The 136,844-nt window shown below is 60.2% G+C and overlaps 7 protein-coding genes and 1 pseudogene across 13 annotated transcripts; 5 read left to right on the top strand and 3 right to left on the bottom strand.

Moving 5' to 3' along the window:
- Positions 1–37,844: 37,844 nt before the first annotated feature.
- Positions 37,845–49,224, top strand: XRCC1 (X-ray repair cross complementing 1). 6 transcript variants are annotated; one of them, XR_013348673.1, is made up of 17 exons: positions 37,845–37,979; positions 38,237–38,329; positions 39,038–39,145; positions 39,378–39,536; positions 40,896–40,976; positions 41,190–41,307; positions 41,625–41,773; positions 42,460–42,580; positions 42,816–43,032; positions 43,457–43,573; positions 43,873–43,972; positions 44,151–44,476; positions 44,826–44,965; positions 45,258–45,348; positions 46,057–46,132; positions 46,528–48,381; positions 49,175–49,224. XR_013348673.1 is itself a non-coding variant. In XM_077840957.1 (17 exons), the coding sequence occupies exons 1-17, from the start codon at positions 37,929–37,931 to the stop codon at positions 46,639–46,641; spliced, it is 1,965 nt and encodes a 654-aa protein (XP_077697083.1). In that variant the 5' UTR covers positions 37,845–37,928; the 3' UTR covers positions 46,642–49,224. The 6 variants fall into 6 exon arrangements, 2 of the variants coding, with proteins under 2 accessions (XP_077697083.1, XP_077697082.1); XR_013348674.1 differs by lacking the exon at positions 49,175–49,224 and having other exon boundaries at positions 44,151–44,325; positions 44,422–44,502; positions 46,528–46,590; XM_077840957.1 differs by having other exon boundaries at positions 44,151–44,325; positions 44,422–44,476; positions 46,528–49,224.
- Positions 49,225–56,791: 7,567 nt separating this feature from the next.
- LOC144279584 (persulfide dioxygenase ETHE1, mitochondrial-like) lies at positions 56,792–61,497 on the top strand. 2 transcript variants are annotated; one of them, XM_077841157.1, is made up of 7 exons: positions 56,792–56,811; positions 58,503–58,647; positions 58,894–59,042; positions 59,508–59,637; positions 60,065–60,154; positions 60,349–60,465; positions 60,713–61,496. In XM_077841157.1, exons 3-7 carry the CDS (start codon positions 58,947–58,949, stop codon positions 60,763–60,765), a joined length of 486 nt encoding a protein of 161 aa, XP_077697283.1. In that variant the 5' UTR covers positions 56,792–56,811; positions 58,503–58,647; positions 58,894–58,946; the 3' UTR covers positions 60,766–61,496. The 2 variants fall into 2 exon arrangements, with proteins under 2 accessions (XP_077697283.1, XP_077697282.1); XM_077841156.1 differs by lacking the exon at positions 56,792–56,811 and adding an exon at positions 57,646–57,806 and having other exon boundaries at positions 60,713–61,497.
- A 9,437-nt stretch (positions 61,498–70,934) lies between these two features.
- Positions 70,935–74,689, top strand: ETHE1 (ETHE1 persulfide dioxygenase). The gene is made up of 7 exons (XM_077841158.1): positions 70,935–71,089; positions 71,834–71,978; positions 72,247–72,395; positions 72,706–72,835; positions 73,289–73,378; positions 73,573–73,689; positions 73,885–74,689. The coding sequence occupies exons 1-7, from the start codon at positions 71,030–71,032 to the stop codon at positions 73,935–73,937; spliced, it is 744 nt and encodes a 247-aa protein (XP_077697284.1). The 5' UTR covers positions 70,935–71,029; the 3' UTR covers positions 73,938–74,689.
- Positions 74,690–74,715: 26 nt separating this feature from the next.
- PHLDB3 (pleckstrin homology like domain family B member 3) lies at positions 74,716–95,094 on the top strand. Its single transcript, XM_077840916.1, has 18 exons — positions 74,716–74,723; positions 76,445–76,502; positions 77,708–77,808; positions 77,980–78,081; positions 80,025–80,268; positions 81,079–81,210; positions 81,612–81,749; positions 82,097–82,225; positions 87,558–87,713; positions 88,356–88,466; positions 88,916–89,002; positions 90,396–90,495; positions 90,682–90,793; positions 91,141–91,228; positions 91,986–92,045; positions 92,162–92,384; positions 93,144–93,229; positions 93,954–95,094. Exons 1-18 carry the CDS (start codon positions 74,716–74,718, stop codon positions 94,086–94,088), a joined length of 2,070 nt encoding a protein of 689 aa, XP_077697042.1. The 3' UTR covers positions 94,089–95,094.
- Positions 95,095–95,677: 583 nt separating this feature from the next.
- LOC144279821 (chemerin-like receptor 1 pseudogene) lies at positions 95,678–97,478 on the bottom strand (annotated as a pseudogene).
- An 8,430-nt stretch (positions 97,479–105,908) lies between these two features.
- Positions 105,909–110,833, bottom strand: LOC144279842 (chemerin-like receptor 1). Its single transcript, XM_077841526.1, has 2 exons — positions 110,733–110,833; positions 105,909–106,916 (listed from the first exon to the last, which is right to left on the bottom strand). Exons 1-2 carry the CDS (start codon positions 110,766–110,768, stop codon positions 105,909–105,911), a joined length of 1,044 nt encoding a protein of 347 aa, XP_077697652.1. The 5' UTR covers positions 110,769–110,833.
- Positions 110,834–116,642: 5,809 nt separating this feature from the next.
- LYPD3 (LY6/PLAUR domain containing 3) lies at positions 116,643–121,363 on the bottom strand. Its single transcript, XM_077840932.1, has 5 exons — positions 121,297–121,363; positions 119,528–119,659; positions 118,827–118,997; positions 118,592–118,735; positions 116,643–117,109 (listed from the first exon to the last, which is right to left on the bottom strand). Exons 1-5 carry the CDS (start codon positions 121,361–121,363, stop codon positions 116,643–116,645), a joined length of 981 nt encoding a protein of 326 aa, XP_077697058.1.
- A 7,420-nt stretch (positions 121,364–128,783) lies between these two features.
- On the top strand, positions 128,784–133,085 carry LOC144279384 (ly6/PLAUR domain-containing protein 5-like). Its single transcript, XM_077840871.1, is given in 8 exon segments — positions 128,784–128,831; positions 129,391–129,489; positions 129,913–129,922; positions 130,137–130,195; positions 130,198–130,257; positions 131,312–131,485; positions 131,814–131,963; positions 132,766–133,085. Coding segments are annotated over 7 exon segments (849 nt in total). The 5' UTR covers positions 128,784–128,831; positions 129,391–129,413.
- The last annotated feature ends 3,759 nt before the right edge of the window (positions 133,086–136,844 follow it).

Below are 136,844 nucleotides of genomic sequence, written 5' to 3'. Positions count from 1 at the left end.
GGGTGGAGATTCCACCCCCTCCCTAGGGAACCCAATGCAGCGCTTCACCACCCTCCTAGTGAAATAGTGTTTCATGCTCTCCAGCCTAGACCTCCCCCACTGCAACTGGAGACCATTGCTCCTCGTTCTGTCATCTGCCACCACTGAGAACAGCCGAGCTCCACCCTCTTTGAACCCCCCTCAGGTAGTTTAAGGCTGCTATCAAATTCCCCCTCACTCTTCTCTTCTGCAGACAAAAGAAGCCCAGTTCCCTCAGCCTCCCCTCCTAAGTCACGTGCCCCAGCCCCCTCATCATTGCCCTCCGCTGGACTCTCTCCAATTTCTCCACATCCCTTCTGTAGTGGGGGGCCCAAAACTGACTGCAAGTTTTTGCAAGAAATTGATAAATTAAACAGTAATAAGTCACCAGGACCAGATGGGATTCGCCCAAGAGTTCGGAAGGAACTCAAATGTCAAATTACAGAACTACTAACTGTGGTTTGTAACCTACCATTTAAATCAGCTTCTGTCCCAAATGGCTGGAGGATGGCTAATGACATGCCAATTTCTAAAAAGGGCTCCAGAGGTGATCCCATGAACAACAGGCCAATAAGTCTGACTTCAGTATTGGGCAAACTCATTGAAACTATAGGAAAGAAGAGAACTGTCAGACACATAGATGAACATAATTTGTTGGGGAAGGGTCAACATGGTTTCGGTAAAGGAAAATCACGCCTCACCAATCTACTAGAATTCTCTGAGGGGGTCAACAAGCGTGTGGACAAGGGGGATCCCATGGATATAATGTACTTAGATTTTCAGAAAGCGTCCCTCACCAAAGGCTCTTAAGCAAAGTGAACTGCCATGGGATACAGAGTAACAGCCGTGTTAGTCTGTATTCGCAAAAAGAAAAGGAGTCCTTGTGGCACCTTAGAGACTAACCAATTTATTTGAGCATGAGCTTTCGTGAGCTACAGCTCACTTCATCAGAGGCATACCGTGGAAACTGCAGCAGACTTTATATATACACAGAGAATATGAAACAATACCTCCTCCCACCCCACTGTCCTGCTGGTAATAGCTTGTCATGGGATAAAATCCTCTTATGGCTCAGTAACTGGTTAAAAGATAGGGAAAAAAGGGTAGGAAGAAATGGTCAGTTTTCAGAACGGAGAGAGGTAAATAGTGGGAGTCCCCCAGGGATCCGCACTGGGCCCAGTCCTATTCACCATATTCCGAAATGTTCTGGAAAAAGGGGTAAATAGTGAGGTGGCAAAATTTGCAGAAGATACAAACCCACTCAAGATAGTTAAATCCAAAGGAGACTGCGAAGAGGTACTAAAGGATCTCTCAGAACTGGGTGACTGGGCAACAAAACGGCAGATGAAATTCAATGTTGATAAATGCAAAGTAATGCACATGGGCAAACGTAATCCCAACTAGACATACACAATGATGGGTTGAATTTACCACTCAAGAAAGATCTTGGAGTCATAGTGGAGAGTTCTCTGAAATCATCCACTCCATGCGCAGCGGCCGTGAAGAAAGCGAACAGAATGCTGGGAATCATTAAGAAAGGGACAGAGAATAAGACAGACAATAGCATGTTGCCTCTATATAAATCCATGGGACGCCCACAACTTGAACACTGCGTACGGATGTGGTCGCCCCTTCTCAAAAAAGATATTGGAATTGGAAAAGCTTCAGAAAAGCCCAACCAAAATGATGAGGGGGATGGAAGTGCTGCCATATGAGGAGAGATTAATAAGAGTGGGACTTTTCACCTTGAAAAAGAGACGGCTAAGGGGGCATATGATCGAGGTCTTGAGAAGATTGAAGGGTGTGGAGGAAGGAAATAAGGAAGAGTTATTTACTCCTCCTAACATAAGAACGGGGGGTCACCACAGGCAGCAGGATTAAAACAAACAAAAGGAAGTACTGCTTCACACAATGCACAGTCAACCTGTGGAACTCCTTGCCAGAGGATGTTTTGAAGGCCCAGACTATAACAGGGTTCAAACAGGAACTAGAGAAGTTCCTGGAGGACAGGTCCATCTGTGGCTATTAGCCAGGGTGGGCAGGGATGGTGGCCCTAGCCTCTGTTTGCCAGGAGCTGGGAATGGGCGACAGGGGATGGATCACCGGAAGGTTCCCTGTTCTGTTCATTCCCTCTGGGGCACCTGGCATTGGCCAGAGGATACTGGGCTAGATGGACCTTTGGTGTGGCCCAGGGGGGCCGTTCCTCTGTTATGTTCTCACTTTGTTCCAGCCCCCTGCTCTGCGCACGAGACCCCACTCTGCCTGCAGAGCCGGGTGCAGTCCTGGTGGGAGGGGAGTGTGTGAGAAACCACATGGGGGTCAGGGGAGGGGATGTGGGAGCCCCTGATGACGTCTCTCTCCCCCCGTCCAGGTAACATCACCGTGAAGAAGGCTCTGGCTGGATGTGCCTCCCCTGGCGCTTGCATGAAGAGAGAGGGGGAGAGGAAATACGCCCAGGGCGTGGTGGAGATGCTGATCCGGGCCGAGTGCTACCCAGCTCCCAGGGCCGGTGGAGGCATCGGGCAGCCCTGAGCCCCAGTCTGGCGTCCTGCCCTTCTGCTGTGTGCCGGGCTGCAGTGAACCTCCCTTCAGCAGCCACCGGCTGCTGCTTCTCTTTGGGGGGATTGCGGGTTTCTTTTCTGCATTGGCTGAATCAAGCGAGTTGTGGGGAAAGCACCCCCCTAGCTCCTTGTCCCCTGACCGCCCCGTACCGGGCCCCCCCGCCCCTATCTGTGCACAAGTGATGCTGGCAGGAAGAGAACCCGGGAGTCCTGACTCCCAGTAATCCCCCCAGTAACCCACCAGAGCCCACTCCCTTCTGAAAGCCAGGGATAGAGCCCAGGAGTCCTGGCTCCCAAGCCCCCTGCTCTAACCACTGGACCCCTCTCCCCTTGCAGGGCCAGGGAATGGAACCCAGGAGTCCTGCCTGGACCCCCTCCCGGAAGGCAAGGCCCGTGGCCGGGGGAAAGGCACCGGCTGGCTGAGCTCCCCTGGGGAAAGAGGGCTGTGGGAAGGAGAGGCCCTGGCTCACCCAGCTGTCCAGGCGGGCGGGAACGCCCTGGAGGGGAGAAATGTCCTTCTAGGTTGATTTTGCAGGGCTCAGTTCGTCCCGCTCTCTGGGGCGGCTCCACTGGGAGTGCCTGGCTCAGGGAAGGTGTCAGGAAACAGGGCAGATCCCCCCAGCCGGTGGTGCTCTGTGAGTAGATTTCACCCAGCGTGAACTCCTGGATCGCTGCCCCCGTCGGACCCCGGAGTCACAGCCAGTCCCCTCAGATACTCTCAGACAAGCCGGACTTTCTGAGGAAAGGTCACGTACACCCCAAACCAGCCCACCTAGGTTGTTCCCAGCCCCAGGAGACCGGTCACTTACCCCAGAGCCACGGGACCCCAGATCCTACACCAAAGGCAACGCTGGCAGCCAGGTCTGTAGGAAACTCGCTAAAGGTTCGTGAGCTAAGGAAAGGGAATGAGGGTCACGAGGGGTTAAAGCCGGTAAAATTCATGCCCAGGTGAGTCGCAGTCTGTAATTCCAAACGGTGGCGGTGATGGAAGAAACTGCCATTTTCCCAAGTCTTTTCAGGTGCCCCCAGACGGTCTCCAGGGATCCCCGCTTTGCATCCCATTCTGGTCCCTGTAAGAGTCCAGCCAGCCCAGTGAGGCAGGATCCTTCCCTGAATCCATCCTTACAGCTTCTTCTCCCAGAGAACAAGCTGGCAGGGCCCCCACCCACGTGGGCTTTGCCTTCGATGCGGGGAGGGAGGAACGCGGCGGTCAGCACACACGATGGCCCCTGCCTTTGGGGTCAGCACTTTTCTGGTGCTAAAGTTCCTCCTTAGCATCCCTCCGGCATCTCTGCTGGGTCAGTGAGTCCCAGGGCTGTGCTCAGGGTGAATGGTTGTTACTCCGCTAAAACAGCAGATGGGGAAGAGAAAACCATACCACGGCCCATTGGTTTTCATGAAATCGAAACTCCAAACACACTGTTCTACCTTCGCCATGCCTTTGATCTAGGCCAGGGGCTCTCGACCTTTCCAGACAGCTGTACCCCTTGCGGGAGTCTGATGTGTCTTGGGTACCCCAAGTTTCCCCTCACTTAAAAACGACTTGCTCACAAAACCAGCCATAAAAATGCACAATGTCACGGCCATGCTGCTGCTGACAAGCTGCTTCCTTTCTCATTTCCGCCATTATAAAATAACTGGGCGGGAACGCAGGACAAATCCTGCACTGGCATTTCAGTGTAGAGTATATAGAGCAATGTGAACAAGGGGTCGACAGTTTAGCTCTTACTGACTTCACTAGTGCCTTAAAGTGGCTGATTGTAAAATGAGGCAAATATCTAGATGAGCTGATGTGCCCCCGGAAGACCTGTGCGTACCCCTGGGGTACACGGACCCCTGGCTGAGAACCGCTGATCTCCACTAATGCACAAGGGAATTGGCCTCAGTACACATTGGCATCACCTGATCAGCCAGTGTCACATGCAAGGCTGTGAAATCTCCCATCTCCGGGCGCACCAGGATGTCATGGGGCAGCCCCAGCCGATGCCCCAGGGGGCAGGTATTTGCCAACCTGCCTGAGAAAACCACAGCCAGATGCTTCCTCGCTGTCCTGCTCACTGCAGCAAACACCTGGGCACCATGTGGGTGGCTCTGCCCCTCTGCCTGCTGTCCGCTCTCCTGGCCACAGGTGAGTCCCGTCCGTCCCCAGGCACAGGGAGCCGGGTGGTGGGGGCGGGATTTCACCTGGGGAACGTGACGCTGTGGATGGCGGATTCTGGGGTCAGAATGGAATTTGTGGGTAAAACCAGCGAGAGGAAAACCCGGGGCCACGTCCCCCGACTGAATTGGGGAGAGCAGGGATTGGAGCTTGGGACTCCCACAGCCCACGCTAGGGGCCTGGCCAGCGGGTCTGAGTCCGACTGTCCTTCCTTCTTCTCGTTCCTCCTCCAGCTCTCGCCCAGGCTTGGGGTCATCCCGATGAGGAGCACCACCCCCATCCACATGTAATCCTGCTTGGAAATGTTCCCCTGCCCGTCAGTGCTGAGATTCCTGCCAGGACTCCTGGGTTCATTCCCCGGGCTTGAAAGGGGAATGGGGGTGCAACAGGTGGGAGCTGGGAGCCAGGAAACCTTTGCTTTGAACTGACTTAGCCTGTGAAGGGAGGCGTCGCTTGCCTTTGACCTTTGATTTCTTTGTACCTGTCTTGGGGCGTACGCACCCCATGGTGTTCCAGAGACTGAAGGTTTAATGCGTGCCCTGCTAACCACAGCTGGGAGGAATAAAGGGGCTGGAAAGCCGTGGGGCAGAGCAGCTGCCAGAGAGGAGGGAGCGGCTGGCTGCAAGCCCCCAAAGGTGCAGGGACGCAGAGCCCCGGGGGGAGGTAGGGAGGTGCTCCGGGCTCTGGCAGGGTGGGAGCTCCTCTGAGCCCGTTTATTTTGTTGGAGGGCCCTGAGCCGGCAGTCAGAGGATTGGGCAGGCCTGGGATCCCCCCTGCCCCGGTTGGGCTACGTGAACCTTGGGGCTGTGCCACATTTGGCCAGAGGGAGGCGCCATCACACCCCTCACACAGACCGTTTCTGCCTTTTCTGGCTTGTAATCACTTAGCTCCTGCCCTTCCCTGGTTCTCAGTGTTCGATCTAAAGCAGGGTGTGTCTGGGACCTTCCCTTGGGCCGACAGGATCGGGGCGTCTCCTTTCAAGGAATCAGCAGTGGACTTTCTAGGAGCTTGTGTTGGCCCGGAGGGCGCTGGGAGTTCCGGGCAGGGGGGTTTGCTGGGCTGGGGGGTTTGCTGGGGTCGCTCTGCAGTGTTATTCTCGGGGGGTGGGGGAGGGGTCTGGCTGCAATATAACGGGGAGCGATTTGCAGGCTGGAGCAGGGGTGGGCAAACTTTTTGGCCCGAGGGCCACAACTGGGTATGGAAATTGTATGGCCGGCAATGACTGCTCAGGAAATTGGGGGTGAGGGGCTGAGGGCTCTGGCTAGGGATGAGGGGTTGGGGGTGCAGGAGGGTGCTCCGGGCTGGGACCCAGGGGTTCAGATGGAGGGAGGGGGATCAGGGCTGGGGCAGGGGGCTGGGGTGCAGGAGGGGTTCAGGGGTGCAGGCTCCGGGCGGCGCTTACCTCAAGCAGCTCCCCGAAGCAGCGGCATGTCCCCGCTCTGGCTCCTACGCCGAGGCTCTGGGCGCCACGTCGTCCGCAGGCGCCGTCCCTGCAGCTCTCATGGGCCACAGTTCCCAGCCAGTGGGCGCTGCGGGGGTCCCCACGCATAGGAGCCGGAGGGGGGACCTGCTGCTGCTTCTGGGAGCCGTGTAGAGCGGGACAAGCCCCCCACCCCACTCCTTGGCTGGAGCACCAGAGCGGGCTAAGCCCCGGACCCCACTCCTCAGTGGGAGCTCGAGGGCCGGATTAAACCATCTGGAGGGCCGGATCCGGCCCCCGGTCATAGTTTGCCCACCCCTGGGATGGAGAACTGAGGGGCCCTGGCAGGTCATGGGTCCAGGCTGTAGGCTGGGGAATGTCCCAGGGACGCCCTTTGCACGGGAGGATCAAAAGGAGAAAGAACAAAGGAGACCCCTTCCCCCTCCCCGCCTCTTTGGTCTCTGGGAGCTGAGGCTGGGATATTGGATTCAGCTCCAGCCAAGCTTAATCCAATGTCCCAGCTCCCGGAGACCGAGACCGGGGGGGTGTGTGCCCGGACACCTGGGTTCAGTGCAGATGCGGGCAGCGGTGTGGCAACTTGTCCAAACACACACACGAGCTCTGGGGAATTTCAGTTTAGGACCCAGCTTTATTCAGTGCCTTTACTTCTGGAAATAGATAGCGTTAAATCAGGGAGTGCTGGGTGTCAGGGCTCCTGGGTTCTATCCCTGGCTCTCCGAAGGGAGTGGTGTGTCGTGGTTAGAGCGGGGTGGCTGGGAGCCAGGACTCCTGGGTTCTATTCCAGCTATGGAAGAGGAGTTGGGGCTGATGGGGTAGAGCAGTGGGGGCTGGGAGGCCAGGCTGTCCCCACGCTGTCCCCAGTTCTATCCCCATGCTGGACTTTCAGGGGCTGCTGTGGAATACAATAAGACCCAGCGCTGTTCCACAGGACGTCACAGTCTGTCCAGAGACACACGCGCCCCCTCCTCCCACTCTGGCTGTAATGGGCTTTGCCTGGGGCCCTGACTCCCTGGATCTTTGCAAAAGCAGTTCAGCTTTTTCAGCCCCATCTCCTTTGGGCACAGATGGGGAAACTGAGGCGTGGGTGGGTGTGGGGAGAGGAGAGAGACCCACGGACTATGAGGGCCTCATTCAGCTGTGGGGTGGCTCCCCCTGGCGGAGGGGGGGCAACACAGAGGGGGCATTAGGAGAGGAATTTCACTGCCAGGAGCCCAGCCAGACTGGGCAAGATGCTGCCCAGGACGACGGGGCCCAGCATCCGCTGAGCACCGCTGGGCGTGTAACACTCAGTCTGTGTTATTCTGTAGGTGAACACTCCCGAATTCAGAATCTCTCCCTTCTTGAGTTCGCAGGCATTCGGGGTAGCACAGCCGCTGGCTGCAAAGGGTATCGTGATGTTATCTGTGCAGAGAAAGAGACGCTGATCAGACACGGGGCATCCCAGCTCTGCTGAGCCAACGTAACAACTCCCCCCACAACCCTGCAGCCTGGAACCCCCCCACATCGCATCTTTAGCACAGAGTGGCACCCCAGATGCCAATGGTAATTAGTAGGCTTCAGAGTCAACACCTTGTTGAGACAGAATGGGCATGTGTCACCCCCTGGGGCGTGTGGGTTTGAGCCTGCCTGGAGACTCCTTGCTGGTTGCGGGGTTCTCTTGGGCCTGGGGGAAAAGGCAAGTTCTTAACTCCCATTAGCTAAGGCCTGGTGACGTAGGCAGTGGGCCTGTCGGAGTTGCTCTGAATGGAGTATCAGGAACTGGTCGCTGTGACACTGGCAGGCAGGTGCCAGCTCATGGCAGAGCCTCAGGCCGCTTTACTTGTGGGTCAGCATAGGTCAAAGTGATGGTGAAGCTGGAACAGCGTCTTCGGCGTTGAAACGTCCTGAAAACGAATGGGGCATTACTCGCATTGTGTGCGCTGATCCGCCTCCTGTTTTGATGTCAGAGCAAACGTTGACACCATGTCTCCCCTGCAACTAACCGAGAAGGGTTAATTCCAAAGCAAGTGGCCACTGCGTGAGAGGATGGGCTGGTAAAGACTCAGAGCGCGTTCCTCGCTCTCCACCACCGAAGGAAGAGCCCACGTGGGTGGGACCCTGGCGGCTTGTTCTCTGTGAGCGGGAGCTGGAAGTTTGGCTTCAGGAAAAGATCCTGCATCTCTGGCCGGTTTGGCGTCACACGGGGCAGAATAGCTGGACGCACAGACGGCGATTCCCCGGGGTTATTCGGGGCAGCCCTGAGTGACACTTGGGAACCTGGCAGGTTGCTGCCGTTGGGGCTTACAGACGGCCTCCCCTGGGCATCTATTGTACCTGCTATAACCGCGTTGACTAGCTACTAAACCTGGAGGTGGTTTACTGCAGAGTTGGCTGCCAGCGTCGCCTTTGCTGTGAGATGGAAAGTACCAGCGGAGCTGGGATAAGTGACTGGGAGCAACCTGCTGTGGGGTGAGTTTTGGTGGAAGGGACCATTGCTCATAAGTGCCGTTTGTCTGGGAGGCCAGACAGAACTGGAGCATCTCAGGCTGTCACTCCGCAGTGAGACTGGTTCAGCGAGCCAGGAAATCTCGCCTGGTGAAATGGTATCAGAGAACACGCCATCCGCTCGGGGGGTCTGTCCTGCGTCTGTCAGTCCGCCCTGAGATAGGCACTCACGGTCACGAGCCGCCCCAGACAGCGTGACAGCCACCTAGCCGGGTAACTGCCCTGGACAGAAGAAAACCCCAGCAACCGGGCATTGATTTGTAACGCCCGGCGAGGGGAGGGACGGCATCCACGGGACAGCAACCGGGACCCCAGGGCAGGTCAGAGCAGTGAGAGCTCAGCTGCCCGGCCCTGGGGAGCAGCTGGCCGCACGCTGCATGCGTCTCTTGTTCTTCCATCGGCGGCGGTTGCTACTTCAGGCTCATGGTGGCCAGCGAGAAGCCGGGAAGGCTGGGCTGTGCAGGCCCTGGGCCCGCCCGCCCCTTCTGTCTGCAGTCCCACCCCTGTTCTGCTCCTTCCCCCGTGGCCCTGCCCCGGTTCCCCCCACAGTCCTGTCCCAGTCCACCCACCCCCTTGCAGCCCCCCCACCCACGTCCCCAAGACCAGGAAAGATCTGTCCCGCCGCCAGCTGGGGGTGAGAGCTCTTCCAGTCCCCGGGCCACAGCCGCAGCTGGGATCCTGGCGCTGGGGCTTCCCCCGCCACCTGGCACTTCTGCCAGGCACCGGGCTTGGGGTGCAGGGGTGCCCATTTTCCAGGGGGCCCCCAATGGGCTGAGGCTGCTGGGCACAGGCCCTGACGGCCCATTGGCTAATCCGCCACCGCTGCACTGCGGGTAGGGGTGCGGGCTCCCCTGGCTGAGCTGCCCTGGCAGGGCGGGGCAGGTGGGGGCAGGGGGTAGGGGGCTCTGTGTGTGGACGGAGCGGGGTTTGGGTTTAAACACGGGTCAGAGCCATGTCCACAGGGAGAGGGGGAAGCCGGCTGGCTTTGGAACAGGGGAGCGTGGCTCCGAACTCGCTTGCAAAGCCACAGGGTGTGACAAGAGGCTCTGGCCCCATAGGGAGCCTGGGGCTGAGCCTTGCCCAGAGCTGGGCCAAGGGCGTAGCCAGGTAAAGCGGGAACTGCCGGGAGGCTGCGGGGGCCTGGCCCACTGGAAATCCCGGCCCCGGGCCTCCCTTTGTCCTAGTGCCGATGGGCCCGGAGAGCCGGGGCTGGAAGGAATCCGGGACAGGCGCTCACCTTCCGAGATCTGCCCGCTGATGGAAATGCACTGGCTGGCACGGCCCTCGCACTGCAGGGTCTCCGTGCTGGAACAGCTGCTCCGACCCGGGGCAATGCAGATCGGGCACCGGCCTCCCGTGTAGACGGTGTTGATGATCGGCCCTGCAAGACCCCCAAAGAGAGGGTCGGTGGGGGTTGACGGGCTGGGCTGAGGACAGGTGCCTTCTCTACTTTGTTACCACTTATTTCTAGCACCTCAATAACTGAGATCAGGGACCCCCTTGTGCCAAGAGCTGCACAGACTCCCCAGAGCAGGGGCCCTGATTGCACTGGGCACTGCATAGATCCCCCCAGCCTGCTACTGGGGGCCCCCCATTGTGCCAGGCACTGCACGCCTCCCTCCCCTGAGATCAGGGTCCCCCCTATGGCACCAGGTGCTACACGGGACCCCACCCTTCTCCAGAAAAGAACCTTTTCCGAACCAGTTTGACACTCAGTCGGAGCCTGGGCCACTGGGAACGAGCAGGGAGGGATGCAAAGACGTACAGACAGGAGAGAACTGGGTATTGCAGCTGTTCGTAGAGCAGGTCCGGGATTGAATCTTCACAAAGACCCCGTTCCCGAAGAAGAGGGAGATGTTCCTGGGCGTGGCGGAGGATACACAGGAGAAGGAATAGCCTGCATTTTCCTTCGCTTCTGGTTAGAAGCAAAACAGTTACAAAAATTATTTACAGATGAAACCAGCGCCCCGAGGGCTGGTGATTCCTGGGAGCCACCTCACCCCTTTTCCTGGCGTCCCAGGCCAGAAGGGCCCATTCCCAGCATCTACTCTGACCTGCCGCATAGCCCAGGCTGGAGAAGTCCTCCCTACATTGTGCCCGATCACGTGTGTTTGATGAAAGCATCTTCCAGGAGGACAGCCAGCCTGGCCTGGGGGATGCCGAGGGACGGCGCATCCACCGCATCCCTGGGGAGCTTGTTAACCACCCTCCCCAGCATGTCTAGCTAAATACTTATCTGGCGCCCATCATCATGGTATCTGAACCCCTCGTCATCTTTAATGTATTATCCTCACAGCCACCTTGTGGGATGGGGCAGGGCTGTCACCCCCATTGAACAGATGGGGGAAACTGAGGCACAGATCCTCAGCAGGACCTAACTCTTTGAAGCTCTGGGCCTAAGTGGTGTGTCCCAGGTCACATAGGGCGGCTGGCAGAGGGGGGCCTGGAGCCCAGGTGTGCTAAGCCCTTGGCACGCGTGTCCCGCCCACAGCCAGCAAACGGTCGGTGCGGAGACCAATGGTGGAAAGTCAGCGCCACCCACCTTTGTCCAGTGTGTTTGCCTCCCAGACACTGAGGCAGGTGCTCTGACCAGCGGGGCAGGGCTGTGACTGAGCAGGGCAGTTGCTCACAGAATTTCTCCTACACTGGAAACAGGAGACAGGATCTGGTGAGGAGGGAAATAAAGCAGGATTTCCATTTTATTTCTGGTGCCAGCGTCCCCCCTTTCTCGTCCGGTCCCCACAGGCCTCGGGCTCGTGCAGGTGGCCTTGGCTGGGTTGATCTCACTCCCCCCGTTAAAGCCAGTGCCTGGGATCGGTGCTGGCAGCAGCAGGGTGCACCGGCCGGTGTCTGCAGCAGTTTGGGGCGCAGAGGGATGCGACAAAGTGGGAATTGAGCTCCTATTTCTACGATGCCATGGAGTGCCTCAGTTTCCCTCTGTGCTTTGCAAGGCTGTGCAGGGCACACCCCTCCATCCATCCCCGACACACCTGTGATGAAGTGGGACTGTTCTTAATGTTTCCTCTGAATAGTGTGGGGGTGCCTCAGTTTCCCCCATGCAGTTCTTAAGTATCTAGGTGGTGGGGTAAGGGTGTATGATCATTGCAGAGCCCTCAAGGGCAGGTGTGTGCAGGTGTCACGGAGTCCCTGGGCGATGCTTTGGAACTGCTCCCCATGAAGCCAGGCAGGACTCTGGGGAAGTCTCCTTTCTGTGAGCAGCCTGTCTGCAGGACACAAAGCTCACCCGGCTCCACCTTCCTGGGCCTGACCTCGGAGCATTCAACCTCCTCTGCCCCTCCGTGCGCTTCCCACAGCGAGTCCGCCCAGGCGGGGTCCTGGGGGGGCCAGAGGGTCCTGCCCCCCGACTCCGCAGTCAGACGTGACTCTCAGCCAGCCAGTAACACAGAGGGTTTATTAGATGACAGGAACATGGTCTAACACAGAGCTTGCAGGTGCAGAGAACAGGACCCCTCAGCTGGGTCCATTTTGGGGGGCAGTGAGCCAGACAACCCCGTCTGCACTTCACTCCATGTCCCAGCCAGCCGCAAACTGAAACTCCCTCCAGCCCCTCCTCCTCTGGGCTTTGTCCCTTTCCCGGGCCAGGAGGGCACCTGATTCCTTTGTTCTCCAACCCTTTAGCTCTCACCTTGCAGGGGGGAAGGGCCCAGGCCATCAGTGGCCAGGAAACAGGGTGTCGGCCATTGTCTGTGTCCAGACCCCTGCACACACCTGCCCTCTAGGGCTCTGCAATGACCATACACCCTTACCCCACCCCCTAGATACTTAAGACTGCCTAGAGGAAACTGAGGCACCCCCACACTTTTCAGAGGAAACATTAAGAACAGTCCCACTTCGTCACACCATCCATCTCTTCCTCCCTCACCACATGGCCCATCCATCCATCCATCTATCCATCCCCACACTCCCTTCTATCCAATGACCCAACCATCCCCACACACGCTCCTCCGTCTTCCCACTTCCCAGAGCGGCCGTCCCGCTGAGGTGCCCCCTGTGTCTCGGGGACACACCCGGCACCACGGCTCCCCCGGAAGCCAGAGACGCACCTGCTGTCCCCTGGGCCTCCGCCGCAGCCAGGAGAGCGGCGAGCAGGCAGAGGATGTGTGGGGCGGGCATGGCGCATGGGTCTCTGATGCTGCTGGCTCCCCTGCCAGTAGGTTTTATGGACAGAGCAGGAAGTGGTGCCGGGACGTGGAAAATCACCAGACGGGATCCAGGAAACACAGGGAATGAAAATACCTCATGTGGCCGCCCATCATCGGGCACCTCCCAGTCTTCAATGCATCCATCCCCACCATCCCCCAGTGAGGCAGGGCAGCGCTGTGAAGGGAAAAGTACAAGGATGGGCTCAAACCTGGGGCAGGGCACCAGGGAATGGGGGTGGGGTTATTTGCATGCAGGGGCCGAATTGCTGTGGGGTGGGGAAGTAAAAGGGGAACGGCTGGGTAAACAGAGGCAGGGATGAGTACGTGGCATGGGGCAGTGCGTGAAAGATGCTGCCTTTATGAGGTGTTTTACAGCTAGCGCAATAGCGATAGGGTAAAAGTCCAGGTGTCATACATGGCTAGTTTTTTATGGTACATCCCTGCCTGGGCCCCTGGCTCCTCGGTTTGAGTCAGAATCACAGTTTCCCTTTTCAAAGAAATAAGAAGGAAATTTCTACCCTTTGTGGTTGGGAAGAAAAGTGGAAAAATGTGCATGCCTTACGTTTGCCTGAGTCTGCTGAGAGCCTGAGCCCATTCCTGTGGAGGGAGGAGCTGCTCTGTTCATCTCAATGCGGTGCATGGGAGGGATGGGTAGGAGAGGAGCGCATGTGGGGATGGATGGAGAGACAGATGGCAGGGCCCCTGTCTTGCCAGGCACGGCCCAGATACACAGGCCCTGCCCCCAAAGGCTCATGGTGTGAGTTGACCATGGACGGGAGGGGAAACTGAGGCATGGGGGGGAAAGTGATTTCCCCAAGGTCACCCAGCAGAGTCCAGAATAGAATCCAGGAGCCCTGACCTCTGACACTGTGCTCCAAGCCACGAGCCAGCACTGTGTGGGAGGGCTGTGGGGGGAGTGAGGACAAGTGAAGACATCACTTCCCCACCTTTACAGGTTCCTCCAGCTGGCTGGAAAGAACTTTTGCTGTGATGTGAGTCAAGCAGCTTCCACTGTCTCTGTGCTCCCTCTGAGCAAGGCCGATCATCATCACCATCGTATCCAGTTCCTGGGTTTGTCCTTGGGAGTGTGGAGTCCCCTAAATGGGCCATCATCGATGTTTGGTTTCTCCACTGTTGTACCTGAAAGGCTGGTTGTGGGTGTTTCCAATTTCACAAAATATTTGAATAACTGCAAAACAGCAAAACTCCATAGCTCTCCCATACAAAGACAGCACACACAATCCAACAGGAGATTAGTGTTCAACAGATCAAGACTTTTAAAATGATCCCTCATAAGGCAGACTGTGTACAAAACACAACATAATCCTATCACCATGGCAAATATAGGGGTACCGGGGTGTTGCTTTGGGGTGCAGAGTGTCACACCTCCCCGCTTAGTTTACTGCAGAAGTGTTAGTCACTGATTAATGCAGAGGCCTTGGGCCCAAGTTTCTCTTTCAGTCATAGCATACAACTTCCAAGTGTTGCTAAACCTCGTAGCGTTACGCACACGAGCTCTTGCAAAGTTCTGTGTCCCATTTAACATTTTGTGGCTCAGTTTAGTGATCTCAGAAGCAAGCCAGTGTGTCTCCTGCTAGAAAACATCTCTTTGTATCTGTGCAGCATTGTTAAGCATTGTGCTTTTCCAACTGCTGTTAACTCAGTGGAGATATTAATGTTTTCTGGAGTGTAGGTATCTTGGCATTTAGCCACCAATGCCATGAGGTGGTGTGCCTCGGTTTCCCCTTCCACACAGCAGGCCAGGTTTATTATGGTTTTTCTGCTGTGCCAACCTTCATGGCTGCTTCCAGGTAGTAGCTGAGAAGTTGTATTTCCACAGGGCCTCTTCACACAGGACGCGTTCTGATTTACCACTCCTAGCATGTCCAAAAGCTTTTCCCCAGAATCATGCCTGTTGCATCTTTTCACAGGATTTACCATTGGTACCAAATTCCTTCTCGTACGGTTTACCATTACCATCTAACATTTTATCATGAGATTTAACAGTAACGCCAAATCTTTTATCACAGGGGGGCCTTTCCAAGCATCTTTCTCATACCATGCCTCCTGTTTAGACAGCCTGGTTTGTTCCATTCCCACTGTGTCTTGCAACTCCTCCCTGAACCTTAGCATGTGTTCAGTGACTGGTTTTTCTTTCCCTTCAGTGTTCCCTTCAGTGTGGGAACTGAGTCCCATCGTGCCTTTGGGGGTTTGGCACTCCAGGGACTGGTGAGGTGAGGACACCGGGGGGCTTTGCGGGTTGGCTGGCCCTCTGTGGAGCTGCTTCTCAGCCCAGGCCAAAAAATCCACCTGCCCCGTGGGGTTACCCTGTGATCCTCACTCTCAGCACCGGGACCTTCCCTGGCCCCTTCTCCCAGAGGGTTGTGAGCTGGGCTGTCTGGGCTAAGAGGAATAAACAGCTGCTGTTCTGTGTCTTCCTCCCCTCCCCTCTGTCAGTAGGATCTGCCTCCTGTCTTAAAGAGACAGAGGGCTTGTCTACACGGGCACTTTACTGAGCTGCAACTTTCTCGCTTGGGCCGTGGAACCCCCCGCCCGCTGCAGGCCAGCGGAGACATTGTCCCCGTGCTGGGAGCCGCGCACCTCGTGGTAACTAGAGCGCTCACAGAGCTCTCTGCCGCGGCTACGCAAGCCCCATTCCAGTGCTGCCACGGCAGGGCTTTCGCGTTACCAGTGTAGACCCGCCCAGAGTTCGTTTTCACAAGCCCGTCAGGAACAGCCTCCTGAAAACCTGGGAGCTGGAGTGCGGTACCTTCCGTCACCCCCTCTCTATCCGGAGAGGTCAGGTGTGTGGCCGCTCCCCTCCGGGAGGTCAGTTCCCCAGTTCCTACTATTCCTTCCCAGTTTCTTCCTCTGGGCCCCTCTAAGACACCCAGCTCTGTTCTCTCTAAGGGGGATCTATCCCCCGTCCAGCTGCGTAGGGCTCACAGCTAACAGCTTGGGCAGTTGTGTCACTGACAGGTGCTACACCCCTCTCCCTTCCTGAGCTGGTGTGGTCTCCAGCTGCAATGCAAGAGAGGGGCTCAATCACCCCCACCACCGGAAGCAGGCCGCTTCCCCCCAGCAGCAGAGGAATCAATGAGACTCCCTCCCATTCGTTCAGCAGGTCCTGGGACCTTGCCCTTCCCCTCTGGGGTCCCAGCAGAATGCTCCTTCTTAGGGCAGGACGACCCCTAACAGCCTGAGGTACAAGGAAGAAATCATTACCGATGGGCATATCAATGGGGCTATTGTCCACCACTCCCACTGATAATACAGCTTCTATCCCCCCAGTTTCTATATGTTTCTATAAGGATTTTGTAGCCTGCTACTGATACAAGCTCTGCCAGCTGCCCTGGCAGTATGTCACCCTCTCCTACGGTTCTCCTCCCGATCACAGACATTTCTGCACCTGTATCTTCCCACCCAAGGTGTTCCCTGCCATTAACGCTGACAGCCTTTATGTGCTTCCTGCCTGGTTCTGCAGAGGCTGGAGCAGCCACCTTCCCCCTCCCGCCCCCAGCACCTCCTGCCCCCCGCCGATCAGAACCTCCCCCTCCCTCCAAGTGCCTCCTGCCCCCCGTGGATCAGCTGTTCCGAGGCTGCAGGAGGCACTGGGGGTGGGGGAGCGAAGGCAGGGCACGCTCAGGGGAGGTGGCAGAATGGGGGTGGGAAGAGGCGGGGCAGGGTGGGGGTGTCGGGGAAAGGGTGGAGTGGGGGCGAGGCCTGGGATTGAAACTCGGGGTTGAGGCCCCCCCCCCCCCGGCAGATTAGAAGCTCAGCGTGGTGGAGGGGAATTACAGGGATAGCAGCTTCTGGGCGCTCCTGGTTCCCCAGGAGACCTGGGACCAGGATTTCCCTGCATAAAATATATTTGGACCAAGAAGCGCTGCAGTTCCGCCCTGTGCCCACAGAGGCCGCTCTGGCACCAGACCAGCCAGCTGCGTTCCCGCTGGTTGTTCTCGGGCCACAGTGGCCTCTGATGGGCACAGGGCGGGACTGCAGCGCTTCGGGGGCACGAAAACACAAAATTCTCTGCCCAGGGCTGCAGAATTGCCCCCCGAGCAGAGCTCAGCACCGCCCCCTGCCTGCGGAGCCAGGATAGTACAGGGGGCACCCAGGGCTGCTGGGGGGTCACAGACTGGGGCTCAGGAGCTAGTGGGGAGCCAGCATTGAGCCTGGGAACGCGGGAGGGGGGCTGTAGAGACCCATGGGGATGGGGTGTAAGGGGACAGGGGCAAATGTGCCTGACTGAACAGGATAGGCTTGGGGTCAGGCACGGTCTGCATGGGGGAGGCTCCCCAACTCCCTAACAATCCCCCTCCCCCAAAGAAAAACCTCCCCCCCCAACAGCCTCCAGGTTCACTCCCAGGCTTTTTCCCCCTCCCTCAGGTCCTCTGTTACCCCAACTCCCGCTGGCCTTTGCCCTGCTTCTGACGGATGCGGGACATACAGGTCTGTTGTGTCGTTCAAATGAATTACACAAAGTTCTGTGTTAAAATGCTCGTAAGGAATCTATTTGTCCAAAAAAAAAAAAAAACCAGAATCATTCTTTTTTGGTCTGTATTGTTACGGCCATGCTTGCTGACCAATATTTTGAAATAAATGACCAAAATCACTGAAACTGACATGATTCTATTGTGTTAATTTGACAAATAAATATGCAGAATTTTGTATTTTGCATCGTGAATGGCAGCCGAGGCCATCCATGGAAATCTCATTCTCTCATGCTGGGTGGAACGTTCTCACAGTGTCCTGAACCGTCCTCCAGCTGCCACTTGTTCAGAGCTGGATGATCTGGCTGTCACTGCGGTTCCGGATCCAGACATTTGTATGGATGCACCAACCCTGGATGAAGTGAAGTGTGCCATCTCCAAACTGAAAAACGGACGCACAGCCGGTGCCGATGGCATCCCCTCAGAGCTGCTAAAAGGTGCTGTTGATTCAGGAGCAGAATCACCTCTGGCCATCTTTCGTCTGGTGTGGAGAACTGGAGCCCTACCAGCCGCCTGGAAGGACAGGATTGTGATCTCGCTCCATCAGGGCAAGGCACTGCGCAGTGAATGTAAGAGCTACAGGCTGATCACCTTGCTCCCCGTTCCAGGGAAGGTGTTTGTGCATGTTTTTCTGGCATGCCTGGAGCCTTTGCTATATCGGAAGCGTCATCCCCAACAGGCAAGGTTTACGAGGAACAGGTCCATATTAGATGCCATTTTGGCCCTTCACTTGTTGTCACAGATACATCGCGAGTTCAGGAAGCCCCTGCACGTACTGTATGTTGATCTTAAGGCTGCGTTTGAGTCAGTAGACCATGTCGCGTCATGGAAGGCCTTAAAGGGCATAGGGCCCCTATCACTCTGCTGGACTTGATTAGAGAGCTGCTTAATGGAACCACTGCCCATGTTCGTCTGGGCAACCGGACAGCAACACCTTTTAAAGCAGTGTCTGGGGTCAGGCAGGGCTGCGTTCTGGCCCCTGCACTCTTTTGTCGGGCAATGGATTTCATAATGCAGCATTCCGTCAGGTCCACGGGCGCTGAGATTGGTGATCTCTCGCTCACAGACCCTGACTACTCTGATGACATTGGTTTTTTAGTATGGAGCCCTGACAGGTTTTGTGAGGCACTCCAGCATATGGAGGAGAAGTCAGTGAAGATTGGTCTCCATGTTTCATGGTCAAAGACAAAACTGCAAAATCTAGGACCAGGTCCACCCGCGACTCCAATCTCTTTGAACAACGAAACCATCAAATCAGTTTCCAGCTTTTGCTATCTGGGTTCTATACTTACCAGCTCCTCCAGTTCTCACACGGAGGTTCTCCATCGGATTGGCATTGCAGCATCTGCCACGGGCTGTTTACAACGGATATGGAATCCACATCATCTTAGTGTGACAACCAAGTTCAGGATTTATTCCAGCTGTATCCTTCCCATACTGTTGTACGGCTGTGAAACATGGACACTCTGCCATGCAGACTGGACAAAGCTAGAGGCTTTCCACACAAAATGTCAACGTCGTATACTGGGCATAAAGTGGAAAGACTTCATCTGTAATGCAGATGTTTATGGCAACTCTGGTCTACAGACTACTGGGGTCACTGTCTACAGGTGGTCCTTACGCTTTTCGGACATGCCCCAAGGATGCCACAAGACATTCCAGTGAACATCGTTCTCCAGGTGGCTTGTAACATCCGGGATAAAATTCCACCAACCGAGGGGTGGAGGCGGCCCAGAGGCAGACCCCCTATTACATGGGTTCAGCAAGTCTGTTCCAATGTTGGACTCTCAGGCCGTCAAGCCTTTGTGGTTGTGCAGGAATGGACCAAATGGCGAACGATTGCCATGGCCAACTGTCTGGCTAAGTATTGGAGAAGAAGAGAATTTTGTAGAATTTTCAAATGTTGTGTGCAAAGTTTTTAATTTTTTGGTGCAGAATTCCCCCAGGAGTACTGTGTGCAGCCTCCTCTCTGACAGTGTTTGCCAGCTTTAGCTCCAGAATTCACCGGTGTTCTTTTTCTTTTTCTGCTACCTGCAATCTGAACAGCTCCAGCTACTCAATGACAGGTTTCAGAGTAACAGCTGTGTTAGTCTGTATTCGCAAAAAGAACAGGAGGACTTGTGGCACCTTAGAGACTAAGCAATTTATTTGAGCATAAGCTTTTGTGAGCTACAGCTCACTTCATCGGATACATACTGTGGAAAACACAGAAGATGTTTTTATACACACAGACCATGAAAAAATGGGTGTTTATCACTACAAAAGGTTTTCTCTCCCCCCACCCCACTCTCCTGCTGGTAATAGCTTATCTAAAGTGATCACTTTCCTTACAATGTGTATGATAATCAAGTGGGCCATTTCCAGCACAAATCCAGGGTTTAACAAGAACATCTGAGGAACAGTGCGGGGGTGGGAGAAATAAACAAGGGGAAATAGATTACTTTTTATGATGAATCAACCATTCCCAGTCTCAATGGTTTCTCTGTTTTCACTCATCTTGCTGCTTTTCTGTCCCTACTTCCCTTTCCCAAAATAAGCAAACAGAAAATAACAAACTGGTAACCTCTCTGAGTGTTCTTAGCCACCACACTTAACATCTTGCTTCAAAGCTCTACACTAGTGTATGAAGTGCAAATCTCACTCAGAACAACAAGCTGTGCGTTTCACACTGTTCGCTGCCCAAGTGTGACAGGTTCCCAAGGGAGCCACCTGGAACTGGGGTACCACTGAGCCCTCTGTCGCACCAACCTGGGCTCCCTCTCACATTGTGATGCTGTGACAAGCTGCAAACCCCTCCAGTTCCTGCACTTACCCAGACATCCACAGGTAGGGACACTCCGAGCTGAGTTACATGAATGCTTTTCCCAGCCACTCATGAACCACCAATAGAGAGGCTGCAGCCAATTCCCCTGGCTCCCCAGTGTAGGACCCCCGGGCTGTACTGTCCTACCCTGGTCAGAAGCCTGCCAGTGTAAGTTCATTTCTACAAAGGAAAGTGGACGTGCACCAGCTTTTGTGCAGATTCCCCAAACACTTCACGCAAAAGCCACTGTTATAGGTAAAATATAAAACCAATTTATTAACTGCAGACAGAGAGATGTTCAGTGACTGTAAGGAGTGAGTGTGCACATCAAAGCTGGTCACCTACGAAATAAAAAGTAAAATCACAGGCTGAGTTCTAGAAACTAGCCAGGGTTTGAATCAGGCCGTGTCTCACCCTGACAGTACAGTATCCTTGATACACAGACTGGGATTCTCCTTTCCAGCCCGGGGACCCGCTCCCCCATTCAGTCTTTGTCCTCCAGACGTGTTTGCAGGTGTTGGGTTGTGGGGGGAGAGAAGACATGTGAAGACGTCACTTCCCCCCCTTTACAGGTTCCTCCAGTTGGCTGGAAAGAGCTTTCGCTGTGACGTGAGTCAAGCAGCCTCCATTGTTTCCGTGCTCTCCCTGAGAGGTCTCCATCGTATCCAGTTCCTGGGGTCGTCCTTGGGAGTGTGGAGTCCCTTCAATGGGCAACACTGTCTGGCTGCTCCATTGTTGCACCTGAAAGGCTGGTTGTGGGTGTTCCCAACCTCACAGCCTATTTCAGTAACACACACGTAGCAAAACGTCATAACTCCCCATACAATGCTAGCACACACAATCCAACAGGAGATTAATGCTCAACAGATCAAGACTTTTAGAATGATACCTCACAAGGCAGACTGTGTACAAAACACATCACAATGCTATCACCATGGTAAATATGGGGGTGCGAGGGTGTTGCTTTGGGGTACAGGGTGTCACAATGGGGTGCCGGGGGCCACAGACCCCAACTGAGGTTGGGGGCCCTATTATGCCGGTTCTGCCCAGACCCCCTGGCTGAGATCAGGGAATCCCTGTTGTGCCAGGCACTGCCCAGACACACACTGAGAGCCAGCCCCTGCCCTGGAGAGCTTCCAATCTAAACAGACAAAGAAAAAGATGATTGCACAGAAGGGGAAACTGAGGCTCAGAGTGACAAAGTGGCACCAGATCAGGGCCGTTGCAGCCATAGGTGTTGTCTGATGTCCATATCTGGGGGGACAAGGGGTGGGGGGGCAGGCTCGTGGAGGATCTGGGGGGCGGGATCCGCATGCAGGGGCTGAGGCTCGGCAGGGGAGGGATTCAAGTGCGGGGAGGGGCTCGTCAGAGGGTCTGGGGGGCACTCAGTGCGGGAGGTTCTGGGTGTGTGTGGGGGAGGTCCCAACCCCCAAACAAGACTGGAGACCCCTTCACACCAGGCACAGCCAAGACTCCCTGGGCGCTGCCTAAACCTTGCACAAGACCAGGGTCCCCCTGTGTCAGGTATTGCCCCAACCCCAATCGAGTCCAGGGTCCCCCCGGTGGTGGGTGCTGTCCAGACCCCAGCCGAGATTGGGGCCCTGTGTGATGAAGTGGGGGTGGAGGGTTCTTGGTTTTTCCTTGGTTTTTCCAATGGGTTGCATGCAGAGGGGGTGGGACTCAGTTTCCCTGGGTGTCACGGGTTTAACGAGGGGAGGGGAGAGGGAGTTTGTTGGGACACAGGACCAGCGACAGCACTTGGGACCCTGGCCAATGGCCTGGAGAATGGAGACCCCAGCAACTGGGGACCTGGGGACCCGGAGCCCAGCTTGGGAATTGCAGCCGGGTCTGGCCAGCGGGAGGACAAGGGGCTGCGGGGACCCTGGTGACCGGAGCAGCCGGGTCCAGCCAGAGGGGCCAGAGGACAGAAGAGGGGAGAGTGGGCCCCGGCAACCGCATTTCCCTGGAGAGGAGACAATGGACAGAGAGGGGGCTTGGGGCCAGTGATAGCAGATGCCCAGCGGGGAAGCAGGGGGGCTCGATGCTGGAGGGAGGGAGCAGGCAGAGCCCCCCTGGGTGCAGGGGAGACTGGGCTGGGCTGGGCTGGGCTGGGCTGGGGGAGGCCAGGCCTGAGGCTGGAGAGTATCCTGTGCTGGGTTCAGATGCTCAATAAACCCTCCTGTGTTACCCCGGCTGAGAGTCGCTCCGGGCTAGAGGACACGGGGCATTATTGCTTCTGGGAGTGGGGAGATCGGGGGGGGGGATTATTCCCTCTGGGAGTGGAGAGATGCCGGGGGGGGGATTATTCCCTCTGGGAGTGGAGAGATGCCGGGGGGGGGGGGATTATTCCCTCTGGGAGTGGAGAGATGCCGGGGGGGGGATTATTCCTTCTGGGAGTGGAGAGATGCTGGGGGGGGGATTATTCCCTCTGGGAGTGGAGAGGTGCCGGGGGGGGATTATTCCCTCTGGGAGTGGAGAGATGCCGGGGGGGCATTATTCCCTCTGGGAGTGGAGAGATGCCAGGGGGGGGATTATTCCCTCTGGGAGTGGAGAGATGCCGGGGGGGGGATTATTCCCTCTGGGAGTGGAGAGATGCCGGGGGGGGATTATTCCTTCTGGGAGTGGAGAGATGCCGGGCAGGGGGATTATTCCCGCTGGGAGTGGAGAGATGCCGGGGGGGGGGGGATTATTCCCTCTGGGAGTGGAGAGATGCGGGGGGGGATTATTCCCTCTGGGAGTGGAGAGATGCCGGGGGGGCATTATTCCCTCTGGGAGTGGAGAGATGCCAGGGGGGGGATTATTCCCTCTGGGAGTGGAGAGATGCCGGGGGGGGGATTATTCCCTCTGGGAGTGGAGAGATGCGGGGGGGGATTATTCCCTCTGGGAGTGGAGAGATGCCGGGGGGGGGATTATTCCCGCTGGGAGTGGAGAGATGCCGGGGAGGGGGGATTATTCCCGCTGGGAGTGGAGAGATGCCGGGGGGGGGATTATTCCCTCTGGGAGTGGAGAGATGCAGGGGGGGATTATTCCCTCTGGGAGTGGAGAGATGCCGGGGGGGGGGATTATTCCCGCTGGGAGTGGAGAGATGCCGGGGGGGGGATTATTCCCGCTGGGAGTGGAGAGATGCGGGGGGGGATTATTCCCTCTGGGAGTGGAGAGATGCCGCGGGGGGGATTATTCCCGCTGGGAGTGGAGAGATGCGGGGGGGGGATTATTCCCCCTGGGAGTGGAGAGATGCGGGGGGGGATTATTCCCGCTGGGAGTGGAGAGATGCCGGGGGGGGGATTATTCCCGCTGGGAGTGGAGAGATGCCGGGGAGGGGGGATTATTCCCGCTGGGAGTGGAGAGATGCCGGGGGATGGGGGGATTATTCCCGCTGGGAGTGGAGAGACAGGCGTGCTGAGGCTCAGAGAGGTGCGGCTGCAGGAGGTGGAGGGGCTGAACCCCCGAGAGAGAGTGGCCCCCCGAGAGGGGCTGTCACACCGAAGGGGGGTCCCCTCAGGGACCGTACAGGGCCAGGAGAGGGCACGACCTGGGAGGCCGTGACACCCTGTTGCGCCATGTTTGCGCCAGTGTTAAAAAATCAGACGTCCTTTGCCCCGCGCCCTCTGGCGATGCTTTATTCAGGGACGATCTCCCAGGAAATCACCCTCACCCCCCAACACGGCCGTTTGCGGCACACGCCCGATGCCGGAGCCCGATGCTGGATCATGCTGAGAGCCGACGGCGACAGGAGCGACCACCCAGCCGGGCTGCGTGTGCCCCAGGCTGCGGGGGGCTAAGTGCCCTGCTTGGGGCCAGGGCTGGGGGCCGGGCTGCATTCGGACGTTATCACAATGTCGGTGAAGACCCCCGGCAGCTTGTACACCCCCACCTTGCTGGTGCAGGTGCTTTTCGTGGCGCAGCCGCGCACGGCATAGGTGTAATTCCGGGTGCCTGGAAGCAGAGTGGAGAAGGGCGTCACCGAGGGGACCGCGCCCCGGAGAGGCCCCTGGGAACAGCCCCCCCGAGGTGCTTCGATTGCGACCAAACTCTGCCAGGCACCTGCCTGCTGAGGGGAGGGGGACGCCCTGATCCCAGCCCCTCCGCCCCCCGCAGCTCACCAGGTGGGAGGTCCTGTGGGTGCCGGGAGGGTACCATGCTGCCAGCCACAGGGTACCCTGGATGCAGGTCCCAGGGCTACCAGAGCCTGACCAGCCTGTCCCGAGCCGGGACCTCACCCTCCGTCCGTTCACCTGGCCTGTCCCGAGCCGGGACCTCACCCTCCGTCCGTTCACCTGGCCTGTCCCGAGCCGGGACCTCACCCTCCGTCCGTTCACCTGGCCGGCCCCGAGCCGGGACCTCACCCTCCGTCCGTTCACCTGGCCGGCCCCGAGCCAGGACCTCACCCCCTGTCGGTTCACCTGGCCTGTCCCGAGCCGGGACCTCACCCTCCGTCCGTTCACCTGGCCTGTCCCGAGCCGGGACCTCACCCTCCGTCCGTTCACCTGGCCTGTCCCGAGCCGGGACCTCACCCTCCGTCCGTTCACCTGGCCGGCCCCGAGCCAGGACCTCACCCCCTGTCGGTTCACCTGGCCTGTCCCGAGCCGGGATCTCACCCTCCGTCCGTTCACCTGGCCTGTCCCGAGCCGGGACCTCACCCTCCGTCCGTTCACCTGGCCTGTCCCGAGCCGGGACCTCACCCTCCGTCCGTTCACCTGGCCGGCCCCGAGCCGGGACCTCACCCTCCGTCCGTTCACCTGGCCGGCCCCGAGCCGGGACCTCACCCTCCGTCCGTTCACCTGGCCTGACCCGAGCCGGGACCTCACCCTCCGTCCGTTCACCTGGCCTGTCCCGAGCCGGGACCTCACCCTCCGTCCGTTCACCTGGCCTGTCCCGAGCCGGGACCTCACCCTCCGTCCGTTCACCTGGCCGGCCCCGAGCCGGGACCTCACCCTCTGTCCGTTCACCTGGCCTGTCCCGAGCCGGGACCTCACCCTCCGTCCGTTCACCTGGCCGGCCCCGAGCCGGGACCTCACCCTCCGTCCGTTCACCTGGCCTGTCCCGAGCCGGGACCTCACCCTCCGTCCGTTCACCTGGCCTGTCCCGAGCCAGGACCTCACCCTCCGTCCGTTCACCTGGCCGGCCCGGAGCCAGGACCTCACCCTCCGTCCGTTCACCTGGCCGGCCCGGAGCCAGGACCTCACCCTCCGTCTGTTCACCTGGCCGGCTCCGAGCCGGGACCTCACCCTCCGCCTGGCCGGCCCCGAGCCGGGACCTCACCCTCCGTCCGTTCACCTGGCCGGCCCCGAGCCGGGACCTCACCCTCCGTCCGTTCACCTGGCCGGCCCCGAGCCGGGACCTCACCCTCCGTCCGTTCACCTGGCCGGCCCCGAGCCGGGACCTCACCCTCCGTCCGTTCACCTGGCCTGTCCCGAGCCGGGACCTCACCCTCCGTCCGTTCACCTGGCCTGTCCCGAGCCGGGACCTCACCCTCCGTCCGTTCACCTGGCCGGCCCCGAGCCGGGAGCTCACCCTCCGTCCGTTCACCTGGCCGGCCCCGAGCCGGGACCTCACCCTCCGTCCGTTCACCTGGCCTGTCCCGAGCCGGGACCTCACCCTCCGTCCGTTCACCTGGCCGGCCCCGAGCCGGGACCTCACCCTCCGTCCGTTCACCTGGCCGGCCCCGAGCCAGGACCTCACCCTCCGTCCGTTCACCTGGCCTGTCCCCGAGCCAGGACCTCACCCTCCGTCCGTTCACCTGGCCGGCCCCGAGCCGGGACCTCACCCTCCGTCCGTTCACCTGGCCGGCCCCGAGCCGGGACCTCACCCTCCGTCCGTTCACCTGGCCTGTCCCGAGCCGGGACCTCACCCTCCGCCTGGCCGGCCCCGAGCCTGGACCTCACCCTCCGCCTGGCTGGCTTTCCAGAGCTTTCCCGCGGGCGGGGAATTTTCCTAGGGGTTTTTCTTCTTCTGAATCTTACCTGCAGTTTAATTTAACAATGTTCTTGGCTAGTTTCCCCTCCCGCAGAGCCCCGGTGAGTCTCCCCCGGCACGGAGGTCAGTGACTTGTATTCCGCTAAAGCAGGTGCCAGAGAGGACACATTGCGGGGGCAAACCCACCCCAGCCCGCAGGAGCTTGTTACAACGGGGCCGTATCTCTGACTGGACTGTGCCTGGCGTTAACGCCCGCGCTCGCTCCTTGCCCTGCCGTCCTCCGCTAGATGCAAGAGCCCTTCCCCGCCCCAAATGTCTCCCCCGAGCGGTTACCGGTTGTGATGGATCCAGCAAAATAGACGCAGTGGTTCTCGGGGCCCAGGCAGGTCACGGTCTCATTGGCCTGGCATTCGGTGCCCTCTGACAGGCAGCCCGGGCACTGCAGCCCGCTGGGCTTGGGCTGGGCCCGTGGCACTAGGGACAGAGAGACACAGTCGTGTTCGTGCTCGGAGCAGGGCAGGGCGTTGGGATGGGGCTGGGTGTCCTAATGGTCAGAGCGGCAGACTCCTGAATCTGAGATGGGAGTGGGGTGTACTGGGTTGGAATGGGAAGTGTGGGTGGGGGCTGGGAGCCAGGACTCCTGGGTTCTCTCCCCGGCTCAGGCAGGGGAGCGGGGTCTCTGAGTCAGAGCGGGGGAACTAGGAGAGCCAGGACTCCTGGGTTCTCTCCCCGGCTCAGGCAGGGGAGCGGGGTCTCTGAGTCAGAGCGGGGGAACTAGGAGAGCCAGGACTCCTGGGTTCTCTCCCCGGCTCAGGCAGGGGAGCGGGGTCTCGTGAGTCAGAGCGGGGGAACTAGGAGAGCCAGGATTCCTGGGTTCTCTCCCCGGTTCAGGCAGGGGAGCGGGGTCTTGTGAGCCAGAGCGGGGGAACTAGGAGAGCCAGGACTCCTGGGTTCTCTCCCCGGCTCAGGCAGGGGAGCAGGGTCTCGTGAGTCAGAGCCGGGGAACTAGGAGAGCCAGGACTCCTGGGTTCTCTCCCCGGCTCAGGCAGGGGAGCGGGGTCTCGTGAGTCAGAGCGGGGGAACTAGGAGAGCCAGGATTCCTGGGTTCTCTCCCCGGTTCAGGCAGGGGAGCGGGGTCTTGTGAGCCAGAGCGGGGGAACTAGGAGAGCCAGGACTCCCGGGTTCTCTCCCCGGCTCAGGCAGGGGAGCGGGGTCTCGTGAGTCAGAGCGGGGGAACTAGGAGAGCCAGGACTCCTGGGTTCTCTCCCCGGCTCAGGCAGGGGAGCGGGGTCTCGTGGCTCGCGTGGGGGCCGGGCAGGCGACTGGTCCCGTACACCTCACGGCTCCCTTGTTGCACAGGTCCCGCTGGCAGCACTTGGCGGCGCTCCGCACACGCAGGCCGAAGGCGGCGCTGAGGCTGGAGGATCGCGGGGGACAGAACTTGGTCTCGGTGCAGCCCTTGTAGGTGCCCAGCTTCTGCTCCTGCCCTGGGGGCAAGACACGGGGGAGGTGTCACCAAGCCGGACGGGCTGCTGCACAGCGGGGCTAAGGCAGGCTCCCTGCCTGCCCTGGCTCGGCTCCTGGGAGCGGCCAGCCTGTCCCCCCTCTGGCTCCTAACAGGGGCTCCATGCGCTGCCCGCACCCCGAGTGCTGGCTCCGCCGTTCCCATTGGCTGGGAACCATGGCCAATGAGAGCTGCGGGGGCGACACCTGTGGATGGGGGCAGCGCACAGAGCCACCTGGCCGCGCCTCCACCTAGGAGCCGGACATGCCGGCTACTTCTGGGAGCCACCTGAGGTCAGTGCCGCCCGGACCCCACACCCCAAAACCCCTCCTACACCCCAATCCCCTGCCCCAGGTTCGAACCCCCTCCCACACCCAAACTCCTTCCCAGAGCCCACACCCCCTCCGGCACGCTGAACCCTTCAACCCCAGTCCCACACCAGCGCCCGCACCCCCCTCCACAGCCCGACCCCCTGCCCCAGCTTGGACCCCCCCAACCCCTCATTTCTGGTCCCACCCTGGAATCCTCACCCCCTCCCACACCCCAACCTCCTGCCCAGTTAAATTGAACAAGAGAGGGGGAGAGTGAGCGATGGAGGGAGGGGGGATGGAGTGGCCTTGGAGAAGGGGTGGGGCCTCGGGAAGGGGGCGGGGCAGGGGTGTTTGGTTTTCTGCAATTGGAAAGTTGGCCACCCTACCCAGAGGGAATGAACAGAACAGGGAATCGTCAAGTGACCAATCCCTTGTGGCCCATTCCCAGCTGCTGGCAAACAGAGGCCAGGGACACTATCCCTGCCCATCCTGGCTAATAGCCATCGATGGACCTGTCCTCCAGGAACTCATCTAGTTCTTGTTTGAACCCTGTTATTGTCTTGGCCTTCACAATGTCCTCTACCAAGGAGTTCCACAAGTTGACTCCACAGCTCCCAGCACAACGGGCCCCGATCTCAGTTGAGGTCTGGGCAGTGCCTGGTGCGACGGGGGCACCGCTGGCTGGCCAGCAGCAGAGCCCAGCCCCTTCCCATCGGGGCAGGGGCAATGCCCGGGCATGGTGCCGTCACCCACCGATTCTGGTCTCCGAGCTGAGGATGAGGCAGGCAGTCTGGGAGGGTGCGCAGTCCTGCGGCTCTCCGGAGCACGCCTTGTCAGCGCTCCTGCAGTGTTCGCACTTCAGGCAGCCACCTGGGGAGAGAGGGGAGGACTTGGGAGAGGGATAATCTGCAGGGCCACCGGCCCCCCCTTAACGGATAGTTCCAGTGGGGGCGCAGCAGCTGACTAGCGGAGCTTAGATTGGGGCTGCCGTTCTGGGATCCAGGACTCCTGGGTTCTCTGAGTGGGGAGTGGGGTCTAGTGGTTAGAGCAGGGGGCTGGGAGCCAGGATTACTGGAGTCTCTCCCCAGCCCTGGGGGAGGAATGGGGTCTAGTGGGTTAGAACAGGGGGGCTGGGAGCCAGGACTCCTGGGTTCTCTCCCCAGCTCTGCAGGGGAGTGGGAGCTGGCGGTTGGTGCTGGACAGACATTACCACTCACCCGTGGCCAGCAGCGCAGACAGCAGGCAGAGGGCCAGGCGGGCCACCATGGTGCAGGGCAGAGCGCGGGGCAGCGAGCACAGCTGGCCGTCGGATGCAGCCAGCACTGCGCCCAGTGGGGATTTATAGCCCCGGGGCTGGGCCAGGGCAGGGAACAGGGCCTGGGAACCGCCAGTTCCTGGAGGGATCCGGCTCCGGGGCCATCAATTACCCTGGCCTGGACCTCTCACCGCTGGCCACGTCTCCCTTTCGATCCCTGCCACGCACCCCGCCCGGCCTGGGGACGTGGCACCCACAGGCCTGGGGCTGCCGCTCTCCGACCATGGGGTATCTGTGGGTGGGTGGAGGGGGGCCAGGGTTGGGGTGAGAGTTTGGGGAGCCCAGGGGTGGAATATGGGGGATCCCATTAAGGGAAGCCTGTCACCGGACCGGTGCGGCCTGACCCCCCCTATTGCCCCAGCCCGTAATCCGGCCAAGGGCTCTCCCTGTCCCCAGCCCAGGGAGCCCAGGAGGGACACAGGCCAGCCAGTGCCTCAGCATGTGGCAGGGGGCCGAGATCAAGGGGGGAATGTAGCCCCGATGCCAAGGAGACAGGCCTCTGAGCGTCCAGTGAAATTGTCCAGAGGGGAGGATGAGCTGGCTGGGCCGGGGCCAGGACTCCTGCAGGTTCTCCGTCCGGTACGGGAACTTGGCAAGAACCCGGTTGGGGTTGCAAACCCACAGACACTCCTAAGATGTGCTAGGCGGGGCGCTGGGCACTTCCCCAAAGACGTTCCCGAAGGATCCCCCCGGGTACCGAGTTGGGGTAAACACACTCCCCAAAGGCGATACGGGGACACCCGGACCCCTCCCAAGGCTAGACTCAGAATGACAGGGGCATGGACAGAGATGGCTTGAGCCTGGGTCAACTAGCCCCATCAGGGGATATTACCTACTTTGTTGCTATTCCTGTATAAAGGCGGGGTCCCAGAGGGAGTGTCTTTGTCTGGCCGAGGGGGGAATGGAAAGTCCACACCAGGGATTTTCTCTCCCCGGCTGTGGGAGGGGAGTGGGGGCTAGTGGGTTAGAGCAGGGGGACTGGGAGCCAGGACTTCTGGGTTCCCTTTCCAGCCCTGGCAGGGGACCAGGGGCTGGTGGGTCAGAGTAGGCTGGAAACGGATAGACATCAAACAATAGCCTTTTGTTTCCCAGCGCTGGTTTATTTGGGGACAGGCTGCAGGAAAGCAATGAGAATTGCCCCCACCCCCAAAAGTGGCAAGATGGGGGGGGGTCCAGGACCCTCGCTTGGGGGAGACCCTTGGGGGAAGAGGAGCTGGAGCACAGATCCAGCCGCAGTGAGATCCCGGGGGGGGGAGGGGGGCAATCCGGAGGGGGTGGGCTGGAGCAGCAGGTGCCCCGGGGGCCATCCCCTCTGGGTGATGCTGTTGTCAGGCCAGGGTGCAGATGGCCTCTCTCCGGGAATACAGCAACCCCACGGGGCAGACACATGTCGGGGGGCAGAGAGCCCCACACCGTGAAGAGGGACAAAGGGGCCTTGTGGAGCGTGAGAGAGAGTCGCTTTTTGCTGTGGCTATTCCCTGCCTCCCAGGGCCCATGGGACGGATCGGGGCATGGCCGGGGCGCACTGTGCTGTGGCTATTTCCTGTCTCCAGGGCCCAAAGGATCGGGGGTGTAGCTGGGGCGCTCTGCGCTGTGGCTATTCCCTGCCCCTCACGGCCCATAGGGCAGATTGTAAAATAGAGCAGCCCCAAGGCTGCTCTATGTCGTATCGGGGAGATGGCCAGGCCAGGGACAGCAACGGGGCCTGGAGAATCCCCCACCTGACAACACCTCAGCCCTGCCCTAAGTGCAGCAAATCCAGCGCTTGGCCTGGCACCAGCTCGGCACGACGCCTTTTCCACCCCAGCCCAGTGGGTCTCGGCCCCTGCGCAGCTCAAGCCGGGGTCCCCCTGGCAGGTGTCAGTGTCCACGGCGAAGGAGGCTGGGCAGTTCAGCCCATGGGAGGTGGGGGGCATCCGTTGGAGGTACCAGGAACCACATGTGGGGAGGGGGCGGTTACTCAGACCAGGGCAGAGAACCCCCTCCCGAGACCAGCAGGGGGAGCTGAGGCTCAGAGCGAGGGGGCTGGGAGCCAGGACTCCTGGGTTCTCTCCCCAGCTCTGATTCCGGGCAGAGGGCCAAGGGAAGCTGAGCCAAGCGCCCAGGTTGCTGGCAGAGGTGCGGCTGGCCTGGCTGGGGGCCAGCGCAGGCAGGACGGAGAGTTTCTGGGCAGGGCCCTGGAGAAAGGCCTTTGGGACAGTCAGACAGCAGCAAAGACTGAGGTCTGGCCAGCCGGCTCCAGTGACAAGCCAGGGGCCCCCGGCTGGCTGGGATCTAACATGGGGTTCTCAGCCTTTCCCTTCCTGAGCCCCGCGCCGGGACCCTGAGTGCTATAAAGACTCCAGGGCCCGGTGCGGGGGCCAGGGGGACTCGAGGCTCCGGCCAGGGGTGGGACCCTGGGGCATAGGCATAGTTTGACTTCTATATTTGGGGAGGGGCCAGCTCTGCACAGCGGGGTCCAGGGAGGGAAAGTCGCCTCCAGCCCCGAACTCACCTCAGCAGCCCCCCGCCTGTCTGGGGCTGTGCCGGCAGCTGCTCCCGAGGGCTCTGCCGGCCCCGGGTCCCTGCCCAGGCGGCTCTGACCAGCTGCAGGAGCAGTCAAAGGGGGCTGGGAGCAGCCGCAACCCTGGGCACCAGCAGCAGACGGGGGAATGCCATGGCTGCCCGCCCCATGGCACCACCAGCCAGAGGAGGAGCTGCCCCACACTGCCTGGCTCCAGCTTCCCACCGAGGACCTGGCCAGAGGGCAGGACCTGAGTGGGGCTGAAGGAGGGGGGCGGGGTGGAGCTGCCCCCAGGACTGCCCCACTCTGGGTAAGACTCTGCAGTTTGGGGGGGCAATGACCTCATGCCCCCTCACCTCTGTCCATGGGCTCAGGGCTTCTGCCCACGTTGGGGCTTCAGCGAGAATCTGTGGGGGGGGGATCTCAGGGTTTCAGCCCCATGCTGGTCCCGGCTTCAGTGGGAGGAGGGGGAGAAGGGAGCTCGGGGTTTCAGCCCCACGCCACTCCTGGTTTCAGCCCCATGGCAGGGGAGTTGGGCACCAGGGCGCAGGGTTTCAGCGAAAGGGCTCACAGATCCCCAGGGGGCTGCGGACCCCCGCTTATCTGGGCGGGAGAGTGATCCCAGGGGGGCCCTGATGCTAGGCTAGAGGGGCACCTTAGCTGCACGGATGGGTCTATATGGGGATAGGCAGGGAGACTGAGGGCTGGGGATGGGGATGGCGAACAGGACAGATGGAGGCAGTGTTGCCAACCCCAAAGGTTCAAAAGTGATGAGATTAAGTAAAGATATGAGATCTGGGGGTCTTGTTATTTGCCGTCTGCTCTTTGAGCCGTTAGGGGGCCCCGGGGGTCACGGTTTGTAGCTTTCTCCACAGCCGGGAAGACTCGAAACGGCCCTCTTCTTTAAGGCTGAAACCAGCCCAGACCCACCTGACTCCGGGAGCTGGGGCTTAAACGAAAACGATACTTATCATGAGACTCGTGACAGAATCATGAGAATCGGCACCACTGTGGCGATGGAGATGGGTGGATGGGCAGGAAGGTGTGCATGGGGACGGATGGACAGTCAGAGGGATGTGTATGAAGCAGGACGGGTGGGGAGGGATGGGGTGACACTGGCAGGCCGGAATTAGCTAAGAACTGGGGACCAGCCCAGGTTACCCGTGTGTTACTTTGCTCAGAACTGGTGCCAGTCTGGTACGACTGTATTTAACGTTTAGCCTCGAGGGAGGCCGCTGGCTGCCTGCATTAACCTCCCGTGCCATGTCTGGGTTCCAGCCTACAAGGAAATAGCTCAGTTTTGCTCTAGAGTTTGAAAACGTTTGCTTTGAACTTGTGAACCCAGCCTGGGAATCGTCCCCCGGCCCAGCCAGCAGGCCTATCCGAATCAGACGGGCCAGCCAGGACCATTGCAATCCAGAGGGTTGGTTAACGGCCCTGTCGCACCTGGGAAACGGTGCACAGAAGCTCGGCCTGCTGGCTTGGAAGCTGAATGAAGGAAATAAAACCAAGCACGGGAAAATTGTCCATCTCTCTCTTCACTGTTTGAATTCCGACAGGGCCAGAATCTCTAAACTGAGCCCGAGATCCTCACGGGTGACCCCTGGGCCCACCCTGGAAGCCACTTCGAATCGACAGATCACTACAAGTCGGGCATGCGTTAGATGGTTTATTACAGGATTTGCAGCAGGCCTTGTCTTTGGTGTAGGATCTAGGGCACCAACTGATCTCAGGAAGTGACCTTCTGTGGGGTGATTTTTGGTGTAAGTGATTACTGGTCACTAAGCCCAGTTTAGTTGGGTGACAAGACAGACTGGAGAGTCTCCGGGGACCGCCTGTAACTGTAGCTAATGGGAGCTGCATGGGCGGCACCTGCGGAGGGGGGTAGCGCACCTGGCCACGCCTCCGCCTGGGAGCCAGATACGCTTCTGAGAGCCACCCGAGGTAAGCGCCACCCAGAGCCTGCAACCCTCACCCCTTCCCATGCCCCAACACCCTGCCCCAGTCCTGAGCCCCCTCCCGCAATCCGAACCCCTCGGTCCCAGCCCAGAGCCCCCTCCTGAACCCCAACCCCCTCATCCCCAGTCCCACCCCAGAGCCCGCACCCTCAGCCAGAGACACCCTCACATCCCTCCCAACCATCTGCCCCAGCCCATCAACCCCAGGTGATGTCACGTGATGGCGATGTCCCTTAATGATGCTGTCATCGTGCTGCCGGACCACCGTAACGCCACTGTGCCACAGGGACACTGCTGCCATGAGGGCCTTGGGCTGTTGGCATGGTGACAGCGTGCTGGGATGGGGCCATCTTGATCACGTCTGCTCATCTGGATGATGTCACCAGCCTGTGATGTCATGTCACATCAGGCTGATGTCACTGCATGCACTGTGCCCCTGTGACGAAGTGGGGATTTCCCCTTGTAATGTTGTACGTGAGCCTATGTGAGTCTTTCTGTTTTGCATGAATGCCGGGTGTGCCTCAGTTTCCCTGTGTATTGCACCAATGTCTGGGTGGTGGGAATAAGCGTGTGTGACCTTTGTGGGGGTTGCTCCAGCTCCCTTCATGGATGCTGTGGCTGCCCCTTCATAACCTGAGACCCAGGAGGAGGATGCGACCAGGTGACTCTCGGCCCAGAAGCGAGACAAGGGCCGGAGGAGGAGCAATGGCCAGGGCAGGCGCCAGGCACCTGGAAGTGAGTTGGTCTCGGCAGGCTTGGGGCTCAGGGGGAGGACTGTCCCCCCAAGATGGACTTAGCTTAAAGTCACTGATTTCTGTGCTAACACATTCTGTCCTACGCTGTGTTCCTGTCGACTGATAAACCTTCTGTTTCCCCGGCTGGCTGAGAGTCAGGTGTGAGTGCAGAGTTGGGGTGCAGGTGTCACGGAGTCCCTGGGCGATGCTCTGGAACTGCTCCCCATGAAGACAGGGAGGACTCTGGGGAAGTCTCCTCTCTGGGAGCAGCCTGTCTGCAGGACACACAGCTCACACAGCTTCCACCTTCCTGGGTCTGACCTCGGAGCATTCAGCATCCTCTGCCCCTCCGTGTGCTTCCCACAGCGAGTCCGCTCAGGCGGGGTCTTGCGTAAGCCAGAGGGTCCTGCCCCCAACTCTGCAGTCAGACGTGGCTCTCAGCCAGCCAGTAAAACAGAAGGTTTATTAGACGACAGGGACATGGTCTAACACAGAGCTTGCAGGTGCAGAGAACGGGACCCCTCAGCTGGGTCCATTTTGGGGGGCAGTGAGCCAGACAACCCCATCTGCCCTTCACTCCATGTCCCAGCCAGCCCCAAACTCCCTCCCCGTCCAGCCCCTCCTCCTCTGGGCTTTGTCCCTTTCCCGGGCCAGGAGGTCACCTGATTCCTTTGTTCTCCAACCCTTCAGCTCTCACCTTGCAGGGGGGAAGGGCCCAGGCCATCAGTGGCCAGGAAACAGGGTGTCGGCCATTCTCTGTGTCCAGACCCCTGCACACACCTGCCCTCTAGGGCTCTGCAATGATCAGACACCCTTACCCCACCCCCTAGATACTTAAGAACTGCCTAGGGGAAACTGAGGCACCCCCACACTATTCAGAGGAAACATTAAGAACAGTCCCACTTTGTCACAACAGGGCCCTCTGGCTCCCCCAGAAGCTCCGCCACGGGTGGACTCACTGCGGGAAGCGTACGGTGTGGAAGGGGATGCTGAATACTCCGAGATCAGACCCAGGAAGCTCAGAGCTTTTTGCCCTTGAAACAGCATGCTCAGAGAGAGGAGGCTCCCACAGACTCCTGACTGGCTTCGTAGGGAATAGTTCCAGAGCATCGCCTCCATGACACCTGGTGGCAGTGGTGGGATCAACTGCACCCCACGGACAGACCATCCTGCAATTAGTCACTGGGGAGCAGTAAGACGAAGGGGGATTAGCGGGAGACGGGCGTGCTGAAGGCTCCAAGAGGTGCGGTTCCAGGAGGTGGAGGAGCCTATGGCTTAACCCCAAGAGAGAGTGGACCCCCGAGAAGGGCTGTCGCACTGAAGGGGTTCCTCCTAGGGATCATGGGCAGCGAACAGAGCACAGACCTGTGAGTCCATGATCAGTTGGGCATAGGCGCCGACTTCCCCTCTGCCCAGTGGGTGCTCAACCCCCACACCTGCCTCTGGCCCCGCCCCCGTCCCTCTTCTTCCCATCCCTGCACCACCCTCACCCCACCCCCATTCCACCCCCTTCCCCCAAGTGCCCGCCCCTGCCCCTGCCCTACCTCTTCTCCGCATCCTCCCCTGAGCGCGCCGTGTCCCCGCTCCTCCTCCTCCCTCTGGGAAAGCCCTAAGCGCCGCCAAACAGCTGTTAGGCAGCAGGGGGCGGGAAGAGCTGGGAGGGAGGGGGAGGAGCGGGAACGCAGCACGCTTGTGGGGGAAGGCGAGGCGGGGGCGGGGCGGAGCTTGGCTGCCGTTGGGTGCGGTGCCAAGGCAGGCCAATGCAAAGGGGGAGAAACACCCCATCAAGTAGCTGAGCAGGAAGCTGCTGCCCCGGGAGCAAGGCTATGCGGCCATAGAGGAGACGTGACTGGCCATGGAGAGGGCTCCTGAAAGGCTGCAGCCGGATCTGTTTGGGTGGCGCTTCACTGTGTACCCGGACCACTTGTCCTACCGTGCCTGCACCAGATGAGAAGGGCCAACGTCAAGCTCCTGAGGTGGAGTCTGTCCTTCCAGGAATATGAGATGGAGGTGGTCCATGTTCAGGGGAGTGCAAATGTTATAGCTGATGCTTTTTCCCGGAGAGCGGGGCCTGAACTTCCCCAGGTCACTGGCTAAAGAAATCCCGCTCAGTTCGGTCTCGAAGAGGGGAGAGATGTTGCAAAGTGGGGCCTATGTGAGCCTATGTGAGCCTTACTGTTTTGCATGAATGCTGCGTGTGCCTCTGTTTCCCTATGTATTGCACCAATGTCTGGGTGGTGGGAATAAGTGTGTGACTTTTGCGAGGGCTGCTCCAGCTGCCTGCATGGATGCTGTGGCTGCCCCTTCGTAACCTGAGACCCAGGAAGGGGATGCGACCAGGTGTCTCTCGGCCCAGAAGGGAGACAAAGGCCAGAGGAGGAGCATTGGGCAGGGCAGGTGCCAGGCAGTTGGAGCAAGTCGGTCTCTGCAGGCTTGGGGCGCAGGGGAAAGGCTTGTCTTCTTGTCGTTTAATAAACCTTCTGTTTTCCCGCCTGGCTGAGAGTCCCGTCTGACTGTGGAGTTGGGGTTCAGGACACTCTGGCTGCCCCAGGACCCTGCCCGGGCAGATTCGCTGCAGGAAGCGCCCGGTGGGGCAGGCGATGCTGAATGCTCCGAGGTCAGACCCAGGAAGGGGGAAGCTGGGGAAACTTCTTGCCCTGGGGACAGGCTGCTCCCAGAGTCCTGCCCGGCTTCGCAGGGAGCAGTTCCCGAGAAACGCCCGGGGACCCTGTGACAGCCCCATGATGATGTCACATAGAATACCAGGGATGGGAGGGACCTCAGGAGGTCATCTAGTCCAACCCCCTGCTCAAAGCAGGACCAATCCCCAATTTGTGCCCCAGATCCCAAATGGCCCCCTCAAGGATTGAACTCACAACCCTGGGTTTAGCAGGCCAAAGCTCAAACCACTGAGCTATCCCTCCCAGACATCATAATGTCTGCCTATTTTGATGATGTCACATTCTCAGGCCATCACATCCAGGTGTCTGCACATATTGATGACATCACACCATGGGGCTGATGACATCACCACTTGGTGATGTGGTGTCATAGGCTGATGATGTCACCGCAGATGATGTTACACCAGGAAGACTGCTCATGTTGATGATGTCATGTCATGATGATGTCATTATTAGTCACTAAGACACCACAATTAACTAAAATTGGGGCCGCGTGCGCCACAGCATGACGTCATGTCGCGCTCTGATGCGACTTCACCTCTGCGCCGCCAGGAGGTGGAACAGGTGCGAGAGGGCAGCACGAGGGCAAGGCGCATGCGCACTAGGAAGAGCCGCAAGCAGCACTCGGGGCGCATGCGCCGCGACCGAGCGGGGACCGGGCGAAAGAGGCGCGAAGGAACCACGCACGCGCTCCGCTGCTCGGGCGAGATCGGGCGCTGCGCACGCGCACAATCCCTCGCTGGGCAACGGCGCCTGCGCAGAGCGGCTCGGAGGGCCGAGCCCACATAGAGCGGAGCGGGCGGCGCAGAGCGGTTTCACTTCCGGGGGCGCCGGAGTTTTGTTTCCGGGCGGGGGGGGCAGCGGCGGTGGTGGCGGCGCGCGGGGATGCCGGAGATCGGGATCCGCCATGTGGTGTCCGCGAGCAGCGCCGACCCGGTGCGGGGCAGCCCATTCCCGGGGGCGGGGCCGGGCCGGGGGGGTCAGGTCTGGGTCGGCGAGACCATGACGGGACGGGAGAGACCATTCCCCGTGGGGGGGACTGGAGAGACCATTCCCCATGGGGGGGCGGGAGAGCTGAGTGGGAGAGACCATTCCCTGCCGGGGGACGGGACGGGAGAGACCATTCCTGGGGGGGGGGAAGAGACCATCCTTGGGGGTGTCTCGCCCCCCTGACGATCCCCCCCCTTCCCCAGACTCACTGCGCCGAGAACCTGCTCAAAGCCGACACCTACCGCAAGTGGAAGGCAGCGCAGGCGGGCGAGAAGCAGCTGTCGGTCATCCTGCAGGTGAGCTCCCCCTCCTCTCCCCCCCCCCCCCCCGTGGGGCCGGGACTCCTGGGTTCTGTCCCTGGAAGGGGGGGGGCAAGGGGGAGCCGGGACTCCTGGGTTCTGTCCCTGGAAGGGGCGGGGGCAAGGGGGAGCCGGGACTCCTGGGTTCTGTCCCTGGAAAGGGGGGGGGCAAGGGGGAGCCGGGACTCCTGGGTTCTGTCCCTGGAAAGGGGGGGGGCAAGGGGGAGCCGGGACTCCTGGGTTCTGTCCCTGGAAAGGGGGGGGGCAAGGGGGAGCCGGGACTCCTGGGTTCTGTCCCTGGAAAGGGGGGGGGCAAGGGGGAGCCGGGACTCCTGGGTTCTGTCCCTGGAAGGGGCGGGGGCAAGGGGGAGCCGGGACTCCTGGGTTCTGTCCCTGGAAGGGGCGGGGGCAAGGGGGAGCCGGGACTCCTGGGTTCTGTCCCTGGAAGGGGCGGGGGCAAGGGGGAGCCGGGACTCCTGGGTTCTGTCCCTGGAAGGGGCGGGGGCAAGGGGGAGCCGGGACTCCTGGGTTCTGTCCCTGGAAGGGGCGGGGGCAAGGGGGAGCCGGGACTCCTGGGTTCTGTCCCTGGAAGGGGTGGGGGCAAGGGGGAGCCGGGACTCCTGGTTCCCGGAGTGGGTTGGGAATGGGCCCTGGGTGGGCACCGCATCCCCGGCCTCTGACACTCTCCCCTTCCGCCCGCGGCAGTTTGAAAAGGAGGAGCGGATCCACAGCATCGACGTGGGCAACGAGGGCTCAGCCTTCGTGGAGGTGCTGGCTGGCAGCTCCGCCTCGCCCAGCGAGCAGGACTACGAGGTGAGGGGGAGGAAGCAGCGCATGCTGAGCTTTGGGGAACTCCCAGGTCTAAGGTGGGGGGCAGAGGGGTCGACCTGGTTCAGTGAGCCCTGTGGGGTGGGGCCCAGCTGAGCGACGGCATGGGGCTTAACCGTTTAGGACTGTGGCGACGACAGGATTTGGGGTGGGGGGATGTCAGGGGTTTGCAGAGGCTTCTCTAACCCGGGCTCTCTTTCCCCCCCACCCCCGCAAGGTGCTGCTGGTCACCTCGTCTTTCATGTCGCCCTCGGAGAGCAAGGCTGGCACCAACCTCAACCGGGTCCGGATGTTCGGCCCGGACAAGCTGGTGAAGGCAGCAGCAGAGAAGAAATGGGACCGGGTGAAAATTGTCTGCACCCAGCCCTACACCAAGGTGGGACCCCTCCCGACCCTGGGACCCTCCTCCGCTGTACAGCCTGGTCTGGGGACCCCTCGCATACTGGCCAGGCAGGGGTGGAAGGGATTACACGTGGGTGAGTGAAAGCGGGCAGTGCAGAACAGTGGTGACGTCGTGATCCATTGTCAGTGCGACCCGCTCAAGCGGGGTGGGTGTGATGTTCCCCAGGTTACAGTCTGGAGTGGGGAACAGCTGTGTCCCCTTGGGTCTCTTTGACATTGCTTTGCCACCAGTCCTGGCCCTCTCACACAGCCTGCAGCGTGCAAAGTCACCCCGAGCTGAGTTACAGGAACACTTTCCCAGCCATTCCTCAATTACACACTGGGCAGCACCCGCAAATCCTTAGTCCCGGCCTTGTCCCCCAGAAATGTGCGGCTTGTACTGCCCAGCACCCTCCTGGACAGCACGAGCTCGTAGAAATCCCATCAAAGGGAAGGTATTGTGCACCAGCCAAGTGGAGGTTCCCAAACACTTCGCTCCAAACACTCTGTTTTGGATGAAACTATTTGAGAAGGTTTTTACCTGCTGAAAGGTCGATTCCAATCACTTACAAGTGATGAGACGTAAAAGCCAGAATGGGGTGCAAAGAAAAATGACAGGAAATAAGCACGCAAGCTACTGCCTAATTTACCCCCTGAGTGGAGTTAAAAGCAAAAAAGGGTTTTTCTCGCCAAAAGTTTGTAGTAGATTTCACAGGCTGGATTTCCTTTCAGCCTGGGATCCCCCACTTTGGTTCAGTGTCTTTCCAGGGAATACACTGATGTCATGAGCAGAGAGATGGGAGAGGTGAGGTAGAAGCCACTGTTTTTCATTCCTTTACCCCCTCCCCCCTGAGGATTACCCCACACCTTGTGTACGTGAGGCTTGAACCATCTCTGGGGCGAAATGTACATTTCTTATTCACACCTTCCCCCTGCCAGAGAACGGCTGCCTACCCAGCTGATAGTTTCTTAACACCTGGTGGGGTATTGTTCTGTCCTTTGTGGTCTCTGAAGAGCTAGTCTGTGGGTGCTCCCCAGAATCCTAACATATTTTAGTAACATCGTATAGTAAAAGTACGTAGCTTTACACACACTGTTACACACATTTTAAAAGGACAGTGATGTTTAGCAAATGATGAGTTTTCAAATGATAGCTCACAAAGCAGACTTTGTACCAAATATTTCATAACCTTATAAAAGTGCCTAACATGGGGTACAGGGTGTCTCAGTGGGTGGGGGGGGGGAGTGAGGTCTAGTGGTTAGACCAGGGGAGGCGGGCTGGGAGCCAGGACTCCTGGGTTCTCTTCCCAGCTCTGCCAATGGGTCACTTTCTTTCTGGCTGTTCTCCCCATAGACCCTAGCGTATGGGCTGTCTTTTGTGAAGTTCCACTCGCCACCCGAAAACAACGAAACCCAATCAAAATCTGCCTCCCCGGTGAGTAACAGCTTTGGTGGTGCCCCTCAATCCTGCTAGCCCAGCCATGGACTCCCCCCTCCCCTCCCTCAGCTCTGCCAGTGCCCCTCACTCCCGAACTGCAGCCCCCTGCTAGCCCAGCCCTGGGCTCCCCCCTCCCCAGCTCTGCCGGTGCCCCTCATGCCCGACCCGCAGCCCCAACTAGCCCAGCCCTGTGCATCTCTCTCCGTACAGAAGGTGACCAAGCTGGGCCAGTTTAAGGTGAAGGACGAGGACAGCAGTTCTGCCTCAATGAGGCCCGGGGCCCTGTTCTTCAGCCGAGCTAGCAAACCGCTTCTCACACCACCCAGAGGTACCATGAACCCCTGGAGGGGAGCCGGGGGGGGGGGGGGTCTAGTGGGATAGAATGGGGTGGGGGCTGGGAGCCACGACTCCTGGGTTCTCTGCCCGGCTCCGGGAGGGGAGTGCGGTCTAGTGGTGAGTGCTGGGAGCCAGGGCTCCTGGGTTCTCTCCACAGCTGGGTGTGCTGGCCGTCTGCCTAGGTTACCCAGAGATGCCGGTTTCCAGGGGCTGTCCCCTGCCCTCTGTGGTACGTCTGGTTAGCTCTGGCTCCGCGGGCTGCTACTGTGATTTGTGGCTGCGACATCTCTTGTCTGCTCTCCCGTGCAGCCCCGCAGACGGAGGTACCGTCCCCCAGCTACGCCGTGGCCACCCTCCAGGCCAGTACACCCAGCGCCGCCGCCTCCTCCCCCTCCCCACCCGCCGCAGAGAAACCCACCGCCAGGACCTCCCCGAGCCGCGCTGCAGCCTCCCCCAAGGTACAGTCCTCTCGGCCGGGCGCAGCCGCTCCCTCACAGTGGCGGGGCTGCTGGAACCGGGGGCCAGTTCCTGTGTCCTCCCCTGGCAAAGAGCCGCGAGAACAAAGAACGGTTTGAAAATTCCCCGCAGAGCAAGTGACGCCAGGCACTTGACCCGTTCGGTTTAACGCAGGGAAGGCTCCCGGGAGCTGCAATCCCGTCTCTATTCACCCTGGGAATAAGGCATCAGTGCTCACCAGGGAGGGCAATGAAATATTGGGACAAGTCCCCAAGGGGCGCGGGGGATTCACCATCCCGGGCAGTTTCTCAGTTGAGACAGGGGATTCCTTGGTAAGATCGACCCTAGGAGTGACTGGGGGGCCGGTCTCTGGCCTGGGCTGTCTGGAACGGGCTGACGGGCACAGGTGGCCCTGCTGGCCTGGGAATGTAGTCATCTATGTGAACCCTGGCATCCGGGCCGGCTCCCATCACTGGGGACTGCATTCTGATACCCGCAATCTGCTGCATTGCAGATTTGCTTGGGTACAGGGTTCTCCTTCACGTTTTGTCTTAAAGCTGCCGCATCTCAGCACCCGGTGAGGGGTCCCTGTATAAACAGCCCCCGCAGTGGTGGCTGCATTCAGGAATCCAATGCTGATCGTACCAGTTGTTTATCTTTCGCTCCTGATCCACTTCTTCTCCCTCAGGATCCGGCTCCCACCAAGAGGAAGTTTGAGTTCAGCAAGGAGAACTCGGCCCCCCCCTCTGCTCGGAAGCCTGACCCCGAGGCCCCCCACTCCATGCAGCCAGCCCCCAAGAAGCCCAAAGGTGAGAGGGGACTCCTGGTTCTCTCCCCAGCTCTCTCTATAGTATACAGTATGACGGGTCTACAGTATGACGGGTCGAGGTCTGTTGGTACCTTAAGGGCCAGAGAAAGGGGGGCGTGGTACAGTGTAAGGAGGGGAGGGCAGATCTGTCACTCATTTGGCCGAGTGTTTCAGTTGGCTCAGGTGTCCCAGTAGGTGGGTGTTATCATGAACCCCCCCCCATTGTCCTCCCCCAGCCCCAGAGCCACCCCCCAGCAGGCTGCCGGCCCACAAGAAGCAGCCGAAGGAGCCGTCGCCGGAGGGGGCAGGGGAGGATTTTCATAGGCTCCTGCAGGGGACGGTCTTCGTGCTGAGCGGCTTCCAGAACCCCTTCCGCTCCGAGCTGCGGGACAAGGCGCTGGAGATGGGCGCCAAGTACCGGCCCGACTGGACCCCCGACAGCACCCACCTCATGTAGGTACTGCCAGCTCCCTGCCCCTGCCAGGCCAGTACTGCCCAGCCAGCCTGACTGGACCCCCGACTGCACCCACCTCATGTGGGTACCGCCGGCTCCCTGCCCGGCCAGACGGACTGGACCCCTGGCAGCACCCACCTCATATCGGTACTGCCGGCTCCCCTCCCCACCCCGCCTGGCTGGTACCGCCCGACAGGACCCCGGACAGCACCCACCTCACGTAGGTACTGCCGGCTCCCTGCCCCTGCCCGGCCGGTACCGCCCGGCCAGCCCAACTGGACCCCCGACAGCACCCGCCTCATCTAGGTACCCCCGTCTAACCACTAGACTTCACTCCCAACCCAGAGCTGGGGAAAGAACCCAGGAGTCCTGATGCCTTGATCTACCTCTCTCTGATCTCCCTTCTGCTTCCCTCTCCCCCAGCTGTGCCTTCGCCAACACCCCCAAGTACAGCCAGGTGAAGGGGCGCGGGGGCACCATTGTGCGGAAGGAGTGGGTGCTGGACTGCCACCGGGCCCGGCGGCACCTGCCCTGCAAACGGTGAGGAGGGGGCACCCTACATCCAGTGTGTCTGGGGGGCCATCCAGGAGATGTCAGCATTATCTGGGGCTTGGGGGGTTATATGCTATCGGGGTCAGATGGGGAGCAAGACTGGTGGGGGAGGGTGCTGGGGGTCATTCATGGGGGGGGGCAATCAGTAATGGCTGGAGCTCAGGGGGTTCAGCCCTGTTGTAGGGGACTGCAGGGGGGTGGGGGGCTCCAGGGGGTATAGTCGGATCTCCCTGGGGCTGGGGAGCAGCGCTTGGCTGAGGGGATAACCGAGGGGTGTCCCTGGGCAGGTACCTGATGGACGGTCCGCCTGCCTCGGGCAGCGAGGAGGAAGAGGAGAGTGAGGAAGAGCCGCCCGCCCGGCCCCGCAAGACCCCCTCCCCCCGACAGGTAGGGGGCATCAGATGGGGCAGGGCCTGGCTCTGGGAGGGGAGTGGGGTGGGGCTGGGAGCCAGGACTCCTGGGTTCTCTCCCCAGCTCTGGGAGGAGGGTGGGGTCTAGCTTCCCAAGCCCCTGCCCCCATTACACCACCTTGCACAGACCCACCCCTCGGACCTTTCTCTTGCAGAGAGCCGGGCTGCCTAGCTCCAACCACCAGGGCAAGGCGTCTGCCAGGGCCCTGCCGCCTCAGGGTGAGTCCTCAGGGGAGGAGACAGAGCCCGGCACATCCTGGGCCAACGCCGGCAACTCGCGGGCCGGCGGGGAGAGCTCCCCGGCCTCCACGGACAGCGGGGAGCCCGCAGGTAGGGAGAGAACCCAGGAGTCCTGGCTCCCTGCCCCGGGAGGTATCCCACAATGCTGTGGGGTGGCTGGGACTGATTTCCCGTGCTGTTCTCCAGGGGCGAGAGACAGCGGGGAGGGCGACTCCGGCGACACAGACGATGAGCTGAGGAGGTGGGTACAGCAGAGCTTGGCCCCCGGTGAGTTGGGGCGAGTGCCCCTTGGCCATGGGGGCTGATCCAGAGAGGGGGTGGGGACAGGAGGGATGGGAAAAAGGCCCCAGGGGGAGATCCGCCTCCCCCCCCCCCCGTGCTCTTTCTGGGGAGGGACTCCTGGGTTCTCTCTGTAGCTCAGGGGAGAGGGGTGTAGTGATTAGAGCAGGGGGGCTGGGAGCCAGGATGCCTGGGTTCTCTCCCTGGCTTTGGGAGGGGGGTGGAGATGAGGTAGGGCAGGGGGTTCCGTTGCTTCAGCAGAGGAGCGGCAGGGGTGTCACCCCCTGGCTGACCCACGCTCCCTGATGTAGGGTGGAGGAGGAGCACCGCAAGAAGCAGCAAGCGGGTCGGGAGGCAGCTCCGGACCCCGATGACGACCCCTATGGTGGGTCTACAGATGAGAACACAGATGTGGAGGAGGAGCCAGATCAGCCCATCCCGGAGCTTCCTGGTATGTGTGGTGGGACATGGCACCTTTCCCTTCCAGGGACCTCTGGCTTCCATCCGTCCCCATGGGGGGAACTGGCTCTCTTGGGTGGGGGGCGATGGGGCACGGGGCCTGTCTCCTCTAGGGGATGGGTAACCGCTGTTAACAGTGAGTTTGAGTAGAACACATGAAGGAGATGCTTAATATCCTGCGGCAGGGAGTCCCACAGGTGAACACCATACGACTCTGACAGGGAGACGCCCAAGCGGTTTTCGAGCATCCCGCTCTTTACGTGACCCCTTTCCTCCTCCTCCAGATTTCTTCGTGGGCAAACGCTTTTTCCTCTATGGCGAGTTCCCCTCCCAGGAGCGACGCCTCCTGAATCGCTACATCACGGCATTCAGCGGGTGAGGGGTGAAATCCTGCTGGGTGGGGGTAGCGCCCGAAGTCCCCTTTGTAGTTATAAAATTCTCCTTCGCTGCTGTCCTAGGCGTGATCTGTTTCTGGGAGGTTGTTAAACAGCCTCCGCGCCCCACCCTAGAGACAGCTGCATCTCTGTGCTGGACACACATCTGTGTTCAGCGAGCAATTCTTTATAATCGATGGGGGGGGACGGATGGTGGGTTGGAGCGAGGGGCGCGGGCAGAGCTGGGGGGGGGAGCCCCGCGGGGGCTGCGGGTCGGAGCGAGGGGCGCGGGCAGAGCTGGGGGGGGGGAGCCCCGCGGGGGCTGCGGGTCGGAGCGAGGGGCGCGGGCAGAGCTGGGGGGGGAGCCCCGCGGGGGCTGCGGGTCGGAGCGAGGGGCGCGGGCAGAGCTGGGGGGGGAGCCCCGCGGGGGCTGCGGGTCGGAGCGAGGGGCGCGGGCAGAGCAGGGGGGAGCCCCGCGGGGGCTGCGGGTCGGAGCGAGGGGCGCGGGCAGAGCTGGGGGGGAGCCCCGCGGGGGCTGCGGGTCGGAGCGAGGGGCGCGGGCAGAGCTGGGGGGGTGGACGGTGGGTCGGAGCGAGGGGCGCGGGCAGAGCTGGGGGGGAGCCCCGCGGGTCGGGGCGCGGGCAGAGCTGGGGGGGGGACGGTGGGTCGGAGCGAGGGGTTCTCACTGATGCTGCTGTCCCGCCCCCAGGGAGGTGGAGGGCTACATGAACGAGCGGGTGAACTACGTCATCACGGCCCAGGAGTGGGATGACACCTTCGAGGAGGTGAGAGGGCTCCCCCCGTTCTCCCCCTGCCCCCCAGCACCAGAATAGCGACCCCTAATGGATGAGGTGCACGTGTCCTCCCCTGGAGCGGGCAGGGGGCTGGCTGGCTCCGTGGGGCAGGGAACGGGACACGGGGCCTTTAACCTGTTTGTCGCATTTGGGTGTTTAATGCAGGGTGCAGGCTAGAGTCTCTGGAGCCAGGACTCCTGGGTTCTGTCCCTGACTGGGATGGGAGTGGGGTCCAGTGCCTCAGAGCGGGGGGAGCTGGGAGCCAGGACTCCTGGGTTCTCTCCCCAGCTCTGGGAGAGGAGTGGGGTCGAGGGGCTTAGAGCAGGGGGGCTGGTCAGATGCTCTTCTGGGCGTGGCCCTCACTTCCCTGCCGTCGCCCACCGCAGGCTCTGAACGACAACGCCAACCTCTCCTTCGTCCGCCCCCGCTGGATCTACGCCTGCAACCAGCGCCAGCGGCTCATCCCGCACCAGCCCTACGTGGTGGTGCCCCAAGCATAGGGCGGCGCTCGCAGACCCCCCCCCAGCGCAGACTCGGGGCTGGGAGCCCCCCCGTGTACCTGGGTACGGACAACACGCTGGGCGGGGCGGTTCCGGCCCCTGCCTGAGCCTCCTGTTCGCATCAACGTCAACTGCAGGGGCTGAGCTGGGCTCTGTGCCGGGGCAGGGCCGCCCCACATGTACCCACCCCCCGCAGCTGATCTGACTCCTCCTCCCTGTTCCCCTCAATATACCCCTCCCCCCAATCTGTTAGGCGCCCTCACCACCCATCCCCTCAACCTTCTTTCCGCCAGCGCTGTTGTTTCGACCTGTTGGGTTAATCCTGGATTGACTCTGCTTCTCGCCGTTCGCCCGCCCTACAATCACATCCCTTTGAACAGGTGTCTGCATCCGCCGGACCCCCCATGTCCAGTCCCCTTCACCTGCGTGGGCCCCCTTTTCAGTTAAACCCACCTGACTTGTGCTGGACAGAGTCTGTGACTGGGAGGGAGGAACCCGCGGGGCGGGGTTAGATGCTAAACTCCAGAGAATTTACAAACCCAGATGAAATGCAGGAAACCTTCCCTCCCTGCCTTACCGCCCTGGTAACGGTGCAGCCAGGGACCGCTTGGCACCGTGAATTTTCACCGAGCCACGGCGGTGGGTGAGTTCAGGTCTTACCATTTGACTGCTCTGAGCAAGGAAATTAAGCTGGTTACTTTCCTTCTCTCCCTGGTGGTTTCAGGCTGGGGGGAGAGGGACCTAGGTGGGTGTGTCTGGTCAATTTCAGTCCTGCTCCCTGGTCAGTTTCAGGGTTGCTGTGTGCCTGTCTCCATGGTTTCCCTTTCTCCTGCCCTAGATCCTGGGGTGCTGTTTGTATTTGGGGGGGAGCTCTTTTCTACAACATTTTCTTTGAGCAAAATAAACGGCTTTCAGGTGAAGCTTGGTTTAAAAACTCCCTTTAACAGGGGGGTGGGTCTGGTCTCCCTGAGGCCCTGGCCAGGGCCCCACACTGAATTTAGGTTGCAAGTCCTGGGCTCCCTCCCACACAGCACAGCGGAGGGTGCATGCTGGGGACCCTGCTCTGTCCCAGTGGGATTTTTTGAAAGGGCCCCACATTGTCCTTCGAAAGGAGACGTGCTGCTGAGCCTGTGCCCCCATAAACCCACATCCCCCAGGGAGCTGCTGCGGAAAAGCTACTGGCCCTGCTGCCATGAACTTGAACGCCCCCCCCCCCCTCCGCACTGGTTCAGGGAGCGGCCTCTGTATTGAAACTCAGGACACGTGTGTGATGAGCGGAGGCATCTCGCTCTCTGGGCCTGAATGGGGCTGGAGCTACTGCTCCACCCCTCAGCTGCTCTGTGTCTGCGTGACCCCCATCTCCAGCCATGGAGTCATAATCCATCCATTCTCCCTCTGAGCTGTAGCCAGGGGTGGGGGTCTCCGCATGTTCTGTCTGGCCTGGGCAGGGGAATCCAGCAGGGGAACTTTCTCTCTTGTGCCCCACAGTGCTTTCCTGACTCAGACCAGCTGGGGGAGAAGAGAGGGTGTGGGGGTCCTGAGCCAGAGCCCAGCTCAGCTGCTCCCCACACCACCTGAGGGGGCCATGTCCTTTGCTGCATGGCCAGTGTGTAACTTTCCTAATTAAACCTGTTAACGAGCCCAGCTGTGGCCCCCTTGTGTTGATCTGACCGCACAGCTGCTACTGAGTGGCAGAAACGAAGCAGTGGGGCTGATAGCAGGGCTGACAGAGACCGAGAGGTAGGTCCATGAACGGAGCCGGGGGGGGGGGGGTGGGGGAGCCAGGGGCTGTTATAGCAGGGGGCTGTGGGTTGGAATTGAGGGGCACTCACAGACCGGGGAGGGGCCTGTTGAGCTGGAGTCTGGAACCTTTTCGGAGGGGCAGGGGGTGTTGTGGAGAAGTTGGGCTTTGGGGGAATTCAAGACTTCCCAGGGGGTGCTGTCTGTAAGATTGGGGGAGGGGGCAGTCAGCCCCTCCAGCAGAGGATGGACAGACAGAGTCATTACTTTTTTTAGATTAATGTACCAAAAAAATAAAATGAGCGAATTTCCCCCCTCCCCCCCCCACCGCCCTGTCCTCCCCATGGGGTGCATATAATACACTGGAAGACGTTTCTATAACAGGGATCAACCTTGCCCCATGGTTTCATCCCCTTTCCAGCCGCAGCAGCAGGTTGGGTTTGGGGTACTTATAACCTACAGGACCCAGAAAACATCTGTGACTTGTACAGAGGGAGAGCAGAGGGCTGCGGGTCAGGAGTGAGGGGCACTGGCAGAGCTGTGGGGGGGCATCTCAGGGCTGGGATAACAGGGGGCTGCAGGTCAGGATTGACTTTTGAATGAAAATCTGTCACCCCAGTATGAAATGGACCATGAACTCCTAGGGTATTAATTTCCCATCACTAGAAACCCAGCCCTCAAATGCCAGATTTTTTTAAACCTCAAAATTTCTACCCAGCTATTTATCCCCCTCAAGGGTGATTTATTTTTACTCTGTTGTTTAGTATTTTCTTTCTCTCAATTCTTTTTGCAGATTGGTTAAATTTCACCTACATGTTTAAAATTAAAATCTGGGTAAAGTTATTTTTGTTACTCGACTTTTTTTTTAACCTGCTACAGAAATTTCCCAGTTCACAATTTCTTTGTTATTTTTGTTGTTTTTTTTCCGTCACATTCTTTCATCTGATTAATTTTACTGCGTGACTATCGATTTGTACCCAACACATTGTCACCTGATTATAATAATTGGTAACTGATCACTGATAATCTATCATCCAAGATCTGTTGAGAATGTATTGTAAGAATTCATACTTATTAATAATTAGGAACTAATGGTTAATGTATAATTAGGCTTGACAATTTGAGTTTTATCATTTTTGACATATCAATTTTTAAAGCATTTTAAATTTTTTTACTGATTTAAATGTTCGCTGTTGCGGGAAGTTATGGGGCAGTCACGCAACAGGGCGGGTCAGACAATAATTATTGAATGACTAAACGTTGATTTTAAAAAGTGAAAGCTTTATACCTGTTAAAACACACATTGTCGACATGTACAAAGCAAATATCCTGAAATCCAGCTCCGCTCCATTCCCCAGCCGGGCTGGTCTCACGTCGCCCATCCGGACATTTTGGTGATCATCAATAGAAAGATTTTTCCATCAGTTTCCGTGGGTGCGGTGAAATTGACTTTTATTGATGTTTACTGATAAAAAAACAACCCCTTCCAAGGCTAGGTATAACATGACTTGTCAGAGTTCGTTAAACGTGCAATCTGGGTTTTACAACAAAATGTTAATAATTAACACAACCAATTGGTCAGTTATCCTGTCTCTGGCAAAGTCTTACAGCCAGCGGTCAGTCCCCGCAGCAGGAAAATGGGGAACTCAGCAAGGATCTTCGAAGCAGGAAAGGCGTCAAGTCCATAAAGAGGAGTGAGGCGTGACCTGCGGTAGGAGGCTGGCTAGCACAGTGACAAGTCAGAACTACGAGTCGGTAATTGGGCCTGCAGCGTGTATGGCTCCGAATGCTGGGAACGGAGGAAGCGACCGGTGCAGATCTTGCAGAGAATGGTAATAAACCCATTCAGCTGGACCCTGGGGGTAACGAGGATGAATTTGTGCTTGGAACAAACAAATTCGGGGAAGGTGGCACCAATTCTAGAACCGCGGAGGGGATCCAGGCTTGGACAGTTTGGCCAGGGGGCTGGAAGATCGGAAGAACAGCCAGGAAACGGGGGGTTCAAGTTAGACGTGGCAGGTAAAAGCTGTGTTGGAAGACCCAGCGCTAGCTGGGCTTCGATGAACAGCAGCGTTTCTGAGGAACTGCTCCAAGACAGACGGGAATGGAGACGAGCCAGCCCCAGGGAGACGGGCCTGAGGCAAGGAGAAGAATCAAATCGTTTATCATCTGTAATAGAAAATATTAGTGGTGTTTAATACAGAGAGTGAGTATCAATTGCTAATTTATAATTACTGATAATTACTAATAAGACTGATTTCATCATGGAATCTGTGACTTCCAGCAACCTTTGTGACTTCAGCCTGCGGTGATCGGGAGCTGTGGGTCCCCCGCTGCCCGCGGGGACAGGGAGCTGTGGGGTACCTCTACCGTCTCTGGCAGCCCCTACAGCCCCCAGCTGCGATGGCGGAACCCCTGAGCTCCCAGCCGCCGTGGGCCCCCAGAGCTGCAGGGGCAGGGTCACCCCACAGCCCCAGTTCAGCTGCCCCGCTTCAGGCAGTGTGGGGACCCACCGATCCCCATTTTGTCCGGGATATTTTTAGTAAAATTCAAGGACAGGTCACAGTTTCCATGAACTTTTATTTTTTGCCCATCACCTGTCCCCGACTTTTACTAAAAATATCCCTGATAAAAGCTTAGTCTTACTACTAATGTATTTTAATATATCCTGAATAGTGCCCAATTTATAATAATTACTAATTTATCATTTATAATACAAAGTAGTGTTTAATATATAGTCCCTGATTTATTACTAATTTCTCATTTATGATATAAAATGTTATAAATGATAAATAGTAGTAATCATTTAGTTATATAATTGTGTTTATTAGAAATGATTAATATTGTTTAACATATATAATATGCAATATCTAATTTATAATTAATTACAAATAATGTATTTATAATATAAAGTATTGTTCAATCTCTCATTTAAAATGTAGTAATTGATAATTATATCATTTATAAGTATTATCATATTGTTAGTTAACATAATATTATAAATTAGAGATTGTACAACATAAACACAGACCCCGGCCGAGAGCGGGGGTCCCCTCGCGCCGGGCGCTGTGCAGACCCCGGCCGAGAGCGGGGCCCTGCAATGAATGATGTCATTTGACCGATTATCGATGGTTTCCCGGTCCCCCCAGTCCGCATGGTGCTGTCCCTCAGGCATTTCGCTGGCGTCACCTCACTGTCATGCACCAATAGTCCAGCCTGGCCTGCATGTCACCAGCAGCAGCTGGAGTTTAGTCCTCTGGGTGGGATTTGGGCCCAAGAAGCGGGAATCCAGTCTCGGGGGCCGGATTCAGGCCAAGATCGGGGTGAGCAAACCTGGGCTGGGATTTACACAGGGGAAATGCCCTGCTGTGAATGAGAAAGGGAGTGTCTCCAGAGCGATGGCCAGTTCCTGCCCGCTGGGGCTCTGGCCCCATTGACACCCGGCCCAAGATACAAACGGGGCCAAAACTGACCCTTGTGTTACAATTGGCCATCGTCCCTCTGGGCACCAGTCCCCCTTCCAGCTCCCCAGCCCCACGTCTCTATACCCCCATCCCCTTATACCTCCATCCATCCCATGTCCTCTGTCCCTCCATCCATCTCCCTACACCCCCATTCGCCCTACTCGCCTGTCCCCATTCCCCCTGCTCACCTGTCCCCATCCCCTGCTCACCTGTCATATTCCTTCCCCCCCCCCCCCCCCCGCCTGCCCCAGCCACTGGTCTCTGTCCTTCTCCAGCTGGTCCCTCAGACCCGCTGGCCTGGGGTGATGGGCACAGTGCAGGCAGCTGCAGGGAGCGGGGCAGTGTCAGGGCTGCGTATGGGGCCCACCTCTGCCACCATGGCAGGGTTCCCTTCCCACTCTGAACTCGGGGATAGATGTGGGGACCAGCATGCAAGACCCCCTAAGCTTATTTTTACCAGCTTAGGTTAAAAACTTTCCCAAGGCACAAATTCCACCTTGTCCTTGAACAGTATGCTGCCACCACCAAGGGGTTTAGACAAAGAATCAGGGAAAGGACCACTTGGCGTTCCTGTTCCCGCAAAATAGCCCCCCAAGCCCCTTCACCCCCTTTCCTGGGGAGGCTTGAGAATATCCTAACCAATTGGTTACAAAGTGAACACAGACCCAAACCCCTAGATCTCTGGACACTGAAAAAAAAAATCAATCCCTTCTTAAAAGAATTTTATTTAAAAAAAAAAAAAAAGAAAAGGTAAAAATCCCCTCTGTAAAGTCAGGTTGGAAGATAACTTTACAGGGTAACAAACGATGCACAAAACACAGAGGAACCCCCCCCCCCCCCAGGGCCTTAGCTTCAAAGTTACAACAAAACCGGGATAAACCTCCCTCCAGCAAAGGGAAAATTCACAAGTTGAGAAAACAAAGAGAAACTAATCCACCTTGCCTGGCAGTACTTAGAATTTCTGTAATAGGAGAGACTGGTTCAGAAGGGTTTGGAGGACATGGACTGATGTCCGGTCCCGCTTAGTCTCAAGCGCAAAGGAACACCAAGACAAAGAACCCAAAACAAAGGCCCCCCCAGATTTGAAAGGATCTTTTGTCCCCATTGGTTCCTTTGGTCAGGTACCAACCGGGTTATTTGAGCTTCTTAACCCCTTACAGGTAAGGAGGAATTTTAGGCTACCCTTATGGTTATGACAGGGCCGGAGTTAGGGGGACCTGGCTACACACACACACCCCGGGGAGCTTCCAGCCCCACATACTGACCCCATATACCCTCAATCCAGCCCCACATCCCCACTCCCCCATCAACCTCATCTATCTATATAGCTTTCTCCCTCCCATTCCACCATGCACATATCCCCCAGATCCAGCCCCACATCAGACCCCGCCTACCCCTCCATCCTGTGCCATATACCCCTCCCAGTGCCCCCCCCATCCAACCCTGTTTTCATCTCCCCTCCTGCTGCCCCCCTCCACCCAAAGACTTGTTCTCAGTTCATCTCCTCACTGGAATATTGGATGGGTTGCTGTGGGTCAGGATGGAGCACGTGGGGGGGGGGGGCTGATCTTAGTCTGGGTCTGTGCAGCGCCCGGAGTGACAGGGCTCTGATCTTGGGTAACAAAGGTGGGACAGACGTATGTAGACGGGCAGCTTTCTCCTCAGGGATCCTACTCTAAAGGGTGCAGGACTGGCAGGCCATCAAGAGCCCTGGCTCTGGTTGGTTTGGGAGGTGCAGAGGGGAGAAGGGAAAATCCCGTGTCTGAGACTGTCAGGGCAGAGCTGGTGGCAGGGGTGGGATAAGCTGCGGGGCGTGGAATATCTCAGCCCTGTAATGAAGCGTTAACTGGGGTCGTTTGCATTTAATTTCCCTAGGATTTTCTATTTGTCAGCCTGGCCATGCAGGCTCTCAGCTCCCCCAAGGGGCGGCTGAGCCCTGTCTCATAAGAGGGGAGGTTCACCCTTATAGGGGGCCCGCATGCCCCCTAGGACTCCTGGGTTCCATTCCTGCCTCTGGGGCGTGATTCCCAGCCCCCTGCCGCTCTAACCACTAGACACCACTCCTCTCCTGGTGCCAGGGGGAGAACCCAGGAGTCCGGGCTCCCAGCCCTCCCCCAGTTCCCACTCCCCTCCCAGAGCCGGGGAGAGAACTCTGGAGTCCGGGCAGAGCAGGGGGAGGGGACAATGCAGGAGGCTCAGTGAGGGAGGGGGGCAAATCCTGGGGGTGAATTCCTGGGGCTGGGGGCAAATCCCAGCGGGAAGGGGGGTACATATCGCTGGGGGGGAATCCCCGGGAGGGGGGGAATCCCCAGGGAACAGGGGGCGGACGCAGCAGAATCCACCGGGGAGGAGGGAGGAGCCGCCGCCGGACGCGGCCGAATCAACCCAGCCGCTGGGAGGGGCCAGGAGCAGGGAGCGAGCGCTGGGCTATACCAAGTGCCCGCACGGGGGCGCGTCAGGGCTCCCCCTTCGCGCGCTGGTTTCTCTCACCAGCTCGGGCGAGGGACAAAATTCATCGTGCCAACGCGCGGTGGCTGTTCTTTCTATGCGTCCATCCCCGCCCCCCCCCGCCGCAGCTCCCAGCAGCAGGCTGTTCCAGGCTCGGTCTCCCCTCCCAGGCCAGGGTCTCTCATGAACCACGGGGCTTGTGCAGCAGGATGGTTTGTTGATGGTGGAGTATCTGGGCATCCCAGTTTGTTTATTGTAGGGTCTCCTGTGCATGCTGGGGCTGCAAGGTCTCGTTTGTTTATTGTAGGGTCTTCCGTGACCACTGGGGTCGCACGGGCTCGTTTGTTTGTTGTAGGGTCTCCTGTGAGCACCAGGGCCGCAGAGCCTGTTTGTTTACGGTAGGGTCTCCTGTGAACACTGGTATGTTTGTTTACGGTAGGGTCGCTCACGTGCACTGGGGCTACAGACACTAATGTGTTGTCTGTTGGCTCTCTCCGGGGCTCTGGGGCTATGCACGCTCCCTTGCTCCGTGGAGGGTGACTGGGCAGAGTGGTTTGTTTATTGTGGGGTCTCTCCGGAGACCTTGGATTGCATCGCCTAGGGTTATTGCTGTAGGGTTGCTTATGAGCGCTGGGCGGCCGGGCATGCTGTTTATTCTAGGGTCTGCCCTGAGAACTGACACTGCACAGGCTGGCTTATTATAGTAGGGTTTCCCTCTGCTCAGTGGCTTTGGCTCGACATTTTATTTTAATTTCTGTCAGAAAAGATCATTGAGGGAGCAGAAAATACAGAAAACAGCCTGTGGTGGGGGGTGGGGGGAAGAGAAGGGTTAACTCCCAGCACCCCGGTCTAACCGCTAGACCCCACTCCCCTCCCAGAGCCAGGGAGAGAACCCAGGAGTCCTGGCCCCCGGCTCTAACCCATTAGAGCTCCCCAGCCAGCTGCTTCCTGAAAAGTAAAAAAACGCAGGATTGGGAGCAGGGGAGCAACGATGTGAAATCCTAGAGATCAGGCTGATTGCTGGAGGAGGCGCCTGGCTGGCCAGTGACCAGGGCTTCCTTGACAAGATAGGGGGACTCCATTGCGTGGGAGTTCTGCCCACGGTGACTGTCACCGCCCAAAATGGCTGAAAGGAGGGAAGAGTTCAGCGCTACTGTAATTACACCGCAAGGGCAAAGGAAGGGGGTTGGGAGCCAGGACGCCCGGGTTCTCTCCCCAGCTCAGGGAGGGGAGTGGGGTCTAGTAGTTAGAGCAGGGGGCTGGGAGCCAGGACTCCTGGGCGTTGTTCCTTTCCCTCCCCCCTCCATCATGGCATCGGTTGCCAGCTGGCAAATTTCTCCCTCCCAGATATAATCAGCCCCCAGCAGGAGTTACCGTCTCATCACACCCAGCGGCTCGGGCTCCTCAGCCCTGCACCCAGCCATGTTATTGCCACAGCAGGTTCCCAGCCTGCTCCCGGGGGCCCCAAATCATTCCCCTGCCAGAGCCCACACAGGCCTAGTAGCCAGGAGGGAATGATTGCCTCATGCCCCCTGGGAACCCAACAGGCAACGGGTCTGCACAGAATGCACTCATCTCTAGAGAACCCAGGAGTCCTGGCTCCCAGGCCCCCTGCTCTGACCATGAGATCCCACTCCCCGCCCAGAGCCGGGGAGAGAACCCAGGAGTCCTGGCTGGCAGGCCTGCCACACCCTTTTAACGACTGGAGCTCACACCCAGTACTTAGAGCCAGGGGCCGGGCTTGGAGTCCTGACTTGTGCCCTGGGAACGAAGTCCATATAGCCAAGACAATAAACAATGACGTCACTTCTCCCCCCCTCCCCCTATCCCTATCCCGACCCCCGGCGCTGAGCTGCTTCGTGGGTTTCTAACCCTCTGCCAGGTGGGCTGCGGGCGCCTGTCCTGGAGGAAAGGGCTGGCAGGTGAAGGGTTAATCTCAGCTGCTTCTTTGGCAAAGGGCAGAGACCAGCTGGACAAGAATCTTCAGGGACAGTTAAAGTCCCCTGGTCCTTGCCCACTGCCCCCCACCCTGCTCTAACCACTAGACCCCACTCCCCTCCCCGAGCTGGGGAGAGAACCCAGGAGTCCTGGCTCCCAGCCCCACCCTGCTCTAAACACTAGGTCTCACTGCCTTCCCAAGAGCCCAGGAGAGAACCCAGGAGTCCTGGCTCCCAGCCCTGCCCCTGGCTCTCGCCCCTTCCACCCCTCTGCCTTAACAGAGCCCTGGGGAGAGAGCCCAGGAGTCCTGGCTCCATACCCCACCCCACCCCTTTCCGCTAGGTGATGCGGCCTCCCCTATATCTGGCATTTGTAGGGTTAATAAGATGAACAGGAAATGAAACTACCAGCCCGGGAGCTGTCCTGCAGAATGGACCAATCAGGATAGGGATTGCGACCTTCATTTGCATATTTAAAGGGGACTCGATCTGTAGCTGTGGGCCCAGTGTTGTACCCTCTTCCATGTGTTTGCTAATTGTCCTTGGACGACCCTACAGCAACAAAGCAGTGCAATTAACAGGTTGCAGGGGTAAATCTTTACTGTGTGTGGGTGTGTGTTTCCAAAGAGGCTGACCTGTGAGTGCTTGTGTCTTGTTCTCGGTGCACCTGGGGTATGCCAGCGGGACTGTAGCCCAGTGTGGCTGCGTGTGTGTGTGTAAGTGTAACCCTGTGTACATTGTGAGACAGAGAGGGGGACTCTGGATATGTGTGTAACCCAGGGTGTGTTGAATTGTATCTCTGTGTGTGCACGCACGTGCCAGGGCCGCTGTGTGTATAATTGTATTCCAGGGAGAGTGTGTGTCTATGAGAGGGACTTGTGTGTGTATCTGGAACCCTGTGTGTAATTATATCCCTGTGTGTACTTGTGTGGCACTCCATGTCTCTGCGCACGTGTCTCTGTGTGTGGGTGTTACTCTCCCCTAGTGTGTGTGTATCTGTTTGTGTTACCCTTCCCTAGTGTGTGAATCTGTGTTCTCCTTCCCGTGTGTGTGTGTTACCCTTCCCTAGTGTGTGAATCTGTTTGTGTTCTCCTTCCCGTGTGTGTGTGTTACCCTTCCCTAGTGTGTGTATCTGTTTGTGTTCTCCTTCCCGTGTGTGTGTGTTACCCTTCCCTAGTGTGTGAATCTGTTTGTGTTCTCCTTCCCGTGTGTGTGTGTTACCCTTCCCTAGTGTGTGTATCTGTTTGTGTTCTCCTTCCCGTGTGTGTGTGTTACCCTTCCCTCGTGTGTTAGGGGCATCTCTATGTCCACGGACCCAGCTTCCCTCCCCCCCCCCCCCCCCCGGTGCAGCTGGCCCTTTAAGGGCTCCAGGCTCCCTGTCCCCGCCCCCTCCCGTCCTCCCCAACCCCTGGCATTTAAAGGGTCCGTCCCCGCAGCTGGCACCAGCGTAGCGCCCGCTGCCCCGGCCATGTGGCTGTCCCGGAGCCGCCCTGCAGCGGCCGCTGCCCGGCGCGCCCTGGCCCTGAGACCCTACTGCACCCGCCGCGCCCAGCGCCAGGGGCTGCTCTTCCGGCAGGTGAGCCCCGGGCCGGGCCTGGGGGCTGCGAGCCAGGACGCCTGGGTTCCCTCCCTGGCACTGGGAGGGGAGTGCGGGCTGGTGGTTAGAGCAGGGAGCCAGGACTCCTGGGTTCTCCCCACAGCTCTGGGAAGGGAGTGGGGTCTGGTAGTTAGAGCGGGGGCGGGTCTGCGAGCCAGGACTCCTGGGTTCCCTCCCTGGCACTGGGAGGGGAGTGGGGGCTGGTGGTTTGAGCTGGGAGCCAGGACTCCTGGGTTCTCTCCACAGCTCTGGGAAGGGAGTGGGGTCTGATAGTTAGAGCGGGGGCGGGTCTGCGAGCCAGGATGCCTGGGTTCTCTCCCTAGCTCTGGGAAGGGAGTGGGGGCTGGTGATCAGAGCAGGGGGGCAGGGCTGGGAGCTGGAACTCCTGGGTTCTCTCCCCAGAAGAACGCGCTCTGGCAGTCAGGAAATCCCAGCCCTCCTTATTGCTGGTCTGATCAGATCCTTGGTGCTGTAACTTCCCTGCCCTGCTTGCGGGGCTCCTGACTTCCTGTCCCGCTCCCAGGGTAAAGGGAGCCTGGAGCTGGGAATGACTGATGGGGCAGGAGGGACAGCACCAGAACCATGGGTAGAACCCAGGAGTCCCGGCTCCAGCCCCCTGCTCTAACCACTAGACCCCACTCTCCTGCCGGTGCTAACTGGATCTCCCCTCCACAGCTCTTTGAGCCCGTGAGCTGCACCTACACCTACCTGCTCGCGGATCTGAAGACCAAGGAGGCGGTTCTGATCGACCCGGTTCTGGAGACGGCCAAGCGGGACGCGGAGCTGGTGGGGGAGCTGGGCCTCAACTTACTGTACGCAGGTGAGAGCAGCCCTGGAAGGCAGATGGAGAATGGGACACAGGGCCTTTCCCCTCTCGGGGGCACCGGCCCTGATCCGGCCCCAGGGCAGGGACCGGCTGGCTCAGGGGGTGGAGAATGGGGCACGGGGCCTGTCCCCTCTCGGGGGCATCGGCCCCGATCCGGCCCCAGGGCAGGGACTGGCTGGCGGGGCGGGTGGGGAGCGGGTCAGGTTCCCATCTGTAAATCCCTGGTTCTGCTCCGCGCAGCCAACACCCACTGCCATGCAGACCACATCACGGGCACCGGGCTGCTGAAGACGATGCTCCCAGGCTGCCGCAGTGTGATCTCCCAGGACAGCGGGGCCTTGGCCGACATCCTCCTCCGCGAGGGCCACGCCCTGGAATTCGGGGCCTTCGTAAGTCACCTGGGCACTGGGGCTGGGAGCCCGGACTCCTGGGTTCTCTCCTCGGCTCTGGAAGGGCGGGGGGTCTAGTGATTAGAGCGTGTGTGTGTGGAGGGAGGGGGAGTTGGGAGCCAGGACTCCTGGGTTCTCTCCCCAGCTCTGGGAGCAGAGTGGAGTCAGAGTAGCAGTCTGGGAGCCAGGACTCCTGGGTTCTCTCCTTGGCTCTGGAAGGGCAGGGGGGTCTAGTGATTAGAGCATGTGTGTGTGGAGGGAGGGGGACTTGGGAGTCGGGACTCCTGGGTTTCTCCCCAGAGCTGGGAGCTGAGTGGGGTCAGAACAGGGGGGTTGTGAGGCAGGATTCCTGGGTTCTCTCCGTAGTTCTGGGAGCAGAGCAGAATGGAGTCAGAGTAGGGGGCTGGGAGCCAGGACTCCTGGGTCCCATGAAGAGGTCATGTTGCTGGCTCCCCCTGTCTGCAGGCCCTGGAAACCCGCTCCACCCCCGGACACACGGACGGCTGCCTGACCTACGTGCTCAGTGACAGGACCATGGCCTTCACCGGGGACACTCTGCTGATCCGGGGCTGCGGCCGCACCGACTTCCAGCAGGGTGAGCTGCGAGCTGGGGTGATGGGGGGGGTTCTTGGAGGGCTGGTGAATGGTTACCGTGGGGACAAGACGGTGCATCCCTTTGATATGATGGTGACCGCCATGGCTATGGTGACAACCGCTGGGCATGACCTGCTGGTGCCATGGTGAGGGGTGGGGGGGGGGGGGTGCGTTATCTCTTGAACATGATTGGTAGTTGCCATGGAGATGGAGGGAGCATCTCTGGGTTCACCTCCTAGTCGCCATAGCCCTGGGGAACATGGCTGCTGGTTGCCAAGGTGATGGCAGTGGGTGCTGGGGCGATGATGGGGGTGCCATGCCAGGGAGCTTTGGCCAGGTAGTGTCAGGGGTGGCTGGGGTGCCATGCCAGGGGTTGGCTGTGTCCCTCACCCCATGGTAACCAGGCCCCACTTCTCTCCGCCCCCCAGGCTCCCCGGAGACCCTGTACCGCTCCGTGCACGAGAAAATCTTCACGCTCCCCGGAGACTGTCTGATCTACCCCGCCCACGACTACACAGGTGAGTCCGAGCGCGGCGCTAGGGGGCGCTGTGCTGCAGGGGGCGGGGCTCAGTGGGGCAGTCAGGGCTGGCCCCGATGCCCCAGCCCGGCACTAGGGGGCGCTGTACTCCAGGGAGCCGGGTGGGGGGCCCGCAGGGGTGGGGGCGCCCCCTGCTGGTGCTGTTTCTCACCTGCCCCCTGGCGCCCCCTGCAGGCCAGACGGTGTCCACGGTGGAGGAGGAGAGGACCCTGAACCCCCGACTGACCCAGAGCTGCGAGGCCTTTGTCCAGCTGATGAACAGCTTGAACCTTCCTCAACCCCAACAAATTGGTGAAGCTGGGAGCCAGGACGCCTGGGTTCTCTCCATGGGCTGGGAAGGAGAAGGGTTGGTGGGTTAGAGCAGCGGGGGGCTGGGAGGCAGGACGCCTGGGTTCTCCACGGGGCTGGGAGGGGAGTGGGGGGTCTAGTGGTTAAAGCGGGGGGTGGAGTTATCCCAGTTGAGGGCTGGCAGGGGGCGTAGATGAGGCCAGGGCCCCTATCGCTCTGGCTAATGTGTCTGTTTTTTCATCCTCTGCAGATTTTGCTGTCCCAGCGAACCTCAAGTGTGGGATACAGGATGCAGCGACTTAGCCCAGCCCTCTTTCTCTAATGCCACGCCCCCTTGTATTAAGCCCCACCCACCTCATCATAGGGCACAGCCTCTCATTGACCCTTATGATGATGGCAGGTCCTTTGGCCTGGGGCTGGCTGTCCCTGACTCTCACTCTGGTCCCTCCCTTAAGCGAAATCTGGGGGCTCCCTGTTTGGGGTCCTGAGTGGGAGGGTGCATCCCTTGACTGGGGAGGGGGTTAATGATCTTCAACCATGGCAGCTTCCTGACCCCCCTCCCCTCCCCTCCCCTCCCCTCCCCACCCAGTCTGGCATTAGGGAGTTTGCACCTTCCCCTGCATTCACTGTGGGGTGGGAGCTTCCCGCTAGCCTCCCCTGCGGAGCAAAGCCCCCCCCCCTTCCCTGAGCCTGGTGTGCAGACAGCAGGGAACCCCTGCAGCCAGCATTGGGGTCTGAGAGAGGCCCCAGGCCCCCATATTCTGCATTTGAATAAGGGGGTGCCTGGGCGGACCCTGCTCAGTTCTGTCAGGCCCTGCTTCCCACCCTGTGCCTGAACTGGGGGGGTCCCACCCACACTGCAGGGCTCCCTCCACTTGCTGTTTGCACCAGCTGGACTGCCTCTGCTCTGTGGGGCGTCGGCACCCGTGGGCCTAGAGCTGGGAGCGGGTGTTCCCCACTCTGGGCTGGAAGGGGGGGGGCCCTCTTTATGAATGGGGCTCAGTTTGGGGAGGGAGGGGGTTGGAAATGAACCACTGCTAAGAGAATAAAGTTGTGCTGGACCCATCGGAATCGCGTTTGCTTCCCAAGGCGGGATGCTGGGTGAGATGGGCCCATGGGGCCAGTGTGTTACTGCAGTTGTCCACCAGAGGGTGCTGCTCCCTCACTTTCCCAGGCCTGTTCCCGGGGTTTGCTCTCCCCCATAGACCCCAGGGGGCCCAGACCCCCTCACCTCCCGCCCCAGGAATAGCTGCAGGAGCCTGCACGTGGCCTTGGCCCAGAGAAAGGGCAAGAGGGAAGGAGAATCGGCTTCCCCCCCCACCCCTGAGAGCTGAACTCGCCACCCCCCCCCATTCCTTCCTTCCTCCCATCCTGCTAGTTCTTTCCTTTTCCCTTCCTTCCTCTCTAGGGAGGGGTAAACCCCGGCCACAACCCCCACTGCTTAAAAAAGGGAACCCCCCATCCCTCGGTCTGTTCCCACCCACCCTGACCCCTGCCAGCTGGACACCACCTCAGAGCCAGGCGCAACGCTGGTGGGGCTCCATCCCAGCTGGAGGGGGAAGGTCTTTCTCCGCAGCGAACTCCACAGGGTTGGGATGGAGCCACCCCAGACACCCCCTTCAATAAGGGGTGCTGCCCCTTTAAGGCTGCAGCCCTGAAAGAAAGGAAGTGTGGGAGATGTAGTCCCCAGGGTCGATGGGTGTTGTAAGCTGGGCAGCAAGGCATGCAGGGAAGGGACCAGGGCTATAAAAGGGGCTCCCTTTTCGGCTACCAAGAGGAGGGTCCGGGTAAATATGGGGGGTTGGACACCTTAGCTAGCCAGCCGCTGCGAGACACTCCTGGGGCAACTGGGCACCACTGGCCATGTGCAGAATTTGGGTCCCCCCCAGCTTTTCTGTGTTTCCCTGCAGAATACGAGATTCCGCTGGGGGCCACGCGCCCTTCCCCGGCCGTGGTCTCGAGCGGGCGCGCTGGGAGCAGCCGGGAGGGGTGTAAATCACCGCTGGGGCTGGGCGTGCCAGACTGTCCCTCTCGCTCGCTCTCGCGGCCTGCCCGCTGCAGAAAAGCAGGCCCTTCTGCCGTGGCGGGTGCACGGCTGAGTCTGTGTCAGGGGGCGGGGGGGCTGCCACCTCCCCCCCCCCCCGCCACCTCCGTGCAGCCAGGGGCCCGCGCTCCCCACTGGCAGGCAGCCCCGGTGTGTGCCCCTTGTCCACGTCGCCGCGCCCGCCCTGCAGAGGCGTGGGGCTGACGCAAGCAGCTGTGGGGAAACCATGGGGAGCCTTGGCCAGGGGTGCCATGGGGGGGGCACCTGCCCCCTGATTTTCAGGCTGCACAGCTTCTCCAGGAGCGGGGTTCTCCAGCTGCGGCTCCCAGTGCTAGGGACTTGGGAGTGGGCCAGGCAAGTAAGGGGTCAGTTGGGGTGTGAGGGGGAAGCAGAGGGACCCCAGTGGAATGGGGGAGGAGAGCTCCCCAGTGGTAGAACGGGGTTTTTTGGAGCCTGGGGGTCGGGGGCTGTGGGATGGGAAAGAGGAGTCAATCTCCAGGGGAAGGGAGAGATGAGGGCACAGGGCTGAGGGGGAACGGTCCATGGGACAAGGATCCTGATGAGGGAGGGGAAGCTGAGGAAGCGTGGGGGGGCTAGGAGTAGCTATGTGGGTCTTGGGGTGTGTTTGCCCACTGAGAAGCAGGGAGCCCCCTCACCTCTGCCTGGGAAGAGACTGGGACAGATCCCACTATGCTAATGCGTTCTCTGTGCCATCAGCTCTCTCTGCCTTACCCCCAGCTCCCGTGTTTCCGGGTAACCTGCACCCTGAGCCTGCAGCAAGGATCCACGTGGGCACAGGGGTTTCTGTCTCTCTCTGCTCCTGGGGGGTTGTCTGTCTCGTTACAGACAGACTCGCTGACAGGGATTTTGCAATAAATTACCAAAGTAGTTGAAAGTGAGGGGATGATATGGGATTTTGGGGGTGGGATAGCTCAGTGGTTTGAGCATTGCCTGCTAAACCCAGGGTTGTGAGTTCAATCCTTCAGGGGGCCCTTTAGGGATAGGGGGCAAAAATTGGGGATTGGTCCTGCATTGAGCAGGGGGTTGGACTAGGAGACCTCCCTTCCAACTCTGATATTCTACAATTCTAAGAAAATGCACAGGGTTTTTAAATGTTGTGCACAGAACTTTTTGGTTTTTTGGTGCAGAATTCCCCCCAGAGCAGGGAGCCTGGCACCATCTTGCCGAGCTGCCCCAGCAGCATTCTCTGCTGTTGCTTCCAGCCCTGGATCTTAAAGCAACTAACACAGGTTAATTAGTGGACCCTGACAAACCTTTCCTTCCCTGGGGAAACTGAGTCAAGCAAACTCAATGCTATTATACAGTGAGGGAAACTGAGGCAGAAAGAGGTGAAATCTGTGCAGGACAGCTGGGGATAGAACCCAGTAGCCCTGGGTCCTAGAGCCCCCTTGCTCTAACCACTAGATTCCTTTCCCCTCCCAGAACTGTGAGAGAACCCAGGAGTCCTGGCTCCCAGCTGGCCCCTGCTCTAACCACTTGACATCACTCTCCTCCCAGAGCCAGGGATAGATCACAGGAGTCCGGGCTCCCAACCCCGCCTGCTCTAACCACTAGACTCCCCTCCCCTCGCCGAACTGAGGAGCGAACCCAGAAGTTCTGGCTCCCAGGCCCCCCTGCTTTCAGCCAGGTGACCTGTGAAATCCGGGGTGTGGCCGATTCTCCAGTTCCCACCCACCCGCTCCATGTTTATACCAGGCCCACGCCACAGGTGTGTTGGGTTGAGGTTATATGATGCCAGCCAAGGCGGCAGAACCTGGGTGAAGGGTGGGAATCTGGGGGGAACGTGGGCAGGGGCAGAGGAGACACTAAAGGGCAAATCTAATGAAATCCTAGATGCCTGTGTGCTAATGCACGAAGTATGGGGAGTCAACAGGAAGGGCTAGAGATCCCCGTGAAGAATCCCAGTTACGACACACGGTGCATCACAATGACTTGGCAGGTTAACTCCCGTGACTGCAATATCGGTACAGAAGGGCACGGCTTGCTCCGGGCGGGCAGGAACAAAGGGAGAAGGGGTTGCCTGATATAGCAAAGATGTCTGCACCTGCTCGGAGGCTGGGATGGGAATAGGAGACGGACTTGTTGAAAGTCTCCGGGTCGGGATAAAAGGGGTAACAACCCGGGGGGGGGGGGAGCGCCATGGGAGGGTCGGCGACAGACCAGCTAACCAGGAAGAAGAGGTGGGTGAGGCTTTTTTAAACAACTCACAGAATCATGCAAAGCCCAGGCCGTGGTGGCGACGGAGGGTTTCAACCACCCAGAGAATGGCTGGGAAAATAACACAGCTGGGCACAGATCTTGGAATGCATTGGAGACAGCTTTGGGGAAAGCAGCGAGGGGGAGGCGGTTCTGGATTTGGTTCTGACCCACAGGGAGGAACTGGTTGAGAATCTGCAGGTGGACAGCAGCCTGGGTGAAAGGGGTCAGGAAATGACAGAGCTCACGCTGCTAAGGAACGGGAGGAGGGAAAACAGCAGAGATCAGACAATGGACTTGGAGAAGGCCGACTTCAGTGAACTCAGCGAATTGGTGGTGAGATCCCATGGGAAGCAAGTCTGAGGGCCACAGAGTTCAGGGCAGTTTTTAAAGAGACGTTATTAAGGGCACAAGAGCAAACTACCCTGCTGTGTAGGAAGGATGGCAAAAGACCACTCTGGCTTACCAGGGGATCGTCAATGAGCTGAACCACAGAAAAGAATCCTGCAAAAAGTGTAAATTAGGTCAGATTGCGAAGGGTGAACATAAACACACGACACATGTCGGGACAAAATGAGAAAGGCCAAGGCACAAAACGAGATTAAACCAGCTAGGGACAGCAAGGGCAACAAGAAAACATTCTGTGAATACGTGAAAAGCAAGAGGAAGACCAAGGATGGGACAGGTCTGTTACTCAGTGAGAATGGAAAGCCAGTAACAGAAAACGAAGCAATGGCTGAAATGTAAAATGCTTTTTTTGTTTCCGTTTTCATCAGCCGACTACCATAGTGAACGTCAGCAGACATGGGGCAGGATCTGAGGCTACAAGAGGGAAAGAGCGAGTTAAGAATTACTTAGATAAGTTCCATGTCTTCAAGTCGGCAGGGCCTGACGAAATCTGACCTCGGATACATAAGGAACTGGCTGGCGAGATCTCTGAGCCACTAGCGATCTTGGTGATCTTCCAGAAAACACCATCCTGGCCACTATGGATGTAGAAGCCCTCTACACCGACATTCCACACAAAGATGGACTACAAGCCGTCAGGAACACTATCCCCGATAATGTCACGGCAAACCTGGTGGCTGAACTTTGTGACTTTGTCCTCACCCATAACTATTTCTCATTTGGGGACAATGTATACCTTCAGATCAGCGGCACTGCTATGGGTACCCGCAGGGCCCCACAATATGCCAACATTTTTATGACTGACTTAGAACAACGCTTCCTCAGCTCTCGTCCCCTAACGCCCCTACTCTACTTGCGCTATATTGATGACATCTTCATCATCTGGACCCATGGAAAAGAAGCCCTTGAGGAATTCCACCATGATTTCAACAATTTCCATCCCACCATCAACCTCAGCCTGGTCCAGTCCACACAAGAGATCCACTTCCTGGACACTACAGTGCTAATAAACAATGGTCACATAAACACCACCCTATACCGGAAACCTACTGACCGCTATTCCTACCTGCATGCCTCCAGCTTTCACCCTGACCACACCCCACGATCCATCGTCTACAGCCAAGCTCTGCGATACAACCGCATTTGCTCCAACCCCTCAGACAGAGACAAACACCTACAAGATCTCTATCAAGCATTCTTACAACTACAGTACCCACCTGCGGAAGTGAAGAAACAGATTGATAGAGCCAGAAGAGTTCCCAGAAGTCACCTACTACAGGACAGGCCCAACAAAGAAAATAACAGAACGCCACTAGCCGTCACCTTCAGCCCCCCAACTAAAACCCCTCCAACGCATCAAGGATCTACAACCTATCCTGAAGGACGACCCATCACTCTCACAGATCTTGGGAGACAGGCCAGTCCTTGCCTACATACAGCCCCCCAGCCTGAAGCAAATACTCACCAGCAACCGCACACCACACAACAGAACCACTAACCCAGGAACCTATCCTTGCAACAAAGCCCGTTGCCAACTATGTCCACATATCTATTCAGGGGACACCATCACAGGGCCAAATCACATCAGCCACACGATCAGAGGCTCGTTCACCTGCACATCTGCCAATGTGATAGATGCCATCATGTGCCAGCAGTGCCCCTCTGCCACGTACATTGGTCAAACTGGACAGTCTCTACGCAAAAGAATAAATGGACACAAATCAGACGTCAAGAATTATAACATTCAAAAAGCAGTCGGAGAACACTTCAATCTCTCTGGTCACTCGATTACAGACCTAAAAGTTGCAATTATTCAACAAAAAAACTTCAAAAACAGACTCCAATGAGAAACAGCAGAACTGGAATTAATCTGCAAACTGGACACCATTAAATTAGGCTTGAATAGAGACTGGGAGTGGATGGGTCATTACACAAAGTAAAAACTATTTCCCCAGGCTAATTTCCCCCTACTGTTTCTCACACCTTCTTGTCAACTGTTTGAAATGAGCCATACTGATAATCACTACAAAAGTTTTTTTTCTCCTGCTGATAATAGCCCCCCTTAATCGATTGGTCTCATTAAGAGTTAGTGTGGCAACCCCCATTGTTTCATGTTCTCTGTGTATATCAATCTTCCTACTGTATTTTCCACTGCATGTATCCGATGAAGTGGGCTTTAGCCCACAAAAGCTTATGCTCCAATAAATTGGTTAGTCTCTAAGGTGCCACAAGGACTTCTCGTTCTTTCTGCTGATACAGACGAACACCCGCCACCACTCTGAACCCTGTAGCGATTCTCTGTGAGAGCTCCTGGAGGACGGGAGAGATCCCAGAAGACTGGAAAAGGGCAAATATTGTACCTAGCTACAAAAAGGGGAATAAGGACAACCAGGGAATTCCAGACCAGTCGGTTTCACTTCGGGTGCGCAGAAAGATAATGGAGCAAATAATCATACAATCCATTTGTGTGCACCGAGAAGATAATCAGGCGATAAGTAACACTCGGCATGGATTTGTCAAGAACAAATCGTGTCAAACCAACCTCAGATCCTTCTTCGACAGGGTAACAAGCCTGGTGGATCGGGGGGAAGCAGTAGACGTGGTCTATCTTGACTTAAGTAAGGCTTTTGATACAGTCTCACATGACCTCCTCATAAACAAACCAGAGAAATCCAGCCTAGACCAACCTACTCGAAGGTGGGTGCACATCTGGTTGGAAAACCGCTCCCAGGGAGCAGGTGTGAGCGGTTCGCAGTCAAGCTGGAAGGACCCCTCGAGTGGGGTCCTGGAGGGATCTGTCCTGGGTCCGGTTCTGTTCAGTGTTTTGGATAATGACATAGAGAACGCACTTATAAAGTCTGAGGACAACACCAGGCTGGGAGGGGTTGCAAGCTGTCACAGTCTCCCAGGCCCCGGGCTCTCTCAGCTCCGTACAGCCCCTGGGACGAACCCCCCAGTGTGACAGCCCTTCTTGGGGGTCACAATCTCTCATGGGGGTTAATGGGCTCCAGTGCCTCCTGGAAACGCATGTCTGAGCCTCCAGCAGCCTGGCTCTGCCGTGGGCCCCCTCAGGGAGTCCCCTCGCTCTGGGCCCCCGGGACCCCCACCCCCAGAGGGAGCAGCGCCCCCCGATCTCTAGCTGCAGGGACTCTCTGCCAGCATAAAACAGGAGGTTTATTGAATGTCTGGACCCAGCCCGGGCAGTTCTCGGGGCCCTCGGGCCTGGCCAGTCTCAGCACCATCCAACTGGCTCTGTCCCCGTCCCCATGGGCTCCGGCTGCTCCCTGTCCCCAGCCCAGCCCCTCCTTCCAGCCGAGCCCCCTAAATCCCCTCCCCCCCCAGCCCCTCCTCTGCCCTTTGTCTTCCATGCCAGGTAAACAGGCAGCCTGGGCCCCTCTCTGCGGTCCTTTGTTCGCCCCCGGCTGGACCCGGCTGGCTCCCAATCTCCAGACCGGTGTCTGGGGTCCCGGCTGCTAGGCGAGGTCACACCTGGTCCACTGCAACAACAAACCCCCTCCCACCCCCTCGTTACACACACAGCACACAGGGAAACTGAGGCACACACAGTGTTCATGCAAAACACTAAGAAAATCCCCCACTTTGTCACACTAGCGCGCTGGAGGACAGGATTAAGATTCAAAATGATCTGGACAAACTGGAGAAATGGTCTGAAGTAAACAGGATGACAGTCAATAAGGACAAATGCAAAGTGCTCCACTTCGGAAGGTTGCACGCACACAGAATGGGAAATGAGCGCCTAGGAAGGAGTCCTGTGGAAAGGGATCTGGGGGTCAGAGTGGATCACAAGCTAAATGTGAGTCAACAGTGCAATGATGTGGCAAAACCAGAGGCCGTCCTTCTGGGATGTCTCATCAGGAGTGTTGTAAGCAAGACACGAGAAGTGATTCTTCAGCTCTGCTCAGCCCTGATGACGTCTCACCTGGAGTCTCGCGTCCAGTTCTGGGCACCACACGCGAGGAAAGATGTGGGCAAATTGGAGCGAGTCCAGGGACGAGCAATAAAAACGATGAACGGTCTGGAACGCATGGCCTACGAGGGCAGATTGAAATTAGTCGGGAGAAGAGAAGGCGGGGGCGGGGGGACGACAGGATAACAATCTTTAAGTACCTAAAAAGTTAAGAGGAGGGTGGCAGATTGTTCTTGTGCACTGAGGCCAGGACAAGGAGCAGTGGGCTTACACGGCAGCGAGGCTGGTTTAGGTTGGACATTAGGAAAACGTTCCTACCTGCCGGGGGGTTAAGCTCTGGGGTAAATTGCCCAGGGAGGTGGTGAGATCTCCATCACTGGAGGTTTTGCAGAATAGGTGGGACAGACACCGGCCGGGGTGGGCTGGGTAATACGTAGCCCTGCCTCGGTGCAGGGGACTGGACTGGATGGCCGAGCGAGGTCCCTTCCAGGCTGACATGTCTATGAGGGTCTGATTTCTCCCCCCCCAGCCTCCCCTGAGATAGCCAGTTGCCCACCTGGCACAGGATTGGAGTCGGCACCCCCTTGAGGAGAAGGGCCCTGTGCCCGGGGAAAGGCTCCCAGGAGGGCAGGTGCCTGGAGTGGGTGGCAGGGGTGGCTTGGGGGCCGGGGGGGGGGATTGTTTGTGGCTCTGCGTGGATCCCCCACCCCGCTGTGTGTCTCCCTGAACATCCAACTCCATTGAAATTAACTAGGGTGACCAGGTGTCCCAGTTTGACAGGGACAGTCCCGATTTTGGGGTCTTTTTCTAGGCTCCTATCACCCCCCACCCCATCCTGATTTTTCACACTTGCTGTTTGGTCACCCTAAAATTAACTGGCCCCCCGGAGGTGGGAGCCAACCCACGCCCTGGCTCGGAACGATCAGCCTGCTGCAAGGCAGGGAAACAGAGACACAAAGAGGGGGAAAAGAAAAGGAAAAAAAAAGAGGGGAAAGGACCTGGCAGAACTGGAGAGAGAACCCAGGAATCCTGGCTCCGGCCCACCTCCTCTAACCCACGAGACCCCTTCCCTCCCCTGCCCTTCCCTTCCCTTCCCTTCCCTTCCCAGAGCCGGGGAGAGAACTCAGGTGTCCGGGCTCCCCCTTCCCCAACCCATTACCTCTCCCCAGCCACTCTACAAACAGCTCAGCTGCTTCCTGAAAAGCAGAAACCGCAGGGTTGGAAGCAGGGGAGCCTAGAGATCTGGAGGAGGCCCCTGGCCGGCTGGTGACCAGGGCTTCCATAGCGAGAAGGGGGGACTCCGTTGGGGGGCAGGGGGTCCCTGAGAAGGCAGGTGAGGGAGAATCCTGCCTGCCACGACTGTCACCGCCCAAAAGGGCTGAAAGGGCAGAGTTCAGTGTAACTACACCGCAAGGGCAAAGGCCTGGTTAGACTGGTTGGGAGCCAGGACTCCTGGGTTCTCTAGAGATGAGCGCACACCGTTCAATCCCGTTGTCTGTGGGGTCCCTGGGGCCAGTCCCGGGGCCGTGACATGATCATTCCCTCCTGGCTGCGCCGCGGTTACCAGGCCTGTGCTGGCTCCGGGGCCGGGGGGGGGGGTGTGATTTTGGGCCCCTGGGAGCAGGCTGGGGACATGCCGTGGCAATAACATGGCTGGGGAACCGGAGCCGCTGGTGTGAAGAGACGGGAACTCCTGCTGGGGGGTGATTCTCTCTGGGAGGGAGAGATTTACCAACCGGCAACTGATGCCATGGTGGAGGGAAAGGAATAGAACCCAGGAGTCCTGGCTCCCAGCCCCACCCCCCAGCTCCAACCGCTTTTAGATCTCCAGCCTGCCCTGTCCTCCCCGCCTCTGCCTCCGCCCCCTTCCTTCCCTTCCGCCCCCACCGTCTGGCATTTAAAGGACTCACCCCCCCCCAGCCTGGCACCAGCGCATCACCCAAGGCTCCAGCCACCAGCACGCTCCGGCCATGACCCTGAGACCGCATTGTACCTGCCGTGCCCAGGGCCAGGGGCTGCTCTTCCGGCAGGTGAGCTCCGGGCATGGGGGTTGGGAGCCAGGACTCCTGGGTTCTCTCCCCATCTCTGGGAGGGGAGTGGGGTCGAGTGGTTAGAGCAGAGGGGGCTGGGAGCCAGGACTCCTGGGTTCTCTCCCCATCTCTGGGAGGGGAGTGGGGTCTAGTGGTTAGAGCAGAGGGGGCTGGGAGCCAGGACTCCCGGGTTCTAGCCCCAGCTCTGGGAGGGGAGAGGTGGCTGGTGGTGGGAGATGGGAGCCTAGACTCTTGGGTTTTCTCTGTGGGGCTCTGGGAAGGGAGTGGGGTCTAGTGGTTAGAGCGGGGGGGCTGGGAGCCAGGACTCCTGGGTTCTGTAGAGATAAGTGCATAGAGTGCACTGGTGTTGGGTCCCTGGGGGCCAGCCCCGGGGCCGTGCCGTGATCATTCCCTCCTGGCTGCGCTGTGGTTACAAGGCCTGTACGGGCTCCGGGGCGGGGGGGGGGGTGTGATTTTAGGCCCAAGGGCGCAGGCTGGGAACCCAATAACATGGCTCGGTGCCGAGCAGGGGAGACGGAGCTGCTGGGTGTGAAGAGACGATAACTCCTGCTGGGCTGTCAGGGGTGATTATATCTGGGAGGGAGAGATTTACCAACCGTCAACTGATGCCATGCTGGAGGGGGAGGGAAAGGAATAGAACCCAGGAGTCCTGGCTCCCAGCCCCCTGCTCTAACCACTAGACGCCACTCCCTTGCCGGTGCTAACTGGATCTCCCCTCCACAGCTCTTTGAGCCCGTGAGCTGCACCTACACCTACCTGCTCGCGGATCTGAAGACCAAGGAGGCGGTTCTGATCGACCCGGTTCTGGAGACGGCCAAGCGGGACGTGAAGCTGGTGAAGGAGCTGGGCCTCAATTTACTGTACGCAGGTGAGAGCAGCTCCCGTGGGATCTGGATGGGGACTGTCCTGTTGTGGAAGGGAATGGGGTCAGGGCCGTTCCCCTTTACGGGGCGCCGGTTCAGATCCAGCCCCAAGGCAGGGACTGGCTGGCTCAGGGGGTGGAGAATGGGGAAAGGCCCCATGTCCCTCTAGAGGGCATCGGCCCCGATCCGGCCCCAGGGCAGGGACTGGCTGGCGGGGCGGGTGGGGAGCGGGTCAGGTTCCCATCTGTAAATCCCTGGTTCTGCTCCGCGCAGCCAACACCCACTGCCATGCAGACCACATCACGGGCACCGGGCTGCTGAAGACGATGTTCCCAGGCTGCCGCAGTGTGATCTCCCAGGACAGCGGGGCCTTGGCCGACATCCTCCTCCGCGAGGGCCACGCCCTGGAATTCGGGGCCTTCGTAAGTCACCTGGGCACTGGGGCTGGGAGCCCGGACTCCTGGGTTCTCTCCTTGGCTCTGGAAGGGCAGGGGGGTCTAGTGATTAGAGCATGTGTGTGTGGAGGGAGGGGGACTTGGGAGTCGGGACTCCTGGGTTTCTCCCCAGAGCTGGGAGCTGAGTGGGGTCAGAACAGGGGGGTTGTGAGGCAGGATTCCTGGGTTCTCTCCGTAGTTCTGGGAGCAGAGCAGAATGGAGTCAGAGTAGGGGGCTGGGAGCCAGGACTCCTGGGTCCCATGAAGAGGTCATGTCGCTGGCTCCCCCTGTCTGCAGGCCCTGGAAGCCCGCTCCACCCCTGGACACACGGACGGCTGCCTGACCTACGTGCTCAGTGACAGGACCATGGCCTTCACCGGGGACACTCTGCTGATCCGGGGCTGCGGCCGCACCGACTTCCAGCAGGGTGAGGGCGAGCTGGGGTGACAGGGAGGTGGGTGGGGGGGAATGTGTTACCAGGGGGAGGGGTTTCTTGGAGGGCTGGTGAATGGTTACCGTGGGGACAAGAGGATACATCCCTGGGATATGATGGTGGCTGCCATGGCAACGGGGGACATCTCCAGGTCATGCCCAGCAGTTGCCATAGCGATGAGGACCATGACTGCTGGTTGCCAAGGGGATGGCAGGGTGTGTCTCTGGGGCTCAGCCAGTGGGTGCTGTGGGGATGGTGGGGGTGCTGTGCCAGGGGGTTCAGAGAGGGGGCGCTGTGGGGGACGGGCAGAGTGCTATGCTGGAGGGGTATGGCAAGAGGGAGCTGGGGTTCCCATGGGCACTGGGGGATGTCAGGGGTGCCATGCCAGGGGGTTGGCTGTGTCCTTCACCCCATGGTAACCAGGCCCCACTTCTCTCCGCCCCCCAGGCTCCCCGGAGACCCTGTACCGCTCCGTGCACGAGAAAATCTTCACGCTCCCCGGAGACTGTCTGATCTACCCCGCCCACGACTACACGGGTGAGTCCGAGCGCGGCGCTAGGGGGCGCTGTGCTGCAGGGGGCGGGGCTCAGTGGGGCAGTCAGGGCTGGCCCCGATGCCCCAGCCCGGCACTAGGGGGCGCTGTGCTCCAGGGAGCCGGGTGGGGGGCCCGCAGGGGTGGGGGCGCCCCCTGCTGGTGCTGTTTCTCACCTGCCCCCTGGTGCCCCCTGCAGGCCAGACGGTGTCCACAGTGGAGGAGGAGAGGACCCTGAACCCCCGACTGACCCAGAGCTGCGAGGCCTTTGTCCAGCTGATGAACAGCTTGAACCTTCCTCAACCCAAACAAATTGGTGAAGCTGGGAGCCAGGACGCCTGGGTTCTCTCCATGGGCTGGGAGGGAGAAGGGTTGATGGGTTAGAGCGGCGGGGGGCTGGGAGCCAGGACGCCTGGGTTCTATTCCCAGTAGTGGGCCGTGGATGGTGTAGAGGAGGCCAGGACCCCGTCCCGTTCTGTCTAACCTGTGTCTCTTTTTCTGTCCTTTGCAGATATCGCTGTCCCGGCAAACCTGAAGTGCGGGATCCAGGATGTGGAGACTTAGCCCCACCCTCTTTACTCCAAGGCCACACCCCTCACAACAAGCCCCTCCCACCTCCACATAGGCCATGGCCTCTCATTGACCCGTAAGGCCCTTTGGCTTGGGGGTGGCTGTCCCTGAGTCTCACTCCGGTCCCCACCTTTAAGTGAAAGCTGGGAGCTCCCTCCTCTGTGTCCTCGGCGGCATTGTGCATCCATTAATGGGGGTGGTTAAGGTTCCCTTCCCCTGCCCCCCGCCAGCCCCCCCATTCCTCTGACACCCCCAGTCTGGCATTAGGGAGTCTGCACCTTCCTCTGCTTTGGCTGTCATGTGGGGGTGTCCCCCTGGCCTCCCCTGGGAAGCAAAGACACCCCTCCTCTTCCCTGAGCCTGCAGTGCTGATAGCAGGGAACCCCCAACACAGGCCAGTGGCCTGCATTGAGGTTTGAGAGAGACCTCAACCCTCCATGCCCTGTGTTTGAATAGCGGGGTGCCCTGGGGGAACCCCACTTGGTTTGGTTAGGTCCCTCCCCCACCCTGCAGCTGAACAGGGCGGAAGCCCCCCTCCCAGGGGCTCGGGGTTAGTGCTGTTTGCACTCACTGGACTTTCCCCATCTCTGCCCCCTGGGTCTCTGGCGAGCCCAGCCCTGGACTCCCTGCTCTGTGGGGGGCGAGGGCAAGGGAAGGGGGCCCTGTCTGGGAGCAGGGCTGAACCTCGGTGGGGTTTGGAAATGAGCTGCTGCTGCCAAGAGAATAAAATTCTGTTGGACCCATTTGGACTTGAGTTTGCTTCACAAGGCGGGATGCCGGGGTAGATGGGCCCATGTGACTCAGGCAGGGTGGGATATTGGGCTAGTGGGCTCCTGGGGCTGAGGTTGGGGGGCAGGACCCCAGGCTGGCTGGGCCCATGGGGCCAGCCTGTTACTGCAGTTTCCCACCAGAGGGTGCTGCTCCCTCACTCTTTTCCCGGCCTGTTCTCCAGCTTTGCAGCTGGGGGGTTGTGGGTACTCTCCTCCCCCATGCCCCCTCGACTCCCCCCTAGGAACAGCCGCAGGTGCCTACACATGGCCCTGGCCCAAAGAACGGCGAGAGGGAAGGAGACTCGGCTTCCTGCCCCCTGCAGAGCCAAACTTGCCCCCCATCCTTCCTTCATCCAATCCTGCTAGTTCTTCCGTCTTCTGTTTTCCCTTCCCTCCTCTCCAGGGAGGGGAGAGCCACAGCCATGGCATTCCTCCTGCCCCGCTTGAAAACGGGACTCTCACCCCTCGGTCTGTTCCCACCCACCCTGACCCCTGCAAACAGGCCAAGCCAGCTGGACACCACCCCAGAGCCAGGCGCAATGCTGGCGGGGCTCTGTCCTAGCTAGGAGCCGGCGGGGGGGGGAGGGAGTAAGGGGAGGGGTCTTTCTACCTGGTGAACTCTATGGGGCTGGGATAGAGCCACCCCCAGACACCCCCTCCAATGAGGGGTGCTGCTCCTTTAAGGCTGCAGCCCTGGAAGAAAGGAATTGTGGGAGATGTAGTCCTCAGGGTTGTAGGCTGGGCAGCGAGGCATGCTGGGAAGGGGGCAGGGCTATAAAAGGGCTCCCTTTGCTGCTGTCTACCAAGAGGAGGGTTTGGGCAGAGGTTGAGGGGATTTTATATGGCCCCCTTCTTGCTCTGTGGGGTTCCTCAGGCAGCCAGGGGCTGAGAGCTCAGCACTAGCAACCCCAGCGGCTCTGGCTTGGGGTCGGGAGACAGCTGATTGCAGGACTCTCTGCTGGTGCTTCCGGCCCTGAATCTCAAAGCCATTAATGTGGGTTAATTAGTTGAGCCTCATAAACTCTTTTGCCATGGGGAGCGGAGTCAGGATCCTCATTCCTGTTATACAGTGAGGGAAACTGAGGCACAGAGGTGGGAAATCTCTGCTGGAAATTCCCCGCCCATATGCTCTAACCCACTAGATTCCACTCCCCTCCTAGAGCCAGGGAGAGAACCCAGGAGTCCTGGCTCCCAGCCTATGCTGACTGTTTCCACACAAATGGTGGAATCCCACAGGCCGGTGGTGGGTTTGAACAAGCCCCTGGGGCATCCCACATGGACCTGTCAGCTGGGGAAGAGGTAGGGGGAAGACAGAGATCTGGGGCCAATTAACCCTTCAATGGCTGGCTGCCTGCCCTGCCCCCACTGCTCCCCTACACTGACCTTCAGGGGGCAGCTCTTCTTATCAGGGCCTGTGGACTTTGCACCCAGCTCTGGGGTGTGTTGCAGCCATCGGGGAGGGCACGGGAGTCCAGTCCCTCTTCCACAAATTGCCTGAGGCCCCCTGGTGGCTGGCGACAGAGCAGCTGGGGGGTGTATGGAGAGAAGGGATGGCCCCACCCGGGGGGCGGGCTGGCTGGCTCCGGGGGACATGGGACCCTTCCCCTGTAGGTGCACTGGCTCCCATCTGTTCCCAAGGTGGGAACTGGCTGGGGGCAAGGAGTGGGGGCACGGGGCCCTTCGAATTAGCCCTCTTATATTTTTTAAACGGGTTCTGGTTTTCAACCCGCAGCTGCAGCGCCCTGCCCGGCTCTCGTGGGAACGAAGTTCCCAAGGGAAACTCCCGGCAGGTAAATTTGGGTGTCAGCCGGCAGGACTCAGCCTGTCTCGATCTGCCAGGCCCGGGGGAGACAAACTGGTTTCTCTCACGGATGTCGGACTCCTCCCTGGGAGCCTTGTCACAGAGTCAAGGATGGAACCCAAGCGTCCTGGCTCCCAGCCCCTCTGCTCTAACCACTAGTCCCCACTCCCCTCCCCAAGCTGGGAATAAAGCCCAGGAGTCCTGGCTCTCAGCGCCCCCTGCTCTAAGCCTCTGAAATCCCTGGTGTAGCTGATTGCCCAGCCCCCATGTTTATACAGGCCACTGGGTTGGGGTTGTATAATCCCTGAGGTTGTGTGAAAGCAGGCGGGGCAGGGAGAGCCCATGTTCTGTTCCCTGCACCCCAGAGCCAGCCAAACCCCCACCTTGGGGCCCTGTGGGAGCCACAGCCCCCTAGAGGGGAAAGACCCTGTGACCTAGCCCCCTGACCCAGCAGAGTGCCTGGGACAGGCTCCCACGGGGCCAGGTGCACACAGTGAGTGGCAAGGGAGGTTTCGGGGCTGGAGGGGGAAGGGTGGGGTTCTTTGTGGCTCCGTGTGGATTCCCCCCCCCCATCCACCTTGCTGGTAATTAACCAGCAGACATGGGCCCAGCAGGGGAAGAGTCACCCGGCTCCCTGGAGCAGACTGATCTCCCTGCTCCTAGGCAGGGAAACCAAGGCACAGAGAGGTGAAAGAACCTGCTCAAACTGAGTCCGGGCTCCCAGCCCCCCCACCCCCGCTCTAACCACTAGCCCCCACTCCCCTCCCAGAGCCAAGGAGATGGGTGGGACTGAGTTCTTGGCCTAGGGGCCATTACATAAGGGCAGAAAGTCCCAGCCCAGACCTCGTGCAGGGCTCTGGCTCTCGGTTTAACTGTTCAACTTCCCCTGCTTCGTGATCCACACCCGGCCTGCCGGGGGCTTTTGGGGGAGGGCTGGGAGCCAGGACGCCTGGGTTCTCCCCCCACCCGCCCCCCAGCTCTGGGAGGACAGTGGCGTCTATTGGTTAGAGCGAGGGGCCTGGGAGCCAGGACTCCTGGGTTCTCCCCCCAGCTCTGGGAGGGGAGCGGGGTCTAGTGGTTAGAGCGGGGGGGGGGGGGGCTGGGAGCCAGGACTCCTGGGTTCTTGGGGCTGTGGCTGGCCCTGACGTGCCCTCCCCTCCCAGGCGCTGATGTCACAGGTGTTGTGTTTCCAAGCCCGGGCTGGAAAACGAGTTTGAGCAGCCGCTGCCCCCCCAGCCGGGACCGGGACCGGGACCGGAGCCGGACGCGCGGGCAGGGCAGACCGGGGCCGGCCGGTGAGCGGGGCTGGGGCGGGGGTCCCGGAGCGCAGCGGCCGTCACCTGGCCATGGTGGGGGGGGGAGAGAAAGAGAAACAGAAAGAGGCGGGCGGGGAAGTTGGCTGCGGCGGGGGGGTTGGATCGTGACCTTCCCCCCATGGCTCGCCTGACCCTGCTTCTCTTCCGCAGTTCCCAGAGCAACTCCCGGACACCTGGGTTCTGCCTGCGACCTGGGAGGAGGGGCTTGGAGAAATCCAGGGATCGCGCCCCCTCCGGGGCACGGATTGCGGGGTGAGTGGTGCCGGGCCTGGGGCTGTGGCCCTCATTATGGGGGGCTCTTAAAGGGAGAGCCCCTTGATTGATTGCTGGACTGATTAATGAGAATGGGGGGCCCGGGAGCCAGGACTCCTGGGTTCTCTCCTGGGCTCTGCCTCACTTCCTCCCTCTAGCAAACAGAAGAAAATGATCCCCCTGGGGGAAGGGAGCGGTGGAGGGGCTGTGAGGACAGATCAGTCAATATTTAAGTGCTTTGAGATCCTCAGACAGACTGGCTGGAGCATCCTCCCCCGCACCCCCTTGAAGGTGAAATACAAACATCCCCCGGGGTCTGTCCCCAGCTCCCACATCAGCCGTTTGCCCTGGCCCGTGGAAAAGTCTGACCCGCTTTGCTCTTCCCAGCACGAGGCCTGGCAGCGCCAGCCCCTGGCGCTGGTTGAAGTGGGGACAATCTAGCGCCAGAGATAAAGCGGAAGGTGCCAAGGCCGGGATGAACCAGGGTCAGGGTGATTTTTCCCTGCTAAAGAGCCTGTTCAATGCACCCCGTCCTGGAGACGCGGCCACCTCTGGGGTGGGGCACTGGGGCTGGTTATACAGGGATGCTCGCTCAGTGCTGAGATGTGGCCAGCTCTGGGGTGGGGCATGGGGGCTGTTTATACAGGGACCCCTCACAAAGCCCTAAGATGCGGTCACCTCTGGGGAGAAACATGGTGTCTGGTCAACAGTCCTGCAACATTATTAGCAAAACTTTTTCACTAGGAGGGTGGTGAAACGCTGGAATGCGTTACCTAGGGAGGTGGTGGAATCTCCTTCCCTAGAAGTTTTTAAGGTCAGTTGACAAAGCCCTGGCTGGGATGATTTAGTTGGGGATTGGTCCTGCTTTGAGCAGGGGGTTGGACTAGATACCTCCTGAGGTCCCTTCCAACCCTGAGATTCTATGATTCTATGAACAGGTTTGGGGACAGGAAGTGAAGGAGAATTTCTGTGTCCTGTTTGACAGCAAAGGGAATAATTTTGGAGTGTGGTGGTTGCTAATTTGGAGCTGCTGGGTAAGTGACTTCTTTATTAACAGCTCCCACGCACCACCCCAGAGGTGGCTGCATCTCATCGCCTCGGAAGGGTCCCTGCATAACAAGCCCCATGCCCCCCTCAGAGGTGGCTGCATCCCAAGGTTGGGAAGGGGCCAAGAGCCCCGGGGTGGTTCTCTGAGGAAGGAGGGACAGCTGGCAGGCAGGGAGGGCTGCAGGTGAGGGTTGATGGTTTCCCTTTGTCCTGTTGGAACAAACAAACCCCTCTTCTCGCCTGCCCAGTGGAAAATTCCCCTCCCTGCTCCGGGCTCAGCCCACCCTTGGGACTCCCCCAGGCCGGGTGTCTCTTCCCCTGGCTCCCTGCCCCAGAGATCCAGGGAGGTGCCGTCTCTGGGGCAGGAATGGCGCATTGAGGATGGGGCCGCCTGCCTGGTGCAAGGTGGCCCTACACCCATGGGACAGTTTGGCCTTTTATTAGCAGGGCTGTTCCGAGTGCTGGAGGTTCGTTTTCAGACCGCGTTCAGCTTCGTTCCAGGGGTGTTTCCAGCCCAGGGGCAGGACTCAGGAAATGACAAAGGCAGGACCTCTGCCAGGGGCACTCTCTGTAATATCCAGTGGCAGGGAGTCCCTGGGGTTAATGCTAATAATGGGGGCTGTTTATGCAGGGATCCCTCGCCCGGCGCTGAGATGCGGCCAGCTCTTGGGTGGGGCCTGGGGTTATTGATACAGAGACCCCTCACCCAGTGCTGAGATGCAGCCACCTCTGGGGTGGGGTGTGGGGGGCTGGTTAAATGGGGAGATTTAGGGAACCAGAAAGGAGTCACTTGAGTTGAGGCATCGGGGCCAGCCCTGACAGCCTGGGCACAGCCCCCCACCCAGCCCCCCTGCAGCCCAGCGCCCCCTAGCGCCTCCTCTCCCTTGTGGTTGCAGGTCTCTGGCCATGGTTCTCCAGGAGAATGAGTCCCTAGCGGGGCTGAGCCAGACCTCACGATGCCCCTTCCTGGCCCCGGCAGGGCAGGACAGGCGGAGGGGGCCGTTTCCAGCCCAGGGCCCCGAGGTAGCCCGGGCCCAGCCGGTGGGCAACGCTGACTGTCTCTCTGCTGGCCCCGGGGGAGCCACGAGTGACAGCACTGAGGAGGACGAGGCCAGCAGCACGGAGAGTGCCCAGAACGGGGTGAGTGGCGCGCAGCCTGTCCCCTCTAGGCCCCAGTTTGGGGGACCCGCTGGCTCAGGGGGGCCGGGAATGGCACATGGGGCCTGTCCCCTCTCGGGGGTGCTGGCTCCCATCTGGCCCCAGGGCAGGGAGTGGCTGGCTCACGGGGGCCGGGAATGGCACATGGGGCCTGTCCCCTCTCGGGGGTGCTGGCTCCCATCTGGCCCCAGGGCAGGGAGTGGCTGGCTCAGGGGGGCCGGGAATGGCACATGGGGCCTGTCCCCTCTCGGGGGTGCTGGCTCCCATCTGGCCCCAGGGCAGGGAGTGGCTGGCTCATGGGGGCCGGGAATGGCACATGGGGCCTGTCCCCTCTCCAGGGTGCTGGCTCCCATCTGGCCCCAGGGCAGGGAGTGGCTGGCTCACGGGGGCTGGGAATGGCACATGGGGCCTGTCCCCTCTCCAGGGTGCTGGCTCCCATCTGGCCCCAGGGCAGGGAGTGGCTGGCTCATGGGGGCCGGGAACGGCACATGGGGCCTGTCCCCTCTTGGGGGTGCTGGCTCCCATCTGGCCCCAGGGCAGGGAGTGGCTGGCTCATGGGGGCCGGGAACGGCACATGGGGCCTGTCCCCTCTTGGGGGTGCTGGCTCCCATCTGGCCCCAGGGCAGGGAGTGGCTGGCTCAGGGGGGGCCGGGAATGGCACATGGGGCCTGTCCCTTCTCGGGGGTGCTGGCTCACGTGTGGCCCCAGGGCAGGGAGTGGCTGGCTCATGGGGGCCGGGAATGGGGTCCCCTTGTCGACAGGGCCGGTTCACTCCCACTCTCTCCCGCCCAGGACGAGAGCCCCCAGGCGGGCGCGGAGGGGTCCCGGCGGCGGGGGGAGCAGGACGAGGCGCTGGCTCGGGTAGCGGAGCTGGAGAATCGTGTCAAGGAGCTGCAGCACCAGCAGAAGGAGATGAACATCGAGGTGCGTCCGTCCCCGGCTCCCCTCCCTGAGTCACAGGGATGGCTGGGGGGTGGGGGTGGGGGGCGTTCCCAGCTGCCAGCACCTGGCAAACCTGTCTCGCTGGGGCACCGCGCCCAGCCAGGTGGGGAGGGGCTGGGTCGGTCCCTGCTACAATCACAGCAGGAGCAGCTGGGTTTGGGGAGAGGGGAAAACACTGAGCTGCGCAGACAGGACGCCTGGCTTCTCTCCGGCTCTCGGAGGGGCGTGGGTTAGGGCCAGGGGGGCCTGGGAGCCCGGACGCCTGGGTCCATTCCTGGCCGTGGAAGAGGGGTGGGGTCCTGTGGGCTATCGTGGGCGGGAGCTGCCCGCTGTCGGCTCTGCGTGCCGTGGGGCGCCGGGTCTCATTGCCCCGCTCCCGGCAGATGAAGCTGGAGGGGGCGCTGCTGGAGGGGGAGCTGGCGGCCGAGGGGCGGGAGGTTCAGCGCGAGGAGCAGCTGGTCCTCCACCTGCAGAGGAGGTTCGCGGAGATGGTGCGCAGATGCCACACCGAGAGAGAGAAGGTCAGGCCCCCGCCCAGCCTCCCTGCCTCCCAGCGGCCTTTGCGGGGCTCCTCTTTCCCCAGAATCCTTTGTGTTCCCTCCCTGCTCGGCCCATTTCCCCCAGAATCCTTTGCCACTCTCCCCGTTGCCCACTGGACCCCAGAATCCTTCGCTCCTGCCCAGCCGTGTCCGCCTTTCCCAGCACCCTTTGCTGTGGGTTGGCCCTGTTCCCAGCATTCTTTGCTTCCTCTCCCCCCCACGCTGGCCCCATTCCCCAGCCTGTTGGGGATGGTGCCTGGCCGGGGGGCGGGGGGGGAGGTCCGTGGAACCCAGGTGTCCTGGCTCCTGAGCCCGCCCCTCTCCGGCAGGAGAAGGCTCGGCTGGGGAAGGAGCGGCGCAAGGTGGAGGAGCTCCAGCGGCAGCACGCCGAGTCCCAGACCCACCTGGAGACCCAGCCCGAGAGCATGCGGGAGCGGATGCAGAGCCAGCTGCAGCAGGTAGGGGCTGGGGATGGCCCGGCAGGTCCCACCCTGTGTAGAGCGGGGCAGGCTGATACGGGCCAGAGGAAGAGACCCCGAGGTGGCCACTGATATGGCCCAGAGGGGACTTGCAGAGGGGAATGAAGCCCAACAACTGGCTTGTGTCTCTGGACCTGCAGAGAGGGGGAGCGTGTTCCATTGGAACCCCTTGAGGGGGCAGCACGCCTGGAGAAGGGGGATCCAGTGGATATAGTGTATTTAGGATTCCAGAAAGATTTTGACAAGGTCCCTCCCCAAAGGGCCTTAAGCAAAGTGAGATGTCATGGGATAAGAGGGAAGGTGCTCTCATGGATCGGTAACTGGGTAAAAGATAGGAAACAAAGGGGAGGAAGAAACGGTCGGTTTTCATAGCGGAGAGGGGTAAATAGTGGTGTCCCCAGGGTCTGTCCTGGGCCCAGACCTATTCAACATATTCATAAATGATCTGGAAAAAGGGGTAAACAGTGAGGTGGCAAAATTTGCAGAAGATACAAACCTACTCAAGATAGTTAAGTCCCAGACAGACTGTGAAGAGCTACAAAGGGACCTCTCAGAACTGGGTGACTGGGCAACCGAATCATAGAATATCAGGGTTGGAAGGGACCTCAGGAGGTCATCTAGTCCAACCCCCTGCTCAAAGCAGGACCAATCCCCAACTAAATCATCCCAGCCAGGGCTTTGTCAAGCCTGACCTTAAAAACTTCTAGGGAAGGAGATTCCACCACCTCCCTAGGTAACTCATTCCAGTGCTTCACCACCCTCCTAATGAAAAAGTTTTTCCTAATATCCAACCTAAACCTTCCCCACTGCAACTTGAGACCATTACTCCTTGTTCTGTCATCAGCTACCACTGAGAACAGTCTAGATCCATCCTCTTTGGAACCCGCTTTCAGGTAGCTGAAAGCAGCTATCAAATCCCCCCTCGTTCTTCTCTTCCGCAGACTAAACAATCCCAGTTCCCTCAGCCTCTCCTCATAAGTCATGTGTTCCAGACCCCTAATCATTTTTGCTACCATCCGCTGGACGTTTTCCAATTTTTCCACATCCTTCTTGTAGTGTGGGGCCCAAAACTGGACACAGTACTCCAGATGAGGCCTCACCAATGTCGAATAGAGGGGAACGATCACGTCCCTCGATCTGCTGACAATGCTCCTACTTATACAGCCCAAAATGCTATTGGCCTTCTTGGCAACAAGGGCACACTGTTGACTCATATCCAGCTTCTTGTCCACTGTAACCCCTAGTTCCTTTTCCGCAGAACTGCTGCCGAGCCATTCGGTCTCTAGTCTGTAGCGGTGCATGGGATTCTTCCGTCCTAAGTGCAGGACTCTGCACTTGTCCTTGTTGAACCTCATCAGATTTCTTTTGGCCCAGTCCTCTAATTTGTCTAGGGTCCTCTGTATCCTATCCCTACCCTCCAGCGTATCTACCTCCCCTCCCAGTTTAGTGTCATCTGCAAACTTGCTGAGGGTGCAATCCACACCATCCTCCAGATCATTTATGAAGATATTGAACAAAACCGGCCCCAGGACCGACCCCTGGGGCACTCCACTTGATACCGGCTGCCAACTAGACATGGAGCCATTGATCACTACTCGTTGAGCCCGACAATCTAGCCAACTTTCTATCCACCTTATAGTCCATTCATCCAGCCCATACTTCTTTAACTTGCTGGCAAGAATACTGTGGGAGACCGTGTCAAAAGCTTTGCTAAAATCAAGGAACAACACGTCCACTGCTTTCCCTTCATCCACAGAGCCAGTTATCTCGTCATAGAAGGCAATTAGATTAGTCAGGCATGACTTGCCCTTGTTGAATCCATGCTGACTGTTCCTGATCACTTTCCTCTCCTCTAAGTGCTTCACAATTGATTCCTTGAGGACCTGCTCCATGATTTTTCCAGGGACTGAGGTGAGGCTGACTGGCCTGTAGTTCCCCGGATCCTCCTCCTTCCCTTTTTTAAAGATGGGCACTACATTAGCCTTTTTCCAGTCGTCCGGGACTTCCCCCGATCGCCATGAGTTTTCAAAGATAATGGCCAATGGCTCTGCAATCACAGCTGCCAGTTCCTTTAGCACTCTTGGATGCAGCGCGTCCGGCCCCATGGACTTGTGCACGTCCAGCTTTTCTAAATAGTCCCTAACCACCTCTTTCTCCACAAAGGGCTGGTCACCTCCTCCCCATGCTGTGCTGCCCAGTGCAGTAGTCTGGCAGCTGACCTTGTTCGTGAAGACAGAGGCAAAAAAAGCATTGAGTACATTAGCTTTTTCCACATCCTCTGTCACTAGGTTGCCTCCCTCATTCTGTAAGGGGCCCACACTTTCCTTGACTTTCTTCTTGTTGCTAACATACCTGAAGAAACCCTTCTTGTTACTCTTAACATCTCTTGCTAGCTGCAACTCCAGGTGGGATTTGGCCTTCCTGATTTCACTCCTGCATGCCCTAGCAATATTTTTATATTCTTCCCTGGTCATTTGTCCAATCTTCCACTTCTTGTAAGCCTCTTTTTTGTGTTCAAGATCAGCAAGGATTTCACTGTTAAGCCAAGCTGATCACCTGCCATATTTACTATTCTTTCTACACATCGGGATGGTTTGTCCCTGTAACCTCAATAAGGATTCTTTAAAATACAGCCAGCTCTCCTGGACTCCTTTCCCCCTCCTGTTATTCTCCCAGGGGATCCTGCCCATCAGTTCCCTGAGGGAGTCAAAGTCTGCTTTTCTGAAGTCCAGGGTCCGTATTCTGCTGCTCTCCTTTCTTCCCTGTGTCAGGATCCTGAACTCGACCATCTCATGGTCACTGCCTCCCAGGTTCCCATCCACTTTAGCTTCTCCTACTAATTCTTCCCGGTTTGTGAGCAGCAGCTCAAGAAGAGCTCTGCCCCTAGTTGGTTCCTCCAGCACTTGCACCAGGAAATTGTCCCCTACGCTTTCCAAAAACTTCCTGGATTGTCTGTGCACCGCTGTATTGCTCTCCCAGCAGATATCAGGGTGATTGAAGTCTCCCATGAGAACCAGGGCCTGCGATCTAGTAACTTCCGTGAGTTGCCAGAAGAAAGCCGCGTCCACCTCATCCTCCTGGTCCGGTGGTCTATAGCAGACTCCCACCACTACATCACCCTTGTTGCTCACACTTCTAAACTTAATCCAGAGACTCTCAGGTTTTTCTGCAGTTTCATACCGGAGCTCTGAGCAGTCATACTGCTCCCTTACATACAATGCAGCTCCCCCACCTTTTCTGCCCTGCCTGTCCTTCCTGAACCGTTTATATCCATCCATGACAGTACTCCAGTCATGTGAGTTATCCCACCAAGTCTCTGTTATTCCAATCACATCATAATTCCTTGACTGTGCCAGGACTTCCAGTTCTCCCTGCTTGTTTCCCAGGCTTCTTGCATTTGTGTATAGACACTTGAGATAACTCGCTGATCCTCCCTCTTTTTCAGTATGAGGCAGGAGCGCTCCCCTCTCACGCGCTCCTGCTCGTGCTTCCTCCCGGTATCCCACGTTCCCACTTACCTCAGGGCTTTGGTCTCCTTCCCCCGGTGAACCTAGTTTAAAGCCCTCCTCACTAGGTTAGCCAGCCTGCTTGCGAAGATGCTCTTCCCTCCCTTCGTAAGGTGGAGCCCGTCTCTGCCCAGCACTCCTCCTTCTTGGAACACCATCCCATGGTCAAAGAATCCAAAGCCTTCTCTCCGACACCACCTGCATAGCCATTCGTTGACTTCCACAATTCGACGGTCTCTGCCCAGGCCTTTTCCTTCCACGGGGAGGATGGACGAGAAGACCACTTGTGCCTCAAACTCCTTTATCCTTCTTCCCAGAGCCACGTAGTCCGCAGTGATCCGCTCAAGGTCATTCTTGGCAGTGTCATTGGAGCCCACGTGGAGAAGCAGGAAGGGGTAGCGATCCGAGGGCTGGATGAGTCTTGGCAGTCTCTCCGTCACATCGTGAATCTTAGCTCCTGGCAAGCAGCAGACTTCTCGGTTTTCCCGGTTGGGGCGGCAGATAGATGACTCAGTCCCCCTGAGGAAAGAGTCCCTGACCACCACCACCCGCCTCCTTCTCTTGGGAGCGGTGGTCGTGGAACCCCCAACCCTGGGACAGTGCATCACATGCCTTCCAACTGGCGGAGTCTCCTTCTGTTCCCTTCCCTCAGACGTATCATCTAGTCCACTCTCCACATTAGTACCTGTGGAGAGAACATGAAAACGGTTGCTTACCTGTATCTGCGTTGCTGGTACATGGACGCTCCCCTTTCTTCTTCTGGAGGTCACATGGCAGATGTGCCAGAAATGGCAGATGAAATTCACTGTTGATAAATGCAAAGTCATGCACATTGGAAACCATAATCCCAACTATACGTGTACAATGATGGGGTCTAAATTAGCTGGTACCGCTCAAGAAAGGGATCTGGGAGTCGCTGTGGATAGTTCTCTGAAAACATCCACTCAATGGGCAGCGACCGTCAAAAAAGCGAACAGAACATTGGGAATTATTAAGAACGGGACGGATAATAGGACAGAAAATATCATATTGCTTCTATATAAATCCATGGGACGCCCACATCTTGAACACTGCGTGCAGATGTGCTCGCCCCATCTCAAAAAAGATCTGTTAGAATTGGAAAATATGCAGAGAAGGGCAACAAAACTGATGAGGGGGATGGAACGGCTGCAATATGAGGAGAAATTAATAAGACTGGGACCGTTCATCTTAGAAAAGAGACGATGAAGGGGGGATATGACAGAGGTCTATAAAATCCTGACTGGTGCGGAGAAAGTAAATAAGGAATTGTTATTTACTCCTCATAACACAAGAACCAAGCATCACCCAATGAAATTAACAGGCAGCAGGTTTAAAACAGACAAAAGGAAGTATTTCTTCACACAATGCACAGTCAACCTGTGGAACTCATTGCCGGGGGATGTTGTGAAAGCCAAACCTATAACTGGGTTAAAAAAATAATTAAATAAGTACCTGGAGGACAGGTCCATCAATGGCTATTGGTCAGGGCCACGACCCCCTGCTCTGGATGTCCCTAAACCTCTGACTGCCAGGAGCTGGGCGTGGATGATGGGATGGATCACTCGATAACTGCCCTGTTCTGTTCATGCCCTCTGAAGCACCTGGCATCGGCCCCTGTTGGAAGACAGGATACTGGGCTAGATGGACCTTTGGTCTGACCCAGTCTGGCTGTTCATATATATGGCCCAGACGTACCAGGACCCCGCTGTAACCCACTAGACCCTCCTCCCCTTCTAGAGCTGGGATAGAACCCAGGAGTCCTGACGGGGTCTCCCTCCCTGCAGACTTCGGAGATGCTGGAGGGGGCACTGAAGAGCTATGAGGACCTGGAGTTCCAGCAGCTGGAGCGCGAGAGCCGCTTGGAGGAGGAGAAGGAGGAGGCCTGCCAGGCCTTGGTCCGCCAGATAGCCCAGGTCCAGAAGAGCCTTGAGGAGAGGAAGGTGCGTGGGGCCAATCCTCAGGGATCTGCTCCGGGTCTTACCCTCCTCCTGTGACTCCATTCCAGGGGCATCTGGATCCAGCTCCATATCTTACCCTCCTCCTGGGTGGAACCTGCGACTCCATTCCAGGGGCACTGGGATCTGGCTCCAGGTCATGACCGGCTGGTCCGGCTCCAGGTCTTCTGGCAACCAGAGTGCGATCCAGAGGGGGAGGGGACCCAGAGACATGGATCCAGGTCTTACCTTTCTCCAGGACAGTGACACCTGCAATCTATTCCAGGGGTGCCAGGATCCGGGTCCTGAGCAGCGAGTCCGTTCCAGAGGGCATGGGGGATCCTGCTCCAGGTCTTGGCTACATCCAGAGCCCATTCCAGGGGGGCAGGATAATCCAGCACCGGGTCTTACCCTCCTCCTGGATGGCACCTGGGGGGGCCCTTGATTCCATTCCAGGGGGGCATTGGGATCTGGTGCCAGGTCTTACCCACTGCCTGGGTGGGGGGCTGCTCCCACAGCTCAATGCAGGGGGGTCCCCAGGGGTGGGGTTCCCCCTTCCTAGGTCCCAGGTAGGGACACCCGGGTTCTTGTGGTGAGGGGATCCCCTCCCCCGCAGGGCTCTCACCCTCCCCTGTTCCCGCCCCCCAGAGGAAGGTGTGCAGGCTGGAGGCCCAGGTGCGCTTTGGGCAGGAGCACATGGCGGGCGAGAGCCGCAAGCTGGCGCAGGAGAAGGGAGAGGCCATCCAGAGCCTCAACTTGGTGAGGAAACCCCCCCCCCTTCCCCCGGAGAGAACCCAGGAGTCCTGGCTCCCAGCCCCCAATCCCCATCTAATCCCACTCCCCTCCCAAAGCTGGGATAGAACCCAGGAGTCCTGGCTCCCAGCCCCCAATCCCCATCTAATCCCACTCCCCTCCCAAAGCTGGGATAGAACCCAGGAGTCCTGGCTCCCAGCCCCCAATCCCCATCTAATCCCACTCCCCTCCCAAAGCTGGGATAGAACCCAGGAGTCCTGGCTCCCAGCCTCCTGCTCTAACCAAAAGACCCCACTGTCCTCCCAGAGTCTGAGTGGGGGATGGGTCGCCGGGCCAGCTGGGCCCATGGGTCTAAGTAGGGGGCAGGGCAGGACCCCGTGGGGCAGAGCGGGGGACGGGGAAGGGGGTGGGGCAGGACCCCAGGAGGTGACCCCTGCCCTGGCCTGTGTCCCCAGGAGAGGCGTCGGCTGGAGGAGCTGGGCAAAGCCTGTGAGGGCCAGAGCGGAGATGACTCGCCCGTCAGTAACCAGGAGCTCACCAAGGTAACCCCCCCCAACCCCCCTGTGCCCCACCCTCCCCCTTCCGGGGTGCCCCCCAGCACACCCATCCTGTTCCCCCACCTACCTGTCTCCCACCTGCCAGGGTGCACCCTGTGCCCCCCACTTCACCCTTCACCCCCTGCTGGGGTCACCACCCAGCCTGCCCGCTCTGTGTGTCGTCCCCCCCCCCCCCCCGGCCCTGTCTGCTCCAGTTCAGGTCAAAGCTTCTCTGCTGTGTCCCAAAGCTGTGACCGCCCCCTTGCCCCCCCTCCCCCGGATGCCTGGGTCCCTCCAGCTGCGGGCTGGAAGCCCCTGGTGAAGAAACACCTTGGCCTGGTGTCCCGGAGACCCAGGCCAGCCGCGGCTCCCCGGCGGCGTGCGACACGGAGGGGTCGGGAACCTGGCGTAGAACAGAGCTTGTGAGCGCAGGGAGCAGGGACCTGCAGCGAAGCCCATCGGGGGGGGCCCAGAGCCCTGGACTCCCCCCTCTGAGTCCCAGTTGCCTGGCCCCAGAATTACCTGTTCCCCTCCTTGTTCCTTGGTCTCTGACCTGGGCCAGCACCGACACCACCCGCTGATGCTGGCAGAGGAGGGGGCCTGGCCATCAGGTGCCAAGCTACAGCGTGTCCGGCCAGTTCTCTGTCCCAGGCAGCCAGTCAGCGTCACACCTGCCCTCTAGGGGTCGCTGCACCGGTCAGGCACTCTCCTCCCACCACCAGATACTTGAGCAACACATAGGGGAAACTGAGGCACACCCCGAGTCTTCAGAGAAGACTGTAGGAACATTCCCACTTCCTCACACCTGGGCAGGTGGGGTCATGTTGCCACCTGCTGGTGAGTTCCCGGCATTGCGGACAGGTGGCTCTGAGGAGAACGGGGAGCCAGGACTCCTGGGTTCTCGCCCCAGCTCTAGGAAGGGGGTGGGGTCTGGTGAGTTAGAGTGGGGGGGAGGGGGCCCTGGGAGCTAGGACTCCTGGGTTCTATCCTGGCTCTGGGAGGGGAGTGGGGGCTAGTGGTTAGAGCAGGGAGGGCTGGGAGCCCCACCCCTGCCGTGTCCGTGTGTCTGTCCGTACGTCAGTGTCTCTGTGTCTCTGCAGCTCATGTTCACCCAAAAGACGGATCGGAAGGTCGTGGTGCTGGGCTGCGACCAGCGCGACCCGGCCTGCGTGTTCTCCGTCCGCAGCTCCGTCCAGGTGTGTGTGTCCGTCTGTCCTGTGCCCGTCCCCCGCCGCCTCTGCTCTGGCTGTCTGTGCTCGCCTGTGTCTGTGCCCCTTCCTCCCCCCACCCCAAAAGCAGAGCCAACGGGCAGGGAAGGTTCTGGGCGGGCAGTGTCGGGGTACCTGGGGTGTGTGGGGGGGTGAACCCCGCTCTGGACCCCCTTGCTTTCTCTCTCCAGAGCTCCTTCGGGCTGCAGAGATCGGCGAGCCTCCCCCGAAGACGGGGGAACCGGCCGGCCCCCCGCCCCACCCCGCGCCCCCTGTCGTTCAATGACAACGGTAGGAGGGGAGTGGCTGGGAAGGAGGGGGTGGGGAATATTTAGGGGGGCTGTTGGGGCTGGGACATCTCCCAGGGCATGGTGTGGGGCCGGTTGGGGCCAGTGGATTTTTTTTTGTGGGGTGGGGGGTTCTCTGTGCCTGTGGGGTGCTGATACCCCCCTTCCCCCCCGTCTCTGTCTCTCTCAGGGGGGCTAGACTCAGACATCCTGGCACTGCAGCTCTCGGCGGGGGGCGACCGGCGCTGCGTGCCACTCACACATCTCAACGCCCCCCTGTACCCGCTGGGGGGGCCATACAGGTGAGATTCCCACAATAGTCCCCCTCCCTTCACTGCTCCCCCCAGCTCTGGGGCTTCTTTGCCCCCCCATCGTCCCCTCTGTGCCCCCGAGCACCCCCATCCCGCCCCTCCATGCCTTTCCCCAGCCCCCCATGCACCTCTGCCTCCCTCCTTTGCACTGCCCTACCCTTGGGTCTCCCAGACACAGGCCCCTCCAAATTCCCCCCATACTCGGAAGCCCCCTATCCCATTCCGTCCCCCTCCCCTGGGATTTCCCTCCTACCCATTGGGGGGGGGCCCTGGGCGTCTCCCTGGGTCACTCCAGGGTCCTCACTCCCCACCGACTCCATGTCCCGCTCCCCCCGCAGCGTGGGCTCCTGCGTCACCAAACTGGCCGAAATGGAGCGGATGGTGCGGGAGGCCATGGCCGAGAGAGAGCGGCTGCTGCAAGCGCGGGTAAGAACCCAGGAGTCCTGGCACGACCCCCTGCTCTGAATCACCAGACCCCACCCCCCTCCCAGAGCCAGGGATCGAACCCAGGAGTCCTGACTCCCAGCCACCCCCCTGCTCTAACCACTCCGCCCTATCCCCTTCCCAGAGCCAGTGAGAGAACCCAGGAGTCCTGGCTCCCTGCCACCCCCCTGCTCTAACCACTCCGCCCTATCCCCTTCCCAGAGCCAGTGAGAGAACCCAGGAGTCCTGGCTCCCACCCCTCCCCCGCTCTAACCACGGAACCCCACGTCCCCCACGTGTCTGTCCCATGGTCTGCAGGCCGGCAATAGGGAAGCTGGGGTTTCGCTGCATCAGCTGCTGGTTTCCTCTCCCCGACCCCTGCACCAGAGCGGGGGGCACAGAGTGGCTGGGATCCGCCCTGCTTGGGGCAGGGAGGGGGGCGTGAGACTGGGGCAGGGGGCGGGGCCTGCTTGGAGGCGGGGACAGCAGCAGAAGGGGCCTGGAGGGGGGGCAGGGGGAGGAGCTGGGGGGGCAGGCTAGAGGTGGGGGAAGGGGGTTGGGGTGGAGGTGGGGGCGGGGGCGAGGGCAGGATGATGTGGGGGGCAGGGGTGGAGCAGGATGGTTGCGGGGTGGGGGGGCAGCTCTGTCTCTGGGGCTCCTCAGGAAGCCGGGGGTGGGGGCTGGGAGTCACCGGATTGGGGTCTCTTGGGGGTGCGGGGCGGTGGCTACGGGGCCCTGAACCCCCTCTCTGTCCCCGCAGGAGGCAAAGCGAGTGGCCCAGGGGGAGACGCAACACACGGAGCCGCCCCCCCCTGCCCAGGTGAGACCCCCCCGAGCCAGCCAGTCCCCCCAGGCTGGATTGGGGCCGGGATTCCCGGCGTTCTCCCCCTCCCCTCCCCCCCACATTTACCCCTCCCCCCTGTGTTGCCCCTGCAGGACCGGAGCCCGGGGCCGGTGCAGGAGCCCCCTGCCCCTGCCCCCCTGGACCTGCGCGCCCACCTGGAGGCCTCGGGGCACAGCCTGGAGACCTGCCCCGAGGTGCGGGTGACGGGCAGGGCCTGCCGCGGCTTCCTGGTCAAGATGGGCGGGCGCATCAAAACCTGGAAGAAACGCTGGTTCTGCTTCGACCGCCAGCGGCGCCTGCTGGCCTACTACGTGGGTGAGCCCCCAGTACCCCCCTGTACCCCCGGGTGCCCCCCATACCCCCTGATGCCCCCTGTATCCCCCTGGCGCCCCCGGGTGCCCCCCGCCCCCAGCATCCCCGTCCTCTGGTCACCCGCTCCCCGGCACCCACCCCCAGCGGCACCTGCTGGCCTACTACGTGGGTGAGCCCCCAGTACCCCCCTGTACCCCTGGGTGCCCCCCATACCCCCTGATGCCCCCTGTACCCCCCTGGCGCCCCTGGGTGCCCCCCGCCCCCAACATCCCCGTCCTCTGGTCACGCGCTCCCCTGCAGCCACCCCCAGCGACGCCTGCTGGCCTACTACGTGGGTGAACCCCCAGTACCCCCCGGGTGCCCCCCCTACCCCCTGATGCCCCCTGTATCCCCCTGGCGCCCCCGGGTGACCCCCGCCCCCAGCATCCCCGTCCTCTGGTCACCCGCTCCCTGGCACCCACCCCCAGCAGCACCTGCTGGCCTACTACGTGGGTGAGCCCCCAGTACCCCCCGATGCCCCCTGGGTACCCCCAGGCACCCCCTGCCCCACAGTACCGAAGTACCCCGCTCCCCCAGCAGCCCCCTCCTCTGCTCACCCGCCCCCAGAGATGCCTGCTGTGAGCCCCCCAGGTACCCCCCCGGGCGCCCCCTTCTCTGCTACCCCCCCACTGGGGAGCCAGTGCCTCCCGCATCCCCCTGTATCCCGGCCCCCAACCGGCCCCCCCGGCCCCTCTTCCTCATCGCTGCCCCCTCTCGTTGCAGACAAAGAGGAGGCGAAGCTAAAGGGCGTCATCTACTTCCAGGCCATCGAGGAGGTATATTATGATCACCTGCGCAGCGCCTTCAAGGTACTCCCTCCCGCACCCTCCCAGGGCCAGGACCCCCAGTGCCCCCCCCAGAACCCCCCCAGGGCCAGGACCCCCAGTGCCCCCCCCAGCACCCTCGCCGGCACCAGGACCCCCAGCACCCCTTCCCAGTGCCCCTTCCCAGCACCCTTGCCGGCACCAGGACCCCCAGCGCCCCGACCCCCAGCGCCCTCCCCCCGCGCCAGGATCCACAGTCCGCCCCAGCACCCCCGCAGCGCCAGGACCCACAGTGCTCCCCCCCCAGCACCAGGACCCATGGCGTCATCCCACCCTCCAGTGCCCCCCCACAGCGCCAGGACCTACGGTGTCCCCCCAAGCCCCACAGCGCCCCCCCCGATGGTGTCATCACAGGACCAGGACCCATGGTGTGTCCCCCCCCGAGCCCCTCCTCAGCGCCAGGAGCCATGGCATCATCCTGCCCCTCAGTGTCCCCACCCAGAACCTATCCCCAGGGATCCATGTGTCTCTCCCACCACCGGGACCCATGGCATCCCCCTCCAGCGCCGGGACCCACGGCGTCCCCCACACCAGCCCTCTAGCATGGGGACCCACAGCGTCCACCCCAACCCTCCAGACCCCCAGCGCTGGGACCCACGGCATCCTGCCCCCCAGCCCTGGAACCTCTGGCATCGTCCCCCCAGCCCAGGGACCCGGAGGGTCCCAGCCACCCCCCACTGGCTGACCCTGCCCTTCCCTTCCCCCGCAGAGCCCCAACCCCAAACTGACCTTCTGCGTCAAGACCTACGACCGGCTCTTCTGCCTGGTGGCGCCCAGCGCGGAGGCCATGCGCATCTGGATGGACGCCATCGTCACGGCCGCCGAGGAGAACACCCGCTACTGAGCCGGGCCACGGAGCCCCCCGGGACCTCCCCGCCCGCTCCCCCCCACCAAAGACATTGCCCACCTGGTGGGCGTGGCCAGCCGGGCCACTGGCTCCGCCCCCGGGAGGGGCTTCAGGGCAGGGCAGCCAGTGGGGGATGGACTTGGTTCTTCAAGGTGTGACCCCGTGCTCGCCCCCCCGCCCCTTTGGACCTGGGCCGTGGTGGGGAGCAATGGGGAGCAGGCCTTTGCCTCCAATCAGAGCAGGGCTCTTCTAAAACACAGACGCTCCCAAAACTGGCACCAATGGGAGGCAAGCGGCTTTGAATCCCGACCAATGGGAGGAGGCTCACTCAGAATTCTGGCCAATCGGAGGAGGCCTGGTTTGAAGGCTGGGCAACTGGATGCGGGCTCGCCCGGGGCCTGCACCAATCGGAGGAGAGAAGGGTTGAATCTTGGCCAACAGGAAAAGATTTGCTCAGAATCTGCACCAATAGGAGGAGACCTGCCCTAAATGCCAACCAATGGGGGTGGGGGTTGGAATTCCCGCCAATTGCATGCGGCCTGGATTTGAAACCTGGCCAATTACCCAAAAGACTCAGCTGGAGTTTCCACCAATTGTAGGAGACATGGACTGAACTGACCAATGGCGGCTTGGCTTTCCCATTGACTCTCCAAAATCTCGACCAATGGGAACAGACTTCGGGGATGCACCAATCGGAGGAGACCGGGATCGAACTGGCCAATGGTGGCCGTCCCTGGAGGGCACCGTGGCCAAGTCCCCACCAATGGGGAGTGTGGAGTCTCTCTCAGCGGGCGGGGAAGAATCTGGTGGCTGTGTGGCCTTTCCCAGCATGCTTTGCGCCATGTGGCCAAGGCTCAGGGGGCCGGGGCTGAGCCCAATGGTGGCAGCAGGGGGAGCCCCCTACGCCCCTGGATCTCGTCTGTACCCCACCCCCCTGTGTCTGTTGTGGGCCCCAGGGTCGCTGCCCCCTGCTGGGGCCAACTATTTATTACAGAAACTCGTCCGACCCACGGGCTGTGTCTCTCTAGTTCTATCGCAGCCGGTGCCCCTCACTCCCGACCCCCAGCCCCCTGGGCTCCCCCACTCCAAGCTCTGCCGGTGCCCCTCACTCCCGACCCCCAGCCCCCTGGGCTTCCTTCCCCCCCTGCAGCCCCACAGCTCTGCTGGTGCCCCGGGTGGATCACAAAGCAGCAAGCAGGCAGGTGATAGACTGGGAGGTTTGTGGCTGGCAGCTCTGACCCCCAGACTGTGGATGTCTCAGGCACACAAGGATTGGCGGGGCCTCCCAAAGCTGAGGAGCGAACCCAGGAGTCCTGGCTCCCAGACCCCCGGCTCTAGCCGGGGAGTGAACCCAGGAGTCCTGGCTCCCAGCCTCCTCACCCCTACTGTAACCACAACCTCTCCTATGCCAACAGCACCTCGTCACAAGGAGCCCTTTGTCTCCCAGGCCTGCGCTGGGGGGCACTGGGTGCCAGGCTCCCTCCCCCATGTCGGGGCTGGGCTCACGTGCAGCGAACAGGCCAGAGACGTTCAAGGAGAAGCTGTTGTTTTAATGGGATGATCCATGGCATGAATTTGTGGGGACTCAGACCCAAGCTGCCACTGGGACCTCCTGGCCTGACTGGGCCCCCCCGCTCCACCAGGGCAGGGCTTGGTGGCCTCCCGCCCTGGAGGGATGTGGGAGGGGCCAGGCCATAAGAGAATCAGGCACAGTGGTGGGGGAGGTGGGATGGATGGGGTGGATCTGTGTGTGTGTGCGGGGAGCAGTGGGGGGTGGAAAGGGAGGGTTGAGCTCTGGGCAGGCAGTGGGCTCTTAGCCGCTATCCAAGCTGCTGTTTGTTCTGCAGCCCCACAGGCAAGTCTCTCCAGGACAGGGAAGCACATTGGTGGGGCCGGTGGGATACCTCATGGCTGGGTGCGGGAGGGGCTGTGTGCACGTGTGTGTGTTGGGGGTGGGCAGAGGCTGTGTTTGTGGAGCTCTTCCTCCAAGTGCTTTGGGGGTGGATGGAGGAGTCTGGTTCAAGGACAGCGGCACTCACGTTGGTGGGGGTAGTGGGATGGATAAAGGCTGGGGGAGGGGGTGCTGTGAGTGTGTGTTTGTGTGTGTGTAGGGCTGCGTGTAGCCCTCTTTGCTGCTGTCCCCGCTCTGGGGACACCCACAGGTCTCCGGTCAGCAAGAAGCACATTGGTGTCTACAGTGGGATGGCTGCGAGGCTTCTTTGGCATCTGCCTTTGGGCTGCTTTCTTCGCCACTGCAGTCCATGCCAGGGGCACCCCCCTCACTCAGTCCCTGCCTCCCTCGGCCCCACAGGCCCTGCTCCCTGTTCTGGATAAGTTCGGGGTCTCTCAAGCCAGGTTGGGGGCCACCGAGCTCTGGGCCAGCCCGTCCACGGAGGAGGCTGCCTGCTTCCTGCGGCTGTGGGACCCGGCGGAGTAGCCCGCGTCCTCCAGCAGGGCCCGGCGGAAGGCCCCGGCCAAGGTGGTGCGGCCCAGCGCCCGGCGGAAGTCCAGCCCCATGAAGAAGTAGAGGACGGGGTTGGCGCAGCTGTTGAGATAGGCCAGGGAGGAGGCGAGCGGCAGCCCCACGGCCATGGCCTGGCCCTTGACGCCTGCCAGCTTGAGGAGGAGGAAGAGGTGGTAGGGGGCCCAGCAGAGGAAGAAGGTCACCACGATGGCCGCCATGACCTTGAAGGGCTTCCTGGAGCGGACGGTGGCCGGGCGCCCCCTCAGCATGGCCGCCAGGGCCCCGTAGCAGGCCAGGATGATGGCGAAGGGGGCCAGGAAGCCGCAGAGCAGCCGGAGGAGATACAGCGTCAGCTTGGGCCCTTCTCCCAGCGTCAAGGAGCACTTGAGGCCACTGGCCTTCCCCTCCGGCACCAGGTTGCGGTAGAGGTAGAAGGGCAGGCTGGCCGCGGTGGCCGCCCCCCAGGCCCCAGCAGCGGCCGCCCACGCCAGGCGGGGCCCCCGGCGGTTCCTGGACCACACCGGGAAGGCCACGGCCGCCAGTCGGTCCAGGCTGATGGCCGCCAAGAGGAAGAGGCTGCAGAACATGTTGAGGTACTTGGTGAAGCTGGTGGCCCGGCACAGGAAGACGCCGAAGGGCCAGTGCCCGCGGTAGAAGGCGTTCTTCGCCAGGGGCACCACTCGGGTGACCGAGAAGATGAAGTCGGCCACCGCCAGGTTGAGGAACCAGACGCAGTTGATGGAGCGGCCGGCCCGGCAGGCAGTGAGCCAGATCACCAGCCCGTTGCCCAGCGAGCCCCCCACACAGACCACGGTGTAGAAGATGACCTGGACTCGGTCCATCACGGCGCTCAGGTCAGCCTTGGCCTTGACAGGGGAAGGACCAGGGCTGGTCAGCCAGAGACCGGAGACGTTGGCCTCCATGCCAGGACCTGAGACAGAGAGAGACACTGAGAGTGAGGGGAGGCCCGTTCCCAGAGCCTGCCAGTCCCCCGCCCTGGGGCCGGACCAGCACCGGTGCCCCCGAGAGGGGAAAGGCCCCATGTCCTATTCCCTGCCCCGCTGAGTCAGCCAGTCTCCCACCCTAGGGCCGGATCGGGGCTAGTGCCCCCGAGAGGGGAAAGGTCCCGTGTCCCGTTCCCTGCCCCACTGAGTGGCCAGTCCCTGCCCAGGGGCCGGATCGGGGCTAGTGCCCCCGAGAGGGGAAAGGTCCCGTGTCCCGTTCCCTGCCCCACTGAGCCAGCCAGTCCCTGCCCTGGGGGTGGCAACCCCTAGCCAGGGAAGGGTTCACAGCAACCCTCTGGGGAGGTGGGGCTGGGTTTATTTGCATGGCCAGGCTCAACCCGGGTCTTCCCCAGGTGCTGCGGGGCTGAGCCCTTTGTCCGTCTCTGGGCTCCCAGCTAAGGGCCCCGGGAGCGGTGGTAGCTATTGGGGGCACGATCGCTGCCTGGGGGGCGGGGGCGTACATCTGGCTCCTTGCCCGGTGTCCGGACTGTGGGCGGAGAGAGGCCAACTTCCACACCTGGTTTTCATCGCTGCTCCCCCCGGCGGTGGTGCCTCTCAACCAGGAAAAAGGGGGAAATAACCCTGTGCAGGGCTTCTAGGACGCCTGGGTTCTCCCCCTGGCTCGGAGAGAGGAGTGGGGGCTCGGAGCCAGGACTCCTGGGTTCTATGCAGGGCAGACCCAGCCCTCCCACTTATCCAGGACAGGGCCATGGCCCAGACTCGCCCCCACCCCCCAAAAGCTACCAGAGCCCAACCACCGGCACAGAACAACCAAGACAAATCTCAGCCCCCCTCCCCCACAGCCCCCTCCCAGCTCGCACATGGAGCATCCTCGGACCCCCCCCGAACGGCACAACAGAGCCACAGACCCCCCCCTCCCCCCACCGGTCTGTCTACACTGCGGGACAGACGGACACACCCTCGCTTCGCTCCAGCCCCTGCTGAAAACGAGCCACGAGTCGGGGGCACCTTCCCCCCCCCCGCAGCCCCTGGCTCGCCTGCTGCCTGGCCTGGGTCGGTCTGACCCCGATGGGGCAGTCCGGGTCCGGCCGCAGGGCAGACACACGCGCACGGAGCTAGGGTGTTAAATTCACATGCCATGGCACGACCGACACACAACGTGGGCACGCACAGACCCCGTGTTATAACGCACACACAGCCACGACCGACACACAACGTGGGCACGCACAGACCCCGTGTTATAACACACACACAGCCACGACCGACACACAACGTGGGCACGCACAGACCCCGTGTCATAACACACACACAGCCACGACCGACACACAACGTGGGCACACACAGACCCCGTGTTAGAACACACACAGCCACGACCGACACACAACGTGGGCACGCACAGACCCAGTGTTATAACACACACACAGCCACGACCGACACACAACGTGGGCACGCACAGACCTAGTGTTATAACACACACACAGCCACGACCGACACACAACGTGGGCACGCAGAGACCCAGTGTTATAACACACACAGCCACGACCGACACACAACGTGGGCACGCACAGACCCCGTGTCATAACACACACACAGCCACGACCGACACACAACGTGGGCACGCACAGACCCCGTGTTAGAACACACACACAGCCACGACCGACACACAACGTGGGCACGCACAGACCTAGTGTTATAACACACACACAGCCACGACCGACACACAACGTGGGCACGCAGAGACCCAGTGTTATAACACACACAGCCACGACCGACACACAACGTGGGCACGCACAGACCCCGTGTTATAACACACACAGCCACGACCGACACACAACGTGGGCACGCACAGACCCCGTGTTAGAACACACACACAGCCACGACCGACACACAACATGGGCACACACAGACCCCGTGTTAGAACACACACAGCCACGACCGACACACAACGTGGGCACGCACAGACCCCGTGTTATAACACACAGACAGCCACGACCGACACACAACGTGGGCACGCACAGACCCCGTGTTATAACGCACACACAGCCACGACCGACACACAACGTGGGCACGCACAGACCCCGTATTATAACACACACACAGCCACGACCGACACACAACGTGGGCACGCACAGACCCCGTGTTATAACACACACACAGCCACGACCGACACACAACGTGGGCACGCACAGACCCCGTGTCATAACACACACACAGCCACGACCGACACACAACGTGGGCACGCACAGACCCCGTGTTAGAACACACACACAGCCATGACCGACACACAACGTGGGCACGCACAGACCCCGTGTCATAACACACACACAGCCACGACTGACACACAACGTGGGCACGCACAGACCCCGTGTTATAAGGCACACACAGCCACGACCGACACACAACGTGGGCACGCACAGACCCCGTGTTATAACGCACACACAGCCACGACCGACACACAACGTGGGCACGCACAGACCTAGTGTTATAACACACACACAGCCACGACCGACACACAACGTGGGCACGCACAGACCCCGTGTCATAACACACACAGCCACGACCGACACACAACGTGGGCACACACAGACCCCGTGTCATAACACACACACAGCCACGACCGACACACAACGTGGGCACGCAGAGACCCCGTGTTATAACACACACAGCCACGACCGACACACAACGTGGGCACGCACAGACCCCGTGTCATAACACACACAGCCACGACCGACACACAACGTGGGCACGCACAGACCTAGTGTTATAACACACACACAGCCACGACCGACACACAACGTGGGCACGCACAGACCCCGTGTTATAACACACACAGCCACGACCGACACACAACGTGGGCACGCACAGACCTAGTGTTATAACACACACACAGCCACGACCGACACACAACGTGGGCACGCAGAGACCCCGTGTTATAACACACACAGCCACGACCGACACACAACGTGGGCACGCACAGACCCCGTGTCATAACACACACAGCCACGACCGACACACAACGTGGGCACGCACAGACCCGGAGTGTCATAACACACACACAGCCACGACCGACACACAACGTGGGCACACACAGACCCCGTGTTATAACACACACAGCCACGACCGACACACAACGTGGGCACGCACAGACCTAGTGTTATAACACACACACAGCCACGACCGACACACAACGTGGGCACGCAGAGACCCCGTGTTATAACACACACAGCCACGACCGACACACAACGTGGGCACGCACAGACCCCGTGTCATAACACACACAGCCACGACCGACACACAACGTGGGCACGCACAGACCCGGAGTGTCATAACACACACAGCCACGACCAACACACAACGTGGGCACGCACAGACCCCGTGTCATAACACACACACAGCCACGACCAACACACAACGTGGGCACGCAGAGACCCCGTGTTATAACACACACAGCCACGACCGACACACAACGTGGGCACGCACAGACCCCGTGTTATAACACACACAGCCACGACCGACACACAACATGGGCACGCACAGACCCAGTGTCATAACACACACAGCCACGACCGACACACAACACGTGTGCACGCACAGACCTAGTGTTATAACACACACACAGCCACGACCGACACACAACGTGGGCACGCACAGACCCAGTGTTATAACACACACACAGCCACGACCGACACACAACGTGGGCACGCACAGACCCAGTGTTATAACACACACACAGCCACGACCGACACACAACGTGGGCACGCACAGACCCAGTGTTATAACACACACAGCCACGACCGACACACAACGTGGGCACGCACAGACCTAGTGTTATAACACACACAGCCACAACCAACACACAACGTGGGCACGCACAGACCCAGTGTTATAACACACACAGCCACGACCGACACACAACGTGGGCACGCACAGACCCCGTGTTATAACACACACACAGCCACGACCGACACACAACGTGGGCACGCACAGACCCCGTGTTATAACACACACACAGCCACGACCGACACACAACGTGGGCACGCACAGACCCCGTGTTATAACACACACACAGCAACGACCGACACACAACGTGGGCACGCAGAGACCCAGTGTTATAACACACACACAGCCACGACCGACACACAACGTGGGCACGCAGAGACCCAGTGTTATAACACACACAGCCACGACCGACACACAACGTGGGCACGCACAGACCCCGTGTTATAACACACACAGCCACGACCGACACACAACGTGGGCACGCACAGACCTAGTGTCATAACACACACACAGCCACGACCGACACACAACGTGGGCACGCACAGACCCCGTGTCATAACACACACACAGCCACGACCGACACACAACGTGGGCACGCACAGACCCAGTGTTATAACACACACAGCCACGACCGACACACAACGCGTGCCTGCAGACACACACACAGGGAGCGATGGTTATAACGCACACACAGCTGACACACAACGTGTGCACCCCCCGGCCCCCCCCACGCACAGAGATAGTCTATTACCCCCCCACCCGGCCCCTGCCCCTGTTCCCGGTCCGGCCGCGACAGGGGCTGGGGGGGCCCCCCACCCCGTTACCTGGGGAGGCAGCGCCCGCCGGCCCCGTGCGCTTGTGTCTGGCCCTGAGCTTGTTTTCCGGGAACCCGGCGGCTGCCAGACCGCCCCCCGCCCCCCGCCCCCGCCCCCCGCCCCCCGGGGTTGGGCCCCAGCCAGAGCGGACGCGCTGGGGCAGTGATGCGCTGAAAAGGAGAAGTGGGCTGGGGGGGGGGGACACCACCTGCGGCCGCCAGCGTGGGGGCGGGGGCGGGGGGCCGTCGGGGCGGGAGCGGTGGGGTCGTGGCAGGGCCGGCAGGGGAGAACCCAGGTGTCCGGGAGGAGCGGGTGGGGACATGGGGCAGGGCTCGCTTAGGAGCCAGGCGTGAGCAACTGGGGCGGGGGAGGAGTCCCACAATGCACTGCGGCAGAGCAGCCAAGCGAGGTGTCAGGCAGCTCCCAGCATGCACAGCTGCACCATGGCCAAGGGGGGCGGGGGGCAAGAGTTCCCAGCATGCTCTGCTCCACCTTGCATGGCAAGGCCTTAGGGTGCTGGGCTGGACTTGGCGGGGGTGTTGCCTTTGGTGGGCGTCTTGTCAGCGCCCAGCCATCCATGGGGGGGCTCGACCCCCGCTCTGCCCTAGGCCCTGCCCCACTGCACCCCTTCCCCCAACCCCACCTCTTCCCACCCCCGCTCTGCTCCCACTGCACCCCTTCCCCCAACCCCACACCCCACCTCTTCCCACCCCCGCTCTGCTTCCACTGCACCCCTTCCCCCAACCCCCCACCCCACCTCTTCCCACCCCCGCTCTGCTCCCACTGCACCCCTTCCCCCAACCCTGCACCCCACCTCTTACCACCCCTGCTCCGCCCCAGACCCTGCCCCCACTGCACCCCTTCCGCCAAGCCGCCACCCCACCTCTTCCCACCCTCGCTCTGCTCCCACTCCACCCCTTCCCCCAAGCCCCCACTCCTGCCCCATTCCGCCCCCTCCCCCATCTCTTCCTGCCCCCGCTCCTCTCCCTCCCCTCCCAGGTGATCACGGTGGGTGGGAGGTGCTGGCCTGGGAGGGAGGGGGAGGGGCTGATCCGTGGGGCTGCTGGTGGGTGCTCTGCCACCCCTCGCCCACCTCTGCCCTGGGCTTTCGCTTCCTCCCCGACCGGTAGGATGGGAAGCCGGGTTGCTTCATCCACTGGTGAAAAACTCCCCTGGCCCCAGAGCAGGGGCCTCAGCTTCCCCTTTCCAGATCTGGAACTGGAGGTATCGTCTTCCTCCTGCTGCGAGCCAGGTTGGAGCCCCGGCCGCCCGCCATGCCCGGGGAAAGACACCCCTGGCTCCCTTTGCCAGCCCTGGGCGGGGAGTGGGGTCTAGGGGGTGAGAGCAGTGGGGCTGGCAGCCAGGACTCCTGGGTTCTCCCCCTGCTCTGGGAGGGGAGTGGGGTCTAGTGGGTAAGAGCGAGGTGGGCTGGGAGCCAGGACTCCTGCATTCTCTCCCCGGCTTTGGGAGGGGAGTGGGGTTTAGTGGGTAAGAGCGAGGTGGGCTGGGAGCCAGGACTCCTGGGTTCTCTCCCCGGCTTTGGGAGGGGAGTGGGGTCTAGTGGGTTAGAGCAGTGACAGGCTGGCAGCCAGGACTCCTGGGTTCTCTCCCCGGCTCTGGGAGGGGAGTGGGGTTTAGTGGGTAAGAGCGAGGTGGGCTGGGAGCCAGGACTCCTGGGTTCTCTCCCCGGCTTTGGGAGGGGAGTGGGGTCTAGTGGGTTAGAGCAGCGACAGGCTGGCAGCCAGGACTCCTGGGTTCTCTCCCCGGCTCTGGGAGGGGAGTGGGATCTAGTGGGTGAGAGCAGCAGGGCTGGCAGCCAGGATACCTGGGTTCTCCCCCTGCTCTGTGAGGGAAGTGGGGTCTAGTGGGTTAGAGCAGCGGCAGGCTGGCAGCCAGGACTCCTGGGTTCTCTCCCCGGCTCTGGGAGGGGAGTGGGGTCTAGTGGGTGAGAGCGGGACGCTGGGAGCCAGGATGCCTGGGTTCTATCCTCAATTCTGTGAGGGGTGTGGGGTCTAGTGGTTAGAGCAGGGAGGCAGGGAACCAGGACTCCTGGGTTCAATTCCCAGCTGTCTCACTGATTCACCATGTGGCCGTGGACAAGTCTCACCCGTTCCTTTCTCTGTAACAAACACCCCAGGTGGCAACTGGGAGGGCCAGAGCCACAGCCCCACCCACTAAAAGACATGGCGCCGCCCATGGGAGGGGCTTACCAAGCCCTGCCCACTAAGCGGCATGACTCCGCCCAGGGGCAGGGCTTGCAGAGCTCTACCCCACTGGCTGTTCCATCCAGGCGCAGCCCCCCCAGGGCTAAAGTCACACCCTCTGCCTTTGGTCTTTCATAGAAACCCAAGCCACTTTGGCAGCTTTTTTCACTGTTTCTTGGGAGAGGCTATTGCCGGGACGGCGGAGGATACACAGCTCAGGGGGAGGGCGGCAGAGTTCTGGCCTGTATCACAGAGCAGGCCTCTCAGGATGCTTATTGGAGGGGCTATTTTTGCTGGCGTTCATCTGTCCGGGACAGGATACAAAGGAGACAAGGAGACGCCCTCTACTTGTGGGGTGGACTACTTCTTTTGAGTGGAAGAAGACAGACAGGGGGCGTAATAAGACCCAGCCCTTGTATTTAAAGGGCGCAGCTTTCCCATGGGTGTTTCAGGGACTATATTTTGTGGTGGAAGGCCACAAAACAGAGCGCGAGACGATGACAAAGGAAGTAGTCCCGGTACCTGCATAAGATGGAGCTTTATTTTAAGATTTTTAAGGGGCTATTTCACCTTTTATTGTTTGGCGGAAGGACACACGCACAAGTTATGGAGGAACGTCACAGGGATTCTGTACGAAAAGGGTCTGGTTTTCTGCTATTTTTTTTTGAGGGACTATTTTTTTTGGCAGAAGGACACACAATCAGCATATACTGAAAGTAGATCCGGCTCCTGTATAAAAAGGGTCCAGTTTTGAGACCTATGTTTTGAGGGACTCCTTTGGTGGCGGAAGGATGCTCAGTTGGTGTCCCTTGAAAGTAGAGCCGGCTCCTGTATAAAGGGGGCTGGATTTCCAGAGTTCTTTTTTTTGGGATGGACTGCCTTAATCGGTGGAACGATACACCAACCAATGGGGTGGTCGACGTCACAAAAGTAGATCTGAGCCGTCCGTATAAAGAGAGCCTGGCTTTAGGAATCACTCCGCCGCGGTCTGAAAATCAGGCCCCAAAATGGTGGCCAGGGGGTGGTATCCACGGCAACCGCCACGGCCACAGCCTTGTAACAGCCCCGCCCACCCTGTGGGGGCGGCGGCCAGTGAGCACCACCGAGTTCCTGCAGCGTGGGAAAGGGGCGTGGCCCATTATTGCTCCGGTGTGGCCAATGAGGGAAAGAGTTCCCAGCATGCACTGCTCCGGCGCGGCCCACGGCCTCCCAGCATGCACTGCTCCGGCACGGCCCAGGGCTCCCAGCATGCACTGCTACGGCGTGGCCCATGGCCTCCCAGCATGCACTGCTCCGGCACAACCCTGGGCTCCCAGCATGCACTGGTCCGGCGCGGCCCACGGCCTCCCAGCATGCACTGCTCCGGCACAACCCTGGGCTCCCAGCATGCACTGCTCCGGCGTGGCCCACGGACTCCCAGCATGCACTGCTCCGGCGCGGCCCAGGGCTCCCAGCATGCACTGCTCCGGCGCGGCCCATGGCCTCCCAGCATGCACTGCTCCGGTGCGGCCCACGGCCTCCAGGCACGTCTTGCTCGGAGCCCTCCCACAGCTGCCCCCCGCCCCCACGCCTCCCCGCCCCCCGCCCCGTCACGGCTGCGCCACCCGGAGCTCGGAGGAGGTGGTGGAGCCCAGCGAGCGGTTGCGTCGGCGCCCGCTGCCGCAGCCCAGCGAGTCCTCGGCCAGGGCGGCCTCCAGCCAGCGGGCGCGGCTGCTGCCCCGCAGCCCCTCCTGGAAGCGGCGGCCCAGGAAGGCGTAGAGCAGGGGGTTGAGGAAGCAGCCCAGGCAGGTGAGGCTGAAGGCCAGGGAGGCGCCCACCCGGATGGCCGCCCGGTTGCGGGGCGAGCCATGCAGGAAGTTGAAGACGTGGTAGGGCAGCCAGCAGAGGAAGAAGCTCAACACCACGGCGGCCACCACCTTGGCCGTGCGGCAGGGCCGGCGGCCCCGGTGCCCGGCCCGCAGCGCCACGACCGTGTGGCAGGCCGTGATGACCAGCAGCGGCGCCAGGAAGCCGGCCACGAACCGCGCCACGATCAGGGCCTGCTTCCGCGCCACCCCCGTCGCCCCCTCCCCGAAATTGTTGATGCATCTGCAGCGCCCGGCCTGGCAGCTCACCTGCCGGAAGACCAGGTAGGGGACCGAGAAAGCCCCGGCCAGCAGCCAGGCCCCGCCGGCCAGCCCCCAGGCCCAGCGTGGCGTGCGGAGCCGCTGGGCCCAGATGGGCCGGGCCACCAGCAGGCAGCGATCGGCCGAGATGAGCGTCAGCTGGAAGACGCTGGCGAACATGCTGAGGAAGAGGAGGGAGTTGACAGCTTTGCAGAGGAAGTTGCCGAAGGCCCAGTGATTGCCCGCGGCGGTCTTGGCGGCGTAGAAGGGCAGCAGCAGGGAGTAGAGCAGGTCGGCCAGCGCCAGGCTCAGGAACCAGATCGAGTTGACCGTCCGGCGCATGCGGAAGGTGGTGACCCAGACCACCAGGCCGTTGCCCACCAGGCCCAGCAGGGTGGAGACCACGAAGATGGCCACCGAGAGCTGGTTGAGGACGTTGGAGGTGTGTGTGGAGCTGATGTTGGCCACGGGTGGGGTGGCGTTGCCGGAAACCTGGGGAGAGGTGACGGCTTTAGCACGTGGCCTGGCCGGTGCCCCTCACTCCCAACTAGGGTTGCCAGGCGTCCGGTTTTCGACTGTAACGCCTGGTCGAAAAGGGACCCTGGCGGCTCCGGTCAGCACCGCCGACTGGGCCGTTAAAAGTCCGGTTGGCGGCGTGGTGGGGCTAAGCCAGGCTCCCTGCCTGCCCTGGCGCTGCACGGCTCCTGGAAGTGACCTCCATATCCGGCTCCTAGGTGTAGGGCTGCCAGGGGGGCTCCGTGTGCGGCCCCCGCCCCTGAGTGCCGGCTCTGCAGCTCCCATTGGCCGGGAACAGCGGCCAATGGGAGCTGCGGGGGCGGTACCTGTGGGTGTGGGCAGTGCGCACCGCACAGAGCTGCCTGGCCGCCCCTGCGCCTATGAGCCGGACATGGCGGCCTCTTCCGGGAGCAGCGTGAAGCCAGGGCAGGCAGGGAGCCTGGCTTAGCCCCACTGCGCTGCCGGCTTGGAACTGCCTGAAGTAAGCGCCCCCTGGCCGGAGCCTGCACCCCGAACTCCTGCCCCAAATCGGAACCCTCCCGCACCCTAACTCCTTCCTGGAACCCGCACCCCACCCCCAGCCCTGAGGCCCCTTCCATACCCAAACTCCCTCCCAGAGCTTGCACCCCTCCCCCCTCCCTGCACCCCATCCTCCTGCCCCAGCCCTGAGCCCCCTCTTGGAGCCCACACCCAAACTCCCTCCTGGAACCTGCACCCCCCTCCTGCACCCCACCCCCAGCCCTGAGCCCCCTCCTGCACCCAAACTCCCTCCCAGGGCCGGCACCCTGCACTCCCTGCTGGATCCCGCACCTCCTCCCTCACCCAAAGTCCCTCCCAGGGCCCGCACCCTGCACTCCCTCCCTCTGTCCCAGAGCCCCCTCCTGGACCCCAAACCCCTCATCCCCGCCCCATCCTAGAGCCCACACCCCCAGCTGGAGCCCGCAGCACAATCCCCTGCCCGAGCCCAGTGAAAGTGAGAGCGAGGGAGGGGGGCGGAGCCTCGGGGAGGGCGTGGGGCAGGGGACAGGGCTAGTGGGTTCCGTTTTGTGCCATTAGAAATTTGGCGACCCTACTCCCAATAGCAGCCCCTGCTGTCTCCCCCACAACTCTGCAGTGCCCATCACTCCTGACCCACAGCCCCTCCTCTCCCAACCCCCTCCTCGCCAAGCTCTGTCGATGCCTGAGGAGGGGGGAGTGTTGACCTGGGAATGTGGCAGGGGGGTTTCATTGGGGATGGGTTGCAGAGTAGCAGCCGTGTTAGTCTGTATTTGCAAAAAGAAAAGGAGGACTTGTGGCAGCTTAGAGACGGACCAATTTATTTGAGCATGAGCTTTCGTCAGCTACAGCTCACTTCATCGGATGCATACCGTGGGGAGGGGAGACCTGAGAGCCTGTCACCTGAGCCAGGAGGGGGAAGGGGAGGTGACACCTCTGCCCAGGAATGTGGACAGAGGCTGCAGGAGGGAGCCGGCTGCGGGGGTTTAGTTTCAGTTTGGGGCTGGGTGGAGGAACACAGGGAACCCCAGGGCTGGGGTCTAAGCTCCCTGCTCCCCCAGAAGGACTTGACTGAGGGGTCCTGGGTGTATCCACAAGCTCTGTTTTGGACTGTGTTCCTGTTGTCCAATAAACCTTCTGTTTGACTGGCTGGCGGAGAGTCACGGTGAATCCCAGGAAGAGGGGTGCAGGGCCCGGACTCCCCCACACTCCGTCACAGCCCCTCACTCCCGACTCGCAGCCCCTGCTATTCTGCCCCCCCAGACAGCTCCGGGACCTCTTGTCTCAGGGGATTTCTGTTCCCAGGTGCTAACCTCGTGTTCCCTCCCTGCCAGCCTGCTGCACCACACACAGCCAGCCCCCCTGGGGGGGGGTACCAACCCCGGCTTTGTGTTACAGGGCTCCATCCTTTGGAGAGCCACGCAGCCCCTCCTGAGCTGTGGCTACGGGGGGGTCCCAGCTGTTCCTCCCCACCAGCTTCAGCAGCATCGACCCCGACTTGTACTAGAGGAAACTGAGGTGAAAGGACTCTCTGGAGGTTACACAGAGAGTCAGAGCCGGGGAGAGAACCCAGGAGTCCTGGTTCCCAGACCCCCCAGCTTTAACCACTAGACCCCACACCCCTCCCAGAGCTGGGGAGAGAACCCAAGAGTCCTGGCTCCTAGCCTCTAACCCACTAGACCCCACACCCCTCGCAGAGCCGCGGAGAGAACCCAGGAGTCCTGGCTCCCATCCCCCCCTGCTCTAACCCACTCAACCCCACACCCCTCCCAGAGCCAGGGATGGAACCCAGGAGTCCTGGCTCCCAGCACACCTCGTTCTAACCCACTAGACCCCACTTCCCTCCCAAAGCCGGGGAGAGAACCCAGGAGTCCTGGCTCTTCCGCCGTACCCCGTTATACAGTAGCCCTCTTGCTCCATTCATCCCCTGAGCCAACTGGGCTGGTCTCTAGCTGCCCGGTGGGTATTCACCGGATTTTAGTCATTGCCAGATCCCCGGCCAGCAGGGGCCCCTGTGGCTGTCTAGCCTGACCCCACATTAGCCCAGGCCAGAGACCACCCCCCAAACCATCCCCAGAGCTGCTCTTTTAGGAAAACCCCCAGTATGAACTGAAAATCTGCTGGGGATGGAGAATCCCCCTTGGCCCTGGTGCATGGTCCCAATGGTTAATTCCACCCCACCCCGGTAAAAACTGACCAGCCCTGATCAACTCTCTGCTCCCCGCGTAGGGACGGACAGACGGGGATCACGGTGCCCCGGAGCCTGCCCTGGGCTCAGCACACGAGGTGGAGCTCCTGGCATCACTCTCTCTGCGGCAGGGCTTCGAACCCTCAAATCGTCCTCGGGGCTCTGCTCTGACCCCTCCCCGACTGACTGTGCACCCCAGAACCGGACCTAGAGTCACCCCCGGGTCAGCTCCAGAGGGAAAATCCCCTCCCTGCTCCTCGAGATCCCTGCTTACACTGCCCAGGGCGGCGTTAGCCCCAGTCCAGCCGACTCTCTGCCATCACCCCAGATCTGTTCCAGAGTCGCTGCCCCCCAGGGGAGTGCCCCGGGCTGACATTTGCGGTTCCTCGCCGTGGGCGGGGACGTGCGGACGTGTTAAACCGCCCGGCGTTTGCCCGCGTGCTCTTGGTCCCTGCCCCGGCCCCCTCGGAATTTCCCCATTTCTGGGCCTTCTGCTGACGTTAGCTGGGAGGGTTTGATGTTCCCTTCCTGGACACCGATCCCAGCGGTAACTAGTGCAGGGCACGACCCGATCCCCGCAGGACCCCACTGCAGACCCCTCCACACTTGATGATGAGGCCCTTGTTACAGGTGCGCTCCAGTGCCCTCGTGCTTCACCTGACCCACAGGCTGGCTTGGTGGCCTGACTCCGCTGGGCGTGTCCAGTGCTGGGGTAGCAGCCTGCTGTGAGGGACCCAGGAGTCCTGGCTGCTGCCCTCTACGCACACCCCCACTCCAGTGTTAGAAAAGGTGGGGCCGGGACTCAGGACTCCTGGGTTCTATTCCCAGCACTGGGAGGGGAGTGGGGTCTAATGGTTACATGAGGAGGACTGGGAGCCAGGACTCCTGGGTTCTCCCTCTGGTTCTGGGAGGGGAGTGGGAGTGGGACTCTGGGTTCCACTGCGGACCCTCTTTGGCTGGACAGTGGGGCAGGTCTCTGGGTTCTCTCTGTCTCGGCTGCTGGGAGGGATGGGGACATGGGCTCTCCCCATCTCTGGTGCCGGTAGATGGCTGTCCCTGCTGCATGGCTGGCTCCCTGCAATCTCTGTCAAATCAAGGCTTGGACTTACCTGCCCCCAGCTCCTGGTGGGGACGGGGGATGCCATGGGCCAGGGAGCTGTGGATGGAGATAGACCAGGGCTTGTTCCTCTCAGCGCTGTCTGCAATCCTGGTGCTGGGGCTCTGCAGGCTGCGCAGAAGGTAGGAAGTTGGGTAAAGCCGGGGCACTGGCAGGAAGTGATTAGATGAGCCCCTTCTCGGGGGGAGCGTGGTCCCTTCCCCAGGAGAGCAGCATGAGGCAAGGCTGGGAGCGGGAGATCTCAGGTGCGGAGGATGAGGGGAGGGCTCAGCATGGGCAGTCCCAGCCTGGTGTCTCCTGAAGGGGACTGGGTGGGGGGGGGCAGGGGTCATGGGGATCTGGGGGGCTGGATATCCTGGCTCTCCTACGTCCTCCGCAGGTGTAGAGGTCTCTGACGGATGAGGAACCAGGATGCTGGGGGGAAAGGACAGCAACATGCCCCTCTAGAGGCTGGGGCGCAGGGTGGATAACAGCTGCACTAGTGCTGCCAGCAAATGGAGCTACTCCTTTAGCTCCCCATAGGGGATAATGGCTATACTGGTACAACTGGTTTTGGGGCAGGGATCTTCTCCTGCAATGCATCTGTGCAGGCCCTGGCGCAGTGGGGCCCCGATCCTGAGCAGGGGCCTGACTGCAACACAAGTGCCTCCTGACGGCGATGGCTGGGCCTGGCAGCGCCTTGTAGCCTTGGCCTGGATTTTCCTTGACGAAGCTTCTTAATTGATGCTGCGTCGTTGTGTCTCTCCTGGGGCCGCGTAGCACCAGGGGCTTGTGGCTGAGACGCCTGGGACTCCGGACTCCTGGGTTCTGTTCCCTGCTCTGCTGCAGACGCCCTCTGAGAAACCGCCCACATTACTTCCAGCACCCCGCCTTGGTTTCCCCATCTGTGCAAGCAGCTCACGATGTATATTTCACAGTAAGAGAGATCTGGTCTTAGCTCAGGACCCTGTTGTGCCAGGCGCTGCACAGACAGTCCCTGCCCAGAGAGCGCCCAGTCTAAATAGGCAAAGGCTGGAAGGGGAAACCGAGGCAGCAAGAGGGGAGGAGACTTGGCCAAGGTCACACAATAGATTGGTGGTAGAGCTGGGGAGAGAACCCAGGAGTCCTGGCTCCCTGCCCGCCCTGTTCTAACTGCTAGACCCCACTCCCCTCCCAGAGCCAGGGAGAGAACCCAGGAGTCCTAGCTCCCAGCCCTATGTCCTTACTCACTAGATCACGTTGCTGGTCTAGCTAGATTTCCCATCAGCCCTTTCTTATCCACAATGCTGGGGCTGAGCGCTCCTCTGGTGCCAACACAGGAATCCCACCTGCTGCTGCCATCTACACCAGCCATAGCAACAATGATTCTCCTGGCTTTTGAGCAGCAGGGCATTAACCCCTCGGGTGCTGCAGGGAGGCCAAGTCGCAGCAGCCTCAGCAGCAGATTGTTCTTGTTCAGCAAGATAATTATCTGGCCATGTTCTCAAACGTCTCGAGCTGGGGTTTTGATTTCAACACTGTGTTTCCTGTTTTTCAGGAGTCCCCCCCTGCTGGAGGGCATCCAGGAGCTCACGCCCCCACCCCGAGATTGAGAGCTGGGGGCCCGTCAGGGGCAAACACTGATGGGGAACAGAATCAGGGCCAGACCCCAGCTGGGGTCAATCGGCCGTAGCTCCATTGGAGTCAATGGGGCCAGATCCCAGCTGAGGTCATAGAACCCTAGAATCTCAGGGTTGGAGGGGACCTCAGGAGGTCATCTAGTCCCACCCCCTGCTCCAAGCAGGACCAACCCCAACTAAATCATCCCAGCCAGGGCTTTGTCAAGCCGGGCCTTAAACACCTCAAAGGATGGAGATTCCACCTCCTCCCTAGGGAACCCATTCCAGGGCTTCACCACCCTCCTAGTGAAATAGTGTTTCCTGATCTCCAACCTCGACCTCCCCCACTGCAACTTGAGACCATTGCTCCTCGTTCTGTTGTCTGCCACCACTGAAAACAGCTGAGCTCCATCCTCTTTGGAACCCCCTCAGGTAGTTGAAGGCTGCTACCAAATCCCCCCTCATTCTTCTCTTCTGCAGACAAAATAAGCCCAGGTCCCTCAGCCTCCCCTCGTAAGTCATGTGCTCCAGCCCCCTAATCATTTTCGTTGCCCTCCGCTGGACTCTCCAGTTTGTCCACATCCCTTCTGTAGTGGGGGGCCCAAAACTGGACGCAATATTCCAGATGTGGCCTCACCAGTGCCGAATAGAGGGGAACAATCACTTCCCTTGATCTGCTGGCAACACTCCCACTAATGCAGCCCAAAATGCCGTTCGCCTTCTTGGGAACAAGGGCACCCTGTTGACTCATATCCAGCTTCTCGTCCACTGTAACTCCCAGGTCCTTTTCTGCAGAACTGCTGCTGAGCCATTCGGTCCCTAGTCTGTAGCGCTGCATGGGATTCTTCTTTCCTAAGTGCAGGACTCTGCACTTGTCCTTGTTGAACCTCATCGGGTTTCTTTTGGCCCAATCCTCCCATTTGTCTAGGTCACTCTGGACTCTATCCCAACCCTCCAGCCTATCTACTTCTCCCCCAGTTTAGTGCCAGCCGTGAACTTACTGAGGGTGCAATCCATCCCACCATCCAGATCATTAATAAAGATGTCAATCAGCCATAGCTCCATTTGAGGCAATAGGGCCAGATCCCCAGCTGGGGTCAATTGGCTGTAACAGCACTGAATTTACATCAGCTGGGGATCTGGCCCGATAGACTTTAAAGCTGTATGTAGAGGGGGAGCCCAGGCCTTGGCTAGCAGGGGGCTGTGGGTCAGCGTTGCGGGGCACCGACAGAGCTGGGGTGTGAGGGGAACCTGCGCTCTACCTGCAGGCTGAAGCCCCGCTGCCTTGGCCTAGGACAGACTCAGTTGCAAAAAGCTGGGGCGGGGGCCTGAAATCTGTCTATCAGGTGTTATCTCGCGTGCCTCGAGCAGAGCAGAAACCTCAAGGCTGCTCCGGAGAAAGGGCCTGTGATACTCTGCGAGGCGGGAGGTTGCTCACGGTGATCGTGATCGGGAGATACTGAGCGGTAGAGACGATGAGGCTGATCCTGCTGATAGCTACGGCTTCCTTTTGGAGGCCTGTGCTGGGGCATCAGGGCACCAGGTATGACCCGCCTGCTCGGAGCCAGCGGCTCTGACGTGTTCGGTGCCGCCAATTTCATCTCACGGGATGGTGTTCACGGAGCTCCTGCCTTGCTTCCCGGCAAGCCCCTGTACCCGGTGTGCGGGCGGGGCGGCACGGTCCAGAGGTGGGCCAAACCGGGGCCAGGTGGGGTGACAGAGATGCTCTCTAGGGGCCCGAACGCGAGGGAGATCGCCCCCCTGCCTGGCTTTGCCATCAGCCCTCCTTGATGTTTCGGGGCAGTGGCTAGAGTCCTGGTTTGCCCATCACTGTGGCCTCTGGGGACCTTGCAGTTTTTAACACACTGATCCTAGTCACCCTCCCTGCCCCCCATGGGGGAGGGCAGGGCTATTATCCCCAAATGGGTGGTGGGGAAACTGACGCACAGAGCGCCCCTTGCCCGAGGGACTGCATAGCGAGGGTTGGAACCCAGGGGTACTGGGTCCCAGGCTGCCCCAGTCCTTCCTCTCAGCTGGATTTGGGCCCTGATTCGAGCTGCATCGGGGCTCCATTAGGGGATGATCCCAAGGGACCATTCCAGCCTTGGAACTGTTGAAGGTCTTGTGGTAAAGGGGCTGGGTTGGGACCCCAGACAGCTGGGTTCAATTTGTAACCCTGATATTAACTCGCTGGGTGACCTTGCTTCAGCGCCTCTCTGTGCCTCAGTTTCCCATCTGTAAAGTCGGGGGTAATCATCCTTCTCTATGTAGTATGTGCCTCAGGGCAGGGAGCGTGTCTGACTTGACTGGGGCTCCGAGCCCAGTCCAGGGCGGTTCGTGCAGTGCCCTGTGTGGTGGGGGCCCAGATCAGAAGTGATGCCCCCTGAAGGGGAAGTCCCCATGTCCCGTTCCCCACCAAGCTGGGGATCTGGCCCCACTGATGCTAAAAAAAACCATTTTCCTTAAACAGAGCAGGGCGGGGATGTTAAGACAGCCACTGACCCAGACAAAAAATCAGACCCCCCCAAAGAAACAGAGCTAGACCCCTTTAAACACAGCTACAATCCTTTTATTAATGAGCCTTTAAACCCTTCCCCAGGAATTCCTGGCCCCTTCCCATGGCGAGAGTTGAGTCTCTGAAACTATTTACATTGGGAAGGGCAGCTGCAGCCGTGCCAGCTGGGAGAATGATTCCGGGACGCCTCACCCGCAGGCTCCAGGGCATGTGCTGAGCTGAGAGGTCAGGAAGGGGAATATTGCACAGTGAGGGGGCGTAATGGGGCCAGAGGTTTTAGGTAGCAGGGACACCAGGGTGGATGGGCCCATGGGTCTGATCTGGGTGGGGGAGCAGGGAGGAGGCGGGATATCGGGCTGGATGGGCCTGTGGGGCTGATCCGGGATAAGTCCCTATTGCCCCAGTGGGGCCATGAGGAGCTCATTGACCCCTCCGCTCTTTTAGCACTTTCCCATCCTTCTCTGAGCTGTGCCACGGGGGCTGGTGGAAGGATGGGAAGCTGCGCTGGGACCCCATTATTGGGGCTAAATACCCAGCCGGCAAGGTGGTGGCGGGGGAGAGAGTGCCCAAGCCCACCAAGCCATGAGTGCCCTTTCCTTCCCATTGTTGTGCCCAGGCCACCGCACCGGTGGCCATCTTGTTGCGCCATCTTCCACAACCAGCTTTGTGTGTGTGTGTGTGTGTGTGTGTGTGTGGGGAGGGGGCATAGACTAGGCATCCCTTCCCAATGTCTGTGGGTCCCAATTCTGAGGCCTAGCAGGCTGTTAGAAGCTTGAGGTACCTTCGGAGCCATGGCAACGGGACCCACCAGCCTGTTGGCTGGAGACAAAATGGCTGACCCAGAATAATGGCAAGATGGCTGCTGCATGTAGTCCTGTATTTGATTTGGAGCAGCCTTGGGACGTTGCCCCGGGGAGCGAAGACCAAGCAGCGGCCACCTTCCTTAGACAGATGTCAACTGGTGTTGCATAAAGAAACAAGATGGCTGCCCAGTGTTGGTGGATAACACAAAAGCTTGCAGGTGCATTGGCGTGGCAAAACACACGCCTCGGCGAGGTGAAGAAGGGATGGGATCCACCCAAGCGAACAGAAAATGGCGGCCGTCACAGCCCTCCCCAGACTGGGCTCAAACTAGGCCGTGTAGAAACAAGATGGCCGCCGTGAGCAGGCTGAAGAGAAGCCTGAATTTGCTGCACTGCTATAAGAATGTGGCCTGTGATTTGGGAAGGCAGCACGTGGGAATTTGTTCTGGAGGGCAGGGGCTGTGTCGCTTTTCCCCCTCCGTGTTGTTCCCCCCCACTTAAAAAACAAGTTGGCTACTGCAAGTAGGCAAAACTAGGCCACTTGCAACCAAGATGGCTGCCTTGTGCAAGCCAAAGGGAAGCCTGGATTTGTGGTGGTGCCATGAGAAGGGCTCCCTGGTGGTCAAAAAAAACCATGGAGGCTTTGCGTGACGGGGAAACTACAAAAGATGCCCGAGAGGGACATCAAGCCACGCCGCTTCCAGACCAAGATGGCTGCTGCGGGGAGGCCGAAGGGAAGGCCAGGTGTCGTGAGGATGGGGCTCTGACACACGAAGATGCAACCTGCAGACTTAGGCCCGCCTGGTGGCGCCAACAGGGACAACCCGGCCTGGCGTCAAGAGCTGATGCTCAACTAAGAAGATGGCCGCCATGCATAGGCCGAAGCCTGGCTGGAGTTGAAGAAGTCTGGGGGAGGCTGGCCAGCGGAACGGGGGTCGGGGTGATGGGTGGGGGGGCAATGGGTGGGGGGGGGCGTCTCGTGCCGTTTCCCCTCCTCGGTGCCCCCTTCACAGGAGCAAGGCAGACCCGAGCAAGACCAGCCAGGCCGAGGCGCTCAGCCCCGCCGCGCCCCCCTTCCCGCCGCCTGGCAGCTTGACGCCCGGGTTGTACCGCCGCTCGCTCTCCGCGGTGACGCGGCGGTCGTCCCGGATGAGGTCCTCGTGGTCCCCGTGGTCCGGCGGCGGGGGCGTGGCAGCGGCGGTGACCACGGCGGGGGCCGGGACCGTGGCGGCGGCCGTCGTGGCCATGGCATTGGCTGTGGCGTTGGCACCCGTGGCGTTGGCCCCGTGGCCGGGCATGACCTCCAGCCGGGGGATGATGGGGGCGAAGAAGGTCTTGTTGGTCAGGTCCCTGTTGCAGAGGTGGCCGGAGCAGCAGGAGCCCACCAGGCTGACGACCGCACTGCCCTTTGCCTCCTTGGTGCAGTCCTTGTCCTGCACGCAGCCCTTGATGGGGCGGCTCAGCGAGAAGTTGCCTGGAGGAGAGGAGACGGGACGGGGGAGAGTCAGGGGCGGGGCCGCGGCGCTGGGGGGCACTGTGCTGCAGGGAGCGGGGTGGGGACCCTCTCCCGGCTGCCGGTGCCGGCCCCGATGCACGGCGAGGGGGCGCTGGGCTCAGTGCCGGCTTTGCAGTGGCGCCGGTGGCCAGGCCCATGCTCAGAAGGGGCCCCGGCCCGCTCCGCCTGCCCTGCGCCCCGAGGCCCCGCCAGCCCCGAGGGGAAGGGGGCGCGCTGGCAGCAGAGGGCTGGGCGGCCCAGTGTGCGTCTGGCAACTGCCGGTCTGTAAATGGTGCCCTCGCACTGGGCTGGGAGGGGTAGGGCCCCCCTGCCATGCCCCATTGCCTCTGGCTGGCCCCTTGCTGTGGGGACCGACATTCCCACACCAGGCTCCATTGCCCCATGGGGGCCCACAAATATGTGTGGCGCTGGGCCCACAAAAGGTTAATCCGGCCCTGGCTGTGCTGTAGGGAGTGTGTGTGGGGGAAACAGGGGGCCCTCCTCCGGCAGTCAGGGCTGGCCCGATGCACCACTAGGGGGCACTGTGCTGTAGGGAGTGTGTGTGGGGGAAACAGGGGGCCCGCCCCTAGCTGTTGGTGCTGGCCCCGATGCACCACTAGGGGGCGCTGTGCTGTAGGGAGAGGGGAGGCCCTCCCCTGGGTGTCCATGCTGGTCCCAATGTGCCACTAGGGGGCACTGTGCTGTAGAGAGTGGGGGGTCCCTCCCCTGGCTGTCCGTGCTGGCCCTGATGCACCACAAGGGGGCGCTGTGCTCTAGGGAGTGGGGGGTCCCTCCCCGGGCTGTCCGTGCTGGCCCCGATGCACCACTAGGGGGCGCTGTGCTGTAGGGAGAGGGGAGGCCCTCCCCTGGCTGTCCGTGCTGGCCCCGATGCACCACAAGGGGGCGCTGTGCTCTAGGGATTGGGGGGTCCCTCCCCTGGCTGTCCGTGCTGGCCCTGATGCACCACAGGGGGCGCTGTGCTCTAGGGAGTGGGGGGTCCCTCCCCTGGCTGTCCGTGCTGGCCCTGATGCACCACAAGGGGGCGCTGTGCTCTAGGGAGTGGGGGGTCCCTCCCCCGGCTGTCCGTGCTGGCCCCGATGCACCACAAGGGGGCGCTGTGCTCTAGGGAGTGGGGGGGGCCTCCCCTTGCTGTCAGTGCTGGCCCCAATGTGCCACTAGGGGGCACTGGGCTGCAGCGGGGGCTGCCTTTCCGGGAGTTCGGAGTGCGGGGCGGGGGAGAGATTCACGGCCAGAGCACGATTTGCAAAGATCTGCCAGGCCCTTGGCCCCCCGTCGGGGCGCGGACCCCGGTGTCCTGGCCAGCCCGCCATCGTGGGGATTGCGCCCGGCTCCCCTGAACCGCCCTGGCTTCCCACCCGAAACGGCTCCCTGCGGCGGCCAAACAGCGGCCGCGCCTCGCCCCAGAAGGGGCTGCCTCTGAGCCTCCCGCCCGGGCCTCACCGACTTTCATGGTGACGTTGCCGTGGAAGCAGCCCTGGTACCCGTCGTAGCACTTCACCACCGTGGCGTTGCTGGCAGAGCAGGCCTCGTTGCCTTGGCAGTTGTAGCACTCCAGCCCGTTGGGCACCCGGGCGCTCTCGTTACCTGGCGACCAGGCAAAGGGGGGGCAGTTAGAGAGGAGGAGGTGGGGGGCTGGCCCCTCCCCGCAGCCTCCTCCCCGCGGTGGGGCACTTACCCATCGGCTGCAGCGCCATGGCCTGGATGTCCAGCCGGGAGTTGCAGAGGCTGCTGTTGCAATTGTGCACCTGGGAGAAGGCGAGGATGCCGTGCAGGTCCACGCCCTTGTCGTTGGTGCCCGGTCTGCCCAGGCCGCAGCCCTTCTCGCCCACCAGGAACTGCCCGTGGCCTGGGGAGACAGCCGGGGGGTGAGCGAGCCGGGAGAGAACCCAGGCGTCCTGGATCCCAGCTTCCCCCTCCCAGACCTGGAGACGGAACCCAGCTCCCCCTTCTCTAACCCACTAGACCCCACTCCCCGCCCCGAGCCAGGGCTAGAACCCAGGAGTCCTGTCCCCAGCCTGCCCTGCTCCAACCACTAGACCCCAGTTGCCTCCCAGACTCAGGGCTAGAACCCAGGAGTCCTGGCTCCTAGCCCCCCTGCTCTAATCACTAGACTCCCCTCCCTTCCCAGAGCTGGGGAGAGAACCCAGGAGTCCTGTCCGCAGCCTCCCCTGCTCCAACCTCCCAGAGCCAGGGCTAGAACCCAGCCTCCCCGCTCTAACCACTAGACTCCCCTCCCCTCCCAAAGCCAGGGCGAGAACCCAGGAGTCCTAGCCCCAGCCTGCCCTGCTCCAACCACTAGACCCCAGTCGCCTCCCAGAGCCAGGGCTAGAACCCAGGCGTCCTGGCTCCCAGCCCTCACCCCGCGGGCCCACTCACTCCATTTCACGGCCGCCACGGTTTCCACGCACACTTGGGTGTCGGCAGGACACGAGATCGTCTTCATCTTCTCGGGGCTGCAGCCGCCGTCGCTGCGCTCCACACAGCTGTGGCACGTCAGGGCCGTGGCTCCTGCATGGGGGGAGGGAATCCCGGTGAAACCCCGCGTGGCTGGCACACCTGTGCAAGGACCTACCTGGGCCTGTCCCCGGTAGCGGAGGGACCCCAATCTCTCAAAGGCAGGTGACGTTTGTGCGTTTTCCCGGGTAATTTTGCAGAGCTGTTTGCACGGCTCCCTCTCCTTGCACAGATTCTCACCTGCTTTTGCACGCAGATTTGCACCCTTCCCTCGCCACTTTTGCACTTTCCCGTGGGAATTCACACGTTTCCCTGTATAACTCCGTATGTACAATTTTCACCTTTCCCTTGTAATGTTGCATGTCAAATGACACGGAGACGTGACAATTGACATGGGACCACGTGAAAGTTATTATGCAAATTTGCAAAGAAAGGTGAAAATTAGCACGTCAAATTACACGGAAACATGACAATTGATGTTAATTTTCACCTTTCCCTTGCAACTTTGCCTGTTAATTTTTATGTTGTCCCATGTAATTTCGCATGTCAATTTTCACATCATCTTACGTGCCAATTTTCACCTTTCCCACATAGCTTGGCATGTCAATTTGGACCCTTTCCCGGGTGACACGTTTCCTGTGTAATTTTACATGTCAATTGTCCCCTTTCTCCGCCTCATGGATTGTTCCCCAAACTCCTGCTTCATAAACATTCGAGTGGGTCTGCCTGTGTTTTACGCCCCTGTGCACCTTCGTAGAAATTCGGTGGCACATTTCCTCTCCCCTTTTGCACCAGTTTTAACACGCTAGAAGAGCGCTCCCTTTCCCTCCTCTCTGGACCCCCCCGCCCCCGGCTCTGTAAATTCTCATGGCGGGTGGCCCATCTCCCTGCCCTCGTTGCGTTATTTCCACTGTACATGTGCAGAGATTTGCCACCTCCTCTTTGCACCATTTTCTCCAGGCGTTCCCACGGACGCTTGCACGCTGGCTTTCCTCTTCGCACCATTTGTCTGGGAACTTGCACTTGCATTTGCACTTCTGTTTTGCACCGTTTCTCACGAACACTTGCATGGGCGACAGACCTCCCCCTTTTCCAGTGGGAGGCTGTGTCAGCTCCAGGATGGGGGTGACCCCACCCCGGGGTGAGGCTGGCGTCCCTGGGAGGAGTCCTCCCAGTTGGCACTGTGCCCCAGACCCATTCCAGGTGGAGCAACCTGTCCCAGCAGGCACGGCACCCCTGCCCCCCCCCAATCCCATGGCCTTAACGGCTGCCCCCTCCCATTCCAGCATGGAGAACGGAGTCAATTGACAGCCCCCAGAACTGAGGAAGGGGGGGTCGTTGAGCTGGGAGTCCCCTCTCCAGGAGATCCTAGAGGGGAAAGGCCCTGTGCCCATGCCTTGCCCCCCTGAGCCAGCCAGCCCACCACGCTGGGACTGGATGGGAGCCGGCGCCCCCTAGAGGGGAAAGGCTCCGTGTCCCCATTGCCCAGCCAGCCCCCCGGCCTGGGGCTGGATTATCATGCCATGACTCAGTCATTCTCTCCAAGGAGCAGGGTTCCCCTGGCAGATGCAGCTGAGATGAAAACACCCCATCAATGTGCCCCGGGCCCGATCGACCCCTCCAACCTGGGGGACGGGGGGGGCTCCCCCAGTCTCGTCCCCTCTGGAGCAGCGTGCTGCCGGGCCCCTTACCTTGGAGGAGCAGTGCGGCCGCCAACAGGAGAAGGGGGCCGGCTCTCGGGGGGCAGGGGGCTCCCATGGCTGCGTCTGCCTCGACCAGGCGGGTTCTCTCGGCTCCCGGCAGCTTCCACGCGACTCCGGCTGCCAGCGCTAAGCTAAGACGATAAATAAGAGGAAGCAGATGGGGCGGGGCGTCCCCACCCCCCCTTGCACATCCCACCTTCCCTGGCTTTGCTGCGGGGCCCCGGGCCGGTGATTATTCACGTTGCCTCCCCAGCACCAAGCCCTGGCGCGTCGGTACCAGGGCGGTGGCTCTCCCAGGAACCGGTCCAGCCAGTCGGGGGAGCGGGCAACGCCTTCGTGGGGCAGCGTCAACGCTGGGGGCTCGGCACCGGGGGGAGCAGGAGCCCGGGGAGGCCTTGGGGCGGATCGGAACTGGGGAGGCCCCCAGCAATGGTGAGGGGTAAGCGCCCCCAACCAGCTCCCCATGGCATGGCAGCCGGTGCCCAGTCCCCTGCCCCGCTCCCCGCAGCACAGCGCCCCCTGCCGAGTCCCCCACCTCCCTTCTGAACCTCCCACCCCAGGGCGACCCCTGTGAGCCCCCCGCCCTGCTCCCCACAGCACAGCGCCCCCCAGGGAGTCCCCCTGGCTGTGGCCCCTGTCTTCCCGCTGAGCCCCCCGTCCTGCTCCCCCTCAGCACGGTGCCCCCGGCTGTGTCCCCTCTGTCTGCTCCCTGTGGCCCGGTGCCCTCTGCTGAGCCCCCTAGCGTCACACTGGGGCCTTGGGGCCAGGACTGGGTCAGCAGGACACACTGACTTGTTGAGTGACCCCAGCCTGCCCTGGGGCCCCGTATCGCTGCCTGACTCAGCGCCTGGCCCCTGGCATGAGCTGGCAGCGAGGGCCCAGCCTCAGCCCTGGCCCGGAGGAGTCACGAAAGACGCAACCAACATGGGTGCTCATATGTGTGGCAACCAGCCCCCTAGACACCAGGTATAGTGGTTAGAGCAGGGGGCTGGGAGCCAGGACGCCTGGGTTCTCTCCCTGGCTCTGGGAGGGGAGTGGGGTCTGGTGGTTAGAGGAGGACTCCTGGGTTCTCTCCCGAGCAGGGTTGTGTTTTGCTGGGTAGGTGGGTGGGGGTATGAGCATGTGTGGACGTGCTGTGTGTGTTGTTGGGGAGCTCTGCCCCCCCTGCAATACATTGCCCCCCCCAGGACCCCGACCCCAGCCTGGGCGGACCCTGAGGCTGCTCAGGAGGGGAGGAAGAGGCCCGACATCCAGGATATTGGGGTGCAGCTGGTAACAGACCCCCGAGTCCAGACACGCAGCTGCCCCTCCCTTGTCTCACCCGCCCCCCTGCACCCCAGGGCGAATCCTTCCCTTCCCCAGAGCTGGCACCAGGCAGCTCCTGAGTCATTGGGGCAGGGGTGTGGGGAGCACGGGGCCCCCCTTGTCCCAGGCCTCGGAAACAGGGACACACCCAGGGGAAGACTCAGAGGGAGGGGGCAAGGGATGGGCCAGGAGGCCCTTCCCCTCCAGGGGGCACCAGCCCCACCTGGCTCCGGGGCGGGGACGGGCAGGTAAAAGGGGACAGCACTGTCGATCTACAGCACGCCAAGGAACTGTCCTTGGGGGGCTGGGAGCCAGGACTCCTGGGTTCTCTCCCTGACTCGGGGTGTGGGGGGGGCGGGGAAAAGGGGAGTCTAGTGGTTAGCGCAGTGGGGGGTCAGGACTCCTGGGTTCTCTCCCTGGCTCTGAGAGGGGAGTGGGGTCTAGTGGTTACTGCAGGCAGGCTGGGAGCCAGGACTCCTGGGTTCTATTCCACCGCCTCCCTCGTGGGCTGGTTTCCACCAGGGTGCCCAGCCGGGTTCCCCAGGGCCCAGACGTGCCCCGTTGGGATGGCAGTGGCAGGACCGGCCTTACGGGTGGGCACTGGTGGCGACCGCTGCTCAGGGAGCCAGGGCAGGAAATGGGCATCGGGCCTCACTTCGCCCGCCTGCCCTACCCGGAGAACGAGCTCTCCCTCATAAGACCATAAGAACGGCCAGACTGGGTCAGACCAAGGCTCCACCTAGCCCAGTGTGCTACTGACAGTGGCCAGTGCCCGGTGCCCCAGGGGGAATGAACAGAACAGGGAATCGCCAAGTGACCCATCCCCTGTCGCCTATTCCCAGCTGTTGGCAAACAGAGGCCAGGGCCACCATCCCTGCCCATCCTGGCTAGTAGCCATCGATGGACCTGTCCTCCATGAACGTATCTAGTTCTTGTTTGAACCCTGTTATAGTCTTGGCCTTCACCATATCCTCTGGCAAGGAGTTCCACAGGTTGACTGTGCGTTGTGTGAAGAAGTACTTCCTTTTGTTTGTTTTGTTCTTGTGTTATGAGAAGGAGTAAACAACACTTCCTTATCTACTTTCTCCACACCAGTCATGGTTTTATAGACCTCTATCATATCCCCCCTTAGTCTCCTCTTTTCCAAGCTGAAAAGTCCCACTCGTATTAATCTCTCCTCACATGGCAGCCGTTCCAGACCCCTCATCATTTTGGTTGCCCTTTTCTGAACCTTTTCCAATCCCAATAGATCTTTTTTGAGGTGGGGGCGACCACATCCCCTCCACGTCCCCTTCCCGGAGCTCTCCCTGTGGGGTAGGGGCGGGCAGCACTGCAGACCAGGCAAGGGGGCTGGCACCAGCTCACATGGGCGACGCCAGGGGCTCTCTAGCAAGGAAGGGGGCATTTCCCCTCAGCCGGCCCTGCCCAGATGGTGCTGGGCTCTCCTGCCGGCCTGGCTCCGAGGGTCCCAGGGCAGCTGCCGGGGATTCTTTGGGCGTCAGCTCCAGGGCAGCTGAGACTTAGAGGAGGGGCGTCAGGGTCTCTTGCTGGCTGCTGAGGCCTTGCAAAATCAGTGCAGGCCATGTCATGTGGCGTGAGCTCCCTCTGGGGCGAAAGGTGGTCAGTACTCCAGTCAGTACCCCAGTTCTACCCCATCTCTGGGACGGAAGTGGGGCTAGTGTTTAGAGCAGAGGGGGCTGGGAGCCAGGACTCCTGGGTTCTCTCCCCAGCCCTGGCAGGGGAGTGGGGGCTGGTGGGTTAGAGCAGGGGGCGCTGGGAGCCAGGACTCCTGGGTTCTCTCCTGGTCTGCGTGGGGCTGCGATGGGATTCCTTGCGGAGGGGAGGCGGGTAGTGGGAGGGGGTGGAGGCCTCCGTTGCTGTGCCTACTCGCGGGCTGTTTGTGCCAACGGAAGAGCTGCTCTTGGGCAACGTCCTGTCACACAGCCTCCTTGGGGAAGCGGCAGGCTGGCGAGGGCCGGTGGGAGCCCAGGATTTTGGAGCTGGGGTGCTGAACACAGAGGAGCCCTTGGCCCTTGGAAGGTTGCCGAGCCACGGCCTAGGTACCTGCTGCTCCCCCCAGGCCCTGCCCCTGCCCCGAAGCAGGGAGGGCTGGATTGGGTCCCAATCCTGGGTAGAGGGAGACGGGTGCAGGGAAATGCCAGGTGGTGCCCTCTTGCCCTGGGGATGGGCTACAGCAGGGTCCTCTGCTGCTCCCAAGGGCTGGGTGCGGCGCTGGAGGGCCCCTATGGGCTGCAGGTGTCTGTGGGGCACCCCACGCCTCTTGGCTCCTGGGGTTCGGTCTGGGAGCTTGGCTGGGGAGCCTGGCAGCTCTCGGAGCTCATCCCCTCCCGTCTGTACCCTCCTCTGAGCTCGTTTGGGATCCTCCAGCCTCGAGCCAGACCCCTGGCCCCCGCGCTGGCTGCACCCTCCTCCACAGGTGGCGAGTTCCATGGGCCCAGCAATGTCTGGGGCCAGGTCCCTGCCCTGGCCCCGCCTGCCGCCCAGGGCCGTCCTGAGGATTTGTGGGGCCCTACGCAGTGTTATTAAACGGGTGCCCCTGGGCCCGACAGCATCCCGAGCTCGCAGCCTGGGGAGGCCGGGGGGGACGAGGCAGCAAAGGATAACAAGATGGCAGAAAATCACAGTTCCCCGCAGAGACCCCCGGACCCTCTCCCTCACGCACAATGGACGTGCAGAAGGCACCTAATGAACAGCACTAAACTTGGGAATTAAAAATGTCCGCCCCAGGTTCTTGATCTGCCCTGAAGTTTGTCAGACATTTGTTTGCCAAAGCTCTGTGGGAAGGGCGAGTCCGCTGCCCTGCTGAACACAACCCTAAATATGATGGGACACACGAGGCTGCTCTTCTCTGGTTTACATTTTCTTAATCAGTATTTCTAAGCTGATTTTATCGTTTAAATGTACTCTTAAGCCTTCATCGTTCCAGATTACTACATGTTTAACTCACTGAAACAAAGACATTCTTTTCAATTAACCAGTCCCGGAGGGTTAGTGCCTTCATAGCAATGCTCATTGCTTGTCGAACAAGGGAACACGCATTTACTTTGTGTCCGGTGGCACCTTAAAGACTAACAGATTGATGTGGGCATAAGCTTTCGTGGGCTAGAACCCACTTCATCAGATGCATGGGGTGAAATGACAGGAGCAGGCGTTGTTATCCTGACACATGAGGGACGGGAGTTACCTCACAGGTGGAGAACCGGTGCTGACAGGGCCAATTCGATCCGGGGGGGATGTGGTCCACTCCCAATAAGAGATGAGGAGGTGTCAATTCCCGGAGAGGCAAAGCTGCTTCTGTAATGAGCCAGCCACTCCCTGTCCCCTCACTATGCCAACATTTCCATGGCTGACTCAGAACAACGCTTCTCAGCTCTCGTCCCCTAGCGCCCTCCTCTACTTGCTCTACATTGATGACGTCTTCATCAAACAGACCCACGGGAAGGAGGCCCTTGAGGAATTCCACCTGGATTTCAACAATTTCCATCCCACCATCAACCTCAGCCTGGACCAGTGCACATAAGAGATCCACTTCCTGGACACTACAGTGCAAATAAGCGATGGTCACATAAACACCACCCTATACCGGGAACCTACTGACCGCTATGCCTACCTACATGCCTCCAGCTTCCATCCAGGACACATCACACAATCCGTTGTCTACAGCCAAGCCCTAAGATGCAACCGCATTTGCTCCCACCCCTCAGACAGAGACAAACACTTACAAGATCTTTATCAAGTGTTCTTACAACTACAATACGCACCTGGGGAAGTGAGGAAACAGATTGACAGAGCGAGATGGGTACCCAGAAATCTCCTACTACAGGACAGGCCCAACAAGGAAAATAACAGAACGCCACTGGCCATCACGTACAAGCCCCCAGCTAAAACCTCTCCAGCACATTATCAACGATCTACAACCTATCCTGGAAAACGATCCCTCACCCTCCCAGACCTTGAGAGACAGGCCAGTCCTTGCTTACAGTTAGCCCCCCAAACTGAAGCAAATATTCACCAGCAACCACACACCACACCACAGAAACCAACCCAGGAACCAACCCAGGACCACCAACCCAGGAACCAACCCCTGTAACAAACCTCATTGCCTTCTCTGTCCCCAGATCTATTCTAGTGACACCATCAGAGGACCCAACCACCTCAGCCACACCATCGGGGGCTCGTTCACCTGCACGTCTACCAATGTGATGTATGCCATCCTGTGCCAGCAATGCCCCTCTGCCATGTACCTTGGCCAGACCGGACAGTCCCTACGTAAAAGAATAAATGGACACAAATCGGACGTCAGGAACGCTGACATACAAAAGCCAGTGGGAGAACACTTCAACCTCCCTGGACATTCGATAACAGATTTGAAAGTAGCTGTACGTGAACAAAAAAACTTCAGAAACAGAGTTCAAAGAGAAACAGCAGAACTAAAATTCATTTGGAAATTTAACACCATTAATTTGGGCCTGAATAGGGCCTGGGAGTGGCTGGCTCATTACAGAAGCAGCTTTGCCTCTCCGGGAATTGACACCTCCTCATCTCTTATTGGGAGTGGACCACATCCCCCCCGGATCGAATTGGCCCTGTCAGCACCGGTTCTCCACCTGTGAGGTAACTCCCGTCCCTCATGTGTCAGGATAACAACGCCTGCTCCTGTCATTTCACCCCATGCATCTGATGAAGTGGGTTCTAGCCCACGAAAGCTTATGCCCACATCAATCTGTTAGTCTTTAAGGTGCCACCGGACACAAAGTAAATGCGTGTTCCCTTGTTCGACAAGCAATGAGCATTGCTATGAAGGCACTAACCCTCCGGGGCTGGTTAATTGACAAGAATGTCTTTGTTTCAGTGAGTTAAACATGTAGTAATCTGGAACGATGAAGGCTTAAGAGTACATTTAAAATATAAAATCGGCTTAGAAATACTGATTAAGAAAATGTAAAACAGAGAAGAGCAGCCTCGTGTGTCCCATCATATTTAGGGTTGTGTTCAGCAGGGTAGCGGACTCGCCCTTCCCACAGAGCTTTGGCAAATACATGTCTGACAAACTTCAGGGCAGATCAAGAACCTGGGGCGGACATTTTTAATTCCCAAGTTTAGTGCTGTTCATTAGGTGCCTTCTGCACGTCCATTGTGCGTGAGGGAGAGGGTCCGGAGGTCTCTGCGGGGAACTGACTTTCTGCCATCTTGTTATCCTTTGCTGCCTCGTCCCCCCCGGCCTCCCCAGGCTGTGAGCTCAGGCTGCTGTCGGGCCCAGGGGCACCCGTTTAATAACACTGCGTAGGGCCCCACAAATCCTCAGGACGGCCCTGCATACACCCCAACCCTTGGCCCTAGCCCTGAGCCTCTCCCACACCCCAAACCCCTCATCCCCACCCCACCCCACAGCCCTCAGCCCTCACCCCCCACCCCAATCCTCTGCCCTAGCCCTGAACCTCTCCCACACCCCAAACCCCCCATCCCCATCCCAACCCCCCACAGCCCTCACCTTTTCCTGATGGCCAGTCAGGATCGGGTCTATCTGGGGGACTCCAATCTCTGCCCAACATCATTGGCAGAGGGTTGAGGTCTGGCAGCTCTGATCTTGAGGGCTGTGACCTGGAGCTGGTTCCCAAAGAACGTCCTTTTGGACCCCAGTGTATATAGTGAAATTTGAGTCCTTTTTTAGCTGTACCTTAACCGATTATTACACTAAAATGTTACTAACCAACCCTAACAAAGTGCAACCAAATTCTCGAACCAATCCAATCCCACCGCCTTCATTAATTCACACCGAGCAAAATTCATTCTGTAACGGACAGAAACAATTAAAGAACCAGACAGAGACCAGCGAGAGAAACAAGAGGAACGTGGGGACCGTAATGACAAAACAACACAGAAACGAGGATTTCCCGACCACAGCTGTTGAGAAGTGATTTCTTGCCGGACAGACTATCAAACTACATTTCTTTTAACCATCTTAAGATCTGTTTCTTTATGGGGTGGTCGTGGGGGCCATTAGGACAGGGGCTGCTTCTTACCAGCCGGATTTGACATTGTTTTACTGTCATGTAGATGGCATGCGAGGATGGGACTTCCTGCTTCTCCACCGATGGCTGCTGCTTGGCTGCTCTTTTAATCTGGCTGCAGGCGAAGGCCTGAGGCTTTAGGCCGTGCAGACAAAGGTCTTATCCTTACAGCAGTTGCAGAGGAAGGTACAAGTGGCCAGTGGTAGAATAAGCTGCCCAAGGGAGTTGTTCCTTCCTGACCCTTGTGAGGGGGCGGTTCGCTCACAGCCTGGAGCATGGGGGTCCTAGTTATTCTAATCCCCCTTGTAGGAACCCTGGGTTCTCTCATGGGCTGTACTGCCCTCCCCTGCTCCCCGTGAGCCCTCCCCAAGCACAGGGCCTTGGCAAGGTCCTGTAGCAGTGAGTTCCATGGGGTAATTTTGCATAGGGTAAATATATATCGGTTAATATTTACTTATTATTATCATGAGCCGCAGCAATGGGACTGATATCGCACCGGCATGCTCCAGGCTTGGATCAGGGCCCCCCCCCAGTGTGCTAGGTGCTGCAGACTCCGAGAAGTTTTCAGTGGGGCAGCTGTTAGGTGAACAGGGCTGGAATCCAGGACTCTGGGACTGTATCCCTGGCTCTGGGAGGAGAATGGGATCTAGTGGGTTAGAACGGGGGAGGTCTGGGAGCCAGGACTCCTGGGTCCTTGGCTCACCTCACAGAGAGGCCCAATCCAATGTTAACCCTTTCCCTGCAGAAAACTGGAGAGTGTCCAAGAAAATGCACCTCAGTGATTCCAGGCAGGCCCTGAAGGGGGCGCTGCTCTGCTCCCTGCTCTCAGCTCTGCTGCTTCAAGGTACTGACACATTTCCACAGAGTCCAGCTGGGTCCTGTGTTTACTGGTGGGGGCATGGGCGGGGAGCCAGGACGCCTGGGTTCTCTGCTGGCTCTGGGAGGGGAGTGGGGTCTAGTGGTTAGAGCAGGGGGGGCGGGGAGCCAGGACGCCTGGGTTCTCTGCTGGCTCTGGGAGGGGAGTGGGGTCTAGTGGTTAGAGCGGGTGAGGGTGGGGAGCCAGGACGCCTGGGTTCTCTCCTGGCTCTGGGAGGGGAGTGGGGTCTAGTGGTTAGAGCGGGTGAGGGCGGGGAGCCAGGACGCCTGGGTTCTGTCCCAGCTCTGGGAGGGGAGTGGGGTCTAGTGGTTAGAGCGGGTGAGGGCGGGGAGCCAGGACGCCTGGGTTCTGTCCCAGCTCTGGGAGGGCCACGGGATCTAGTGATTAGAGTGGGGCTGGGGGGCTGGGAGCCAGGATGCCTGGGTTCTCTGCTGGCTCTGGGAGGGGAGTGGGGTCTAGTGGTTAGAGCGGGTGGGGGCGGGGAGCCAGGACGCCTGGGTTCTGTCCTGGCTCTGGGAGGGGAGTGGGGTCTAGTGGTTAGAGCAGGGGGGGTTGGGAGCCAGGACGCCTGGGTTCTGTCCCACCCTCTCCCATCTCCTCTCTCCTCGTGGCCATCTGGAGTGCTGCAGCTACGTGGGCACCTTCCCGGGCAGCGTCTCTCTGGGCGAGGTACCCAGGTCACATGCGGGCCGGCGCAGAACGTCTGTGCCGAGGGGCTGATCGCCTGGGGCATCGGTAACGCTGCCTGGAGATCTGGGGCACCCCGGGGCTGCGCCACTCCCCGAGGGACAGAGCTGGGATCATCAGGGGGCTGATCCGGGAGGGGGCAGGATGCTGGGCTCGATGGGCCCATGGACTGATCCGGGGCAGGGGGATACCGGGCTAGATGGGTCCATGGGGCTGATCCTGGGTGGGCGGAAGGGGGCAGGATGTCAGGGTGGCTGGACCCATGGGGCTGATCCTGGGGGGCGGGAGGGGGCAGGATGTCAGGGTGGCTGGGCCCATGGGGCTGATCCTGGGGGGCGGGAGGGGGCAGGATGTCTGGGTGGCTGGGCCCATGGGGCTGATCCTGGCGTGGGAGGAGGGGGCAGGATGTCAGGGTGGCTGGGCCCATGGGGCTGACCCTGGGGGGCGGGTGGGGGCAGGATGTCAGGGTGGCTGGGCCCGTGGGGATGATCCTGGGGGGCGGGAGGGGGCAGGATGTCAGGGTGGCTGGGCCCGTGGGGCTGATCCTGGCCGGGGAGGAGGGGGCAGGATGTCAGGGTGGCTGGGCCCGTGGGGCTGATCCTGGCCGGGGAGGAGGGGGCAGGATGTCAGGGTGGCTGGGCCCGTGGGGCTGATCCTGCGGGGGAAGGAGGGGGCAGGATGTCAGGGTGGCTGGGTCCGTGGGGCTGATCCTGGCGGGGGAGGAGGGGGCAGGATGTCAGGGTGGCTGGGCCCGTGGGGCTGATCCTGGCGGGGGAGGAGGGGGCAGGATGTCAGGGTGGCTGGGTCCGTGGGGCTGATCCTGGGTGGGCGGAAGGGGGCAGGATGTCAGGGTGGCTGGGCCCGTGGGGCTGATCCTGGGGGGCGGGAGGGGGCAGGATGTCAGGGTGGCTGGGCCCGTGGGGCTGATCCTGGGGGGCGGGAGGGGGCAGGATGTCAGGGTGGCTGGGCCCATGGGGCTGATCCTGGGGGCGGGTGGGGGCAGGATGTCAGGGTGGCTGGGCCTGCGGGTGTGAGCCGGTGCAGACCTGTGGAACTCCCTGCTGCCCCCTGCACTCACCCGCGGCGGGGCCCGTCTCCCCAGGGGGCCAGCGGATGCTGGTTGTGGTGAAGAAGGGCTGCCATGCGGCACAGCATCGGGACCTCTCCGGCGTTCGCGACGGGCCGTATCTCCCCATCTACTCTCACACCCGCTTCTGCAACGCCAGCCTCTGCAACCACCGGTACTGGGACAATTGCCACATCCCGGCCTTTCCCACAACCAGCTCGTCCTCCGGGGGGCGCTGGCTCCCATCCGGCCCCGGGGCAGGGACTGGCTGGCTCAGTGGGAATGGGGCACGGGGTCTTTCCCCTCCAGGGGGCGCCAGCCCCGATCCTATCCTCAGCGATTTGGGGTGCTCTGTGTGAACTGGTTTTCTGGGTCTCAGCTCAGGTCCTCACAGCCCCCCCCGCCTTCGGGCCCCCACCCCGCCAAGGGGTGTCTGATGAGCTTGGGTTTCTGCACCTCCCCTCATCCCGCCGTCCCCCCTACTCCGTCTAGGTCAGGGGGGCTGGTTCCTCACCCTTTTCCCCTCTTCCCTCCCCCGCAGCGCCCCCAGACAACACCTCTGCCAGCCTCTGGTGCTACGCCTGCATAGGGACCAGCCCGGAGAGCTGCTCCCTGCGCCAGGCCCAGCAGAGCCGCTGCTATGATGACTCCCCGAGGTGCTTCCACGGGGCCGGCATGGCCACCATCGGTAGGGAGGGGCCAGGCTCGGAGCTGCCGGGCGGGCGGGGGGGCAGCCAGGACTCTTGGGTTCCCAGTGCAGTAGGATCAGGGAATGGGACATGGGGCCTTTCCCTTCTAGGGGGCACTGGCCCTGATCCGGCTGCAGACTGGGGACTGGCTGGCTTGGTGGAGGGACTGGAGGGGTCAGGCCACTCCCATTGGGGGCAGCCCCAGAAGTGCAGCTCAAGGGGACCGTCCGTGGCGCTGGGGAGGGGGCTGATGGGAGCGAGAGGCATCCCAATGGCTGGCTGGGTGTGTCTAGGCCTAGGGAGGGCTGGCGGGGGTGCATAGGGAAGTAGGGTAGGGGGGCTGGCTAGATGGCTGGCTGGGGGATGTCCAGGGGTGAGAGGGATGGCTGGATGCAGAGGTGTGTGTGGGGTGCAGGGATTGGATGGATGGACGGACGGATGGATGGGGGGTGGATGGATGGTGTCCCTAGCCTCTGTTCGTCAGAGCGTGGAGATGGATGGCAGGAGAGAGATCACTGATCATTACCTGTTAGGGTCACTCCCTCTGGGGCACCTGGCATTGGCCACTGTTGGTAGACAGGATACTGGGCTGGATGGACCTTTGGTCTGACCCAGTCTGGCCGTTCTTGTGTTCTTATGGATGGATAGATAGATGGACAGATGGATGGATGGGGGAGTGGACGGATGGATGGACGGATGGATGGATATAGATGTGTACAGGGATGGCTGGCTGGACAGCAGAGCGTGTCCAGTGAGGGATAGACCGAGAGCCATCTGACCCTCTCTCTCCGGGCTTCCCAGGGGGATTTGCAGTCCCCATCTATCTCCGCTCCTGCTAGGCAGTGGGCTGCGTGTCGATCACGCCGGGGGACCCTTGGCTGAACATCCAGCTTGAGAGGACATCCTGCCGTGCCCAGCCCCTGTGCAACCACGCGCCGGAGCCGGCGCCCACGGCCAGCCCCCGCCCCTCGCGCACAGCCTCCACCCGGGACCGCCCCGCCAATGCAAGCCCCCGGCCCGGGCTGCCCCTGCCCACGCTGCTGCTGCTGCTAGGGGGCTGGGCCTGGGGGGCTGAGAGGGCTGCTCTGGGATCAGGGCAGGGATGGAGACACCCCCTTTAGAGGACCCCTCCCAGTCCTGGGTGCACCATAAGGTCCGTTGAGCCAGCCCCAGCCCAATATCCCAGTGCCCCAGTTCCCACTGTGCCCAGCTCCTCCTAGCCACCCCAGAGAATCCCACCCTTTGCCCCTCAATGCACCACAGCCCCCATGAAGTGATGGAGATGCTGCCCAGGGCTCTTTAATAACCGTCACTCTGGAGCAGGGGAGACGCTGTCCCTGCTAGGTGCCCCCACCCCCCACCAAACCCCCCAGCCCGATCGCACTTCATGTGCGGACTGGGGATTTCTTTGGAAACGTGCAATGGCTGAGCCAGAGACCCTGGAGCCGCCCCATCTGGCCAAGCTGAGGGTGTTCAGTGGTAGCTGAGGGACGGCTGCTCTGGATCAGCCCCAAGGGCCCATCTACCCCAGTGTCCCGCCTTCTCCTCGCCCCCTGGATCGGCCCTGTGATGGGTTGTACCCCACAGGGTGCAGTCTGGGAGCTGTTGGAACTGCTGTGCCCCCTTGATTATCCAGAGGGGCTGGCTCAGCCTGCCTCTCCAGGCCCTGTTATTACCCAACGCGACAGCAGGTGGCGTCACACACCCTACCGAGTTACCTGAGTGCTTTACCATAAGCCACTCATAGACGCCAGTTTGGCCAATGAAACGCCAGCCAGTTTCCCAGCTCCCCCGCCTTGCACCCTTACTGGAGTATAAACCCAGAATTAGACCGTCTGGCACTGCACAGGGATCTGTAAGGTGCAAGCTCATTAATTAATTTGCTCATTAAGTAACTTGATGTGGGGAAGTTGTGCAACAAGCCTGTGTTAGCCAAGCTGAGGTTTTCCCAGACACTTCACTCAAAACCCCTCTGGTTAAGATAAAACATGTTTATTAACTACAAAAGATCGATTTTAAGTGATTATAAGTGACCTCAAACAGATCAAAGGAGATTACCTAGCAAATAAACAAAGACACAAACTGGGCGTAATCATAGAATATCAGGATTGGAAGGGACCTCAGGAGGTCATCTAGTCCAACCCCCTGCTCAAAGCAGGACCAATCCCCAATTTATGCCACAAATCCCTAAATGGCCCCCTCAAGGATTGAACTCACAACCCTGGGTTTAGCAGGCCAATGCTCAAACCACTGAGCTATCCCTCCCCCCAATCCTTGTGCTTGTGTGTATTTCCTCAATAAGCCAACAACACTGGTTGGCCTTTTTACTGTTGTACCTTAAAGGCTGCTCGTGGGTGTTCCCAAGCTTCCCGTACAAACCTTCCCGTACAACGCTAGTGTGACGAAGTGGGACTGTTCTTAATGTTTCCTCGGAATATTGTGGGGGTGCCTCAGTTTCCCCTATGCAGTTCTTAAGTATCTAGGGGGTGGGGTAAGGGTGTATGATCATTGCAGAGCCCTACAGGGCAGGTGTGTGCAGAGGTCTGGACACAGAGAATGGCCGACACCCTGTTTCCTGGCCACTGATGGCCTGGGCCTTCCCCCCCTGCAAGGTGAGAGCTAAAGGGTTGGAGAACAAAGGAATCAGGTGACCACCTGGCCGGGGAAAGGGACAAAGCCCAGGGGAGGAGGGGCTGGAGGGAGTTTCAGTTTGGGGCTGGCTGGGACATGGAGTGAAGGGCAGACGGGGTTGTCTGGCTCACTGCCCCCCAAAATGGACCCAGCTGAGGGGTCCTGTTCTCTGCACCTGCAAGCTCTGTTTTAGACCATGTTCCTGTTGTCTAATAAACCTTCTGTGTTACTGGCTGGCTGAGAGTCCCGTCTGACTGCGGAGTTGGGGGGCAGGACCCTCTGGCTTCCCCAGGACCCCGCCTGAGCGGACTCGCCGTGGGAAGCGCACGGAGGGGCAGAGGAGGCTGAATGCTCCGAGGTCAGACCCAGGGAGGTGGAGCCGGGGGAGCTGGGTGTCCTGCAGACAGGCTGCTCCCAGAGAGGCGACTGCCCCAGAGTCCTGCCTGGCTTCATGGGGAGCAGTTCCAGAGCATCGCCCGGGGACTCGGTGACAGCTAGCGCACACAATTTAACAGGAGATTAATGTTCAACAGATTAAGACTTTAGAACGATACCTCACAAAGCAGACTTTGTACAAGACATATCATAGCTATATGACAGTGGTGACTACAGGGGTTCCAGGTGTCACAAGCCCATCTACCCTGGTATCCTCCCTGCCCCCCCGGTCAACCCCCAGGACCCATCTACTCCAGTATCCCGCCTCCTCCCTTCCCCCTGGCTCAGCCCCATGGCCTGACTACCCCAGTATCCTGCCCCCTTCCTGCCCCCTGGATCAGCCCACGGACCCTTCTACCCCAGCATCCAGCCTCCCTGTCACAGTCCGCGCGTGGCCAGTGCTAGCAGCAGGGAGGGGTCTGGCCTAGGTGCTGGAGAGGATGTGGGGCACCCCCGGGGAAGCGGTGCCCCTTCTCTTCAATGGTGTTGAGGTTCTGGATGTAGGAGAACACGGTGCAGGTCTTCGGCTGCAGGCAGGTCTGCAGCACCATACAGACCTTGGCATCCCCTAAGAAGAGGTGAGGGGGCTGGTACTGGGGATTGAACCCAGGAGGCCTGGCTCCCAGCCCCCAAACCACTACCCTACTCCCCTCCCAGAACCGGGGATTGAACCCAGGAGGCCTGGCTCCCAGCCCCCAAACCACTACCCCACTCCCCTCCCAGAACCGGGGATTGAACCCAGGAGGCCTGGCTCCCAGCCCCCAAACCACTACTCCACTTCCCTCCCAGAACCGGGGATTGAACCCAGGAGTCCTGGCTCCCAGCCCCCAAACCACTACCCCACTCCCCTCCCAGAACCGGGGATTGAACCCAGGAGTCCTGGCTCCCAGGCCCCGAACCACTACCCCACTCCCCTCCCAGAACCGGGGATTGAACCCAGGAGGCCTGGCTCCCAGCCCCCAAACCACTACCCCACTCCCCTCCCAGAACCAGGGATTGAACCCAGGAGGCCTGGCTCCCAGCCCCCAAACCACTACCCCACTCCCCTCCCAGAACCGGGGATTGAACCCAGGAGGCCTGGCTCCCAGCCCCCAAACCACTACCCCACTCCCCTCCCAGAACCGGGGATTGAACCCAGGAGTCCTGGCTCCCAGCCCCCAAACCACTACCCCACTCCCCTCCCAGAACCGGGGATTGAACCCAGGAGGCCTGGCTCCCAGCCCCCAAACCACTACCCCACTCCCCTCCCAGAACCGGGGATTGAACCCAGGAGGCCTGGCTCCCAGCCCCCAAACCACTACCCCACTCCCCTCCCAGAACCGGGGATTGAACCCAGGAGGCCTGGCTCCCAGCCCCCAAACCACTACCCCACTCCCCTCCCAGAACCGGGGATTGAACCCAGGAGGCCTGGCTCCCAGCCCCCAAACCACTACCCCACTCCCCTCCCAGAACCGGGGATTGAACCCAGGAGTCCTGGCTCCCAGCCCCCAAACCACTACCCCACTCCCCTCCCAGAACCGGGGATTGAACCCAGGAGTCCTGGCTCCCAGGCCCCGAACCACTACCCCACTCCCCTCCCAGAACCGGGGATTGAACCCAGGAGGCCTGGCTCCCAGCCCCCAAACCACTACCCCACTTCCCTCCCAGAACCAGGGATTGAACCCAGGAGGCCTGGCTCCCAGCCCCCAAACCACTACCCCACTCCCCTCCCAGAACCGGGGACTGAACCCAGGAGGCCTGGCTCCCAGCCCCTGAACCACTACCCCACTCCCCTCCCAGAACCAGGGATTGAACCCAGGAGTCCTGGCTCCCAG

This window comes from Eretmochelys imbricata, chromosome 24 (genome assembly GCF_965152235.1).
Source record: "Eretmochelys imbricata isolate rEreImb1 chromosome 24, rEreImb1.hap1, whole genome shotgun sequence".
Classification (NCBI taxonomy): Eukaryota; Metazoa; Chordata; order Testudines; family Cheloniidae; genus Eretmochelys; species Eretmochelys imbricata.
The sequence above is the reverse complement of the archived record's forward strand: the minus strand, read 5'-3'. Positions and strand labels throughout refer to the sequence as shown.

Coding starts and splice junctions, on each gene's coding strand:
- XRCC1 (XM_077840956.1), top strand. CDS start 37,929: ATGCCGGAGATCGGGATCCGCCATGTGGTGTCCGCGAGCAGCGCCGAC. Junction 43,574..43,872: donor CGGCACCTGCCCTGCAAACG/GTGAGGAGGGGG, acceptor GTCCCTGGGCAG/GTACCTGATGGACGGTCCGC. Junction 44,966..45,257: donor GCCCATCCCGGAGCTTCCTG/GTATGTGTGGTG, acceptor CTCCTCCTCCAG/ATTTCTTCGTGGGCAAACGC.
- LOC144279584 (XM_077841156.1), top strand. CDS start 57,699: ATGTGGCTGTCCCGGAGCCGCCCTGCAGCGGCCGCTGCCCGGCGCGCC. Junction 57,807..58,502: donor AGGGGCTGCTCTTCCGGCAG/GTGAGCCCCGGG, acceptor TCCCCTCCACAG/CTCTTTGAGCCCGTGAGCTG. Junction 60,466..60,712: donor TCCTCAACCCCAACAAATTG/GTGAAGCTGGGA, acceptor CATCCTCTGCAG/ATTTTGCTGTCCCAGCGAAC.
- ETHE1 (XM_077841158.1), top strand. CDS start 71,030: ATGACCCTGAGACCGCATTGTACCTGCCGTGCCCAGGGCCAGGGGCTG. Junction 71,979..72,246: donor CCTCAATTTACTGTACGCAG/GTGAGAGCAGCT, acceptor TGCTCCGCGCAG/CCAACACCCACTGCCATGCA. Junction 72,836..73,288: donor CCGCACCGACTTCCAGCAGG/GTGAGGGCGAGC, acceptor TCCGCCCCCCAG/GCTCCCCGGAGACCCTGTAC.
- PHLDB3 (XM_077840916.1), top strand. Junction 87,714..88,355: donor AGAGCCTTGAGGAGAGGAAG/GTGCGTGGGGCC, acceptor CCCGCCCCCCAG/AGGAAGGTGTGCAGGCTGGA. Junction 92,046..92,161: donor AGCCGCCCCCCCCTGCCCAG/GTGAGACCCCCC, acceptor TTGCCCCTGCAG/GACCGGAGCCCGGGGCCGGT.
- LOC144279842 (XM_077841526.1), bottom strand. CDS start 110,768: ATGGCATCCCCCGTCCCCACCAGGAGCTGGGGGCAG. Junction 106,917..110,732: donor CCACCAGGAGCTGGGGGCAG/GTAAGTCCAAGC, acceptor ACCTCTCCCCAG/GTTTCCGGCAACGCCACCCC.
- LYPD3 (XM_077840932.1), bottom strand. CDS start 121,363: ATGGGAGCCCCCTGCCCCCCGAGAGCCGGCCCCCTTCTCCTGTTGGCG. Junction 119,660..121,296: donor GGCCGCACTGCTCCTCCAAG/GTAAGGGGCCCG, acceptor CCCCCCATGCAG/GAGCCACGGCCCTGACGTGC. Junction 118,998..119,527: donor CGTGGCGGCCGTGAAATGGA/GTGAGTGGGCCC, acceptor CTGTCTCCCCAG/GCCACGGGCAGTTCCTGGTG.